Below are 144,179 nucleotides of genomic sequence, written 5' to 3' on the forward strand. Positions count from 1 at the left end.
GGAGCTAAATAGGAACCAGATAAAACAAGAATCGGAGCTCAAGGTGCGGGGAATGCTGATAGAGGATATGAGCAGCACATTGTTAACGCTAAAAACACTGCAACGCACAACAAGGAGCGTAGCGAGATCCGTAAAGAGAGTTACTTGCAGTATGAGAGCATGACGAAAGACACCAGGACGTTGGTACATGCTTTTATCTTTAGTCGCGTTACATATGCTCTGCCGTGCCAAGTCACACACCGATGGGAAGCGAAACAGGCCATATCACTTATACGCATTGCCTACAAAGGTGAATTCCAAGATTGCACTGACACAGAGCGTTTGGAATGCTTAGGTGTAATAATACATATGACGAACACGCCGCATCCGTATTGATCGCTCAAAGCGAGACACCATTTGACAATGTTAGACCGACTATTCTTATAGGGCCTTAACTACCTCTTGTTATCGCGGTTGTGTGGTGAGGAGACGCATCAGATACCCAGGCAAGACAGGGAACACATAAACGTCCCCCGATCTCGAGAAACTTGCACCCCAAAGTTAATGGCGGCTGCCGATGAGCAAGGACATCGGCACTAGAACGCCTAGAAAATGACCCCGACATTTACTATACAGACTCCAGTCCATACCCAACGAGGCAAAACTCATTTGCTGCAGTAATTACCAACCGAAACCAAGCGATCACATCGGCGACAATACTTTGTTAAGCCTGGCAGTTCAGAACGAACAACATTGCCTCTGCAAAGGCAATCAGTTACAAGACCTGCAAGCGAGCCGGCCAGACGCCTTCACCTCAACGACGTCATTTAGCCTGGTGGTTCCGGTCTGTCTCACTCAACGCACGGCGAGTTCCCTCAACCCACGGGCCCGATAGTAGCCCGACGATGCAATCGACGCAATCGAGTCTGGTGAGTCTTACGCAACGTGTGGCAATACCACTCCCTCATGGGTGCAACCCAGTGCAGCGGCTCTGTATTGGAGTATGATGACGCCACCCAGCGGTAGGTCCCAATTTGAGGAAGCAGACGCCACCAGCGGCGGTTCTGATTGGATGTTGCTGAAGTAAGCCATCGCTTGGGGCCTATGAAGAAGCAAGCGGCGCGACGCCAAGCAGCTGACGTATGCATCAGGGAGAAGATATCTCGCCTTTTCGAGTCCCTAAGCTGTCGGCCCCAGTGCCGAATATGTAACGCCTCTATTTCTATGCTGTACATAAACAATGCCTTAACTCACCATCGTCTTGTCCGATCGTCTATCGGCTCTGCGCAGAAGCAGCCGCGAGCTGAGAAGCGCGTTACCAAACAACCTTGGCTGCCCGTGACCTCGGCGCACTACGCAGCAGTGTGGGTGGCGGTGCGAGTCGTAACAACGTACGAGGAGCACGGCCGTAACAGAAGCGGCAGCCATAGCACTAGCCATCCGTGCAGCAGAGTGCAAGAGAGTCTGCACATGTTCTCACAGATTCCCAAGACGCTTGCCCACTCTTCTTCAGAGGCAGCCTTCCCAAGAACGTCCTACGCATGCTAGGATCCGACCTCGAAGAAGACCTTGGCATCACATGGTGTCCCGCCCACAAAAGTGTAGGAGGAAGCAAACTGGCAGACCGCCAGGGTCCAGCATGAACTTTCCGAGCCGCGGACATTCCGACCCAGGTGGATTACATAACACCTACGCTGCCGCGAGATATCCTTGAGAGCCAAAGACTGGCCCAGCAGACGATATTACCACACCTTGGTAAACTCACCCGCTGGCAATCCAAGGATTGGAGACGAACACAGACGAACACATATCCCAACATACATACACTCAGCAAAATCCTGCCATCCCGATTTGCCAACCGCTGCCCTTGGTGCGGCGACACACCGACATCCAGCACATCACTTATACTTGCCGACAAAGACAGGCACCCCTCATTACACGAAACGAATTCGAAAAGCCGTGTGAGGTGCGCCTCACAAGGCAGAACCTAGAAAGCCAGCAGCCAACCTTGGACTAAGCCGAGTGAGCCACTTGGGCCAGTGGGGCCCTGAAGTATGGGCTCCACCCACCGAAACCTTAGTAAGCCGTATCAATAAATGTTTATTTCGCCTCCGCCTTGCTACGTCCATTTACGGTTGACCCGTTTTCTAGAGAAGGTATTCAAGATCCATAAATTATTACATTCTCCAAACTTTATAATAAGTTACCTCTAGGATTTCTAGAGCCAATGCCTTATTGCCCCACTGCATAGCCTCCTGCCTTTCTCTCTCGTATTTAGGCATTGAAGTCGTCCATCAGAACGGTACACTGTGTCACTACTTCATTATTGGCTGACTATACGTCTTCTGAGAAGCGTTTAACCAAATTATCATCATGGCTCGATTTAGGCGCGTAGTCCTGTACCACCTTCATTTTGTACCTTTTGTTAAAATTATTTATGATAACTTGCCACCCTCTCACTGATGCTGCCCTATTCCTCTACGCTGACAGCGATATGCTTGTCTATAATAAATCCCACTTCTAGTTCTTTTCAGCTAACTAATCTATGGTCGGAGAGGACGCAGCTGTTCTACAGCACTGTATCTTCACTTGTTCTCCTGCCATTCGACTCACCCCTGCACAACACTAGACAGCGCAAGTGCGCAGAGATTCGTGCACGTCATGTTGACAATCGGCCGCCAGCGCTATTTAAAATGGCTTCAAATTTCGCAATTGAAATTGTGTCTCAATCGCTTCATGACATAGGCTCGACTGGCGAGCGTTCTTCTGTGACCTTTGTGATAGCAAGCTGTACAAACTATGTCACGCAGCGACGTGGTGCATTCAAAGAGGAAAAAAAAGTTTTCGTAGGCTGGTGCTTTTACACGATCACCGATGTGTGTATGGACACTGTTTGCCGATAATGAATCATGCGTACGAGCCAAGCGACCAGCAGAAGCTCGTGTAGAGTCTGATATGAGTAGATGCATGCGTCCAGCTGTTGTCCAAAGAATTTTCATTTTCCTTTTGGTGATGACGGAGCATGCCACACTAAGCAAGAAAGACATGTGCGCCGGAAAATCAGGTAAGCCTTGGTTTTGAGAGCATGGATGTTGACTTCTCAACAAAAGGGAATGATAGACGTTGTTGCGATGTTTGTGAGGCAGTTGCGCATAAGCTCAGAATGATGCAATGATGAAGGACAGTAGTCTACTTCTGCCGGTTCATTTAAACTTCGGAAACTCTTCGGCACAGCTCACTTCCATTGCAGTGCTATCTTTCATGAAAGCCTGAGGCCTGTTTTTACACGAATATTTCATGAACTTCATGACAAATTCCACGTCTCTGTGGAAGACATTCTCACTCGGGATAACACTGTAATTACTTTTGATACTCGAACGTTAAGCAATAAAAATGAAGTGCCAATGTATTTATTCCTTCATATTATTTCATATTCGGCTACAGTATTTATTTCACCCCCAAATTCAGGCACATATTTGACACGTGGACTACCACGACTATTCTGGGAATATAAATTGGTTAGAAGTAGCTAGTGAATGTTGAAGCGTTATAATTTTTCTACATGCATAGCCATCGAATACAGCAACAACTGTACCCCCTCGGTATCTTCAGCTTATAAGTGTCTTATCTTGAAAGTATATTGAAGCTGGTTCACATAACCATGTTTAAGACCGCCCCGCCGCGGTGGTCTAGTAGCTAAGGTACTCGGCTGCTGACCCGCAAGTCGCGGGATTAAATTCCGGCTGCGGCGGCTGCATTTTCGATGGAGGCAGAAATGTTGTAGGCCCGTGTACTCAGATTTGGGTGCACGTTAAAGAACCCCAGGTGGTCAAAATTTCCGGAGCTCTCCACTACGGCGTCTCTCGTAATCAAACGATGGTTTAGGGACGTTAAACCCCACAAATCAATCATGTTCAAGACAGAAACTGGATGTAAAATAATAATTTTATGCCCTTTTCGGCAAAGAGCCCCGTCTATCGGACGTGCCATGAACTAGAGCAGGTTATGTTTAATGCCTACAGAAATGGGCACGCCAACCACACAAGCTGTCACCTGAGTCTCTGAACTCATCCTGCTCCCACCACAGTTCCTGGAAACCTCACGATCGACACTGGCAGCGAGCAGTGCTGCCGGATGGGGCATGTTTCAGCGCTTTTGCGGAAGATAGAGAATGCCAGGTAAAGGAGAGATGGAGAAAGGAAAGTAGCTGGGCAGAATAGTCTGAACGCTGCTCCCTCTATGGGAACGCTTGACGACATGGTGGTCGATGCGTAGCTCTACAGCGCTGGCATGCAGTCGCCGCACGCTCAAAATCTTCCCAAAACACAACCGGCTGTTCCAAACAATGAGAAATGAACCTTTTTTTATTTTAACTGTCATGTTTTTTTGAGCGGGGCTTGGATATGCTCATTGTTTTTTGATGTGCAATGTGCCCGCACACCAGAACACAGGGAGCTCAGTGCGTGCGGCCATATTTCGAATGAGCGTCGCTCCATCTGTTGCAAGCGCGGCGAAGCAACTCACTGAACTGCCATGCGGGCAGACGCTCCGCTAATCAAAGGTGGGACTTTTCACCCTGATTGCGGCTGTAATCGAATTTCGCTCTTTTTCTCTCCTGGAATTTCGTGCTGTTTTGATGTGAAACGTCGAGAAGACGTTTCTGACATTCTTGAATATCTACAGCACGTGCATTTTAGGCTGCGGAAGCAACTCATCAGGGACGTACTATCGCGACAAAAAATCACCTGAACAGCGGAAAGCGTTCCTTTAATTCAGTCGAACTGCGGCATGCATTGGCCGTGGCAAGGCAAAACGTGCACTGCAAGCCGCCGTCACCGTAGCGCCGAAATCCCGCTCCGACTCGCGGTCATGCATCGCATGTGTTAATTACTTGAAAATTAGGCCTGGCACTCAAAACATACACGTGGACGAAAGTGCCACCTAGAGCAATAATTTATAGTGCTACAGTCACGCCGGCTGAAAGCACAGATTCACCTACACAGAAAAAATGAAGTCACGTCGTAGTTCGAATGAGTCAAAAGCCACGCTTTCCGCTTTTCAGGTTTTTTGCATCGCGATTACGCCGTTACAATTGTACTAAAGGTGGACAATGCGGGCACGCACACGTGAGTCGTAATATCTCCTAGGACAGGCATGCGGCCTCCGAAAGCGTGGGGCAATGTTTCAGTGCCGCATACTTTACAGGTATACCAAACGCAGATCACTAATGTAGAGCGAGACATCTGGAGACGCACTTTAATAAACGCACTGAATGCACTTACTTGCACACTTAAGTGGCTCGTAGTTTTTCCTGTTGATTGCAATTATAAACTGTCACCGGAATTCGACGTTTGTTCATTGTGGATGTAAATATACAATCTGGAAACGCCACACCAGCCCTATCCCGCTTCGCTTTTTAGGGGCGAAGCTCCTTAGAGCGTGGGCTGTGCGTCCCCTGTAGCCTGTATGTAGCCACCTCTAGTTTAGTTCTTGCAGTGTTCACTAGATGGCGGTACCGTCCCCTGTATGTAGCCACCTCTAGTTTAGTTCTTGCAGTGTTCACTAGATGGCGGTACCGTCTCCTGTATGTAGCCACCTCTCGTTTAGTTCTTGTAGTGTTTACTAGATGGTGGTACTTGTAGCTGATGATGAAAAGATGCAAGATGTTATAAACTAGAAAGCGGTACTTGTAGTTGATGAAAGACGCGAGATCTTATAAAATAGGAATGATGTCACATATGGCACGTGTCATTGGTTGAAGGCAATCGTTCGATTTAGTGCGGCGACGTACGCTAGGGGGAGCGTTGTAATAAAATCCATTCGCTGTTGGCGCGCGCTCGGAGTCGACGGATGGATAAGGCTGCACAGCGGAGAGAGCGCAAGGCGGCAGCAGCGTGAGCTCGCAGACAGAATCCCGATGTGTGAGCGCGCGAGGCAAGGGACATCGCAAGCCATCCATCGTCTAAGAACAAATAAAAGTTGATTTGTGTATATACACACACAGCGTTTCTCACGTCTTTACATGATGATCGACTGGGCGAATTACACGGAAGATTCACAGTTTACCGATGAATCCCTCCGGAGTTTCGCCCATTCATCATCATTCACCCCGTGAATATGCCGTAATTTTTTCTTCTTCTAAGAAATTGCTTAGTATTATCTTCCTTCTTTAGCTGATTGTTTTTGCATTAAAAGATGGCGCAGCTACACACAGACAACTTCTTTTAAATGGGAGATACGTGAACCGACAACGAATTCTATTTTTAGGCCCCATAATGTGGCTGAACATGTTAAATTAGCGTCGCACATACAACTCATGGCAGTTCAAAACAAGATGGTGTCTTCGTGCGAAAGTGTGTCGCCGGCAGACTAGGAGCCGGATTGCAAGATGAGCGTGCTCTAGTCTGTAGACACAAGACAAACAGCATCACGCGGTAGCCATGGAGTTCGAAGGAAACAGCCTTTGAGCTGCGCCGCTAGGCTGAAAGAGGGCACCACCATTTCAACATAAAAAAGCCACACCATCTTACCAAAGGGAATCCTGATGGGATGCGAAGTAGCAGCGTTGCGCACGGGTGGCGTCACGGGTTGAACGGCGCTAACACAGGTACTGTGGTGAGCGCTATAAAATTCGCGAGAAGCGGTAGCGAAGTGAGTGGTGCTAGCGGCAGGCGTTGCGTGCGAACGGACGAGGTGGCAGCTGCGGGTGTGCGAGCACTGCGAGAGGAATGTGTTGTTATCGCTCAGCGGCGTCATGACCTACTTGGAACCACTCCAACTCTTGTGGTGAGGGGAACGTGTTGCGTCACGTTCGTTGGGACGCAAGGAGGGACAGCGTTACACAGCCTAGTCAAAGAGCCCCTTCACATAAAAAAATTTCTGGAGTGTTCACTACCAGGCCACTCCTACGCAACAACTAATCGTCACAAAACATTGCCTCACAGAACACTAGGCCAACATAAAAGAAAAAGGGGAAAGTTCGTTTTTTTTATGCGAAGCAGCTATTTGACTATCCTGTGTAACGCTGTCCATCCACGGATCCGTACGAACGCGCTCCCCTCACCGCAGGTGCTGGAGCTAAGTAGGTCACGCCGCAGCGGCATGCTCAAAGCTACCATCGCTGTGTGCGGTGACGTCACTTTCTCCCTAGCCTCCCACGTGCTCTTCGCAGCGTCCACAGCTGCCACCCCCTCCGTTCACCCACGCCTGCCGCTACCGTCACTCGCTGCGGTACCGCGACCGCCACTCACGACACCGCTGACTCTTCGGTTCACGCCAAATAAACCTGACGCACGCCCAACGTACGCATTGAAACTTTCATGTCTATACGCGTCCCATATCTTACGCTTTACCCTCTTCAACGCTCGCAATGCTCGAGTGCACATGAAGTGGCGACACTCACTCAGCTCGTTTATCTGTGATGGAAAGCACGCTGCAAGACGATGCTCCTTTGCCCGCCGAAAAATCCGCAGAAGCGATTAGGTCTAACCCGACCATCATTTACAACTACACCATGCTTCAAACGAATCTTCCAGGGCTCACCGCAGCACCCGCGTTAGCGCTGTTCAAACCGCGATGCCACCCGTGCACAACGCTGTTGCTTCGCATTCCAATAGGGTACCCTTTGAGAAGATGGTGGAAATTATTATGGGCGAAGCTCCTTAAGGCGTGGGTCGTGCGTCGTCGATGTCTGCAGTAGTAGTACGTAGCCACCAGTGACACATGCCTGCTCTAGAGCGGGTATGTGCCACAGGGGATGCGAGATGGCAGTACTTGGAGTGTTCCCTAGATGGACGTACGGATGCACGAACAGACAGACTAGCAGGCGGAAGGAGGGACGCGCGGACGTGCATACGGATGGACGTACAAACGGACGAACAAACGAATGGATGGACTCGCGGACGGACGCACAGACAGATGGATGGATGCATGGATGGACGCACGTATCGTCACGCGGACGGACGGAAGTAAGAACGAACGGACGCACGGAAGTACGGACGTGCTGACGGACGCTTTGTTCCACTCATCATCACTCCATGGGTATGCTGTTTTTCTGAGGTGGAAGCATACAAGTAACCACCCCCTCATAATAGGGACACTCACGTGAACCGTGAATCAACCCTGGTAGTGGCTGGTGACGTGTCGTTACCGCCGTATGCTCCGCTGAAGAAGCACGCCGAAAGTGACAGCGTGCCCTCGCCTGTGACCGGCACGGCCGATGATGATCGGATCCCAACATTAAGGCTAAGTGAGCACAGAAAGAATGACCACGTCGATTGCTAAATTTTACTTTAGGAAAACGGAACACAGCAGCCAGGCGGCAACAACGTGAGAAAAATTCTAAGGCCACCGCTAGAGCATCACAAGAGGAATGCAGGTATCGAATTACCCCGAGGTGCCAGTGCGGAAAAAAATTGCAAGAGAAACACTGGCAGAGGACGTACATTGCTCTTTCTTACCATACCATTAAAAGATAGCTGTGCAATGTACGGTTTCTTATTTTAATGGTAGTGTTTCTCAGAATACCTGAATGAGCAAATTTTGGTCTATGTATCTGTCTGGCGTTCTGTTTGTGACGCAATTCAGCCACCCGACTAAATTTTAAGCATTTGCTGAACGTGAATGCCAAGCCATCTTGAACTGGTTGCGGCGGTCATACTTTTGAACATTGTCGATCGAAACGCTAAGACTAGGCATATCTTAGGAGCGACGTCTATATCCAAGTATTAGGTGGCATGTTCCTTTACCAGGAAATACATACATATGAATTTCTACAGACAGTAATATACCTTACGTGGCTCTAAAAATGCGATTCTACTCACGAAAAGCGTTCTCCCAATATTGTGGTGCTGTTACCAGGCAGTGGCTTTGGGTTCTGCGCAAGCTCAAGTTTCTCGACGGCTCTGCCAGATGGCACCCATATCTCACCCAGTGCCTTTTATATTTTATCAATACAAGAGAAATGCGGCTGAGTCAGCATAGAGGAGACGCAATCAGAGGCAAGGCCAAACATAAGTGGTCGCTTGGCCGGCACAAAACTATCATATTTGGTAGTATTCATTAGGTTCGGTACCTTCTCTATTATGACATTCAAATAGTGTAAATTAGTTAGCCACGCGCCTTTGTTTACACAAGTCCGTCGACACTTGTGTGATCCAGGTGTGTTGACGAATTCCAAGAGCGCAGCCACAGCAGCCAGGATTATGGCCAAGTGTGGACAGCGATTGGCCGTGAAGTTCAACTTGTCTGCTGAACTCGCCTTCCAGGTATGGCCAACAGAAAGGCTACTGCTGGCTATGGATTCTTAGCGGTGGACGTTTTTGATAGCTCAGCGTCACGATTTTAAGGAATAACAGCGAAAAAATTGGGAAACTAAAATAGACTGGACTGTTTTGTACCATTGCATTGTTATTTTCTTGCGACTGGGCAGTCGTTTTTAAGAGTAAATGTTATTTCTGTACATCGCTGTTTTCAGGCTTAGAGCATATGATTTCTACGCCGCAGTGGAGAAGCGGCTTCGTGGTGCTCGGCTACCGGCACGAAGGTCACTGGTTCGATGGTGGCGGAATGCTAGTCAACCCTGACCATATTTTAACACAGCGCATGACTACGCGGACACAAGAGAAAGGACAAACCGCTGCACTGACTCGCAACTGGAGTTTCTTATTGGGATAAACGGGAAAAAGAACAACCACACCAAAACAAGAAAAAGCAGATCAGCTGACATTTTGAACAACGAAAATACCTTGATACATTCCGTGTACTCTCCAACAGCATGAAAGTTATTATATCGTGCTATCTAAGAAACTAACCTCGCTATCATGTAGGTGATAAAAGGCACGCTAATGCACTGTTCACCTTTTTTTTCGTTTTAAAATATGCTTCAATTATTTCTTCCGCGATTTGATCTCTGTGTGTCGATAGAACTTTTGCTTCATGAAAGATAGGTGCGCAAGGGCACTGCACAACATTCGCGACACATGTGAGTATAAATTGCCTTTAACTCACCATTTCACCAAGAAAGGACATGAAATAACCTTTTAATGGCTTTCAAATTGTTATGGAATAATTGGCGTTATGATCGGGCTGATCGAGCTGCCCATTCTGCCGACACTCAAAGCAATAAAATATCAATTCCGCTTTCTGGAACTGACATTGCCCAGAAACTGCACATGCTTGCTCGCCGAGCTAAAAGAATACTTCAACGGTAGTCTAGGTAATATGACAGAGAGTTGATGCACAGAGAAAGTGTTCAGCTATTTGTACAGAAAGAACGTTGCCACGCAGTGGAGGAAGAGAATTAAACGCTCACAAGTAATTACACGGCTGTGTGAAATAAAAAAATAACAGCGTTAACCGAATAGTAAGAGAGGTGCATATAATTTACTGAGTGGCAGCAATGCAAAAAATAAAACCGGCTTTGGGTAACTACAGCAAGGGCAAAAACAAAACAAGGAGGGAGGCATTTTACGATTTTCAAGGAAAAGTGGCTAACCTCCCTGTCCTTCCTCTTTCAATCCTTCTCCTCCTCAAGGAAAAGTGCTTTACTGTTTGAATAGTGATGGGGTTGCCTTAGAACGCGTAGTTACGATCCAAGATCTAGTAAATAGGAAGCACAGTGAGTATGCGCCGAGGAAGGTAAGAGAACGACAGAACGTCTTCATTTGAGATGTGAAGATTTGCACTCGGGTGTACGCTTCACAAGCCTACACGATGCCTTGGTTTCTAGGAACAGCAATGGAAAGCTGAATACATCCTCAATAGGAATAAGTTAGAAACTGTTAGAGTATCAGTGGCATAAAACTAGAAAGGGAAACCATAAATAGGTAGTGGGAAAATAAGGATGTTCCACCGTGAGAGGCGAAGTTTTTTTGGATGTCATATTTGTTGTTTTTTTCATTGTAAGGCAGATTTAATCAAGGTAGACAACACATTGGACTACATTAAGGAAAACGGGGAGGGGGATTTTCGTATCTTTATTATCTTAAATTTTTCGCAGAGCCTGGTGACAGACATGTAGCCGCCTCGTTATAAAGAGGTTGCCCATACGATCAATCTATTCATTGTGCAAACACCACCAAATAGCTTCGCCGTTAAAAAGAAAGAAGCGATCCGTAGTGTCTTTAAATGATACTAGTTGCCAAGCGAACGCAGCGCACGTCCGCAAAAGTTCGAGTTTTCTACTATTGTTGACAAGTTAAATTGGTTGAACGGCCTTACGTATATCCACATATAAACCAGCGCTAATATTGGCATGGATTCTCGTCGCTTCCGTCATTTCAGTGCTGACTCGCCACGGCGCCACAACAGAAGGCGCAAGTATTCACCACGTGGTGCGTGCCGTGTGGACAATCGACCATCATCGCTACACAGAGTTTGCATTGACGTAACCGTGGCCGCCATTTTAGGACACCCAGCTGCTCTAGATGCTGCGTGAACTTTTAATCGAAGGAACGGTGACGTCAGATTAGTGTCGGTGGCCCTCGCGTTCATTTGCATTCCCCCTCGGCATGGCTCACGAAAAGAACAAACCGGAAAGAGCACAAGAGAACGTGGCGGGACCAAACGAACCTTTGTCTTCATCTGTACTGCTACTCTCTAATGGGACAAAAAGTGACGTTGCCGCCATGTTAGAGCCCCCCACGCCGATAGCCCATCCATGACGTCACGTGAAAACTATGTATTAAATTGACTTAGAATTATGCTCTCGTATTTGTGTGCCAATCTTTCTATGACATCCGCACAAGTCGCGGGTGTTCATCTGTACCCTTTGTGAGTGCAAGCTGTACAAGCTTGGCTCAGCAACCTGGTGGAATGAAGAGGGAAAACAAAGTAAACGAAAACGTTTAGATAGGCTGGCGGTCACACGCCAACTGCGAGGTACGTGCGGATACTGTTTGCCAATGAATGTATCACTCATATATGCCAAGCGACCCGCAGAAGCTCGCGTCGAGCCTGATTCGAGTGGAAGCATGCGTTCAGCTGTTCTCCGAGTGATTTTCGTTGTTCTTATGACGATGACTGAGCATGCAACATCGATAAAGAAAGACATGTGCGTCGGAAAATCTGGTAAGCCTTGCGTTTGAAAATACGAGCGTTGACTTCATAACTAAAGCAAAAGACGGACATTATTGTGACGTAACAATATATATTGGTCATGAATAGGCTCGACAAGGTGCAACAACAAAGCAGTTTTTTTTTGTCCTGCCACTTGATACGCAACAATTAAAACGCTTCGCGACTCCTCTCTTAACTGCAACAATGTGTTTCTTCTAAACGTAAATCTTGTTTTCAAGCTAACATTTCGCGAACATCATAAGCTATTGCGGCCCTCTGTGGCAGTCATGAGCACTCTACACTACAGCGTAATTATTTTCAAAACGCCAGGTTTTAAGCAATAAACAAAGTGTCGGTATGATAGCCTACTTTAGTATTCTGTATGCGTCTACAGTACTTATGTTTGCCTACAAGTTTAGGACATACACAAAATATAAACTGCCGTGAATTCTGAGATCACGCAGTGGTCACTGTGGTAGTTAGTGAATGATAAAGTGCGATTATTTTATTACATGCATAGCCTTCGTATACAGAAACATGTACATCTTTCAGTATCATGAAATCCGGCAGCTGGAGGCAAGTAATGACTTCAACGCACTTTTCACAAACTTCCAGATCTAGTGGCTGCGCCACAAGCTAGATGAGGTGATGTTTAACGACTGCAAATGCGGGCATCTCAGTCTTATAAGCCATCGCCCGTTTACCACAACCAACCCTGCTCTCAACACGCTTCCTGCAAAGTAAACGAACAGCACCGCAGAAAACAATCCTGCCAGTTGGAAGCCAGTCTCAACGCCATAGTATTTGAGACTTAATTGAGAGCTGTAGAAAGAAAAAAATTCACTGCTTTGCCGCAAAGGCGAAGCACTGAACGCAATAGCAACAAATTGTAAGGTCACGCGCCGAATGGAAAACAGACGGGAACATGCCCCGCGTTCCTGACGCACGAAAGGTATTCTATGGTTCAAATTCACTCGAATAAGCATCTCAGTTATTACTTAGCTGTGTCTGAAAAGCACACGCTTTTTGCGAACGGAGACTCCAATGATTGCAGCGACCTTTGTGCGCCCAGTAATAAAAGCAGTATCGTTCCAGCTAAAGTCCGAAGCCTGGTGTAGATCAGGTTATCCGCACCTGTTTGATTACGCATGTTACGCATTTGCCCTAATACCTTTATCCTCCAGGTGTGATAACCAATTCCAAAAGTGCCGCCACAGCATCCAAACTTTTGGCCAAGTGCGGACACCGACTGGCCCTGAAGTTCAACGTATCGGCTAAAGTCACCTTCACGGTACTCCTAACTTCAAGATTACGACTAGCTACGGATTCTTAGCAGTGGACGTTTATATAGCACGGCGACGTGTTTCTGATGATTTCAAGAGCTAACATCTGAAAAATCATGCATAAAAAATACCGCGCATTGTTTCGTATAATTACGTCTTTATGCAGCCGCGTCTGGGTCATCTTTTGAACAGTTCTTGTTATGATCTGTTCATTCCTTTTCGAACATATAGCATAATTCAATGTAGAAAGAGGGACAAAATTATTTCAGGATCGACTAAAGCTAACTTTTGATGCGGTGGCTTTGGCGCACTACCAACAAAAAACATAATTCAACGTCATGCGTCATAGTTTGCTTATTAGTGCACGACCCTCTTGCAATGTTTGCAAGGTTTACCACTTAATTGTTGTCTTCCGGATACAAAAGTCATGATTAAGTGCTTTTCACCGAGACTGGCCAGGATTCAAGTGAATGTCACTGAAACGTATGTAAATATGCCGGAGGTTTTAACACGTAATGCCGTTATGCGTTGCCTCTGAAAGACTTGAGAGTGATTAAAATGATAGTATATAAATTTAATTGTCCACGCCGGATGCTCCATGCGTAAGTGGTTCTTGAAGAAAAAGAAAAAGGAGTTAATTTCTGTCTGCCTTTTAGGAGACGCGGCAAAGCTCCTTGTAAGAAATGGGGTAGGGGTATTAAAATGAATAGTAGGAGAAAGATATAGAAAATCAAGCACTCGCCGCAGACGAGTGAAGAAAGAGGAAAGAAGAGACAGGGAAGATGGAGTACACGGCTGAAAGAATCCGAAAATGGGGCACCACTCGGCGAGAGCTAGACGTCGACAGAAGATTGCGGGTAACACAACCATTCAGCATCCTATTCAGCAAGCGAGTCCTTCCAGATGCGACAGCAGTAAACATAATTACCATAAACGAAGCTCGTACTTTGGAGAGGTACAAGCCCCGAGTGGCTTTATTGCTTCTCTTCCGAGCACTTCGGTCTGAGGACTTGCCCTCGGTTTTCAGAATGCTCAGAAAGTTTTAAAACTAAAATAAAATTGCAATCGATCATTGTCGCAAATTCTTGGAGTTGTGTTGGATATATATAATAACGAAATTTGAGCTTAATTACCATAATCGCCGATAAACTGAAAGAAAGAGAATGAAAGCTAATTTTAACGCGTACAATGAAAGAACAGGCTATTTTAGAGATGAAGGACAACGGGGGAAAAGCTGCCATAGGCATTTTTTTAGTTGTCCTTCATTTGTAAGATACGCGGTGGAAATAAAAAGTTTCTTTCAGTTTGTTTCGCTTTCTCGCTGGGATAATGTTGTAGTTGGTAGAACAGATATCAATCGTGAAATTTTTTTTCTATGTGCCATCTGATATTTCCTAGGCCAACGCTACTAAAGATGACGTTAAACCCAAGCAACGCACTAAGGCGCAGGAATGGCGGTGTGTGAGGCCAATGCCGGAAACACAAATGAAGGATTAGGGTCCCCTTAAATTTTGTTTCTATACATATGTAAGCCACGTAACTTTTCGAGACATGTTTAGGTCAATTATGGAAGCACTGGCAGAAAAAGACAAAGACTACATGTTTCGCAAACTCGCCTATTATAGGAATCCCAGAATAGTTTTCTAAGTGACCATCGGATGTCTTTTTGGACGTCAAAGCACACTTATCAATTATTATCAACCATCAAACGTCATTCGTATCGGCTTGTGGTTCATCCATGCACCTTACGTGGCGTGACCACGCTCGCCACAAAGCGCTCAGTAGAGGACATAACAAGGGCAGCAATGCTCAAAACCACGTTGAAATAATCTTACAGGGTCCTAAATAACGTTAACACCAATGACCAAAAATATTTGTGAAAAAATAATCACAGCTAAATATTCTTTGTACACAAGATTTTGGCTTCTGCGTCGTGACACAGAGGGCGCCACCACTTAGCAGAGAGCAAATTTCACTGCTCAAATTGAACGGACAAACAACTTTACAGAACTAGCTGCAGACGACCCACATGTACACTTTCGTAACAAGCAGGAAGTTAATATAGTGCATCATAAAGCAATCCGCATGCCGTACAGCAATTTCTTGATCATGACTTACAAGATTCGGTTTATGCCAGGGCGGTTTATGCCTCAAACGTTGATGTCACCAGTGGTTTTGTGTCATTGTATTATTATTGTGTCTAGCGAAGAAAACGAGCCCTTAAAATACACCACATCAATCCATCCATCCATTCTGTACGGAACGCGAAACGCGAAACGCGGAGCCTCCGCAATGCGGGAGAAAGCCGTGTCCGCTTGGTGTTTCACCGAAAAAGAAAGCGCGGAGTTATTCAGCATGTTTGTGAAAGTTTCCTCCGAGTTAAAACAAGTGCTACACTCCTCTTTCTCCCTTTGTACATCTGTTTCTTTCGCTATATATATATATATATATATATATATATATATATATATATATATATATATATATATATATATATATATATATATATATATATATATTTATATATACATATATATATATTCGAAGGTCGTAGGCTCGCTTCCTGCTCACGGTTGGTAATTTTTTCATCCACTTTCTTTCTTCTTATTTACATTCTATTGGTTTTAATAACTTCCCTTGTACATTCCTTGGCATTACTGTCTGTTAGATCTCATTAATATTGTGTTAAAACACGGAAAAACGAGCCCTTAGGTATACACTTCTTTCCCTTATTTTATATATATATATATATATATATATATATATATATATATATATATATATATATATATATATATATATATAATGTGTGTGTGTGTGCGCGCACATGACCACAACAAGACTAGCAGCCAGTACTGCGACGAACTTCAAGTTCGAAATTAAGGGCAATTTCACTTGTGATACTGCAAATGTCGTATATTTGCTAAAATGTTCAATCTGTCATGTACAATACATAGGTCAAACTGAAACTACTTCTAGATACCGTTTCAATAATCATAAAGCTCATGTGTATGCCCTTGCTAAGTTACCGATTTCAAGGCATGTCACCGAGGCACGTCATTTTTTCAGTAACATGATAGCTACAATACTGGAATGGGGTTTTAAATCACACCATGAACGCGAAGTAAAAAATTCATTTCAAATTCATAAAATTAAAACACTATCAGACGGCATGAACGAGAGCCTGGGTACGCTTACTTGCATATTGCCTTAGTAAACCGCCATTTTGTCTTACTGGCTAGTGTATATTCTTTGCACGATGTTGACTTATTGTCTATTATTACGTACATAATGTAGGTGGCCTTTGTCACTTCACCATTTTACTCGCATTCATTTTGCTGTGCCTGCTTTTTTGATATTGTTTTATCTCTCTAAACTTCTTTTCCTTTTTTAAAGGCTTACTGAATGTCCTTAGGCTGTGATTATCTCGCAGAACTTATATCCAAGTGAGCGACTGCGTGCGCAGTTTGTTATTTTGTAGACCTGTTTCATTGCCAACAAGTTGTAGAGTATCTAATACGTGCCAATTCCCTATTGCACAATGATACGCGTTTTCAGATGTATATGCACTATATCGATATGTGGGGTTTAACGTCCCAAAACCACTATATGATTATGAGAGACGCCGTAGTGGAGGGCTCCGGAAATTTAGACCACCTGGGGTTCTTTAACGTGCACCCAAATCTGAGCACACGGGCCTACAACATTTCCGCCTCCATCGGAAATGCAGCCGCCGCAGCCTGGATTTAAACCCGCGCCCTGCGGGTCAGCAGCCGAGTACCTTAGCCACTAGACCACCGCGGCGGGGATGTATATGCACTATAGCCACGTGCCTTTGGTGATATATAATCTTGTTTCTTAAACTACTGATAATGACTTAGCCGTGTGATACGCAAAGAAGCGGCTTATATATGTGCCCTGTGTGGCATCTGTAACCATTCACTCTGACGAAGGCAGTCCCACCTACCTGCTGAAACGTTAGTAAAACTTGTGTTTTCGACCTCTTTTTCTACCGTATGTATATATATATATATATATATATATATATATATATATATATATATATATATATATATATATATATATATATATATATATATATATATATATATATATATATATATATATATATATATATATATATATATATATATATATATACGCCGGTCTTGATCTCGTTGGACCATTTTTTCCTTCTTCTCTCATTGGAAACAAGTAGATAGCCGTGGCCACTGACTACGCCACAAGATACGCTATCACACGAGCACTACCGACAAGTTGTGCCACTGACGTCGCGAACTTCTTGCTTCATGACGTAATTCTTCACCATGGCGCTCCTCGACAGCTGCTGACCGATCGTAGTCGTTCATTTCTTTCAAAAGTAGTAGATGACATCCTTCACTCGTATTCGGCGCGTCACAAGCTCATTATGGCCTACCACCCGCAAACAAACGGTCTTACCGAGCACCTAAATCGAACCTTGACAACAATGCTCTTCATGTTCGTTTCCAAAATCACCATGAATGGGATAGTACTTTTCCTTATTTACATTCGCGTACAATTCTTCACGCCACGACACCGCTGGCTTCTCCCCCTTCTGTTTATTGTTTGGCCACCATCCAGTGTTACCCTTCGAGACTCTTCTCCCATCGACTACACAAACGGTTACAGAGTATGCCGGGATACCACTGCTCGGGCTCAAGTGGCCCGCCAAATCGCACGAGAACGTCTTCTTGGCTCGCAGCTCTCTCGGAAGGCCCACTACGATAGCCATCTCAGAGTAGTTTCTTACTCTCCAGGCAATTGGTCCTCCTCTGGGCACTATGCTGCCACGTTGGCCTCTCTTCAAAGCTCCTATCTCGCTACCCGGGGCCTTACAAGGTTTTACGTCGGCTTACTGAGGTCACATATGAGATCGCTCTGTTGGACAGTCAGTCGTCGTCGTACCCACCCGCCACTGACGCCATCCACGTGCCCCGTCTAAAACCATACATCTCCGCATATGATGCTACTCTTTTTTAAGCGCCAAGGCGGCGCTACCGGTGGTGGGGGGTTATATGTTACACGATACACGACATCGGCAACGAGAGAGCATCACATAGACGACGAAGACGATGAATGCGATTGCGCTCGTGTTGTTGTTGCTGTTGTACCACCATCTTGGCCACAGCTGCCTCCAACTTTCCCTGTATATTTTGTATATATATTTCTTTATATCAATCTCTCACCCCCGTGACAATATATATATATATATATTGATTAATATGTGGGGTTTAACACCCCAAAATATATATATTGATTAATATGTGGGGTTTAACACCCCAAAACCACCATATGATGACAAGAGACGCCGTAGTGAAGGGATCCAGAAATTTTGACCACATGGGGTTCTTTAACGCGCACTCAAATCTGAGCACACTGGTCTACATTTCCGCCTTCGTTGGAAATGCAGCCGGGATTCGATCCCACGACGTGCGAGTCAGCAGCCGAGTACCTTAACCAATAGGCCTATATATATATATATATATATATATATATATATATATATATATATATATATATATATATATATATATATATATATATACGGCAAAAGTAGTTGGGGAGGTCCGCACCTCCCCTCGCGAACTTCTTAATCTGCTACTTGACGTGCCATCACCTCCCTGAACAGAAGAAGAGTGATGCTAGACACATTAATAAAAATGTGTAAACATCCTTACTTGAGCAGATTTACCAAGTACGCTACAGGCATCTGAAAGAAAGGGTGTCTTCGGTGGTGGAGTGAGCGAAAAACAAAGTGTAATGGCTCAGACGAGCTAGAAACGCGTCTAGTGTCCGGCATACGGTCTTTACGATCCACCCAGTCACGAGCTCTTCGCTCATGCTCACAGTTCATTCTCTTCTTTTTTACATTAAATATTAAACAATATTCAACACACTCCGGGGCCTGCGAACAGTTCGAGGGGATACAATCTCTGCACTGGTCGCACAAGTTCAGCTCCCTGTGGCAATCCTATTTTACATGCATTGACTGGTCTATCTTTACCCTTCATACATTCACTGAATATAGCCGTTCTCCGAAACATCCTGGATACGTTGTCTTCATGAACAATCACTATATCACTTTCTTCAACGCCGTGATTACTGTGTACCTTTCTCAATTGTGCACCGCGAAGTAGAAAAAAATATTCGCGCAGCAACCGCTTCCATAAGTACAGCAGTACACGCTGTCAGTGAATCGACAAATTCAGAAATGTTGTATCTACCCTGAGCTCTCCCAGACTTCCAAATGTAGGGCAGTAATCTGCATCCTAACGAAAAATGCGATGGAGTTAGAACATTGGGCTCGGTCGTGCCTAAATAAGTGAAAGTCGTAGGCCTGGAGATTACCACTGCTTCCGTTTCTGCAAGCAACGTTATTAGTTCCTGTAGGTTTAACGTGCGTCTACCAATTGATCTGCGAAGACAGATTTTTTTTTTGAATACGGATGAGTCTCTCCCAAAAACCACTCCACCAAGAAGCCTTTTCTGCTGAGAACTTCCACGTCATCTTATTTATGACACAATAGTTTACCACATTGTCTTTTCGTACCAAATGGTGCATCAAATCTAATTTACTAGCAGCCTTCCTAAAAGTTGTGTCATTGTCGGAGTAAACAATACGTTGTGCCCTCGTCGTGCGCAAAACCTCTTGAATGACATAAGAAAAGAGTTTGTAGTATGATCCAGTAGATGATCTATATGAATAGCTCTCACTACTGCGCAAGAAAAAAGCACAATATACACTTTGTTAGCACCACCACAATAGTCCTTCACAAACATGGGTCCTGCGAAATCTACTCCTGTTATTTCAAAAGGCCTTGAGTTACGCACTCGATCACTCAAAAGAGGGGCCACTGGTACACTTGTCTTATTCGCGCGCAACCGTGCACACGTCAAACCCTTTGCAACCACACGCTTCAGCGCTTGTCTGTATCTCACCACCCAAAACCTAGCGCGAATCTAAGCTAGCGTTGCAGCGACACCACCGTGGAGCGCTGCTTTGTTAGCCTGCATAACAATGAGGGGAGTCACATGATGATTGTTTGGGAGTAGCACCGGTGTCTTCTCGCAGCACGTGAGATCCGCGCTGTCAAGACGTGTTCGTATCCTCATAACACTCTTGTCGTCGATGAATGAATGTAGTTCGCGTATCGATGATCTTTTTTCCGAATTGTGTCCCGCTTTGAGTTGAACTATTTCTCTCCCGTAAGAGTCTTTTTGTGCTTGTCGAAACCAAATGTATTCCGCTTCTTGAACTTAATCAGTCGATAAAGCTCCTTCCCGGCGGTGAATGGCTACGCGGCAGTTGTTCACAAAACGCGTGATCCATGCAGTGATGCCCACCATTGTTATGCAGGAGCTTTATTTCTCATGGCTGAATAACACTTTCGTTGTCACAATGGTCAGGGCTGGAACAACTGTCATTAACTCACTATTGAGCCCTTCATCTGACGCCACCGAAGGAGTGAGGTCGTCAATCGTTGGCCGACAGTGTGATGATTTGGGCAGCTAGTCTGGGCCCTTCCACCACAATCGGTTATTGAAAGCATCTTTTAGGGTAATTCCCCGAGTCAACAGATCAGCAGGGTCTTGAATACCAGGGCAATGATTCCACTGTTCTGGGTGAGTTGTTTTTTTTTGTATTTCGATTACTCTATTTGAGCCAAATTGCTTCCACTTAACGGCTCAGCTTCGAATCCAGCAGAGTGTAACTGTTGAATCTGTCCAACAGTACTCATTCATTTTTCACACTCTAGATGCAAGAGCATCACGTAAGAACTTGAGAACTCTAGCAGCTAAAACTGCGGCTACAGCTCCAAGCGTGGCAAACATATTCGCTTTAGAGGGTCAACTCTGCTTTTAGACATTAATAACTGTATGTTAGCGATTACATTTTCATCTACAACCTTGAGGTATGTTACTACTTCGTAAGCACTCGTGCCGGCATCTACAAACAGGGGAAGCTGGCAAGTTGCGGACTGATTTAAGCAAAGCTTCAGCTCACACTGCGGAAGTGAAAACTTGTGAAGGTCTTGGAGTTCTGCACACCAATTCTTCCATTTTTTCTGTAATGGTGCGAGCATGGCTTCTTCCCACTTTGTCCCGTGCTACCAGGACGTTGGAACAGGACCTTTATCCTGATAAGAAAGGAAGATAGCCACCTCAAAGGATAAAAAATTGTTGCCGTTGTCTGAAGCACAAAAATTTTGGTATTTTCTTTATTATTCAGAAATATTAACATAGGCTCAATGTTAAGTCGGAGTCAATCGTACTTCGTGTCCCACAAAAAACCAAGAACATTTGTCGTGGTTGCTTCAGATGACGCCTCGGAGTCTTGACTAATGATTTGTGTAATATAGGATGACTCGTCGACCATATCTGTAGTTTCATTTCCGCTTTTTTTAAATAGTATTTGCGCCGTAGAATATTCATAAAGCTTCGCGGGAGGAAGATACTCCTGTGACAAGATCATCGACGAAGAAGTTGTAGGATAATTGTTTCGCGGTATCTTGTGGGGTTGGTTCCACGTGCTTAAAATGATACTGTAATGTCGCAGTTAGTAGAAATGGGCTTGTGGTCGTACCAAATTGAACTCGAGTCATTCTGTAGCTTTCAATTTTAGGCAGGGGTTCCCCTGCTGCTGGTGTGCGTTTAAACTACATGAATCGTAAGGCTTCTCTGCCTTCTTTGTTAATGCCTATTTGTAGAAACGCTTTCTGGACATCCGCGGCAACTCCAATTTTATGCAGTTTCAAATTGATCAGCATCTTTACATTGTCAATGTTTATTTTTGGTCTTTTCTCTAGGTGGTTATTCAGCGATGCTACGCCTGGAGCGTCAAATGAGGTGTCAAATACCACCCTCAAACGAGTTGTTGTTGAAGATTCGCGAATAAACGCATGATGAGGCATGTAGTAACATTGAGTAGTTCTTCGGTTTCAAATTTAATTTTTTTTCTGCATGCCCATCAGATTCGTACTGTGTGATCACTTTGTAATATTGCTGCATAAGCTCGTAGTCTCTGTAGATGCGTCGTAACAAACTTCGAAGTCTACGCATGGCCGCTGCTTGATTGTTTGCGAGTCAAATTTAGTGGCTTCCAAGGCAGTGACACTTCATATCGTACATTGCTGTACTTGATAGAGTTCATGCATTAATTCATTCCAGCGTTGTCATAGTCGTCTTTCGTGAGTGGGTCCAAGATAACAATGTTGTCGAGATCTCGGAATTGTTGCATAGTGCACGACACCTCTGCGTCTAGGCAGCTTGTGCGCAGTGCACAGATGTGAGCTGTAGCAGCATGTTTAAAATGATGCCGTTCACATTGGATCGGCCCTTGAAAGGTCCTCCTAAGCTTAGGGTTAATGGCCACCAGGCCTTGTTGTTGCTCGTCTAGGAAAACTTCGTTGACCAAGAACTTCCGAATTCGGTCCGCTACAGCGAGCAAGCATATGCCGTCCTCCGTTTTTGATCCAGGGATGTGTACCGTATTTGCGATGTACTACTTTTTTTTTGTAACATCTGGTGCAAGAACCTGTTTTTCACTGGCATTTGAATCAGTTGTTCAGAGATTTACGGTACTTCTATGGCTTCTATGCCATGTTTTGAAAGATCAAATTGACTCATCACTGCCACTTTGACAAGGTTGAGTCGTCTTTCTGGTGTATCACTAGCACCTCCAAATGCCATGAAATCCATTTCAATAATGCGCACTTTTGGTTCTCTTAGCTTCTTAGAGATGTCTTCTTTAATGAGTGTCTGTTGGATTTAACTGTCATAGTCACCTATAATAAAGCTGGACTCACATTGGTTTATCAACCACGCTCTGAACGTTTGTAACAGCACTATGTTTTTGGTATTTTACAATGACGGCTTGTTCTACTCGACATTCAATCTAGGGATCCTTCATTTGGTTGAGCGCTGCTTTAGAGCACATTCGGGGTCACAAAGAACTGTTACGTGTCTTGCGTTACACTTAGAGCACCTCACATTGCGATGGCATTCTTTAGCGTGATGTTCCTTGCTGGTACACTTGAAACATCGCCCGGCTTTGGCTAAGTGACTCTTTTTCTTGCCGATAATAATGTCGGAACGACATGCCTCTGTCACGTGCGCCAAAGACAGGCAAAAAAAAAATCCAGTACCTTTCTTATTCGTTGCGTCGCTGCTTAGAGCAGATGCCGTAGGTGAAGCGTTGTGAAACGTGCCTTGTCGGCGATCTCGAACACCACGACCGCCGGCGTCCACCAAGGCAATTCTCTCCTGAGCTTCCACCTCCATGCGCACGTACTTGAGTATACCTCCCGAAGTTCCGTTTCTGACGTTGCAACCGCATCGGCACTCGTCTGTCGGCTCGGCTGTTTGAAGTATTCTACCACCGTTTCTCCGAGGATCGCTTCGGTGAGGAACTCGACGAGCGTGGCAGCATAGGAGAGCTCCGGGCGTCAGAGCACCGTAAGTCCTCTGATATTGAAGTGGACAGTGTCCTATAGGTTTCGCAACGAAGCCACATCGTTGAAGAACTTTACTACCTTGAGCGTTCGTAGGTTTGAGGGCTATTGTTGCTCTATGATTTTCTTTTTTCCAAAGCGGTCTTTTAGTATGGCGATGGAGTCTTCGTATGACTGCTCCGTCACTTGAATGCCGTCGATGGCCTTAGATGCCTGTCCAGTCAGCAGGTTCTTAAAGTAGTGGAAGCGTTGGATGTTCGATAGGTTGGGGTTTTCGTGAACAACGTGCCTGAACACATCCCAAAAATGTTGCTACTGCGTTGAGCTTCCGTTGAAGTGAAGCAGCTAAAGTTTAGGTAAACGAGAACCGACGAGCCTGTGTGTCATTTGATCGCTAAAGACACGACTACCTGCAGTGACAATACCTGCGTTTGCAATGTTAGTTGCCGCACTGTCGGTGATCCTGGATGTCGACGCCTTCAGCTCCTCCATATGGTGACTGAGCAACGCCAGCGCAGCAGCAGAGTTGTCTTCATATTTTGCTATACGGAGGCACAATCTTCTGCGACTCGGTGATCGGTGAGGTGGGATTCAAGTTCTAAGTTGAGCGTCCGTAGGCCTTCGTTGCATGCCTTCAGCCGGTCATGCACCACACGAAGGTCTGATGAGGCGAACTAGTTAGTTGGAGTCGATCAGTTACCATGCTTCACTTCGTGAGCGGGTGTGCAAAGCTCGCTGAGCCGTTCATTTTTTTTTGATGCGCTCTAACTTCGTTGTGGACGAAGTCTTTTAGTTAGGTTGCTTGGATGGCAGAGTTTCATGTTTCCCGGCACCTCCTTAAAGCGTAGAAGAAAAGATGTCTTCGCCAGTGGACAGAGAAAAAAAGAGAATTAATGGCTCAGGCGAGCTAGGAACGCGTCCAGTGTCCGGCAAACGTTCGTTCCGCTCCGCCCAGTCACGAGCTCTACGCTCGTGCTCACACTTCGTTCTAATTTTTCCTATTAAATGTAGTGTTCCTACTTAAAATAACGGAACAGCATTAAAGCTTCAGTATGGAACTGGCGTCCATCTTAATCTGCTTTATTTTTCACTTCCTCCCCCTCTTCTTTCCTGCCCCGGCCCTCGCGCTTCTTCATCTTCTGTCCAAAGGCTCATACCGCTTCACCCTTCCCGCTTTCTTTTAATTACCCCTCCTGGGGTAATACTTGAAGACATTCCCAATTGAAGCACATTCAACAGATCCACGTTCACCAGTGTACCAGACAGTCTTCAAAATTCCGTTCTGGGTGGCTGTCTTGGTCACAGAGTAAGGCCCATAAAATTTGGCACTGGAATCTCTTATTCCTTTTCTCACTAGTACGAGGTCGGTGACTTGAATGTCTGGCATGTCTGCTCGATGCCTCTTGTCGAAATTCTTTTTCATTCGTTTTCGGTACCTCTCCTCCTGTGATTTTTGTTGCCTCTCCTCGACAATCTTGAGGTTTTCCAAGAGTCCCAACTCACGGTCTGCCTGCAGAATAGGGGTCTCTCCTGTAGAAGCGTACTGTGGACTGCACCCCAAGCCACTTGTGTAGGATCGGTTATGATGTTTTACGGCTGCTTCTAAAGAACATTTCCATCCCCCAGGAAAACTATCGTACATCTTGATGTATTGTTTCACGTCCCGTATGGCACGTTCTGCAAGCCCATTCGCCGCAGGATGGTATGGCGCACAGAACTTGATCGATACATTGTGATCTCGAGCCCATCTTACTAGCTTTTCACTCTTGAACGCGGGGCCGTTATCGCATACGATTGTCCGCGTAGTTCTAAACATGTCCCTTTCGAGAAGGGTTATGACGCTATTTGCATCTTCTTTTCCTGCTCGTGCCGCGACCATCCTGGTGCATTCATCTATGGCCAGCAGAAAAGCTTGCGTTTTTCTGACTCCTTCCCGTTTCTTGTTAAGTTCGGCGAAATCCAGGTGAACTACTTCAAAAGGCACGTTCGAGTGGCAAGGTAGTATCATGGTGTCCGTAGGCTGTTTATACTTGACTTTGTGTACTTGACACACATGGCATGAACGAACGTACTGACTAACGTCTTTCTTCATGTGAGGCCACGTAAACCTCTTGACCAACTTGTTGTAGGTACGCCAAAAGCCGTCGTGTCCTCCAGATTCTGGGCTATCGTGGTACAAGTAAAGCACTTTGGAAACAAGAGTTGGTGGGACTTGATACCGACCTTCCGTAAAAACCAGTTGTTCTGAGCCTTCCCACAGCTTCACTTCATTGATTTCTTCAGATTTTTCTGTGTTGTTTTGTACCATCAATCTTGATAGAGCATCTGCATCGGTTAAAAGCGGTCCTGGTCGGTGCGAGATGGTAAAGTCAAATTGCTGCAAGTAATTCACCCATCTGGCGATACGCCCTTTAGTTTGGGTCATATTCAAGAGATGAGTGAGTGCCTGGTGATCGGTGAACAAAGTGAACTTCGTACCTTCCAGGTACGTGCGGAAGTAGTCAACGGCCTTCAGAACCGCCAGTGCTTCTTTTTCCGTAGTAGTGTAGTTTGTTTCAGACGGCTTGAAAGTGTAACTGTAGTAACCGACTACGTGTCGCTTTTCTCGGCCAGATGCTTCAATACATTTTTGATACAACACTGCACCAGTCCCATAATGTGAGGCGTCAGTGTTCAATTCAAAGGGTAAGGTGAAATCTGGTATACGCAGAACGGGGTCAGAAGAAATTCTGTGCACCAAGTCACGGTAGACTCTCTCACATTCGTCACTCCATTCAAAGGGAACTTCTTTCTGCGTTAAGCGCGTGAGGCATCTAGTTTTGACAGCAAAGTCCTTTATGAAAGATCGGAAATGTCCTGCCAATCCCAAAAACACACGCAGTGAATGGACGTCATATGGTTTCTTCAACTGGGAGATCTTCTCGACGGACTCTTGTTTTGTGCTTTTGGTGTTCCCATCGAAGACTCTTCCAAGAAACACCACTTTTCGTTGAAAGAATACACTCTTCTTAAAATTAACCTTGAGATGTGCCAAGCTCAAGGCGTTTAACACCTGAGACAGATGGTCCTGATGCTCAGCCTCTGTTTTGGAGAAGACTATAATGTCGTCTATGTACACATTACAAAAAACACCAAGGAATGGCTTTAGGACGTCGTTCATGATCTTCTGGAACCACGCTGGCGAGTTTTTCCAACCGAAAGGGAGCCGGTTGTATTCGTAGAGATCGAATGGCGTGATAAAAGCGGTGTACATTTTTGTTTCTTCGGTTAGTGGGATCTGCCAGAAACCTTTGCATAAATCGATGCGGGAAAAATGTCGGCAACCCCCGGTCTCATCTATAATTGTGTCGATCTTCGGCATAGGAAATGGTATGAGTTCTGTCTGACGATTGAGAACCCTGTAGTCGGTGCATAATCTGAAGGTTCCGTCTTCTTTCGGTGCGATCGTTATGGGAGAAGCGAAGGGTGATACCGAAGGTCGTATGATATCAGCATCTAGCATCTCCTGCAACTCTTTCTTGAGCCACATCTTTCGCTCCCTTGACATATTGTAAGGTGCTTTCCGGATGACGGTCTTGTCAGCGAGTTCGAAAGGAACCTTGTGGGACTTCATCGCCTGAGGATAGCTTCCTATGCATACAAGTTCAGGGTAGGTCGTTGCGATATCCTCCGCGCACTTGACAACTCGTAGATTATCTTGTCTACCCTGATTTGTCTCGTTCCTTGCTACTCCTTCTACTAGAACCACATCGTCCCAGTACACGTTGATCTTTAGTTTCTTTATATCTGGTCTTGATAGCAAAAAGTCGTACGTTACCCCCTCTATCACCAACACTTCGCTCTCTATTTGCTGACCCTGGAACTCGATGTTTACCAAGGCCCACTGATCATGCAACGTTACTTTTCCATCATAGCCTTGTACTCGTAGAATTCTTCCACTATGCAAGCGATTTGCATCCACCAGCTTGGCATTTATAATGGACACAGAAGCACCGCTGTCTACCAGAGCCATCATATGTTTGTTTCCTACTTTGACGGGAATGTGAAGTAGGCTAGAGCAACTTAAATAAACAGTCTCATTTGGAGTCATCGGGTGGGACTGATCACCCTCGTTTATTAGTTTTTTTTCTGTCGAATACTCCTGAGCTTCAGTGTCGATATTATTCACTCGACCTCTTGGAACACGCCAGGGCAAGTTATCTGTGCGAGTTGCGAGGTGGCTCGGTTCTCGCTGAGCGCGGCTTGACCAGTCCGATTTACTCCGACTGAAACAGCTGCTTGACTCGGCGGTTATGCTTGTTTCCGAAGCTGATGGTATGTTCTGAAGACACGCGAGGAGGTCATCTAGAGTCTTTGGTGACAGTATTTGCACTTGCTTCAACACGTTAGTGTGCAATCCATGCATTATTAAGGCAACTACGGCCGTAGATGGAAGCAAAGGCTCCGCCAGCTTTAAAAGACGGCGTTTCTCAAAGAAGTACTCGACAAGGCAGCTTTGCTCAGACTTGAAATTAAGCGCCGTGTTCCATCTTTCTACTGGATTGCTTCGGAATGCAGTCAAAAACTTTTTCCTCCACTGGCTCCAAGAGTCGTCACTGTCTTCCAGAATGCATGTTTCATACCACTTTCGCGCAACACCTCTCAAGTAAACGCGCATGTTGGTGATTTTAGCCTCATCAGAGAGCCACTTGTTTTTTCCAGCGGCATATTCGTAGAAATCAAGCCAACTTTCTGGATTTGAAGACACACCGTCGAAAGCATCAGGTTCTACGAAATTAGGTGTCGGTCTCTCAGCATTCAGAGAGCTTATAAGAGATGTCATTATTTGGTTTTGTTGAAGCATCTGTTCCTGTTGCAGCTGAAAAGCTTTCAAAACGAGGCTCACCTCTTCCGTCGGAGATCGTGATCCTGAGTGTTTTCGACGCGCTGGTTCAAGAACTAGGTCGTTGAAGGTCGCCACACGCAAGTTCACTTTCACAGCACCTTTCCGTCGTAGTTCAGTAGTGTCTACGGCTGCCTTTTCCACAACCAGGTTTACGAGTTCTTCCGAGCTGAGCTCACGAGGTAGGTCTACCGCTGCGAAGTGTGTCCATTATAAATGCCAAGCTGGTGGATGCAAATCGCTTGCATAGTGGAAGAATTCTACGAGTACAAGGCTATGATGGAAAAGTAACGTTGCATGATCAGTGGGCCTTGGTAAACATCGAGTTCCAGGGTCAGCAAATAGAGAGCGAAGTGTTGGTGATAGAGGGGGTAACGTACGACTTTTTGCTATCAAGACCAGATATAAAGAAACTAAAGATCAACGTGTACTGGGACGATGTGGTTCTAGTAGAAGGAGTAGCAAGGAACGAGACAAATCAGGGTAGACAAGATAATCTACGAGTTGTCAAGTGCGCGGAGGATATCGCAACGACCTACCCTGAACTTGTATGCATAGGAAGCTATCCTCAGGCGATGAAGTCCCACAAGGTTCCTTTCGAACTCGCTGACAAGACCGTCATCCGGAAAGCACCTTACAATATGTCAAGGGAGCGAAAGATGTGGCTCAAGAAAGAGTTGCAGGAGATGCTAGATGCTGATATCATACGACCTTCGGTATCACCCTTCGCTTCTCCCATAACGATCGCACCGAAAGAAGACGGAACCTTCAGATTATGCACCGACTACAGGGTTCTCAATCGTCAGACAGAACTCATACCATTTCCTATGCCGAAGATCGACACAATTATAGATGAGACCGGGGGTTGCCGACATTTTTCCCGCATCGATTTATGCAAAGGTTTCTGGCAGATCCCACTAACCGAAGAAACAAAAATGTACACCGCTTTTATCACGCCATTCGATCTCTACGAATACAACCGGCTCCCTTTCGGTTGGAAAAACTCGCCAGCGTGGTTCCAGAAGATCATGAACGACGTCCTAAAGCCATTCCTTGGTGTTTTTTGTAATGTGTACATAGACGACATTATAGTCTTCTCCAAAACAGAGGCTGAGCATCAGGACCATCTGTCTCAGGTGTTAAACGCCTTGAGCTTGGCACATCTCAAGGTTAATTTTAAGAAGAGTGTATTCTTTCAACGAAAAGTGGTGTTTCTTGGAAGAGTCTTCGATGGGAACACCAAAAGCACAAAACAAGAGTCCGTCGAGAAGATCTCCCAGTTGAAGAAACCATATGACGTCCATTCACTGCGTGTGTTTTTGGGATTGGCAGGACATTTCCGATCTTTCATAAAGGACTTTGCTGTCAAAACTAGATGCCTCACGCGCTTAACGCAGAAAGAAGTTCCCTTTGAATGGAGTGACGAATGTGAGAGAGTCTACCGTGACTTGGTGCACAGAATTTCTTCTGACCCCGTTCTGCGTATACCAGATTTCACTTTACCCTTTGAATTGAACACTGACGCCTCACATTATGGGACTGGTGCAGTGTTGTATCAAAAATGTATTGAAGCATCTGGCCGAGAAAAGCGACACGTAGTCGGTTACTACAGTTACACTTTCAAGCCGTCTGAAACAAACTACACTACTACGGAAAAAGAAGCACTGGCGGTTCTGAAGGCCGTTGACTACTTCCGCACGTACCTGGAAGGTACGAAGTTCACTTTGTTCACCGATCACCAGGCACTCACTCATCTCTTGAATATGACCCAAACTAAAGGGCGTATCGCCAGATGGGTGAATTACTTGCAGCAATTTGACTTTACCATCTCGCACCGACCAGGACCGCTTTTAACCGATGCAGATGCTCTATCAAGATTGATGGTACAAAACAACACAGAAAAATCTGAAGAAATCAATGAAGTGAAGCTGTGGGAAGGCTCAGAACAACTGGTTTTTACGGAAGGTCGGTATCAAGTCCCATCAACTCTTGTTTCCAAAGTGCTTTACTTGTACCACGATAGCCCAGAATCTGGAGGACACGACGGCTTTTGGCGTACCTACAACAAGTTGGTCAAGAGGTTTACGTGGCCTCACATGAAGAAAGACGTTAGTCAGTACGTTCGTTCATGCCATGTGTGTCAAGTACACAAAGTCAAGTATAAACAGCCTACGGACACCATGATACTACCTTGCCACTCGAACGTGCCTTTTGAAGTAGTTCACCTGGATTTCGCCGAACTTAACAAGAAACGGGAAGGAGTCAGAAAAACGCAAGCTTTTCTGCTGGCCATAGATGAATGCACCAGGATGGTCGCGGCACGAGCAGGAAAAGAAGATGCAAATAGCGTCATAACCCTTCTCGAAAGGGACATGTTTAGAACTACGCGGACAATCGTATGCGATAACGGCCCCGCGTTCAAGAGTGAAAAGCTAGTAAGATGGGCTCGAGATCACAATGTATCGATCAAGTTCTGTGCGCCATACCATCCTGCGGCGAATGGGCTTGCAGAACGTGCCATACGGGACGTGAAACAATACATCAAGATGTACGATAGTTTTCCTGGGGGATGGAAATGTTCTTTAGAAGCAGCCGTAAAACATCATAACCGATCCTACACAAGTGGCTTGGGGTGCAGTCCACAGTACGCTTCTACAGGAGAGACCCCTATTCTGCAGGCAGACCGTGAGTTGGGACTCTTGGAAAACCTCAAGATTGTCGAGGAGAGGCAACAAAAATCACAGGAGGAGAGGTACCGAAAACGAATGAAAAAGAATTTCGACAAGAGGCATCGAGCAGACATGCCAGACATTCAAGTCACCGACCTCGTACTAGTGAGAAAAGGAATAAGAGATTCCAGTGCCAAATTTTATGGGCCTTACTCTGTGACCAAGACAGCCACCCAGAACGGAATTTTGAAGACTGTCTGGTACACTGGTGAACGTGGATCTGTTGAATGTGCTTCAATTGGGAATGTCTTCAAGTATTACCCCAGGAGGGGTAATTAAAAGAAAGCGGGAAGGGTGAAGCGGTATGAGCCTTTGGACAGAAGATGAAGAAGCGCGAGGGCCGGGGCAGGAAAGAAGAGGGGGATGAAGTGAAAAATAAAGCAGATTAAGATGGACGCCAGTTCCATACTGAAGCTTTAATGCTGTTCCGTTATTTTAAGTAGGAACACTACATTATTTTGGCGCAGCAGCAGAGTTGTCTTCATATTTTGCTATACGGAGGCACAATCTTCTGCGACTCGGTGATCGGTGAGGTGGGATTCAAGTTCTAAGTTGAGCGTCCGTAGGCCTTCGTTGCATGCCTTCAGCCGGTCATGCACCACACGAAGGTCTGATGAGGCGAACTAGTTAGTTGGAGTCGATCAGTTACCATGCTTCACTTCGTGAGCGGGTGTGCAAAGCTCGCTGAGCCGTTCATTTTTTTTTGATGCGCTCTAACTTCGTTGTGGACGAAGTCTTTTAGTTAGGTTGCTTGGATGGCAGAGTTTCATGTTTCCCGGCACCTCCTTAAAGCGTAGAAGAAAAGATGTCTTCGCCAGTGGACAGAGAAAAAAAGAGAATTAATGGCTCAGGCGAGCTAGGAACGCGTCCAGTGTCCGGCAAACGTTCGTTCCGCTCCGCCCAGTCACGAGCTCTACGCTCGTGCTCACACTTCGTTCTAATTTTTCCTATTAAATATTCAAAAAGATTTAACAAGATATGTGTGCCTATGAAGAGTGTTTATTGACTCTTTTGGAAATCAGGCATGTATAATATACTGCACCAATGCATAAAACCAACTTTCTCGTATGTGAGTTCTCCGTAGAGTTCGATTAGTGTAAATGCTGCTAGGCACGACAGATGAGTTGTGGGAGCCATAATAAACGTAATATATGACGTATTTGATAACTTTTTCTTTAACAGAACCGTGTTGCGAGCTAGGATAGAGAAGAATATGAAGTTGATATACTGAAACCCTAGAAGTGTGGTCTACTCATTACTATAACGTCACAAACTTGATCTAATAGCCAATGACTCATGATATGTGAGGTTTGAGGTCCCAAAAACCACCATATGATTATGAGAGACGCCGTAGTGGAAGGCTCCGGAAATTTATACCACATGGTTTTCTTTAACCTGCACCCAAATCTTAGCGCACGGGCCAACAGAATTTTCGCCCCCATCGAAAATGCAGCCGCCGCTGCCGGTATTCAATCCCGTGACCTGCAGGTCAGTAGCCGAGTACCTTAGTCACTATACCACCACACCAGGGTAAGAGCCAGTGACTGAACTCATCAATGTAATGTCCCTTTTGCTGCAGCATTTTAATGTTCAATGTTTTTTACTTCTTTTTTACATGGAAATATCTGTAGACACTGCGAAAGTCTTGCGTCATCGCTCACCTCTGCTACGCTCAAGTTGATGGCGCCGTCAAGGTAAGCTATTGTCACAGCGTCATGATGCGGACGAAGACAGAGACGGCTTGTCCGAAAAAATGGGGAACATTTAAGATTCGCTTTTAAGAGTTCAACGCAATAGCGAAATCTGGACCCTAGTGCACCCTTCAACTGCTAAGAGCATACTTCTTCATATGTTTTGTTACACACACGCGCACGCACACAAGCATGCACACAATAGATTGGACCTGCGCACGCTATTATTGCCGAATGAGCTCGTTTTCGTCGTGACACCATCGAACAAATTGCGTTAAAGGGGGCATAAAACCCTTTTTCAAGTAACCATGGATTAAATTCACTAGAAAAGCTTATTGCCTCACGAATTCAATGCCGCAAAATTTTAAGGATCCGTCCAGTGCGAGTGGAGTTACAAAGGTATGTCGCATGCGGCAATTTTATTATCTCTTCTCTCGTCCCAACGAAAGCACCGGAAGCTAAACAGGAAGAGGTGGAAGGGCAAAAGAACTACCACGCCTCGTGACCTTGAGCACTTTATTTTTTCTTCAAATGCGCAGCTTTTCAGTGTGATCGCGCGTGCATGCGTGGACGAGTAGCGGCCTTCCGCGGCTATCTCGGTAACTTGATTTTTCGATCACAAACGCACAAATGATTTTTAACTCACAACCAAAGGGGCCGATGCCGATACACGAGCTCTTTAACGTTATCGCTTTAATAAAACTGCTCATTTTGCCAAACCGGTGAACCAAAAGTCAGTGGTGCAATTATGTACAAAGTAAAAATCCGGACGAAGGCGGTCTGTTTCATTGAGTATGACGCAATTGGCCCATTCGAGCCGTGATGAATTCTGTTACGTTCAGTGTAACGTGGGCCAAGGTGTCACGTGGCTGTTTTTCTCCGGTTTTTGGACGAAGGTGAAGGAACGTTCGGGGAGACCATCCGAAAGGAACCGGGTGGATTGAAATGGCTGCAAGGTGGCATGAATTGGATTGAAATGTAAGGGCTTCGCGACTTTTCAGCATCCGGGCACTTACACAACATGCCGTTTCCACAGCCACTGTTATTCGTCTCGCCTGTGCGGCAGCTGCAGCGGCGGCTTCACGGCGGCCCTCGTGCACCTGCCTGTGCCACCAGGCCTGCCACTCCCCATTTTTTTTTTTGCGCACAACCTTCATGGTTCAGCGCGTCGCAGAGCTCTTGCCACAGCCGCCACCGGTCGGCGATGGTGACGCCGGGCCGCAGCTCGATGACTTTCGCCGCTAGCTGGAGATGTTCGTCCATAAAGGCGAGCACCAGCGCGCGCTGAACCTCGGAAACGTGGATGAGCCGCTGCGGCTGTTGGCTACTGGTGCCGTTTCCCTCCGCCATGATTGCGCTCGACTTAGCCAACAACTTCGAAAGTTGCGCCGTTTAGGTTTGTATAGTGGGGGAGATATGGAAACAGTAACTGCTTGAAACGGGGTTGTACTTGGCGCCACCACTTACCGCCCCGCTAAATTTAGCGTCATTTCAAAACAATAACAAAAAAATACGTTTGGATTGTGCCGTATTTATTATTCAACGTTTGAAAACTAGTGCCAACACATTTTAATAGTGAGCAATAAAAATTAAACATTTTTTAACATGTTACAAACACTTTTCATTTTGCTATACGGTCCCCAAACTGACGTAAATATGATGACGCAGGCCTCTATTTCTCTCATTGGCTGTTCGTTTCCCCTCGTTTTCAGAACCGCTGCGGACAGCTCACTTTTTGACGTCACCGACAGAACGCCTCCGACCGGATTGGTAATTTGTACATAATTGCACCACAGATTACTTTGATACACGCTAGTACTGTAAGCGGCGAACGGAGCGTCGGCCGTCGATCAACTGACAAGCGTTCTCGCACGTCGGATTTTTTACATGTGCCATAGAATATTCCAGCTTTAGCGCTATAGCGGCCACGTAGGTTGCCGAATCAGTAATGTTCGCGTTGTGCGTGTAATATTGAAAAAAAAAAACAGTGTAACACAATGAAGAAGCTTCCAGAACACCGAGTCGAAACGTGAACCAAATGCAGCTAGACCTAAAATAGGAAATGCTCTTGGCAATCCCCCCACTGAAGAGCATCGTCCCGAAGCTTTAGGAAAATGAGAGGAGAAAAATAAGAATAATAAAGCAGGAAAGTACAATAAACAAAAAAGGCAAGCAAAGAATACCTTAAAAGGAAAAATTACCGTCGTCACGTTCTCTAATGCGCATGATATGGCTTGAGACACCAGACATGGACGGCTTCAGGTCGTATATAGCCCAGCTGAAAGATTTTTATGCCATAAGGGACAACCTCATAGTCGCGTTGTCCGAGACGTCGAACTACTCTGTATGGTCCAAAGTATCGTCACAGAGGTTTTTCACTAAGTCCACGTCAGTGTAACGGCGGCCGTCGGTCGCCTCTTTATTCTTGATGCGCAGGTAGACTAGTTGACGAGCTTGTTCAGCGCGCTGAAGGTAGACGGTGACGTCGAGGTTGTCTTTGTCAGCGACATTAGGAAACTTAGTGTCAAGCGCCAATGTCCTTGCCGGGCTCTTTATAAGGCGTCATCTTCGTCGTTTCTTAGACGGCCACGTTGTACATGATGGTCACGTACGGAAGGATTACATACCACGTCTTGTGCTAGATGTCGATGGACATGGTCAGCATATCAGCGACTGTCTTATTAGGACGCTTGGTGAGGCCACTAGTCAGTGGATGGTGAGGGATGGTTCGGTGATGACTTGTCTGGCTGTACCTCAGTATCGTTTGAGTTGCGTGTGCCATAACGGCTGTACCACTGTCTTTTACGAGAACCGCTGAAGCTCCATTATGCGGGACGATGTTCTCGACGAAAAATTTTGCTACCTCTATGGCACCGCCTTTAGGCAGAATCCTTGTTTCGGCGTAGCGGGTAAAGAAGCCATTAGCGACGGTGATTGATTTGTTTCGGAATTTGACGCCGGCGACAGCCCAAGTATAGGTCACGCCAATTTGCTGGAATGGCTGGTGAGGTGGCTCGATGGACTGAAGAATCCGGCTGGCCTAGTCAGAGGTGTCTTTCATCGCTCACAGTTTCAGCAAGTCCTGAAGTAACGAGTGACGTCGGCGGCAAGCCGCGGCTAGTAATACTTTTCCTATATTTTTGCGAGTGTACGGGAAACACCGAGGTGTCCAGCCATAGCGTCGTGTAGATCATCTAAAACTTCTGGACTTAACGCTGAAGGCATACGAGGAGGTAGTTTGGCCCGAAGTGGCGAGAAGCTTCCCTTCAGGGGCCACGGCACTGCCGCTGCGGATCGACGCTCACCCATCATGTATCTGCAGGTGCTGCTTTTTGCCGTCGTGGGCCAGCTGTCGTCTGCTTCATCGGATGGCCTACCGACTACAGTCACCGAAGATTCTGGCGTGTGCTCGGGTACACCTTTGAGCAGCTTTTCCGCGCACCACAGCCCGTTTTTTCGGGTTTCGGATGGTTTGCCGCCAAATCTGGACTTTACGGTGTTCGCCGTCCGGCAACATGGTGCAACGTCGGCTGACCCACCCCTTCAAAAGCGCGCCGGCTGCATCGACACTTCGGGCCACGGCACTGCCGCTGCGGATCGACGCTCACCCATCATGTATCTGCAGGTGCTGCTTTTTGCCGTCGTGGGCCAGCTGTCGTCTGCTTCATCGGATGGCCTACCGACTACAGTCACCGAAGATTCTGGCGTGTGCTCGGGTACACCTTTGAGCAGCTTTTCCGCGCACCACAGCCCGTTTTTTCGGGTTTCGGATGGTTTGCCGCCAAATCTGGACTTTACGGTGTTCGCCGTCCGGCAACATGGTGCAACGTCGGCTGACCCACCCCTTCAAAAGCGCGCCGGCTGCATCGACACTTCGGGCCACGGCACTGCCGCTGCGGATCGACGCTCACCCATCATGTATCTGCAGGTTAGTTATTACAACTGTTGTTCCTACCGGAACGATGATATTTGCCTTTTGGTGGTGTCGTGGCCTTCTGGGTTTTTGAAATTTGCTCGGAGTGCAGCGCTGTTCCTCAGCCGCCTTTTGTTACTTCACGGTGACGTGGAGGAAAACCCTGGACCAATGAATAAGCCCCAGGAAGAAAAATTGAATTTCGTGTTCGATGCTATTAAGCGCCTAGAAAACAACAACGCTACCTTGCTGGAATCCGTAAATAAGGTTTTATTAATACATGCTGCTATTCAAAACGATGTCGAACAGCTCAAAACTCGGGTGCAGGCTATCGAATCTAAAATGCAGAACAACGATAAAAGCGTAATTCTACCAACCCACGATCATTTTTCTACATTACAAGACAAAATCGACGACCTGGAAAATAGATCTCGGCGTTCCAATGTTCTTTTCTTTGGCGTAGATGATAAAGAACCATCTGAAACGTGGGATGCAACTGAAGGTCTCGTTAGGGACTTTTGCGCGTCAAAGTTAGGCATAACAGTAGATTCCGTTGCCCGAGCTCACAGATTAGGTCGTTTTGTACGGGACAAAAAGAGACCCATTATAGCCAAGTTTTTCAACGATAGGGAAATCGAAGCTATTTTGAACAAAGGACCTAAACTAAAAAACACGCCCTTCAGCATCTCGCGCGATTACTCGGTGCCCGTTCGCGACAAGCGTCGCAAGCTTGCCCAGTTCAAGAGATCTGTAGCCAAGGAGGGTGACCGTTGCCGCCTTGTATTCACTAAGCTGTTCGTGAATGACATCTACGTGTGGGACACTGTAAATGAATGCGCTGTCCGATTAAATCCTCGTGAAAACGCACACGCGGCGAAAACCCCCGTAAACGACACGTGCAAATGACGTGGCTCTCCTACAAGAATTGAGTGTTCTTCGCCTCTCGTACCCCGCCCGATAGTCAAATATTTTCCATTCTTGTTTACAAATATCCGTAGTGTTCTTTCTAAAACTGTCCCTCTTTCTTCACTGATAGACTCGTTGTCAGCATCAGTAGTAATATTAACCGAAACATGGCTTAATGACACTGTTAGTGATAACAATATCTTTGTTTGTGCATCTGAATTCAACTTTTTTCGTTACGATCGAAAGCACCGAAGGGGCGGTGGTGTCCTCCTTGCCGTCAAGAATGATCTTGTTGTTACCCCCATCTCAGTATGTTCTTTTCTGGAATGTGCCTTTGTTTCCTTGAAGTGTGCTGGTAGCCATGTTATAATTGCTGTTTTTTACCGTCCCCCCGATATGGGCTGCACGTTTTCGGATGAATTTTCTCGTGTTCTGGGCGATATTCACACCCGTTTTCCGAACGCTGTACTTATCATTTTCGGTGATTTCAATTTTCCTGCCATTAACTGGAGTGCCCTTACTGTTCCACCAAGTGATGTTGAAGTGCACAAATTTTTGCAAAGTTGCCTTGACTTTTCTTTAACTCAACTCATCAATTTTCCTACACGCTGCTCAGCGACAAGTTCAAATACCCTTGACCTAATTTTAACAAATGAGCCCGATGTTTGCTCGAACATTAATATTTTTGATGGTCTTTCCGACCATGGGATTATTACCGGAAACTTGATTCGCCCACTGGTCGAAAGAATAGCAACTAACAAATCGACTAGGTGCTATAACAGAGGTAACTTCGATAGTATAAATAATGAATTGTCTGCCTTTTACGAAGAATTTATACATGGTCACCTCCAGCGCACCATTCAAGAAAACTGGTTGCTGTTAAAAAATAAACTTACTGGTCTCATCAATAAATTCATACCTGTCATCACGGTGAAAACCCGAAGCACGGTTCCTTGGTTTACTCAGCAGCTCCGACGGTTGAACAACAACAAAAAAAAACGTTTATTTAAACAGGCCGTCCAAAAGGATACCTTTAACTATTGGACGAAATACAAAAAATGTGATAAAGAATATCAGTCGCTTTTGAAATCTACTCGCCGCCATTTCTTTAACCATGATTTATCATCTATACTTGCAAATAATCCACGCAGATTCTGGCGCGTTGTTAACCCCAAATGTTATCCTGATATAGTCCTAAGCAATAACGATGGCGTTTCAGTTCCCACATCTCAATGCGCAGATGTCTTAAACCAGGCGTTTTCCTCAGTTTTTACCAGAGAAGACGTTTCAACCGCTCCCATATTGCATAGTTTCAGCAGCACAGTCATGCCGGAGATTGTTATCAGTGAGGCCGGTGTTCTGTCCCTTTTACAGAAACTAAAAATTTCTTCCACCTTGGATAATATAGGCTTAAATAATAAAATCCTGAAATCTATATCATTCAGTATCACCCCCTTCTTATGCGCTCTGTTTTCACAGTCTTTGTCTACCGGAACTCTACCCCAAGATTGGCTATCAGCTAAAGTCGTCCCCCTCTTCAAATCAGGTGAACGTTCCTCACCGCTAAATTACAGGCCCATTTCCTTAACTAGTACCATTTGCAAACTCATGGAGCATATCATACGCACTCAAGTAATAAACTATCTCGAACGTCACAATATCATTTTCAATTTTCAGCACGGTTTTCGCAAGGGATTTTCATGCGACACCCAACTTGCCGGTTTTGTTCACGACCTTCATAAATCCATGGATGCTGGTTGCCAGGTCGACGCCATTTTCTTCGATTTTGCTAAAGCTTTTGACCACGTTCCTCACCACAGATTACTACTAAAGCTAGAACAACTTAACATTCACCCTATAGTTCTTGCATGGATAAAAGCTTTTCTTTCCTCCAGGTCTCAATTCACCTTTGCTATGAATTTTTATTCTTCCTCTTTACGGGTAACATCTGGTGTACCTCAAGGCAGTGTTCTTGGTCCTCTACTCTTCCTCGTTTACATTAATGATCTACCCAATTCTTTATCTTCACACGTTCGACTTTTCGCGGACGACTGCGTAATATACCGTAACATTTCTTCTGATTCGGACCGCTTAGCTTTGCAATCTGACCTTAACAAAATTAATCATTGGTGTTCAACTTGGCTTATGTCGTTAAATGTTTCTAAAACAAAGTGCATGTCCTTTACTAACGCTGCTACACGTTTTCCTAGTCAATACTCGTTGAATAATATGACACTTGAGTTAACATCTACCTACAAGTACCTTGGTCTCCACTTTCAATCGAATCTATCTTGGCACCATCATATAGAAGTCACTCTTGCAGCTGCTAACCGGTCTCTCGGGTTACTGAAACGAAATCTTAAACAGGCTCCATCGCAGTTAAAAAAACTTGCTTTTACCACTTTAATTCGCCCTAAAATAGAATATGCCAGTGCCATTTGGGATCCTCATCAAGCCTACATCGTATTAAATATTGAATCTTTGCAAAACCGAGCTGCTCGTTTCATTTACTCCGATTATTCTACCTATTCCAGCGTAAATAACTTAAAAAAACCGTGCTGAGCTAGAGGATTTGGCCACTCGTCGGAAATATGCTCGCCTATCACTTTTTCACAAACTTTACAATCACCCATCATTACATGACAGTTTCTTTGAACCCGCCTGTTCCATCTTTCCCCGCCGTGATCATCCTAACAAAGTCAAACGCCCGCTATCTCGCACCCTTCGGTTCGCTCAGTCATTCATCCCGCGCACTATTATTGAGTGGAACAGTTTGCCTGCACATATTGCCACCGAGAAAGACTCGGTAAAGTTTTCAGAGCTCATGCGCACTACGGTGACTAAATATTTTTTGCTTTTGTTGTTTTGTTTTCTTTCGTTTTTTAACTATTGTATAACGCCATGCAATTGCTGCCCGTATTCATGGTTTGTGCTTTGTTGCGGTTGTCAGGTTGCACTGTATCTCGCTGTACTGTTTTTTTCTGTTTTGTTGTATTGGCCCCATGTATTGTATTCCCCATGTATTTCTGTATGTTGTATTGGCAAACCATGTTGTATTGGCCCCCCCCCCCTATGTAATACCCTCTTCTAGAGGGCCTTTAGGGGTAACCTGAATAAATAAAATAAACCCCTTTCCGCAAGAAAAACAACTCGAATCCTCGTTTGAATACCATTGGAGCAACGGTGCCATTGCAAATGATGTAGTCTACAAGGCCCTTGAGTTCCGGATCGGCTCACTGTCCTTCGACGAAGTCATCGATGTTTAATAAGGTTCCGAAGAAGTAGTCGCTGTCCTTCAAGTCAGCTAGCCAGCATAAGGCGTGGTGGTCACTGACAACCTTGAAGGGCCTTACATCGAGATATAGGCAAAACATTGCCGTAGCCTAGAAGATGGCAAGACACATTTTTAGGTTTTGGTATAGTGTCCTTCTTTGTGAGATAGCAATCAGCTAGTATAACTGACAATCCTTTCTTCTAGTGTTCTGCACTTGAACTGTGCTGAGTCCTACGTTGCTTGCATCTGTGTAGCTTTCCGTATTGGATTATTCATTGAAATGGGCAATTGTCAGAGGCACCTTTAGTCATCGTTTAAGTTGTTAAAATGCTTGAACTTCTGTCGTTTCCCACTTGAATTCGACGTTGGCATTTGTGATCTGTGTTAGTGGCTTGGCTATCCGAGAGATTTCTTTGGCGAAGCGTCTGTAATATGCGTACAAGTCGAGGAATCGGCGCACGGCCTTTTTGTCGGTGGGCGGTGGGAAGGCAGAGATGGCAGCTTTTCTATGCGGGTTTGGACGCAACCGAAACTTGCTGATCACGTGGCTCGAATAGAGGAGCTCCTTGTAGGCGAAGCGGCACTACGTCGGCTTCAGGATGAGTGTGGAGCTCTTGATAGTTTGAAGTACGATTCAAGGTGCTGTAGGTGTCCATCGACATTTGAGGAAAACAAAACATCGCCCAAGTAAATATCGATAGTGTGCCACTTCAAGCCAGCTAGTACTGTAATCCTGACTTGCTGGGAAGTCGTGGGTGCCAAGCAAGGACCCCATGGTATTACCTTGAACTCGAATAGGCCATGCGTTATTATGAAGGCAGTTTTTAGGGGTGAAGCTCCTTAAGGCGTGGGTCTGTCCATCCTCGGCGTATGTATGTAGCCACCTCCAGTTTAGTTCTTGCAGTGTTTACTAGATGGCGTTGCTACCTCTAGCTTAGTCACCCGTGTTATTCACGACGTACCTACAAGGATTAGAGGCGAAATTAGAGGGAAGTGGACTTGGCTTCAACCTCTCTTTAGTCAAACAAGGAAAACTCATTGATCAGGCACTACCAGCATTAATGTACGCAGATGATATAGTGCTCATGGCCGACAACAAGGAAGATTTGCAGTAATTGGTGGACATCGGCGGTAATGAGGAAGATAGGTTAGAATTTAGATTCAGTAAGGAAAAATCAGCCATCATGATTTTTATTAATAACGAAGGTAGTGAGTTTAGAATACAGGAGGTCACGCTAGAGATAACAAATAAATACAAATATCTGGGCGTATGGATAAGCGATGGGACCGAGTATCTGAGGGAACACGAAATATACGTGACGACTAAAGGTAACAGGAATGCAGCAGTCATGAAAAATAGGGCACTGTGGAATTACAATAGGTATGATGTTGTGAGAGAAATATGAAAAGGGGTCATGGTCCCTAGGCTGACGTTCGGCAATGCTGTCTTGTGCATGAGATCAGAAGTTCAAGCAAGATTGGAAATTACGCAACGTGGAATAGGTAGGCTTGCTTTAGGAGCTCCAGGGAATACACCAAATCAGAAAGTACAAGGTGATATGGGATGGACATCATTTGAGGGCAGGGAAGCTAGCAGCAAGATAAAATTTGAGAAGCAATTGAGAGAAATGGGGGAGGGGTGTTGGGTTAGGAAGGCTTTCAGCTACTTGTACATGAAGAATGTCGATACAAAATGGAGGAAGCGAACCAGGAAATAGACTGTTAAATACTTAGAAAACAGCAGGTGGCCAAACCAAAAAGAACTATCGGTTAAGAAGAAAGTGAAGGAAACGGAGACTGACATGTGGAGAATTGGGATGATTAAGAAGTCTGCACTATAGATCTATCAAACTTTTAAGCAGGAAATCGCCAAAGAAAGGATCTATGATAATAATCGGGGTAGTTCTCTACTGTTTGAGGCCAGGACGGGAGTATTGCAAACGAAGACATATCGGGCCAAATACGAAGGGGTAGACACAGTATGCAGTGCATGTGGAGAGGAAGAAGAAACTGCCGAATACTTGATAATGTTCTGTAAAGGGCTTCACCATATAGTTCAAGATGATGGCGCAGTTTTTCAAAGCACAGGGGTTTAGGGACAGGTAGGGGAAAACAGACTTTAAGCGGGTAGACTTAACTAGAAGGAGGTTATCTGATTGGTGGCTAAAGTCAAGACACGAGTGAAAATTAAACCCTTCACTGCAAAGTATGGATCCTCCACTTCACTATATAAAGGAAAAAAAAAGATCAATCTATTGGTTAGTTCAATAAGTATTACAGCTAGGTGGCGTTAGCCGCCGCCCAATTTAAAGGGTACAGCCACATCCATCCATCCATCCATCCATCCATCCATCCATCCATCCATCCATCCACTTATCCATCCATCCACTTATCCATCCATCCACTCATCCATCCATCCATCCATCCATCCATGCATCCATCCATTCATTGTTCTTCGATTGTTTACTAGATGGCGGGGAGCGTTGTAATAAAATCCGTTTGCTGTTGACGCACGCTAGGGGTTGCCCGATGGATAAGGCCGCAGAGCGGCGAGCGCGCAAGGCAGTGGTAGCTTAGTTCTTCAGTTGTTTACTAGATGGCGGGGAGCGTTGAAATAAAATCCATTCGTTGTAGGCGCGCGCTCGGGGTTGCCCGATGGATAAGGCTGCAGAGCGGCGAGTGCGCAAGGTGGCGGTAGCGCGTGCTCGCAAACAGAATTCCGATGTGCGAGACCGCGAGGCAGAAGTGCTCCATGAAGCTGCACGACGCCGCTGCCAAGAGCCTGCCGTACAAGAGCGGGGGGCCAAAGCGTGTCGTCTTGCTGCGCGACGCCGTCGCCAAGATCTCAGCGTTCGAAAAAGAGAGGCCCAAGCGTCACGGCAACGGCGCGAGGACCCTGCCGTACATATACACACGCAGTGTTTCTCACGTCTTTCTTGATGATGTAGTAGACGAACTTTCACTGAACAGTCCCGGTTTTACCGATGATTTCCCCTCAGGAGCTTCGCCCAGTCATCCTCATTCACCTCATAGATATGCTCTGATTTTTTTTCTCGGTCTTTCTTGTCGACTTTAATCTGCCAATAGCCAGTCTTGAGGCCCATCGAAGAACTGTACCTCGCATTGTTAGGGCCGTTTCACGCTACGCAAACATGCCTCGCCGTTCGACGTTTGAAGTTGTTAAACAGCCGTGCACGGCTGTGTCCTTCGCGCATGTCTGTCGTTCTTTGCCATTCAAAGAATGGGTCCGAGACCCATTTTTGCACCGTGTAGCCTTTCCCGGAGGGCGGCTCAGTTATTCAGCGACAGAGGAGCAACATGGGTGAGCCGCGTTGTCTGCTTTTGGCTCTCCCTGTCGTCTGCGTCTGCCACGGGACACTTCAAGCTGCTTGATTCTTGTTTCGTGGTTTTCACGCTATAAGTGTGTATGCCATATGTTTTTTTTAAAGGCGAAGCATTTCTTAGCGAACTTCGGCGACTTTGAGCGTATCTATCTATCTATCTATCTATCTATCTATCTATCTATCTATCTATCTATCTATCTATCTATCTATCTATCTATCTATCTATCTATTTATCTATTTATCTATTTATCTATTTATTTATTTATCTATTTATCTATTTATCTATTTATTTATTTATTTATTTATTTATTTATTTATTTATTTATTTATTTATCTATCTATCTATCTATCTATCTATCTATCTATCTATCTATCTATCTATCTATCTATCTATCTATCTATCTATCTATCTATCTATCTATCTATCTATCTATCTATCTATCTATCTATCTATCTATCTATCTATCTATCTATCTATCTATCTATCTATCTATCTATCTATCTATCTATCTATCTATCTATCTATCTATCTATCTATCTATCTATCTATCTATCTATCTATCTATCTATCTATCTATCTATCTATCTATCTATCTATCTATCTATCTATTTGACCGCTTAGGACTTTTAGCTTTCCTGACCGTTTGGATAAAGGTATCGATATCAAACTTGATATGGCATACCATGACTGTTTGAAGAACATATCTGATTAGCCATAACATGAAAATCATGACATGTATGTCATGAATGTCATAATATAGATTACATGGTTCTGCAGTTCTTGCGGTGGTTTCGTTAACATGGCATGTTGCAAAACTGGTATGGTATGACATGACTGCATGGCGAAACAAGCGACAGACCCTAACATAAAAATCATGACCTGCGTGTCATGTAACAACATGACTAGATTCCACGCTCATGATGCACTCGCTGCCGTTTCGCTGGCGTCACATATATCAAATTTGGTATTACAGTACGTGAATGGATGATGAAGGTATGAAACTGGAGCAAACATGATAATCATGAGATGCGTGTCATGTAACAACATGACTACATGCCACGTTCATAATGCGCTGGCGGTTGTTTCGCTAGCTTCACTTATCCCAAATTTAGTATTTTGTGACGCCAATGGATGACGGAGGTATGTGACTGGTGCAAACATGATAATCATGAGATACGTGTCGTGTGAGAACATGACTACATGCCACTGTCAAGGCGCACATACATTTCGACGTGACGCGGTGCGCGTGCTCGCCTGCGTTCATTTTGTCGCGTCACGCCGGAGTTGCCACGCCAGGCGCCAGTTCGGCCATACACTCTCAAACGTACGCTGCGCTGTGTTGCTTTGACGCATGGGCGTTTGAGCACGTCCAGCTCCCCTCTGTCATGAAAAGAGGGAGATGCAGTGTTTTCTGGGTAACGCATTGGCGTGAAATGCAGCATGTGAGCATTTCGGGCCGGTTGCCATTGGGCCGCGCCCATGGACGGTGGTCACACTTGGCGTCAGGCTATAGAGTGCTCACGTTTTGCTAACGTAGCGTCGTTTTGCCCAGCGTGCGCGCGTGTCAACGCTACATTGGAGTATATTGGGCCCTTCATGATGTGCTCGCGGCCGTTTCGCTAGCTCCACATATACCAAATTTTGTGTTACGTGACGTCAATGGATGACGAAAGCACATGACTGGTGCAAACATGATAATCTTGGCAAGCATGTCATGTAAGAACATGAGGACATACGACACTCATAGCGTGCTCGCGGTCGTTTCGCTAGCTGCACATATAATAAATTTAATGTCACGTGAAGTTAATAGATGACGAAGGTAAACGACACATCTAAACATGATAATCATGACACGGAAGTCATGTACGGCATCATTTACCTCCTCCTGGTAACGTTGTGTTGATTTTAAAGTGAGATATCAACCTTTCTCATTCGTGCTTCGTGGGACGTTAAACCCCACATATCAATCAATCAATTCGTGCTTCGTATATCATTGATTTCCACTGTACGTGGGATCTGTCATTTTTTTGTGGTCTTCTGCCTGTTTCTGCGGGAACGCTGGCTTAGACGCGGTAGAATAGATGAGCACAATGAGTGCGTGAACGCGTGGGAACGTTTCATGGCGGTCGTTTGCACCATGCGCTGACCACGGGTACACGAACGCATGCGAAACGCCGGCACATTAGCCCCGCATCTCATTGCAATAGACCTCTACCGGGGTACGTCACAGCATGACGTCACCGGTGCACGTGCAAGGCTGTTGTTGGCAAAACACTCCCGCTGGTGGTTGACTGGTGTGCAGTCACTCGGGGCTTGGGCCAAGTTTTTTAGGGGCGAAGCTCCTTATAGCGGTACCCATTCTTACCCCGTAGTATGCAAGAAGTATAACATTTTGACCTCCAAGGTAGTGCCGGTGAGAGACTTCTTCTGTGCGTTGTTGAACAATAAAAATAGTGCTCTATGTACATGTCAATGGCTGCTAATGGGGAATGAGAGACAGGAGCATTCGGCTTTTAGTTAACGCGTAGGCTGCGATCACCATTAGCAGCCATTGGCATGTACATTGAGCACTATCTGACAAGAAAGGGTTGCTACGTTATACTCGCTGGGTGTAACCTCCTTAGCTTTAGAAAGGTTTAGCGAGCGTTGAGCCGCAGTGCCATGAAAGAGAAAGAGAGAGAATAAAATGAGGGAAAGGCAGGGAGGTTAAGCACTCGGTGTTCCACAGGGATTTTAATTCTGCATTAGCGATTTTTCGGATGGTCATAGCAGCATCAGTCTCAAAAATGGTATAGACTTTTCTTCACCATCTTCGTGTGCTGATCGGGCAGCTGCATCGGCATGTTCGTCGCCCAATATGCCGCAGTGACTTGGAAGCCACTGAAACGTGATTCTGTGTCCTTCGTCGAAGAAGTGGTGAAGCAGCTCTCTAATTTCCAGCACTAGTTGTTTGTGAGGTTCCCGGCGTAAGGCGAATATCCAACACTGTAGTGCTGCTTTAGAGTCCGTGAACAGGCTCCATTTCTTGGCTTCTTTGTGTTTAATGACTTGAATTGCGCTATGTAGAGCAGCAAGTTCCACAGCTGTCGATGATGTCTGGTGGGATAAACGAAACTTCACCGTTGTCACTGTTGCAGGAAAGATCACCGACCCTGCAGACCCATCCACTTTAGTTGAAGCGTCAGTATATAGATGAGTATGCTCACTGTATTTCTCCTATAACAAGAGAAGAGAAAGCTGCTTTAGCGCTGGAGACAAGAGCCGGGCTTTTGACCCTATGCCTGTAACCGTGAGTTCAACATGTACATAGGGCATACTCCATGGGGGAGTTGAAATCCTCGATGAAGTTGTATATCCCGTAGGATTGCGTGTGCGATATGATGAGACTGTCTGGAAAAATGAGGCACGAGGTCGGGCTTCTGGCAGTGAAGCTAGATGATAGGCAGAGGCACGAGTAAGATGCCTCACGTGTGCTCTGAGCACTTCCATCATGATATGCGTCTTTAGCGGATAGTCATTAGCGATCTTGATTGTCTCAGCTGTTGATGAACATCGCGGTAGCCCCAGACAAACCCGCAGAGCCATAGCCTGGATGCTTTCGAGAGTCCGAATATTCGTTCTACAGGTGTTGGTCAACACAGGCAAACTGTAGCGCAAATAGCCAAGAAAAAGCATCTTGTACAATTGCATCATTGCATGTACTGAAGTCCCCCAGGTTTTTCCTCCGAGATACTTGAATAGGTTAGCAATTTCTGTCAGCCTCTTCTTCAAGTGGGCCACATGTGGGCCCCAGCCAAGGTCTCTATCAATGAATACGCCTAGAAAACTGTGCGTCCTGACATATGGTATGACTTGGCCATCGATTGATATACCGTATGGTCTCATTGGCTTTCGACTAAAAGCAATCAAAGCGCATTTCGCTGGCGAGATTTTCAGACCCTGGTCCTTGAGGTACACTGATACCAATGTCACAGCTTTCTGAAGTCTTGCGCGTACCTGAGGTCTTGTCACGCCAGATGTCCAGACGCAGATGTCGTCAGCGTACATGGATAACTTGACCACACTTGTTAGTCGTTCTACAAGACCAATGAGAACGAGGTTGAAGATGGTTGTACTCAAGACGCCACCTTGCGGGACTCCACGATGCGTTGGGTGTTGGGAGGTTGGACCATCTGCAGTGTTCACAAACAAGGTCTACCCTTGTAAATAACTGCGTGTCCAACAATACAGTTGCCCGCCTAGGCCCACTGACTCAATAGATTCGAGGATGGCGGCATGTATAACGTTGTAGTATGCTCCTTTTACGTCAAGGAACATGGCTGCAGATAGTCGTTTACCTGGCTTTGGTTGCTGGACATATGGGACGAGATCTATAACATTGTCGATCGAACATCGGTGACGGCGAAAACCAGCCATGGCGTTCGGATATATCTCATAGTATTCCAGGTACCATTCAAGCCTGGCCAAGATCATTCTCTCCTTTACCTTTCCTACGCAACTTGAGAGCGCGATTGGTCGGTAAGAGGCAATGTCCAGGGGAGATTTGCCAGGCTTGAGGATCGGTACCAAGCGGCTAATCTTTCAATCTTGTGGAACGGCGCCAGCTTGCCAGGAATCATTGAAGATGTTAAGGAGTGCTTCTCGTGCCCGTTTACCAAGGTTGCACAGCATCCTGTATGAGATGTCATCCGGGCCAGTGGACGACGACTTATTACATAAGACGAGCGCCGCATCGAGCTCCTGGGATGTAAACGGTAGAAACATGCGTGGGTCCCGTGAGTGAGGGATATGATTCACTGTTTGTAGGCTTGTGTACGCTGTCTGGCCCACGGTCATAGCGCAGAAATCTTCTGCTACCTCAATTTCATGCCGGCGATGAAAAAGTGCAAGGGCTTTGAAGGGAAAACGCTGCTCTGGAAAAGAACGTAGGCCTCGCACAATTCTCCATGTCTGAGACAGTGGTTTATGAGAATCTAGCGACGCACAAAATCTCCTCCATCGTTGGGTGTCTAATTTGTCAAGGCGCCATTGTATCTTCTTTTGGATGCGCCGGGCTGTCCGTAGATCGTCTGTGGAATTGGTGCGTCGGTATCGCCTTTCGGCACGACGGCGTATCGCACGAAGTCGCTCCAGCTCGAGGTCACACTCAGAGTATTTCGAAGAGCATATTATTGTGCGCATAGCCGCACGTGCAGTTTTCTTAATAGCTTGCTGAAGATCATTGGACAGGCCTTCTTCACAAGCATCCTCAAGTTGAGTTTTGAACACACTCCAATCTATTCTTTGTGTGGTGGTAGAGGAGTACGTGTTCGAAATACCTTTAATCTTCAGGTTAGTGGGGATGTGGTCGCTTCCGTGTGTTTGAATGTCCAAAAACCACTTTACCCGTGTAGCAAATTGGCGTGAAACAAAGGACAAATCAAGGCAGCTGCTATATGTAGTGCCTCGTAAAAACGTAGGACTGGCGTCATTCAGAAGGACGAGACCATGGCTGAAAACCAACGATGCTAGACGTCGTCCCGTTGAATTAAGCTTTGAGCTTCCCCAGATGGGATGATGCGCATTGAAATCCCCGGTGATAACCCATGGACCCGGATGTGCCCTTAATATGCCGTCTAGTTTGTTGGCGTCGAAATGACTTGATGGGGATATATACACGCCTAGAAGTGTGAATGTCACCTTTCCTTTTTTAACAGACAAGCACACATACTGATTGCCGTCGTGAGGTTGCACTGGCTGGACGACGTCAGTAAGCTCCCGGCGAATAAATACAACAACCTTGCTACTTTTGATGTCACTTGAAGAGGAAAATGACTCGTAGCCGGATAATCTGATTGGGTGCGATAACTTCGGTCCACATAAATCATGATAGAAAATCGGTACAGATGAACAAACTGGCGAAAATCAGATATGCGAGATCTCAGACCTCTTGCGTTCCACTGAAAAATCGATGCCTCTCTGACCTCCTGACGGAACGACTTGTGATTGTCAGCCATGGCTTTACTGAAGGCTTGCAAGGACCGGACTTAACGCGTCCAGCACTTGTAGGCCGCTCCTAGCAGTTGGCGTATCGATGCTTGTCACATGACTCCTGATGACACTCACAATGGATCGCAGCATGGGAATAATTTGACGATCTGCTGTTGAAGCCTCGTCATCAGCAGCATTGGCTTTCACTGGGAGCAGAGAGCGGGAAGGCTGCTCGGAAGGCTGTGCGTTCGCAAGCACCGGCCAGTCTTCAGGGGAGAGAGGCTTCGCCGGTGGAGGTATTCTTGTATTCTCTGGCTTTCTACTGGATGTTGATGGTGGTGTAGACCAAAGTGGTGCATGAATATCACCATGACTGGAGCGTTTCCGTCGGTGGCGACGCCGACGCCGGATTTTCTGTGAAGCTTCTCTATGGGTGGAGTTATCCCTGACCATTTCTTTCAGGATACCCATTTCTTTCTTGAGTCTTGGGCATTCCTTAGACGTGGCTTCATGCGTACCTCGACAATTGCCGCACCTATAAGTTGTTGCACGACAGGTGTCTACCGTGTGCGCCTCCACGCACCGGGGGCATACGGTAGAGTTCGCACAGACGCCCTTGACATGACCGACCTTGAAACACTTGTGGCACTGAAGCGGCTTTAGGACAAAATGCCGTACCACATGCCGGAAATGTCCCACCTTGACGTGCGTAAGAATTGAGTCGCCCTTAAAGACTATCTTAACGCAGCGGCTGTTCCCGAGGCGGCTTATATGCTTAATGACCACTCCTTCGTACGCCGGTTTTATCAGAATGGGTAGATCCGTGTTTGGGATTGCGAAGTCAATGTCGTAAATGACACCTGCAGTGCAGGTCCCAGTCATCGGTACGACCGCTCGTACTTTGACATCTCCAAACTCTGTCATCATTCGAAGCTTCTCCAGCGTGTCTGCATGTGTTGTGTAAACAGCTAAAACGTTCTTACGTGTGTTTAGCCAGACATCTTTGATTTCATTCTGTGCTATTCCCTCAAGAACATTGGAAATGGCTTGCCTGTTCAATTTTCGAAGGCTGGCGGAAGGATCCACGGGCATGAAGAGAATGGTATGCGGCCAGCGTTCACTCCTTGCCTTCACGGTTGACGTGCTTGCTGGTGATGACGTCTTGATGAGCCTCCTTTTGGCCTTGCGGCTCATCACAGACACGAAGCTGCCATCTGATGAGTCGTCACCGTCGACTGAGCAGATGTCCGTGTCTTCACTGGAGCTGCACCAAGAGCCTCGTTTCCTTGCGGAGCTTACAAATGTTGAGCTGTAGCCAGACGGGCCAGCAGTTCGTTCTTCGTCCATGGGCACGAGAGCAGGAGCATCTCTTGAGCCGTCGCTGGTGATGGACCATCAGCCTTGAGCCACAGAAGAGCTTGAGGGCGCTGACATTTGACCACGTGGGCCTGTAGAAGTCACCGCTGCCATCGCCACAAGGCGGGACGCAGAGAGCGTCCCAGGAATTGTGGGACGTCCCAGTTAGTAGTGACAGACGCGTTCTATCACTAAGTAACTTCGTCGTCCGCAGTGCCATGAATACAATGAACTTGTACATACCATGAATGAACTCGAGGTTGGTAAAATGTAAAGTAGATACGAAGCGCAAGCCATAAGAGACTAAAAGCCGAATTCTCCGCCTCTCATTTCCCATTAGCAGCCATTTGCATGTACATTGAACACTATCTGAAAACGTTTGCTACGTCATATTCGCTGGGCGTAACCTCCTTGGTTTTCGAAAGGTTTAGTGAGCGTTAGGCCGCAGTGCCATGAGTACAGTGAACTAGTATATACCATGAACTCGAGGTGGTTAAAGGTGGGAAGTGGACCCGAAGCGCAAGCCGTAAGAAAGTGTGCGTGTGCCACCTCTCGTTTAGTGCTTGGAATGTCCGCTGGATGGCGGTGCTTCTATATGGGGAATATATGATGAAAAGATGCGAGATGGTGGTACTTGAAGTGTTGAATAGATGGACGAACGGACACACAGACTGATGCATGGATGGACGCATGAACGGACGCAGGGGCGGCTGCATGGACGAACGCAGGGATGGACGCACGAACAGACGCACGCACGGACGGGCTGATGGACGCATAGACGGTCACACTGACGAACGTATGGACGGACGGAAGCAAGAACGATTGGACGAACAAATTCTTCGTCCACTCTCTATCATTCACTCCGTGGGTATGCTGCCATTTTTTTTCTTTTTGAAAGCTTAATCTTCATCTCACAGTGGCAACATTAGGTGTGGTATTTAACAGAGAACGTCTAGGTATGTGGTACAGTACGTGATCAAATATTTACCACGCTGACTGGCTGTTTATCATGGAGAAGTGAACGCACGTGGTGTCCTGTGCGAGAAACAGCAGCATCTTCCTTGAAAATGTGCAGTGTTGACTGTAGCATAAAGTGTGTTTTAAAAGGCATCGAAAAGTATTGGTTCACCATTACTGACGGTGAAACTGGAAATATTGTGCGTGTTGCGTGCAGTGTGAATAACGCGATGCGTCCTGTTTGCGAAAACGCTGGGATTCGTTGTGGGCCAGTTGCAGTAACCGGCTATCTGTAAAACTTTACGATCTGACATTTTAGTCAAGGTCAAAATGCATTCGACGCGATTATCTGCAAGTGGGTGCATCTCAACGTATGCGCGGCGTGCAGAAAAATAGGAGTGCATGATCTCCGGGGACGACGCATGAGATATGTATAAGCAAGTTGCAGCATTGCCGAATCTGCATATACGCTTCACCATGACTGTGATTGTATTATTGGATACCCGACGCGTGCTAATGGAAACAGTGGAGATTTTCGTTTTTTATCTACTTTGTACTTTTACGGCTCGATCTTTACGAAGCGGCAATGCGCGTTAGAAGTTCGTGTATCAGGCCTAAAGAAGCAATATAGGTACGACAACACGTTATACGTGTCAAATGCAGCAAGGTAACTGTGCCAGATAATATTGTTGCAAATGTTGTATATTATCAAGTTGTCGGGTTTTACATTACATAAATAATTTCCACTGGGTTATTAAGAAACGCAGCGGCAGATTTTTACTTTAATTTCCACGAGGATATGTTGACCTGAGCCTTACACACGGGGGAAGAAGTGTTTCTCCCCTTTTTTTTTCATCTTCAATCAGAGTTTCGTGCATTGAGCGAGAATCTTTTCCATGACGTCGCGCACAGCAGCTCAAAACCACGCTGCCGCCAATGCTCTACCTCGTTTAAAACTGCAGTGCACATGCCGCGATGGATATTGAATGAATTTACATTCATGCCATGCAAATATTTCTCAAAGTGCCAGTCACCGTGTACATTCATAACGTTCGCTTTCGAAAAGTAACAATTTTTTTTATGGCTGCCATCTACGTGGGTGAAGCCCACTGCGTGCTATAGTCACGTTTCTCAGTACTCTAAACAAAGTTTCTCCATTCATCCGACTACGACGAGCAAATTTCCACACTATGAGCAGTGACCCTTCCGCGACCCCCTTCATTCAAAAGCTGTGATTAGAACAAAGCCATGTAGAAATTTCTGTCAAAAGAGTGCAGACACGCAGCTCTGCTATGCAGAAAGATGCAGCCGGCGGAACTTTCTTGCCAACCAGCAGCTGCTCCGAGAAAGGGTATAGTGGGCGGGGTGCCCGCAGTGACGTCACACTGTTTACAAACAGGGAGAGGTCTATTCGTGGGAAAAAATGAAAAAAAATAAGACGCTGACATTCTCTTATTGCGTCTCGTTATTTATCTAGAGTTGTATCGATCTTTTCAAGCAACAAGTTACATAAACTACGCATGCCGCGTTAAATAAATTTCGTCATATCACATGCCACTGTTTGCAACGTCAGAGCAGAGTCGTCTACGTAGAGGACCAACGTCACTGCATTGCCGTGTAAGTAGGGCCATTCATACGCGCTCGTCATGCTCTCATTCTCTAGGCATGCGGCGGCAGTAGGGAGGGGGAGCAGCGTTCATATTGAAATTTGACCCATTTCGGCAGTGCGCAGCGTTGCAAATTTTGTCAGATGTGATCATGAAAGCCTCGTCTGCGCATTTTACTTGCCAGCTGAAATTTGTCACACCTAGTGAGTGGCCTTTTAACGAATAAGAGTTCTCGGTACTCTAGTATAGGAGAGCTGAGTGCCGTCCCTGGAGCTTCACATAAATTTTGCAGCTTATGGTGGGTAACGATTCAAAGAGTACTACAGGTACTCTACTATGGGAGAGCTTAAAGCCGTCCCGTTCAACGACGGTGATGATTAAGTGTTTAGAAAAAAAGTTTAACGATTTCGAGTACTTTGTACTCGAACTATGGGAGAGCACTAAGCCGTCCCGCTAATACATCCGGTTTTGTCCACCGATGTCCACCCAGTGCCGAAAAGCGAAGACTGTACCGTTTGCTGAAATGTAGCACGCACACCTCCTTCTGTTCATACCCCATACTACAGATCCACAACTGTGGCGCTCGCTTCAATCCGGAAACATTAGCGTCCTGGGTAACTCAGTTTTGTCCTCGGGCATGGCTGCTCATTTCACCATAATATCATGATTCATAACGACCATCCTTTATCCAATAACATGCGTAGTACCTATATATGCCCAGAAACTGTACTTGTGTTTTGAGCAAAAACAAGTGCGCGACGTTCTTCCGCATCAGAAGGGCACGCGTGAGAGAGATTGTGGGTATAAGAGCGTAGGTAGGTAATAAACTTTATTAGGATTCAACGAAGAATTACTGGCCCGTGATAGGCCTCCAGGAGCTCTCGTCCGCTGAGCATCGAGCGATGTCTTCGGCGATAGCCCTGGCTCGCTGGACAGCCCAGATTTGGTCTACTTCACGTGGGCTGAGAAGGGCGGCTCGCTACCGCTCAGCCAGTCGTCCTGGGATACACCCAAGCTCGTCTGAGTAGTGGCGGCGAACACTGCACTCACACTCCCAAAGTATATGCGCCATGTCGGCTGTCTCGTGCCTGCACCACGGACAGCCGGGTGACGGGTGCAGCGAGGGACACAGTCTATGCAGGTGTTGGGGATTCTCAAATGTGTCGGTCTGAAGACATCTCAGATCAGACGCCTGAGACCTTTCTAGCTGCATGTGGGGTGGTGGGTATAAAGTCGTCGCATTTTTCTGTAATGGTTTAGGATCTCGTGGTAGGTAACCATGATGTCTTTGGAGTCCTGTAAGGCCTCGGGGTCTGTTATCGTCATCGTAGAGGTATTATGTCTTCCGACCTCAGGTGCCTTGCAATCGTCAATGTGTCACACATCGGCGGCCTTTTCGTCTGCGTCGCGGCCGGTTAGCAGTTTCGCGACGAAGTAAGCGCGCTCGTTGTGGTTCGACGGGAGGTCAGATCTTTGGTCGCTGCCGCGCTCTCACACGTCCGCGGGGAACCACTTGAGAGACTTGGCAGCAATTGCACCAGACTTGAAATCATCGGCTTTGGCGTTTAGCATGTGCACCACCTCAACAGATACCGATTCCTTCGTAAAGTTTCGTACCGCCGTCTTGGCGTCACTCACGATAAGAGTGTCCTCGTTTCCACTATGAATTACTGCGAAGGCTATGGCCATTTCTTCTGCCGCCTCAGACGATGGGAGCCTCGCAGGTCTGGTCACCAGAGTTGGTTCCCTCGTGTCGACCACCGCCATGGAGAAGGCAGGTGTGGATTGGCGTTGTTGTTGCTCTCGTTCATTCTGCTGTTGTCATCGGTCGATCCGGGGGTATCTAGCAGCGTCGACAAAAAGGACACCCTCTCGGCTGCCGTGCTCTTTGAGGATCGCCTCCGCTCTGCATCTGCGCCTTTCCGCATCGTGCACTGGGTGCATGATTCTGGACATATTCTCTGTGAGTATAGAATTCTTGACTGCTGGCAATACCGCGTCCTTCATTCCCCGCATCCCGGGGTAACGAATCTCGAGGGAGTCGAAGATGGTTTTCCGGTCTTGGTGCCCGTTATAAGAGGGAAAAGAAGAGAAAAGCGAGCCCCTTAACTGTCTGCATCAGCGTACGACACCTCAACAGTAGCTCACAAGGGATGGAGGTCGGGAGGGATTAAAAGGATATGATTAAAGGTAGAAAGAGAGAGATGCGCTAGGACAGCGAGTGACGACTAATGAGAGATACGAGAGATAGGAAAGGTGGAAACATGGTCACAGGAGTCCGAGGACGGGGCACCAATTGCGAGAGCTCTTGTCGGCGACAGGAGATGGCGTAGGGCTAGTCCAGTCGGCCATAGTTGCGCTGACATCGTCGTAGGGGACCGGCGGCAGGAGGTGACGTAAAACGAATCCAGTCGGCTAGAGCTGCGCTGTCGTCGGAGATCGCGAGGGATAGATAGATAGATAGATAGATAGATAGATAGATAGATAGATAGATAGATAGATAGATAGATGGATAGATGGATAGATAGATAGATAGATAGATAGATAGATAGATAGATAGATAGATAGATAGATAGATAGATAGATAGATAGATAGATAGATAGATACGCTCAAAGTCACCGAAGTTCGCCAAGAAATGCTTCGCCTTTAATATTAGCACAACGCGTGAGTCGCGCATCTCCACGGGCAACTGCGAAGGAGGCCAATCATCGTTCAGGAACAGCGGCGGAGAACGGAATGAGCCGTAAGGGACAAGGGTCGCGCGCGCGGCGATAAGTACATCGATTGGCTGTACTTTTCCTAGGCACGCGTGCCTAATATTACCAACGTGGCGTTCTGCTCATCTTGGGGTAACATCTCGCAGATGTTTTCGCCTACGCGGTGCAGAAGACGGCAAGGTCTGTTGTAGCTGCCATAAAGCTTTTTTGTCTTTGTTCTTGCGCATGGTCGGGGGTGGGGGGGGGGGTCCACACGTACAACAAGTCTCCCTCGCGATGGACCTCACTGCGTCGTTTGGCTTCGTAGGCCTTCTTATTTTTCGCTCGCTGTTTTCTTTCACGTTTATCTTTTCGCGCTTTGTTGAGCCGGTGTGGCACTGTGTCGTCCCCGCATTGAGAGTGGCGACTCGCGTCAATGCACAAAAGCTGTTTGCTGCCGTTTAAAGAGGAAAATGGAGGGGCACCGGGTTCCGGTTTGGTCGTCTGGCACTTCGGGCAGGACGCTACGTAACTGCGTACATGCGCTAACATATCCGGCTAAAAGTAGCGCCTCCTCACTTTCTCTCAAGTTCACCGGAGTCCGAGGTGACCTGCCGTTATGTCTTCATGACAATGTTTTATAACCTCTGTTCTCAAGCTGTGAGAAATAACGAGTACCGTGCGATCCCGAAACCCGTGCGCTTTTCGATGCAATACACCGTCGACCAGCCGAAAGCTCCGTGCCGTTCTTTTAATTTTTCTGACGACAGGAGCACCTGGCTGTTCGTGGTGTTGCATGATGCCTCTCAGACACGAGTCTTCTCTCTGATTTTTTGCAACACTCCCATGGTCGAGAACCAGCAACGGTTAGGGGGTTTCTTCGCTTACAGGCGTGGGATCATGGGGAAGGCGGGAAAGCGTGGTGGCATTAGCCCGCTCAAACTGCCGCACAACTGGGGCTGTGATCAGCCGACTTTCACACAATGTGACGATTGGGCGGCCGGGCTGTCCCCCTAAACCCGGCCGTTCTCGTTTCCCGAAGAGTTATGCTGTCCATTCTGGTTCTCAAAGGCCTCTTCATGGTTGTTTCCGCAGCCTTCAAACCGGTGCCAGAATTGCAGCGCTATGTCGCCAATGCGCGAGGAAATCTGGGATCTGGGATGCCCATCGTTGGCGCGGGAAGTTCTAGGGGGCCAAGGCAATTGGGGGCGGCGCATCTCGTCTTAGATCTCCTTTAGCCGGTCGGAAAGTGACGCGATGGAGTCAGCAATCGCCTTCAGGTCTTTTTCGCGGTCAAGAGCCTCCCGTGGACAACGCAACTCGGCCGCGGTGCAGCTGGCGACACACGGAGGGGGCTGTATTGTTGCTGCGGCGGGTGCTATTCCCACTGGTGGCGCGATGTTTTGCGTCCATGACCGCATCCCGGTAGAATAGTACGTGCCAATTGGCTGGGGCCCTGAAGCACGACTCATTAAAGATGCCTGATTAATGCGCTGCAAAAAATTGAAGAAAAGCAGCGCAGGTTTTCGGGTTTGCAATTCTCATTTTTTCTTGAATGTCCGGGCGCAAACCACGCAAAAGGCGCTGCAACCGATCTTCCTCTGTCATCGATGGGTTTACCGTAGCACTAAGTTGAACAACATCATAATAATAGTGCTCGGGGGTTTCAGACGGCAGTTGGGTCCGGTTTTGTAGCCGCAAATGGGCGATCTCAATCGAGTGCCGACTGTTGAACGAAGTCCTCAAGAGCGTCGCCCACTCTTCCGATGAACTAGGGGCACCCGTTAGAATTCGGGTAGTGTGCCACTTTTTCGCATCACCGTCTAAGGCCAAATATAAAAATTTAACTTTCGTGACTTCGTCCAATCGTTCAGTGACGCAACATGATCGTAGCAAAGTAGCCACTCAGAAATAGATTCCTCTGGCACGCCTTCCAAAGCTGAATGTCCCACAAAAGGTCTTGCTTGGGGGGTAGACATAGCGGAGAGAAAGGTAGGGGGTTCCGTCATTGTAGAGTAGCCAAAGGTTGTTTCCTGATGCTTGCTATTGACTGGAGGCATAATTTTAGAGCGGTGAAATTGCTACCGAGCAACCTCCACCCCTTTGTGGCGAAACTTCGGGGTTGTGTAAGCTAGAAACGTCTGAAGACCGTCGAGACGAAGAAGCGTGACCTCTACCAGATGTCACGGCGTCGTGACGCTGACGAAAATGGCTTGTCCAAAATAAAGCTGTTTGTTTTGCCGAGCCTGTGGCCGGTGAACCGAAAGTCAGGTTACAGCGATACACACTGGTTCTGATAGCGGCGAACAGAACGGTGGCTGTCGATCAACCGACAAACGGTGGCACGCGTCGGCTTTTGTACATGTGCCACTGAATGTTCCAGCGTTATTGCTTGCGGCCACGCGTGTTCCACAAGAATCTGTAATGTTCGCGGTGAGCGTGTAATCTCCACAAAACAATCTACTACAACGAAGAAGCTTTTGGAACGCCAAGTCACGGTTCGCGCTGACAGTCTTCGTGGGTGTGAAGCGAATACAGCAAGATACAGCGCCAACAGAAAGCGCTCGCGGCAATATAAAAGTTTAGTCATTTGTTAAAGTGCGAAAGACTATGTCATCTTTATATTATTGCGCCAAGGTAAAAAAAATTCCGTTCTAGTCAATCAACAAGCATTTGCCGCAGTGTACTGATCCGTTCCCTAAAACATTGATAACAAACTGTTAAAACATTGTAACTAGTGCAATGAATAGAATTGGGTACATGTGGTACTCCGCTAAAGGAATGCTTGCGGCTGCCCTCATAACTGCTTGCCATTGTGCATGCCTCGCTTTTGAATCTTTACCACCTAACGGTTAGCAAGCTCACTTGGACGCGATACTCGAGTTCGCATGCCTCAGGGGAAGCGATACGGGTTTCTCGCCTTCTTGGATAATATAACGGCACGTCACGCGAATGGCCATCGCGTAGATCGTGACGGTGACCATTGATCGGTGGCCATTGATTGATTCAAGTGTAATCGCATTCCCTTGTGCATTGTTCTAACACAGCGTACGTGATCGTGTATCATTCATGAAGGCTGCGATTCAGGACTGCAAATGCGACCATCCATGATGGCGAGCGCTCTAGAATGCTGAGCGCGAATATGCAGTAACGAAGTTTTGACGTCTTCTTGTACCTCATTCTAAAGAAAATTCTTTTCAATGCAGGAGACAATACAATCTAACCTCTTGAAGTGCGGAAGAGCTTACGTAGTTTTCCTGGCTTCATGTTTTCCGGTAAGCTATGTATGTTTATGCAACCGCGCACGCTATAGTGTGGCATGGGTGGAAGGGCATGCACTAGTGCTTTTTGGCGGGGGGATGGGGGGGGGGAATGCTTTTTTGTCGTCCTCCCCCGATTGGTGTCGATTATTAACGCCGACTGCAAGATTCTTTCAAGTGCATGATTTGAAGCAAAAGTCACAAAGAAGATGGTAGACGAAATGGGAGAGACGCACATACAGGGCTTCTTTTTTATTCATTGTTTAATTTTATTTAACCCTCAGGGCCAGAGGGGCATAATCATTGCGCCTTTTACCTCCAAAAGCTCTGATCGCCCGATAGAAAAGCGCCCAGTTCTTCATCCTCACATTTATTGCACTTTCGTACGCAGGAGGTCTTGGGCATGCCCGTGGAAGAAGTGGACAGAATGTTCACGCTAATAGAGGTGACCCTCACGGTTCGCTCTTGGACCTGTCTTATGCTGAAACTTGTCTCAAAGCGTGCGCACGTGTATGCCGCGTCAGCGTACATGAATGCATTCTAGAAATATTCAGTTCGTTCTGCATGGTCTGCTGCTAAACGACAAGAAATAGGCGCGCTCAGTGAGACTCTAGTGATCGTTCTCCATTGAGTGTTGATTCCGTAGCAGTGATGATTCCTGTTGGGTGCTTTCTTGTAAGGACCCCAGTTCAAGTCAATGATACAAACCAATTTGAAGTGATGGATGATTGCACTGCAGCTATAAACTTTCAATGAGACACCATGTGAAAAAAATGAGGAAAAGAAATTATTTTCTCAACAAAGTGAAACTATACCAAAAGATCTGTACGTGGGAGCTTTTTTTTGTTAACATGTACTATTATCTATATATAATTTTCCTTAGAAACTCTTCATTACGTTTGGAAGCAAAGGGAGTGCGTGCTTGCCTTGGTGGAGGTGTGCTCTCGCCACCAAGGAAGCTACATTGTGACATTGCTTTTATGTGTTTCACTTTCGTTACTCATTCATTTGTGTACCACAGGTAGAGACTACTGCTTCAATGCTCTAGAGGCATTTTACGATCTAATGCCTAGCGTGACACTGGGTCCATAATCAGGAAAGCCACTGGACTCTGGTACGCAGTGGAATAAGGCTTTTAAATAGTGAAACTTATACAGCAAAGTTGCCTCGGTCTATCCTGTGGTGCCGTTATCGTCATCGTAATAGTAGTAGTAGTATAATGAAGAAAGGAAAACTTCGCTATGATGGGCTCAACTGTCATCCCCACGAGACGAAGTTGCCTGATAGTCGAGTGAAGATGTGCTATACTCAGCATCCGAACTTCCATAACAGAGGGGGGTCAGTCCTTGTAATTGCTCTGTGATTGGGCGTCTGTGTAGCCTGGCCCGCATTCACGCCACAATCGAGTCATATGGCCAAGGCCGCCGCATGCAAAACAGGTCGGAAGGTAACCGCGCGTTCGCCGGGAATTCGCAGAGAGGGGCACCGCCCACGCGGTCTACGGCTGAGTCGGCACTGTGGTACTGATGAAGGCGCGTTTACACTAGAGCGACACAACACTGACATTACCCCGACGAAAACACGAGGCAGACGCAAACCATTGGCCGAAGAGTCGCCTGCTGACGAAGTCGCCAGACCCCATGGTCACACTAGGCCGACGACGCCTCAAAATACAGCATTTCGTCGTAGTTTAACATGATGAGAGACCGAAAACCCCAGCAAAACGCATCCGCAGACCTGTCATCGGCGTGTCTTCGGGATATCGGTGGCTGAGCGAAAATTTGCCCCATGACCTTGCTTCAAATGACCACGAAGCGGGCAATTTCGGGGGAGTTAACAATGGCCTCACCGAGGCTTCCGCGGCGTCTGAATAGCCAGCTCGAGCACCCAACTGAAGTCTTTTCTTCGCTACCCTATTGCGTATCCCCAACCCTGTCCCTCGTTACCATGGATTATGGTGGGGGCGCTGCTGCGTAGCCAGAGAGGGCCAATGGTATAGCAGCGAGCATGGCTGAAAATGAGGTGCAGGTGTGCAAGTTTGGTCGGTGTCGCTGCGTGTGCCCCCAATGTGACTACAGAATTGGCCAAATAAAGACTGTGAGCATGAGAAGGTGCAGGCGCGGCCCTCGAGAGACCACCGGTGGACTGCTTATGTCTTTGCAATGTACATAGGTCGACGACAAGAGAAAAGACACTCCTCAAGACAGCCCGCAGACCGAAATCGGTGTCCTGTCTCTCTAGTGTAAACGCGCCTTAAAGGGGTACTGACACAAAGATCTGGGCCTCACGTTGTTCTGCTGCAATGCGTTGCTGGGGGCCTGTTAGTCATGAACGACACATCATTTGCTACAGCACGTGACAGAATTAATTCCAGACCCCTCATTACCAATCAGTTTCAGTTTCGGTTTGAGAGTTCCAAAAACCAAGTGCAACTGTCACCACCTAGCGTGTGCAGCTCTTGTTCACGTCAGCACACGAAACTGTGACGCACTTCCGCACGGTCCACATAAAGAATTACTTTGGAATAGGAAACGGGACAGGAATGTCGCCAAACACATAACTTTCTAAGCGTGCGCCACGGCCATGCACTCGCAATCAGCCGCTGATAAATATAGAATGCGGAAACTAACGCACCAAAAGAAAAATGGCGGCTATGTCGTCATCAAAACTTGTTTTGCTGACCTTAGCGTGGTGGCGTGAGGGAAATAGGGGGTCACTTCAAGGTCTCCTCCGATGGTGCCTATAGCGCAATGGAGTCGATAGCTTACGCAAACTTCAAAACGAATTTAAAATACCGTCCAAGCTATATTTGCTGTTGATATCTTGCAGATGATATATGAATGTTCACGAAAATTGACCCCGCAGGCTATCTCAGCCCCGAAATTTTGTGTCAGTAGCCCTTTAAGAGGAGCCCATGCAGAGGACGACTAAGTAGGAGCTGGAGCATTGCGCAGTCCATCGAACAGGGAGGGCTTGCATGTGCAGCTGTTGCCTCTTCAATGCCTCAGCGGGAGTAGGAGGTGCGGGGACAACGTGCTTCTGAAAGGGCACCGGCATAGCCTCGAGAGTGTGGCCCATAGTCACATGTCGGAGCATGGGAGCCAACGGGATCGGTGGCTGCAGTTGCTGCTGCTGCGGGAGCTCTTGGCGCTGAGCAAACGGCAGGATACAAAGCTGACGTGTGACCTCCTCATGCACAGAGTCTTTAACTTGTGCGAGAAGGCGTGACTGGTCAGGCGTGACGTCCAGTGTAGCGAGTGGTTGGTTAGACTGAGATGAACGACGGGTGAGCACTCGTTGCCTTCGTAGTTCATCGTTGCTCTGGCACAGAGTTAGCACTTCTGACACACTGCCAGAAAACTTCGCAAGGAGCATTTGAAGCACGCCGTCATCTACACCCTTTATAATGTGCTGAATCTTGGCACTTTCACTCATTGCGGCACCGACGTGTCTGCAGAGATGTTCTCGGTATAGGCGGTTAACGTTTCGCCTGGTTTCTGTGCCCATTCACGCCGGCATTGTTCCGCGTGCAACTTACGCACTGCAGGGTGACCGAAAACAGAGGATGTTGCCTGCTTGAAAGCAGCCCAGTTTTCAAACTCGGATTCGTAGTTTCTATACCACAGCTTCGCCACATTAGCCAAGTAAAAGTTGACGGTGCCTAACTTAGCAGCGTCATCCCACATGTTAAATCCACTAACGTTTTCGTAGGACGAAAGCCAGTCTTTCAACTTCCTTATCTTTCATTCTCGCAAATATTAGGGGGTGTCACTGATGAACAGGGCTGGGGCAAGTGGTGGCCGCGATAGGTGGTATCCATTGGGGAACGTTGCCTTGCATGGCCGGTGGCAGCAGGTGGTATCGCAGTTCCAAGGTGCAGATGATGTGGTACCCAGAACGATCCACCCAATAGATCTAAAGCAGGTTTATTGGGCGAGCCAAGCAAGCTGATGGTAGCTAAAAAAGTACGCAGGCAGACCAAGTTGATGGTACTCGATCGCCGATCTGGTGCCTTCGTCGCGTGGGGATGTTAGTTAAGCCCATCATATCAAGTTCTTCCTTTCTTAATTACAGTAGTAGTAGTAGTAGTAGTAGTAGTAGTAGTAGTAGTAGTGATTGGTAATGCAAGTTTCGTGATCAGATGAAAGAGGGCTTAGAAAAAATAAAGAAAAAAGAGTATTCTGCTGGTGATAATGCTAAACGATTATGTTGATGCGAGAGATATGTCATGCTTACAGCTTCGCTGTTTCTGCGGTTTTCGCGGCATTCGTTTTGATGAGTGTTACTAACATTCCACTTGGTATTAGGCCTGTTTCGTTAGCACAATACAAACGCTTAGTTAACCAACCTATGACGTTTCGATTGCTGCTGGTTAAGTAATTTTCCTTATTTGATCGTTTATGAAGCGTGTAAACTTGGGCACGTTGGTGGGACATAACTGTGAATATACGAACAGCGCATCCTATAGAAGTAGTTACAGCTTAACTACGGAAGCAATAAACAAGGGCAAAAAAGCCGCGACTGCGGCTGCATGCCCCTCTTTGAGCGTTGCGAGGTAATAAACAAGCCCGCTCGCAGGTCACGCGTGCGATAATTGAGGCCTATCACATGTGTAAGTTTGACGGTACATGTGTAAGATCCCCATCAGTTGCGCCATTGCAAAAAGAGATTGCACATTGTGGTCATTTTTAAACTGTGTACTTGTTTCCAGCTCAATCAACAAGTGACAAGAGTCTTGTTGACTTTGTATCGCAGGGGTTGTTAACTGCCTCCATCTACGCATGCTCATTCTTTTTTTTTTCGCCGATATATGTACACCACTCCGCTCTTAAATCATCGTTGAAACTCAGCGCTCTTTCCTGTCCTTGTTCATACATTTAGTAGTTACGTTGTAACTACTTTCAGGAGGCTCTGTTCGTATATTTCGTTATCAACAGTTATGTTCCTGGGGTTTTACGTGCCAAAACACCACATGATGAAGCAGTAAACTATAGTGGGTTGCTAGTGTCTCTAGCTGTCTAGCTCTTCCGAAATGCTAACGCCATGATCATGATACAGCACGCGCAATTCAAATAATGTGCATTTATTGTAATAAACCTCTATCTTGTGCAGATTCAGTTATTTGCTAGCGATTCGGTTTAGTGTACAATAGTTTAGTATTCACTACTGTCGCATATTGTATTGCACGCTGGTGGGCTTTTACGAAACTGCCAATATTTTCATAATTGTTTTTTTGAGAACTGATAGAATAGAACAATTGTATTGCTCTCCAATTTCGTTTGATTGACAGCGGAGCTGTTTCAACCTAGCATAGATTTGCTACGCTTGAGCAGAGATGATTATAATCACGAACTGGCATGCACTCGCTTCATCGTTTTCGTATATACTTCGGCTTCGCTCCAAGAACGCCGTAGCCTGCAACAACTTAATTGGGTGCTCATTAGAGAAAGGGTACATAATGAAAGCCAAAGAAAGAAATAAATAAAATGAGGACAAGAGGCATTCTTGGTAAAAAGAAAAAAAACAATAATTGGTCCTGCGGGATTTGAACCTGTGCATTCGCGGTCTCAGGCGAGTATCGTAGCCATCCAGCAGGTAAGCTTTTTTTTTTTTATTGCCTGCTTAGACGTACACATAGAAACACAAATACAGTCAGGGAACACAAGTAATAATGCAAGGCACATAAGACATAGATACATAAATGGGCATGGGTAAAAGGAGACAACAAACTTTGGCTGGCGTGTAATGGCTAAAATCGTCTCATGTTCATGAGTGGCTCGATCCTCGATACCCATTCAGGTATCGGATCTAAAGATTTATGTGCTTCCAGGAACCTGCCCACTGATTCGCGGAAGTACTCTTGTGCCGATCTTGCATCTATATCTACATGTCGTGCGGCCATGCAGGCCTTCCATATGCAGTGCAAACCCAGTAGCATAACAGCATCAAACGGGACACCTTCTTCGTTGTCCACAGTTAGGTAACGAATTCCTTGTGGGTCTAAAAGGAGGTCTTTCTTTAGCGTTCTTTGTAATATATCCCAGAAGAACACGCCTTCCCAGCATTCTAAGAAGACGTGCTCAATGGTTTCGGGCTTTCTGCATAAAAAACAGTGCACTCCCCATGGTACATACATTCCTTTTTCCTGTAGCCATGTTTTTACCTCTAGTGTCCCGGTGTGCAATCTGAAGAAAAAGGACTTGGCTCTTGGAGCTACATACATATGTTTGACACGCTTCAGGACATCACTTCCAGACTTGGCACTATATATTGTGCGATACAAAGGCACGGGGAGTAGTATATCCACAAGATCTTTGTATAGCTTCCTTCGTTTCACTCCCGCCAGATATTCGCATGAGAATCGAGCACGCAAGAACTTATAAGCCATCACAACCTCCTTCAAAAAACCGAAAACCCCGCCTTCAATACATTCGGTGGATACCACAAAGTCCGGCACAAGTTTGCAAAGTCTGAGCTGTAATACAGTGCGCAAAAAGGGGTCCTTCACATCCCTAAGGAAGCAGAACCGGTTCACTATTTGCCTCAGGAATAAGTGCGACAGGCTAAGACCTCCATCACGTACACGTCGGAACAAGTTGGTGCGGCTTGTCCTCTCCCAACTCGATCCCCAAACAAAAACAGCCAGAATTCTGTGGAGCTTTTGTATGTTAATGCGTGAGCAGTGCAAAACACTCAACACATACCAAAGTTTAGTAATGAAAAACACATTACACACCGTGGTACGTGCAAACATAGACAATTCCGAGCCTTTTGTCCTCTCAGTCCTTCCACGCATTTCCCATCCAGCAGGTAAGCTGACAGAGCACATTGAGACCTTGTTTAGTACAGCATAGTATACCACGTGCGGGGGGGGGGGGTAGAGAATGCTTCGGCTTCATACTGCCTATATTTCAAACCACGCATCTTACATTGCCAGGATAAACTCCTACAAGAAGGCATGCTAATGGGGCGCATGCATGTGAAAACTGATATGCCACATTCACGCTCTCGACTGTGAGCCACGGACTTCCATGAAACCCTCCGCCGCAATGGATCTCAAAGCTCGGGCGTAGGTTAAAGGGAACGTGTAACCCAAAACATCGCTCAGCTGATCTGTTGAACAGTTTACAGTAAACTGACGGCCATAGCATGCCGATTCTTGACCGTTAATTTTAGTTTTTTTTTTACTCTCCCCTTCCCCCCCTCCTGATCTTGACACAGAATTGCATCAGAGCAGAAGTTCCAGTGGACAAGCACATCACGTTGGGCATGCTACGCTACGTCAGAGGCCTCTACTTCACGGGCTGAAGTCGACCCTGTTCGCAAGGATGGTCTTCAGGGCAAAACGTAATGAATGATTGGTGATGGGCGTCGGCGTGCGTAGGGTTCTTTTTAATGAAGGTGTCAAGGCGAAGCTTTATTGCAAAGACCGTCATCTTCCGGAGCCTCTTCGACTGAAACCTTTAAGAGATAACAATCGACGGGACCAGTCAATACCTCATGTCCAACGCCTTTGTGTACCTATGGTAATGGATAACTGAACTACATTCACGGTTGAAATAAAATTGGTGGTGATTGACAAAGAAGTTACCTCCCTCCCTGGTGTATAGAATATAAGATGCCGACAAAGTTCCTGAAACTCGTGGCGGTATGTGAAGGCTTATTGGTAAGCTAAGCGCTCGCTAAGATACCACGTGCTAGGTGACGCAAACTGGCTCACAAAAGAGTGTTCTACCCTCGCGTATTAGGTAAGATTTATGTACCTGCATAAAACTTATGTGAAATCTAAAACAACACACGCACTTGCATAATAAAACCCTGAATATGATGAAGCCAAGGAAAGCAAACGGAGCGTTAAATATACTATTTGAAGTGTAAGGTGCTAATTCTGATAGAGGAGAGGCGGGAACTAGGTAAAGTGAGCAGAGAGAGATCTTGCCGTCGGCACGGACTGATTTTGCCACCTTCGATTGGGTTCTTATCTGCAGCAAGCTCACTTTGTTCCCACCTGTATCATAACTACTACTAAGTATACACGTCCACTATACCTTCCTTGTCTTCTGTTCTGTTGGTTTCATGGATGTCGTGTCAAACAAACAAAAAATAACAGCATATCCATGGGGTGAATGATGACGAGTGAGGCGAAGCGTCCATGAGTCTGTCCCTGCTTCCGTCCGTCCGTTCGTTCTTGCTTCTGACCGTCCGTGCGACCATCCACGCGTCCATCCATGCGTCTGTCAGTCTCTCTGTTCATGCATCCGTCCGTGAGTCCGTTCGTGAGTCCGTCCATCCGTCTGTACGTCCACACGTCCGTCTATCTGTCCGTCCGTCTTCTAGTCTGTCTGTCTGTCTGTCTGTCTGTCTGTCTGTCCATCTAGTGAACACTTCAAGTACCGCCATCTTGCATCCTCTGTCGCACATACCCGCTGTAGAGTGGGTATGTGCCAATGGTTGCTACATACGACAACTACGGGGAAAGGACAGCCCCACACCCTAAGGAGCTTAACCCCTAAAAAAAGCCCTCAATGTTTTCTTCCTTGATTTGTTCATAGCGATGATATTATTCTGGCAGTTGTGATGCCTTCAGGTAGTGTGCCACGACTTATTGGTGAGCTGTCCACTCGTAAGAGGATCACGTGCTAGGTGACGCCACTTGGCTAACAGCACAATGAACAAAAAAGCTCAATTAACATCACCTATACCTTCCTTGTCTTCATTAGTGGTTGGTTTCATTAAGGATGTATCCAGCAAAGAAACGAGTCCTTCTAACTTCGTTCTTTCATTGTTAGCTTCGCATTGCTATTCGCCCAGCGAAGAGCGCACAAGACAAAATACGGTCCGTACACAAGTGGAAGCTTCGACAGTTGACCCTAATTGAAATATCTTGGTTTTCTGCGGTAGGAACACGCAAATTCTTTTAGAATGTAATGTAACAGTATGGGAAGTTGGGCGAGTAGGTTTGAAGACATTCTTGGTAATATTTTGGTGCGTACACAGTGGACGGAAAAACGGAAAGTGAGCAGACAAACAAGCGCGTGTGCCTTCTCGCCATTCGTTTTCCCATCCACTGTGTGCGCACCGCAATGTTAGCAAGAATGTCTTTTGAGAATTGTGCCCTCACTTCATGAAAGAACGATTTCATTTACTTGTTGCCACTTGCTTCATTTTCACCCGCAACATGTGTCAAATCACGCTTGGTGTATTCATTTTGAAATGCGAAGCATTTCTTAGCGAACGTCGGCTACCCTGAGCGTATCTATCTATCTATCTATCTATCTATCTATCTATCTATCTATCTATCTATCTATCTATCTATCTATCTATCTATCTATCTATCTATCTATCTATCTATCTATCTATCTATCTATCTATCTATCTAGCCGCCTACGACTTCTAGTTTTTGAGGTTGTCTCGATAACGTTATCGATACCAAACTTGGTACATCATAACATGATTGCATGCCTAGCATATTTGACGAGTCATAACATGAAAGTAATGATATGAATAGTCACTACTGACTAGTCATATCAGACTGATATATCTCGTATCAGTGCCTTGATACGTACCAGGTGGTCAATTGTGTACCTGCCTTCACGAAATCACGGATCAAGTAGGCTCTTAGTTTCAAGGAAGTGCTCGAGTCGGCAATTTATGATCTTTTCAAAAAGTTCGCATAGGAAGCTTGTCAGTACTATGGGCCTGTAACTCGCAACAGGGGATGAATCCTTGCCTTCTTTCAGACTAGGAATAACAATGGACTCTTTTCAGCACGAGGGGATGTCGCCGGCAAACCAGACGGCATTGTAAAGGTAAAGTAAGTTTTTTTTCGTTTCGAGAGGTAGGTTCTTCGAAATTTAATAGAGCACACGGTCAGACGCCGGAGCAGAAGTGCTGCAGCAGTTTAGATATGCCTGTAGCGCAGCTAGGGAGAAAGGTTTGTTGTATGCCTCGTATTTTGCACATTTGGTATCTAGTTTCTGATTCTCTACTCTTGTCTTATACCGTTAGAAATCTTGAGAGTAGTGTGGTGAGCTGGAAACTTGCTCAAAGTGTGCTCCCAGGTGATTTACCTGGTCTTCCAAGCTATCACCTAGTGCGTCCACCACAGGGAGCGCATATGCATGTTTTCCTTCCACCCTTTTCACCCTGTTCCACACCCTACCCTCATGTGTATATGATGTGATACCAGATAAAAAAAATTCCAGCTTTCCCTTCTTGCCTGTATGAGCTTCCTCCTACCCTGAGATTTTATTTTCTTAAAATTTCGGAGATTCTCGGCCGTCGCTGATTCTCGGAGAAATCTCCATACTTTGTTTTGTTTTTTACGCACTTTTCTACACTCATTGTTTTATTAAGGAACACGTTGTTTGCCAGATAGTCCATTTATTTAAGGAATACATTTGGTGGCAACGTCAATTAGAAAAGCTGTAAAGTTGTCCAAAGCAGCCTCTATGCTTAATTTTCGAAACTGTTCCTAATCAGCATTTTCGGTGAGCTATTTGGGAACCTGTGAAGGACATTCATATGATATTTGTGTACTCAAGACTACTGAGAAATGGTCACTTCCGTATGAATTATTAATTGTTTTTCATGTGAACAAAGGTAGGAGCGATGTAGATGCAATGCTTATGTCTATGAAGGCGTAGGCATTGTTAGCGAGGCTTTAATATGTAAGCTCTTTCCTATTCAGGGGACAGGTGCCAGAAGAGAAAAGGAGCTGCTCAATTAGGCGACCTCGCGCGTCGCAACAAGAGTCACCCTATAGAGTACTATGGGCATTAAAGTCCCCTAGAACAAGACAGGGCCCGGGAAGTTCATCTATCAAGGACTGGAATTAATATTTGTGCAGTTGAAAATGAAAAGGTATGTAAACAAAGCGAATGGTGAAGAGTTCGCTTAGAAGCACCACTCGACCAGTCACTGCCTCAAGAGACTTTAGTTTTAAGTGTTTACATGCTATTCCTTGCTTAAATATAACAGCTACACCTACGGATAATGCCTCGGCAGCACCGCGGTTCTTTCGAAAAAAAATGTAACTGCGTAGAAAGTTTGTATGTTTAGATTTTAATTGTGTTTTCTGTAAACGCAGCACCTTTGGTGAGTGTTTCTGTAGAAGTTCTTGGACATCGTCGAGATTTATAAGAAGCCCTCTGACGTTCCTATGTACAATCTGTGTTTCCATATTAGATGGAAAGTAGAGATGTTTTACGAAAATGAAGTGGCGGTTCAAGGGGGAAGTTTTCTTAGCAGGCTCCAGAGAGCCACGCCGCACTTCCAGGCCCGAGGTACCGTGTTTTGTCCATTGCCTCATGTGAGGCACTGGACACTCGTGTACGCGAGCTGCTGTTGCGTATTTGCAACCTCGCCTGGTAAGACGTGGTCAGTAGACCCAACGGCCCGAGAGTCACCTGAGTTTCTGGCTTGGTAGGTGGAGCAGGCTTGGCTGCTTCCACCACGGCGGTGGCTGCCACACCCGATGGCACACTATGCGTGGGCCTTGTAGCAGCAGAGGATGATGCGACGCTGCCCCCTGGCGCACCGCATCAGCGTAAGTTGCGCCATGAAAGCCGAACTCTTTCAGCGTGCTTTTTTGAAGGAGATGTTTTTGCGGATCTTCAGTGTAATAATGTCTTTTTTCTTTTTTCAACTGTGGACAAGAACGTCAATATACCGCGTCGTCTCCGTCACAGTTTACACAATGTTGGCCTTCATTACATTTGTCAGAGACATGACCTTGGGCACCGCATTTTGCACAAGCAGGTCGACCACGACAGCTCTGCGAGCCATGACCGAACCTTTGATACTGGTAACATCGGCGAGAGTTTGGTGTGTATGGTCTGATCGGTATCTTAGTATAGCCAGTTTCTATTGTTTGGGCTAGTTGACTCGTGGCAAAAGTCAATACGAAGTGTTTCGCGGGGTTTCTTGATTTTTTTTCGGATAACGATTCACTTCACATTGGTCACATTCCTTTCTTTCCAGCCCTCGAGGGGTTCAGCCTCCTTTAAGTCAAGAAGGTCTGCGTCGAAAACAACTCCACGTGCGGAGTTCATGGATCGATAGGGTGTTACGCTGATGGGAATGTGGCCGTATGTTGCAAGGTTCTTTAGCTTGCCAAATTGATTTTTGTCAGGACCACCTAAAGGAAGGTCTCCACTAGCCATTTTTGTAACTTTAAAGCCATCACCTAACGTGACTGTCAGTAAACGCAATACTATGAACGGGGACACTGTTTTGAAAGTTTTGTTGGACTTCTGGCTGTGCACGACATGATAGCGGGGGGAAACTTCTTCGGGTCGGCTGAAAAAAAGGAAAATTCTTCGGTCCGTCCGTGCTTTGAAGGGGCACATTCACTGAGGAGTGGAAAAGTTCTATGCATGATAGTGGAATATATTTTAGAAACGATGGCGGCTACCCACCACGGAGCCCAACAAGGGAAAGCTACAAGAATCGTGAAATTAGGAACATGCAGACACTAGTCGTACACGGCTACGATAGCCTAATGCGCGTAGGCCAAGGTTTGCTAGTTGCACAACGTTAACCCAAGCCGCCTATGAAAACGGAAAAGTAACCAAAAAGATTAGAAGACAGGACAGATGAGAAAGGCGACAAGAAAGAAAAAAATTGGCAGCATATCCATGGAGTGAATGATGGAGAGGGGGGGTGAAGCATTCGTCCGTCCATTCTTTCTTGCTTCCGTTCGTCCATGCGTCTGTCTGTGTGACCATCCATGCATCCATCCGCCCGTCCGTGCGTGCGCCTGTTCGTGCGGTCATCCACGCATCCGTCCCTGCGTCCGTTCATGCGTCCATCCATGCATCTGTCTATGTGTCCGTTCGTCCATCTATTCAACACCCCAAGTACCACCATCTCACACCTTTTCATCAAATATTCCTCATATAGAAGCACCGCCATCCAGCGGACATTCCAAGGACTGAACGAGAGGAGGCACACGCACACTTTCTTACGGCTTGCGCTTCGTGTCTACTTCCCACCTTTAACCACCTCGAGTTCTTGGTATACACTAGTTCACTGTATTCTTGGCACTGCGGCCCATCGCTCGCTAAACCTTTCTAAAACCAAGAAGGTTACGCCCAGCGTGTAAAACGTAGCAACCTTCTCCTGTCAGATAGTGCTCAATGTACATGCCAATGGCTGCTAATGGGAAACGAGAGACAGGAGATTTCGGCTTTTACTTTCCTACGGCTTGCGCTCCGTATCTACTTCCCACCCTAAACCACCTCGAGTTTATTCATGGTATATGCTAGTTCATTGTATTCATAGCACTGCGGCTCAACTTCGCTAAACCTTTCTAAAACTAAGAAGGTTACACCCAGCGAGTATAACGTAGCAAGCCTTTCTTGTCAGATAGTGCTCAATGTACATGCGAATGGCTGCTTATGGGGATCGCAGCGTGCGCGTTAACTAAAAGCCGAATGCTCCTCTCTCTCATTCTCCGTTAGCATCTATTGGCATGTACATTGAGCACTATTTTTTATTGTTCAACAACGCACAGAAGAAATTTCTCACTGCCACCACCTTGGATGTCCAAATGTTATATTCGTTACATACTACAATAGCTACGAGGGACGAACGGGTGCCGCCATAAAGAGGTTTGCCCCTAAAGTATCTGGGAGATAGGAAAAGGCGACGGCCGATTTCCTCTGGGTGTACATGAGTCAGCCCAGGGGTGCCATATGCACCAAGCCAGGGCCAAAGGGGTGTGTTGCCTCTGCTGCGGGGCATTAAAGGCCCAATTATCCGGCGTCGGCTCAACCTCCAGGATCCCATTTTTTCCGAACACGGAAAAGCCACGCACGGCTAGGTGTAGAAAAGAGTCGACCCCCCCCCCCCCCCCCCGTTAACTCCCGTCAGCTCCGGTCAGTGGTGTCCTTACACAACAAAGGCCTGCTTACGCACGCGCCCCTGAGGGGGCTGGTTAAGATTATCCTCTCGTTCGCATGGGGAATGGAAGTGAGGTACGAATTCGGCAGATCGCATGTACCATGAGAATTGGTGTTACGCGAAGCATACGGAGGGAAGAAGGAAATATTATAGTATGGTTGTGATGGTTCTGTATTTTTTTCTTTAACGTTGCAACATCACGCTAATGGTATGCTGATGCTTTACGCAGAGACATCAGATGAACAGTCGAATATATTAATGCTAAAAGTGCCTGCAATTCACAAAAAAAAATTGCTCCCACTTAAAATACGTTAAGATTACACTAGCCTCCGTATTATGAAACGTTCATTGACTCAACGCTTTCTTGACATAAGAAAATCCATGCAAATGCCGTCTCTGGGCCGAGCTAGTTGCTGCATATCAGCATTAATCCACAGCGATTTCTACTTTGAGAAGCGCCGCGTCATTTTCAGTCGAGCAGCGGCGCAGTGCTCAACTCTGTCAATCGAAAGACGGAATTCAAGTCGAGGAGAATTTGTGAATACGGGGGTGAGTAGCGTAAAGCCTGGCACGACAAATCTGCTTGACCGTAAAATCTTCCGGATAACAACGGTTACTTACTATAGATTTCGCTCCTTCTCTTATTGCTTTCTCTCTCTAATTCTCAGCCTTTTTATTATAAGAGTGAAGCTTCTTAGGCCCGCACTCTGCCGTCGCCGTCGAAGCTCCCTGCGCCAGGCAAGCGCACCGAGCGAAGCAACAGGTTCGCGCTTCCGACAGAGGGCTCGCGCTGCACCGCGCTTGCCGTCCACTTACTCACACAGTGTTTCCCATCACGCAGCAGAGCAGACGCTCTGTTAACCCACTCTCCACCCTGCCACCTTCAAGAAAGCCAGCAGCGAGTTCAGGCTCACTGTCATTTGCGTCCCACTTCTAAGGAGCTCCGCTCATCGGTTGTATGCGTACACGCAACAACTACTTTTTATAACTTTTATAACTACTTTTTGTGTCCTACCAACTTGCCCAAGCTTCCACGCTTCATAACTACTTTTTAAAGACGATAGTTTTTCTTGGGGACCTTCGACGCAAAAATTTTGGTCTGTCTGTACATTTGTTTGTTTGTCTGCCCTTAACGGTACCCTAAACGGCATCAAAGTGGTGAAAGGATACCCCAAACGACCGACCCCATCCGCAGTGCCCACGAATATTGCTCAAGGCTTAGCGTTCGCGCTTGTGCGGTTGCAAATAAAAAACAATTATTGCGCATATCTGAGGCACCATAACAACACGTCAATATTATGTATGTGTATTTTTTTACTAGAAAAGGCGTACATAAGTAATTCTAAGGACCGTAGGGTTTATCATGCTGCGCTGACCATGCAACGCTTGCACAAAAAAGGTAAGTGTTTCCGACACTTTGCTAAGACGACATGGTGGTGGCACCTACCCGTCGCCTTGCGTTCTACACTTTATTACCTAAGAGACAGCCGCGCACGCCGCGCGCTCCGTTTTTTAGGATAACTGCCAGATAGCGCTCATTTCTCACGTGTGAAATGACTTGATGCCCTCGTTCGCCTCCGCTGCACGCTCGAGGCACTCTAACGCAGCGCCGCCATTCACCGATTTTCTTGCGCACAACAACAGACGAACGATTTCTTCACTCTTTTCATACGCAAGACTATCGTCTTTCGACGACGTTTGCAGTGTAACATGCGGATACAAGACTATTTTTCTTATTCTCTTCCTTTCATTCGATGACGAACTGAAACTCCGTCAACAACAGAAAGGGGTACGTGCCACACGTATTGGGTAAATCCAACTTTTCACCACCAGCCCACTAAAAAATGAAGAAGGCAGCAGTTAACCCCACAACAAATGTCTCCCAAGCGACGGCGGACAGCCGAAGAACTCTATAGCACATAAAAAGACAGATTGCTATAAAGTAACGCAATGGCGGCTGCAAGAACATCCAGATGCGATGGAAGACCTAGGCAAACGACGATATTCCCATATATCCATGAGGGGTACAAAAGCCTGGTTTCTGCGTGAGTTTTTGTCTCTAGAGTTTGGACAACCGTTTCGAGTCTGTGGTTCAAACCTCGAACTTCTCTGGGCAAAGAATCAACGCTAGAACAGCCGAACTAAATCATAGCAACGACCTAGAAGAACCATAGAGACAACCTGCATCACCGAGCTAAGGTCTAAGAACGACCCATTTTTGTGCTTTCACAAAATTGGCCAAAATATCAAATGTTGTCAAAGTGCTCATAGATGTTAAAGCAGGAACGTGTTTGCCGATGTGTATAGAAGAAAGAAATGGACACTTTGTAAATTCTCGAGTGTGTTCGGCAAATGCCTGTGCCAATAGAGACAGTGTCTATCAGGCTGGAACGCGACTCACGCGTGTTGCTACTTATATGAGTGAGCGGATTGTGGCCGGACTACAGGGTATATGCGTGCGCGCTAGATCCATTCGACTAACTCGACCACTACAACGAGTTAGTTGAGGAGCGTTGTCGCTCGCGCAGCTCTGCGGCTACGTGATTCCCGAGAGACTGTAAGGGTAAAAGAGGCCACGGCTGTGGCAGCGCAACTATGTCATCCCGTGACTGCTGAGAAAGTGTGAGCAGAAGAGGCCACATAGCTGCCACCATTCTAGAGCACGTACGGACAGTGACAGACCCCTTAGGTATGAGCCATTAGAAGGTTGCCAAATGGCGTATGTTAAGTTAGTGGACGTTGCGGGCGTAGCGTTTGCGTATGGGCGCTGTGTTATTGAATAGCGCTTTTCTCCGCAGACGCTGAGGCCCACTCGCAGGATGCTAACTCACCGCAAAGAGACTTTGTGGGCCTTGCGGGCTGCACCCTATTTCACATTTTTCGCTAGGTGACTGCAAGAGCGAACGGTGGTTCGCGTTACGAAACATGCGCACTGGCAGTGACCGCTTGCGGTACACTATTCAAAAATTCCATATCAAAGGGTGTCCCCTTGATACCCACACCACTCAATTATTTCATACAGATGGTTCACCAGCGAAGCTCACACATGCGGCCCAATTTATCACGGGCTGTAATCTGCCATTCGCTTGAAGCTTTTGATTTTAGATGTGAAGCAGCTCTTTGACTAGCCTGTGCAACGTTGTCCCTCCGTACAAACGCGCCACGCTCCGCAGGTGTTGGCACGGTGCCAAGTAGGTCACGCCGCTGCTACGCGTTGATATCATGCTTCTCTCGCATTGCATGCGTGCTGACGTAACTCTCTCCATCGCCTGCCGCGCGCTCGCCGTAGCACCCGCAGCTAGCACCTTGTCTGTACGCCCGCAACACCTGCCGTGATCGGCACTGGCAACACCACCGACTCGTCGGTTCACGTGCAGTAAACCTGACGTGTGCCTAACGCACGCGTTGAAACATGTCTGTACGTGTCACCCACAAGACCTATGCCAGCTATCACTTCAAACGAATCTTCCAGCGCTCACCACAGCACCCACGTTAGCGTCGTTCAACCCGTGACGCCCCCCGTGGGCAATACTGCTGCTTCGCATACCATCCGGGTTCCCTTCGGGAGATGGTGAAAACTTTTTTCATCACCATCTTTAAGAAATGTGCGCGTCCTAGTTTGTATGTGGCAATGTCAGCTTGAAGGATATTAGGCACAGTTTTAAACCCCTTTTTAAGGGCTCTGTTTTATGCTGTAGTTGGTTCATGCCAAGTTTATCTGTTGACAGAACCTAAAGAGAAACTATGGCAAGAGTGGAGACTCTTTGAGGTAGCACATACGCAAGCACTCAGAGTTCGGCCGGACGGACACCGCCTATCCTATTTGAAACGTTGAATTTTAAATTCGAAGAATTTCCGTATCTATCTATCTATCTATCTATCTATCTATCTATCTATCTATCTATCTATCTATCTATCTATCTATCTATCTAGCCGCCCACGACTTTTAGCTCTCCGGCCCGTTTCAAAAATGGTATCAATATCAAACTTGGTGTGGCATATCATGACTGTATGAGGAACACATCTGACTAGTCATAACATGAAAATCTTGACATGTATGTCATGAATGCCATGATTTACGTTTCATGGTCCTGAAGCTTTTGCGATGATTTCGTTCACAAGGCATGTTGAAAAACTGGTATGGTATGGCATGTTTGCATGGCGAACACAAGCGACCGACCTTAACATGAAAATCATGACATGCTTGTCATGTAACAACATTACTACCGCCTACGCTCATGATATGCTGGTGGCCGTTTCACTAGCTTCCCTTATATTTAATTTGATATGATGGGATATGAATGGATGGCGAAGGTATGATACTGGTGAAAACATGATAAACATGAGATGCGTGTCATGTTCTAAGGACCGTAACACGACTACATGCTACGCTCATGATGCACTCGCGGCCGTTTCGCCAGCTTCACATGGTTTAAACTCGGTATTACGTGACGCGAACAGACGACATAAATAAATGACATATCGAAACATGATAATTACGACATGCGTGTCATGTAACAACATGTCTACATGTCATATTGACTATGCGCTCACGGCCACTTTGCTAGCTTCTTTATGCCAAATTTGGTACTACGTGACGCCGATGAATGACGAAGGTGTGTGAATGGTGCAAACATGATAATCATGAGATGCGTGTCATGTGAGAGCATGACTACATGCCACAGTCAAGGCGCCAATACATTTTGACGTGACGCGGTGCGCGTGCTCGCCGACGTTTATTTCGTTGCGTCACGCCGGCGTTGCTACGCCAGGCGCTGGTCCTACCATATACTCGCAGGCGCACGCCGCACTGCGTTGCTTTGACGCATGCGCGTTTCAGCGCATCTGGCGTCCCTCTGTCAAAAAAAAGGGACGCATCGGTGCAAAATGCAGCATGTCGCATTCCCCACCGGTTGCTGTGAGGCCGCGGTGACGGATGCTGGTCACGCCTGAAAGTCAGACTATAAAGTGCTCGCATTTTGCTAACGTAGCGTCGCTGTGCCCAGTGCGTGCGCGCGTCAACTCTACATTGTAGTATATTGGGCCCTTCATGATTCGCTGGCAGCCGTTTTGCTAGCTCGACATATACCAAATTGAGTGTTACGTGACGACAATGAATGACGAAATATATGGCTGGTGCAAACATGATAGCCCTGACACGCGTGTCATGTAAGAACATGACAACACATCACGCTCATGGCGTGCTCGCGGCCGTTTGGCTAGCTCCACATAAACTAAATTTGGAATCACGTGACGTGAATAGATGACGTACGTAAACGATCCATCCAAACATGATAATCTTGACACGGAGGTCATGTACGGCATCATTTACCTCCACCTCGTAAAGTTGTGTGGATATTAGAGTGACATACCCCCATCACTCAATAGTGCTTCGCATATCATCGATTCCCACTCTACGTGGAATCTGCCAATTTTTGGCTTAGAAACGTGAAAAATTCAGAATATTGCAAGTACTTCTATCTAGAGGAGCATTGTGTAGAGAAAGTCTTTATCGAATTAGGGTACTTGGCACTCTACTATGTTTTATAGAAGAAGTATATTTTAGCCACTATAACTCTACTATGGGAGAAATAAAGGTGTCCCAGTACGCATAGAGCAATACCTGATTGTATGTTAAGAAACCATGTTTAATGATTTCGAGTACTTCACACTCAACTATAGGAGGGCTCTTAGCCGCCCCGCTAAAACCTACCTGATTGTATATCACGGGACGCTAGTGCATGCCAATATCAGAACCAGTAGCTGCAAACCAAAACAAGAGTTCTATAACAATCAACCACCTCAAAAGCTCTGGAAACTTCTGAAATCTTCTTCAAATTATCCCTAAGCTCTAGAGAGCCGAAAAATTTGGTCATACGTAAACACAAAATATTCTTCGCACCTTATGTCTTTTATGGTAAAAAATTTTGAAGTTTCGCATCACATTATACGCTATCTCGCCATTGCCCCAGGTTTGTGAGAAAATTTCTCAAGGAAGACATATATAGATATATGGAGTTCGAATTTCGCAGCATTTGGCGAGACGTTCTAGGGGCCGACCAAGGAGGATTCAAAAAATTGCTGGAGTGCAAATGATTGCGCAGAAGTAAAGCCGTTCCTCTGGCAAGATGGCGGTTGTGGCGGCCATCTTACTAGGGGAATGATAAAGTATCACCGTTCGGCGATTAAAAACGAATCGTTTCCCTCGCATGCCCAAGGAGTTTAATGTGGAAACTTTTTCAGATCACATAGTGCTCCAAGTGCGTTTTACAGTTAGTAGTTTTTCTTAGTGAGCTTGTAATTAAAGGCAGAGTTCTTTGAAAATTCAGTTATCCATACTCGTTTCTGCGTGCTATTTCGTCGGGAACAACTATCTTTTAATATACAAATAACGTAGCATTTACATAAAATATCAAAGCCACTTGATCTTCAAGTGGGCACTATCAGAAAAGCAACGTTACAAGATGCTTTTTTCAGTTTGCAAACTGCGGCGCCGCGAGTGTCACCCTTCCCTGTACTGGTCAAAAAGCCGCAAGCGCGCCCCCTCTCGGCGGTGCCGTCTGACAACGGCACCGACGCTGTCAGCGTTGGCGTGATCTGCATGGTGCCGGGTGTTTTTTAATGTCTTCAACTCAGTCATCACTTTCCCTGTGAGCTACACAGCTCACATGTGTCATGGGGCGGTTCTTGAATGTGAGAAAACATGCCTCGATGCTTTGTGACTGGTTGCCGAAGTGGGTACGATTCGACAAAATTCGCGGCCGAAAAGAGACATTTTTTCAAGCCTCCCGCTGACGAGGTGCGCCTTCAGAGATTTCAACCATAAATTAGAAAGCAAGGAAAAGGTGGCTGTAGCAAACAAAAAAGCACGTCTCCTGTAACACTGGCTCTTGCCTTTGAAGAAAAGTGGCTTCCAGTTTGTTTGTTTCAGTGTTCAGTAAATTGTGTTCAATTTGACTTTGTTCAGTGTTCAATCAATTGTGTTTAATTAAACTTTGTGTTCTCGTCATCTCGCGCATTTTATAGCCTTAAAAAGGCCAAACTTTTATTGAAGTAGTTTGGTATCTTTCTATGCTATGCACTTTGATTCAGGTGCACGTTAGAGAAACCCCAGGTGGTTAAAATTTCCAAAGTCCTTCACTACGACGTGCCTCATAAGCATATCGTAATTTCGGCCCGTAGAACCTTCGATATTATTGTACGATGAGCCACGCACTACAGCCATCTAATGACGCCGGATATGTTAAAGTGTAAAGCCCAGAACGACTTGTTCGTTCCAGATAACTGAATCGTATGATTCGCATTGCTTTAGAAGAAAGATACCGAACCAGTTCAATAAAAATTTGGCCTTTTTAAGGCTATAAAATGCGCGAGATGACGAGAACACAAAGTCAAATTACACACAATTCATTGAACACTGAACAAAGTCAAATTACACACAATTTACTGAACACTGAAACAAACAAACTAAAAGCCACTTTTCTTCAAAGGCAAGAGCCAGAGTTACAGGAGACGTGCTTTTTTGTTTGCTACAGCCACCTTTTCCTTGCTTTCTAATTTATGGTTGAAATCTCTGAAGGCGCACCTCGTCAGCGGGAGGCTTGAAAAAATGTCTCTTTTCGGCCGCGGATTTTGTCGAATCGTACTCACTTCGGCAACCAGTCACAAAGCAGGGAGGCATGTTTTCTCACATTTAAGAACCGTCACATGACACATGTGAGCTGTGTAGCTCACAGGGAAAGCAATGACTGAGTTGAAGACATTAAAAAACACCCGGCACCATGCAGATCACGCCAACACTGACAGCGTCGGTGCCGTTGTCAGACGGCACCGCCGAGAGGGGGCGCACCTGCGGCTTTTTGATCGGTACAGGGAAGGGTGACACGTTGGGTGACACTCGCGGCGCCGCAGTTTGCAAACTGAAAAAAGTATCTAGTAACGTTGCAGAAAAGATTATGTTTCCGCCATACTTGCAGTGGCAAAAGGTGGCTTCACTTCTGCTGGCAAGGCATGGCGGGAGCTTCCACTGCAGCAATTTTTCTTTAATCCTCCTTGGCGCCGACCAGTGCGGACGCACGCAAATCGGCTCCTGCTTTCAAAAATGCTTTCCTGTGAAATCCACGCATTTGTCGCCGAGTTTTAGTCACATCGTGTGCCTAAGTTCTCAAGAAATCAGTAGATACTACCTCTGTGCTGGTGAGTGGCCCTTTAAAGCATTTTTGGGACATCCATACATGCAAAAGCCACTGGAGGATTTAAGCCTAACCAGGGAGGCGATTGCCACCGAAGCGCCGGCCTGGCGCCAACGTGACTCAACGTACTGCGCGTTCCAGAAGCTGCAACTGAGAATGGAATGCAAAGTAGATGGATAGGACATCTCTCCAGAGAATTTCATGAAAGACATGGGTTGGAAGGAAGCGGAAGTGAGGCGCTCAACGAATAAGCTAGCCGCGGTAAGCGTTCCCGCTGCCAAGGGCTCCACCAAGGCTGGCGTTGGGGGAGACGCTCGAGCTAGTCGTAGTAGACATGACACAAAGCACACAATCATGCGAGCTGGACGCATGCCGCCACTATCCAAGGACTTTAGCGAAATTGTGCCACAGCCGTGTGGAGGATTACATATCTCGAGAATCGGCGCTGGGGTCGTGGCAGATGCCATAGTACTGGCGGTCGCCGTCAAGGAGAAGGAGGCCATGCAGGACATCATCTGTTCTAACTTGCAGCAGACCATTATTATAGCAAGCACTCCGGACCAGGACAGAGTTTCAAGATACTTCAAGGTCCGGAAACTGACATTGGAGGCAAAGTTTTCGGGGTTAGCGCGTATTCCATGGCACCCCACGGTACTTGTAAAGGAGTGATTCGCGGAATCCCCGTAAGCGATACTCAGGACTTCGTGACCCGAAAGATTGTGAACGCAAACAACCTGCTCGTGCTGCAGGCCAAAAGAATCAAGGAGACTGGGACACTCATCATAGCGTTCGAAGGACACAAAGTGCCGAGACTCGTGAGATATGATCCTTCACTTTTGCAGTGCTTCCTTTACCGCAAACACATCGACATTTGTTACATCGGTGGAAAGCTGGGACATCGGTCTGATGTCTGTCCAAACCCAGCTGAAACCATCTGTAGAGGCTGCGAGAACAAGAACTCAGCTGAGCTGCACTAGTGAAAACCAAGATACAGTCTGTGTGACGGCCACCATAACATGGCAGACAAGGAGTTCAAGAACAGGTTCTTAGTGCCATATGTCATCCGACGCAGACGTTGGAAAAGATCGCGATCAGCCGCAGAAGCTCGTCACGCATCATTGACATCGAGTCCAGACATTAACGGCGAGCAGTAAATTCCAGCCATCGGAACCCAAAACATCCGGACTACACAAGAACGGGAAAAGCAGCCTCGTTCTAGGGGGAGGTCGCGTTCCAAAAGGGGTTTTAAACGAAAGGCCCGCTCCCAATCGCGGGGGCGCTCGAGTTCTCAAGATCACTATCTGGGTCAGGAGCAGCTTGGACGCCACCCGAATGGCTAGCTGCCGGGCGTACAGTTCGAGATCACGGCTTCCAACCCGTAGAGGACGCCTGCAGTTGCACCGAAAGGCAGCTGGGCTGAGCGAGTGTGCAACGATGGGGCAGAGCTGATGACAGGTAAGCTGCCAGAGCATGATAGAATTGCACAGCCAGAGTAAGAAAACGCGAGGCTTAAAAAATCGAATGAGAGGCTATCATACGAGTTAAAGGAAATGAAACATCTCATCTCTTCACGCTATTTATCTTGACGTGTTCCCCAATGACGCTTGCCCTGCATTTGGGGATGTATCCATGCTGGTGCACACGCTCTGGGAGTGCAAGGCAACGTACACTAACTCCGACACTACATCGGTCAGGTGGGAGGCGGCCCTACGCAGCTCCCTCCTGACCAACCAACTTTGGGCCGTCCAGCAGGCCCGCGGAGCGGCCGATAGGCTTGGCCTAATGGTCCCGACGTGGTAGTCACCCGCTGCGCGCTGACGTGCGTCTTGCAGGACCACAATAAAGTTTTGAAACCAACCAACTAAGCTAACCAGCACGCAGTCTTCACAGTCAACGCCTCAACCAGTTGATGTCCCTGGGGCTGAAAACGTGGGGGACTCGAGAACCACAAAAAAGAGGGTAGTCATGGCACAATGCGTTGAAGCCAACCAAACGACCATGTCAGATATGAAAGAGGTTTTTGACACGCTCAACAAGGTAGTAGCTAATCTTAGCGAGCAGATGGGCAGGCTACAATCAAGCGTCGCGGCACTGGAAGAGCATGTCACTTTGTGCTTAACAAAGGTCGAAGTATATCTGCACAACACAGCAGTGCCTCCTCATGCACCAAACTCACCTCTCCGGCCCCCAATACTAGGGATACCAAAGCTGCCGACAGCTGCAGCATAGGGCTCTGGCCGCCAATGTAATAACCATGACGGCAGCGCCACGTGAAGCATTTCGTATCTGGCAATGGAACTGTAGAGGTTACCTTAAAAAGAAGGCAACCCTACAGCAGTATATCAGGAGCAGCCAAGAAAAGCCTCATGTTATATTATTACAAAAGACCCTTTCACCGCAAGCAACGTTGCCTCGATTCCGGCCTGTAATCGGGGATACTGAAGGGAGGGGAGTCTGCATCTTCGTATGCAAAAAACTAACGCACTTTACTCACGACCTTAAGATAGCAGCCCGGTTGGAATACGTCATAGTAGAGATCGTGCCGGGTACCAGCAATCGTCAGAGAATATTTATTCTTAACATGTATAGCAGTCGAAAGGAACAAAAGGAAGAGTTGAAGACGGTTTTAAAGAAAGCTGTTACTAACGCCGGGGAATGTCAACTCCTCACAGCAGGTGATTTCAACGCCCCTCATCATTTACGTGGTTACAAGTACAACAGTGGAAAAGAAAATCGACTTTGGCAAAGCGCCAGTAAACTTGATCTCACCCTAATCACGGACGCCAGCCTACTAACAAGGCTTGGTACATCCTACTGCAGGGGTTCCACCCCAGACCTTACATTTGTGAGAAACATCAAAAGACCCAGTGCATGAACCTTGCTGTGAACTCAGGAGTGACCACTGCATTCTTGCTACTACCTTCTCCGTGGAGCGTAAGAAGCGGAGAGAATTCCACTTCACAGACTGGGATAAGTTAAAGACGTTAAGGATGAAAAGGTAACAAGATGGCCACAGACCAGGCTAGAAGCAGGGGGTCAAACAGATTAAAGAGGACATCAAACCCTTCCCCTGAATATTTCCAATAATTTGTGGTTGAAAGAATGGATAGCCGACTCGCTCATCTTCTTCAGGCAAAGCAAGCACTACTGAATCATTGGAAGGGTCAGCGCCTCTGAACCGAACACTGAGGAAGTAAAAAGCTGAAGTAAACAGCTCAATTGAGGAACATTGTCGCGCGCTATCTAGGCAGCAATGGGACGAAATCTGCAACTCCGTTGATGGTAAGATGTGCAATGGCCAGAGATGTAATATGTTTAAACATCCACTCAACGAAAACCCCACCAAAACAAATCAAAAGCATGTTATCGCTCGAATTTCGCACAAAGAGATAGGGCTCTCTCCAGAACAGCACGTCGTGAAGCGGCTCGTGCATAAGTACCTCCCAATCAAAACAGGATTGGCACCACCAAGTAGACAGTACCAGGGCACGACCTATCTAGGTCTTGAAGGCGACTTTAACATCGAGGAGATCCGAAGAGTCTTGCATGATATCAATGGCAGGTTAAACCACTGGTCGGACGGTATGTCATACAAGGCCCTTCGTAATCTTGATGACAATTCAATCGAGACCCCGAAGGATATGAGCAATGCGGAATGGAGAGAAGGCAGGGTGCCAGAGCAGTGGAAGCTGGCCAACACGATCCTTATTCTTAAGCCAGGAAAGCCCCCTAACTTGACCAACATGAGGCAATATCCCTGACATCATATATCGGCAAGGTTGCAGAACATGCCATACTGCACAGGATAAATAATGTACCTGGAAGATAACGATATCTATAACCACAATATGGTTGAATTCAGGGCAGGGCTATCCACACAAGACGCAATGAAGCTTATCAAACACCAGGTCATCGACAACAAAACCAGAATTGGGAGAGCTAGTCTGTGCATAGGTCTAGAAAAAGCGTTTGATATACCTCACTCATTCATACTCGAAGCGATTTTCAAGCTTGTTATGGAGAAACCATTCTATGACTACGTATGGTCCTTTTTTACAGATCAGAAAGCCGTGATGAAGATGTAGATATCGATGCCACAGCAATCGAACTAGAGGCAAGAGGCACGCCACAAGGGACTATGATTTCAGCAATGCTGTTGAATATTGCCATGATTGGACTGTCAAAGAAATTATCGAGCATCGAAAGATTGAAGGTCAGCATCTACGCAGATGACATTACCATCTGGTGCACAGGGGCGAGTGAGGGGCAGATTGAGAGCGCCTTGCAAGAGGCGATTGATACCGTAGAATAGTACCTTCGTCCTTCTGGGCTCAAGTGCTCATCGAGCAAGTCAGAACTTTTACCGTATCAGACTACACGTCGGAGACCTAAGCCCAGGGGATGGAAGCCGTTACACCAGATAGACATCCACCTCCGTACAAATCAAGGAGATGCCATCCAGAGGGTCCACTCTATCAAAGTCCTGGGCATGTTGATTAAGTCTCCCGGCACTAACAGCAAATCTATAGCCAAGTTAACCTGGAAAACAAACAGTGTATTGCACCTCATACGCAGACTGGCCAACAAAAGAAATGTGATATAGGAAGACAACCTCACCCGGTTGATTCATGTGTTTGTCCTAATCCACTTCACGTACGAGGCAGCAACGTACAACTGGTCTAGAGCAGAGTCCTTGAAACTGAATGTGCTCCTCAGGAATGTTATCAAGAAGGTCCTGGGCCTACCCTTACATACCAGCACCGGGCGTCTACTTGAGCTTGGCATTCACTACATATTTGAAGAAATAGCAGAAGCCCAAGAGAGAACACAGTTTGCAAGGTTATCAACAACAAGGTCGGGGAGAATGATCCTGCAAGAGCTGGGCCAACACCCAATGGCGGTTAGACGCAAGTACAATGATATCAGCCCCGACAACGTCAGGGAGAATATCGTGGTATCTCCTATACCACGAAAAATGCATCCAGAGCACAACATCGGAAGAAGAGTAGCGAGGGCCAGGACTATACTTCGTCAAGCCTCAAACGAGGAACGAGGGGTCGTATTTGTTGACGTGGCTTCCTACACCAATGGGGAAAGCTTTTGTGGCAGTGGTGGTCGATGGGGCTGGCCGTGTCGTCAGCTCAGCGACGGTGAGGACGAAAGACCCAATCATTGCGGAACAGGTGGCCATCGCCTTAGCACTCAAGATGGATAAGATTTAAGTCTTCTGCAGTGTTTCCATGGCAGCACTACGGGCCTTCGCAAAGGGAGTGGTCTCAGAACAAACGCTGAGAATACTACATGGCAAGGACATAACGCATCATCTTCTCAGTTGGTTCCCCGCTCACCTGGGACAAATCAACGACTCCCCTCCCAATCTGAATGAAGCAGCACAGGAGGTGGCGCGAGGCCTCTTCAACCATACCTCCCCGGGCCTGTGTTCTACCGGTGAAGGAGAAAACCGGGAAATTCTTACAACATATAACGAGCTCACTAAAGATTTCTCCCTGTCTAGAAGAATTTTTCCTCCACCTCACAAAAATCTAACTCGGCGCCAAGCACTTACACTAAGGCTTTTGCAAAGGCGGATGTACCCTACTTTAAAAATGTTACACATCATGTACCCTGACCTATGCCCAAGTAATCTTTGCCCACATTGTGGGGAAATAGCTTCATTAGAACATATGCTCTGGCAGTGTACAAAACTTGCTCACTCATCGAACATCACCTCTGCCAGACGGGAGGCGGTAATCCGCAGCTCGTCCTTGGCAGATCAGCTCTGGACTGTTCACCAAGCCCGCGAGGTGGCTGAGGAGCTTGGTATCTGAGCCCCCACGTGAAAGCGGCCCGCAACACAGTGATCTGTGTTTTGGAGCACCAAATAAAAGTTTATCCAGTCCAATCACAGCATTTCTCAGCGAACCAATGGGAATGCAAGGTGGCGTTAACGCGCGTGATCGTGTTTGTTCGGCTTCGTGAAAGAACATTTCCTCGACATTTTGAGACTTCTTGCGAAAACTTCTGTTCACTAGAACGCATTTTATTGTGACTTCTGTGGCTCCTCGCCTACAAGAGCTAGGCTGCTCTCCGACGCTGTAGGCGTTGCACGCCTCGCTAGGGCGTCGTGAGCCAGGTTGACGCAGTCTATGCGGAGAAGCATTCGCAGAAGGAGATGCTCAAGTCAAGGCTCACTTCGTGAAGACCACGGTGACTTGGCAGCCAATGAAATATAATGCGGGCTCTTCTCTGTTATGTGGTGTAGCTTTTCTGCTGTTTCAAAAACCAACTGTTCATGCGGACCACGGACCACGGTAAACTTCACAGGTGTGACTGCAGTGCCGCCTATACAGTCACGGAAGATCGTCCACTGTTGCGTGCTTTGGGTAGGTTGGCTAGAATGGAGAGGTGTGATGAGCGGGGCACTTTCCGCTTGTCGGAGGGGGTCACTCGGCGCGCCGATGCCGCAAGAGGCGCTGATGGCAGGGGCGCGGGTAGTGAACGGCGCACTTCCCTGTGTTTGCTGCAGGTGCGCTGTGATTTTTTTCGCAAGCAGTCGCTACATCGCGAGTATGCCATCAGTTAGCCTTTGTGCTAGGTTCATCTGAAATGCCCGAGGATGTCTACGGCAAAAAAAAAAAGACCCAGCGTTGGTGCTTTGTGCCTGGGTGCAACACTGGATATTATAAATTGTCAGCAGAGAAGGTTTCCCGTTTTCGGGCTCTCACGTGTAAGGAGCTCTTCGAAAAATGGACGCGCGCTATTCCAACAGCGAACAAGCCGCTTGACGAGAACTCCGCGGTGTGTGAGAAGCACTTCGACCCAAGGTATGAGCAAAACATTGAATGCATAGTGTTCGCATTCTTGAACAGAGGACCGATTTTGCTTACTTGCGCCCCTCTTGTCACATGATGCCTTGTAACATAACCAATTCGCTGACTTTCTTTTTACAGGTTTATTGTGCGGGCGTTCAAACATAACATAAACTGGGAACACGTATACGTGCCACGCACTGTACCAACCTTAACAAATGACGCCGTGCCGACGATTTTTCCTAATTTGCACAAATACTTGACGAAAGCCCTGCCCAAGAAGAGAAAGAGACAGAAAAGCATGGCCGAAAGTGCTGTTCCAGATAAACGAATGAGCGTTAACCACGACACTGCAGAAGCAAATGACGTGATCATTTCAGAACGGAGCATCATGTTGACCGAACAGCTGCATTTATTAAGCGCTGTGCTTCGCCGCCCTAGCGAGCTGTGGTCTTTGCAGACGTTCGAGCAAACGAACGCATTACCCTACCAGACTGCTAAATTGGATAGGGAGGCAACTCCTCCTATTGTTCATAACAAAATAGTCTTGTCTGAAATAGAGGTAGGAGCAACTTCACCATGCAGCATCTTCCTGAATAAGCTCCTATAAAAAAAAGTGACTGTCAGACACAGAGCCATGCACCGGATCTGCTCGTGTACGCAGATACATTGACACCTTGCATAGGAATCGGGGAAATCGGATAATTCCAACTGTTCAATTTGGAAAGCATGATGAAGCTATCTCAAAGCCATGTCTTCTCCCTTTCTTGCGATGGGTCTGCATCGTCCTCGCTACAAGGTATTATTAAATACCCTTGTTGCCCAAGCACCTGCGCCTGCTTTGGCTAGACTTATTCACCGATTATGGTACACTTTTCGGATGGCTCATCCGGACGTTGCACTGCCTGCAGAAAATGCAAAAAACCTTCTAAAAGCTCGTCTTCTCCGCCTGAAAAAAAAGAGATGAAGCGACCACTTGCAAGAACAGCTACGCAATGACTTGCGAACAGCTGCGCAAATGGGCAGTTCATACGTTGAAGAAAAGGAAATGAAGCTACTTACCTTGCAGGATGCCCTGAAGAAGATGCGGGAAAATACTTCACAAATTAGCGCATCTGTGTTTGAGGAAAAGGTACATTCTACCATTTCTTTGTAATAAATTCAATACAAATACTTTTTTCTTTCGGCTGAAACTTCTTTCAAATAGGAACAGGCTGTGGTGCAGGCTTGTTATGACGCTGCTAAATGGAGGTCATTGCGGGGATATTGCTACAATAAAGAATGGCTGCTTGAGTGTATCATCCTCAGAATGAAAAGTGCACGACAGTATGAACATCTAAGGGCACACAAAAGTCTTGTACTGTCAAGTCATGCTTGCCTCCCAAAATACATCAAGGTATGTGACTGTATATGGTGTGCAATAGAGATTGTTCCTAATGTTATTTTGTTCACAGGGATTCACTGCTGCTAGTGGGTTTAATACTAAACTCCTCAGCTATCTGAAGGGCAAAGTTAAAGACTTGGACGAAATGAAGAGGCGTGGAGACATAGTAGTGGACGAGATGAAGCTCTCTGTGCATCTGGACATGCAGTAGTCCACCTATATTAAAGGTTTCGTAGACCTTGGCAAGTTCACCGATGCCGGTGAAAGACAGTGGCTGACCATGGGCTGGTCATAATGTTCCAGCTATTTGTGGGGAAATGGACCAAGACCGTTGGTAATGATTTCTAGTACCGCCGAGGCACATTTGTCAAAACATCTTGTAATGCTCTGTTTCTCTTCAAGTGTATTTTCGTCCAGCGGGAACGTGAAAGCCAGGCTGATTGATTCGTGGGGTTTAACGTCCCAAAACAACCATATGATTATGAGAGACGCCGCAGTGGAGGGCTCCGGAAATTTTGACCACCTCGGGTTCTTTAACGTGCACCCAAATCTGAGTACACGGGCCTATAACATTTCCGCCTCCATCGAAAGTGCAGTCGCCACAGCCAGGATATGAACCCGCGACCTGCGGGTCAGCACCCGAGTACCATAGCCACTAGACCACCGTGGCGGGGCTGAAAGCCAGGCTACTGACAAAAATTTTAATGGAGGCAACAATTCTATGCGAGCAAGTCGGCCTCTGCTTGGATTACATTTGCTGTGGCGGTGCACCCTGGAACAAATCCATGTGGAACATCCTTGAAATATGCGCCACCCTAAATGACATTCAGTGCAGAGTCGTTCATCCGTGCGACAAACACAGATTTTTGTACTTTATTTCGGATTTCCCTCACCTTATGAAATGTGTGAAAAAAACACAATGATGAAGCACGGCTTCAACAACCACAACGAATGGGTAGGCTTGCTCTGATATTTCTGTGAAATTTGTATATGTGATACGTACTCCTCACCACTAATGTTGACGCTTAAAAGTTCCTGATGCAATGTGGAAATTTTACAGGCTCACTTGGAGCATGTGTCAACTATGTGGAAGCTTCACAACAGTGCCATCACCTTGAAAGTGGCACCAAAGCTGACTCGATCGCATATCTTCCCAAATAGATTCGAGAAAATGCGAGTGGACTTGACATTTCATGTTTTCAGTCAGCAAGTTACTCGATGTATGGATTTCTACAAAGATCAAATCGAGGCTCGATATGCGAATGTTGGGCCAACAAGACTCGTCATTGGCCTCATGGCGGTATTGATCAAGGTTATGACGTCCAGCTTCCCAGCAGAAGTTTTACGGTAAGAGGTAAGATATTTGTCTTGTCAATAATTTGGCCAGACATAGATTTTTCTACGCTTCATGCACTTTTTTCAGGCTTAATAGCCGAAAGGAAGCTGTGCTAGACCAGACAGTCAAGTTCCTTGATTTGTGGGATGCTCATGCAAAAGGGCTTGGCTTTCAAAGCAAAAGTACCGCGGTGGGATTGCGCGTGCCCTTGCAAAGTACGAAGCACCTTCTGATGTACCTGACTGAGGCAGTTCATTTCAAATACCTCATGACTGCTCGCTGAAGCCAAGACTGCCTTGTGCGCTGTTTTGGAATTGTGCGGCAGGCAGGTGGTGGCAATGATTCCCCCACCCCTGCACAGTCTGTTGTCGTCATGAGGTATATTAATATCAAATTTCACACGTAATGTTGCCTGTCGTATAAACATGTTACATATCTCACTACATTTGACTGCTGTGAATTGTTTATTTATAGATTCCTCAGCTTCTGTTGCCTGGTGAAGAGTCCCAAGGTCGGCAACGTGGCTGACGGAGTGGTGGAGTTTCTTTTGTCCGTAGAAGAAATGCTGCATGAAACGGAAGATGGTGAAGAAGACAACGAAAGACTTCCATCTGATGCACTAGAAGTGTCCACAGATCATACACCGTACACTGCTAACGAAGTGACTCCCGCCTTGTGTATTATGTCGCGGGCTACGTTGCGAGAAAGCGTATACTTAGTAATAATTGTGATGAGTGGAAGAGCGCCTGTCTTGTCTCGAGAGAAAATGTACCAGAAAATCTCTTATCCCAGGCACGCAAGCTGTGGGATCTCGGTGGACTTCTGTATCGGCCGAATACCCTCTACACCCTCATCCTGAACCTTGAGGACAAAACCACTCGTTTCTTGAGCTCAGCACTTCTTCACGCCAAGTCGGCCACAGAGATGCTGAAGGGGATTGGCGAGACACAACAAATCGGCTACCCAAAGCTTGGTGCTCTTTTGACCAAAAGTGTGGTGAAATTTTATTGCCTTACTCGTGTCCACTTTTTTTTTAAAGGCATGAACCAAAAAGAAGACGAAAAGAAAGGGTGGAGAGTTAAGCCATATTATTTTCCTGGCGCAGTGAACTGTCTAGTTCAAGGATGATGGAAGTTGTCATCACGAAATTTTGTTGCCGCGTTACCTCCCTCAATTTTTACTTGCATAGGTCAGGTATATTGAATTCCCCTATGTGCATTTACTGTAATCAATAGGAAACGATCAGTCATTTTTCATTACAATGTCGCCGTTTCGAATTATTCAGGCAAAGCATACTAGCACCACCTCTTCAAACACTGGGCTTGAAATTATCACAACCTGATCTTCTTTCATTTGGAGCCTCTACACTGGGTTTAAGCCACAGGGATGTTTTATTTGCCGTTCAAGAATACATCACTGCGACTTAACGATTTTCTTGCTAAATTACGGCCTCACTGTTTTTCTTCATTTTTTTTCTACAAACTCGACATCGGCATTTCAAATCAAAATTAAGTTACAAAAGTTTTGTAGGAATGACGCAATGCTGAAAGTTTAGGGCAAACTCACCTTATGATCGACCAATCCCCTCCTTTGGGTACGAGTCATTTGCACAGGGAAACAACAACAACAACAACAACAACAACAAGCCATGTGTACTATAGAGGCAGAGCATGAATACCTTGGCATGCATGAAAATAAAGTTATGTTTTTGTTAAAAAAAGTGTCTCCTCTATTTCTGCTGCTGGGGACAATTCTCGAGTCACAGGCTTCGCGGCATACGTAAGCTTTAGCGCTCTTAGTGCGTTACTCGTCTAAGATGATGAGCAATCGTAGGCTGTCGAAACTTCTACATTCGGAAGCCGATAACTGAATGCCAAGTGAGAATTTAAGCTGCGACTCGCACAAGATTACGCGTTCGCGGCGGAGCAGCAAAACGAGGCTCTTGTACTTAACTTAACATGCCCCAAGTAAAATGAAGCCTTCCAGTAACCGCAACGTCTCATAACACGCCTGCAGTTCTGCCGTGAGTAACGGCAATATTACGAAATCCACAAAAGTTGGTGTCGGGTCTCGCTCATATGGCTTCTCGAGAATTGTTTTCAGAGGCGAAAAAATATAGAGATACTTAAGTCACGTAAGACATTACGTGGCTTAAGCTCCATGCATTGTCGTACATTGGCTCAATCAAAAAGGTTTTCAATGAAAATAGGCAACCGCCATATAGCGTGAGAGCAGGCCCGCAGCCAGAAATTTTTTTCAAGGGGGGGGGGGGGGGGGCACTTGCTGAAAATTAGGCTACGGGCCTGCGTCTGCCTGCGTGAGAGAAATTTGTGCGGAGAGCAGCGCGCACTCATTCGTTTGTCGCCGGCGCAAGGGGGGCCCGGATGGATGGATGGATGGATATGGCTGTACCCTTTAGATCGGGCGGTGGCTAGCGCCACCAAGCCGTAATACTCAATGAACCCAAACTATATTTATTTTTTTTCCTTAAAAAGTGAGTTTGAGGATTCGTACTTTGCAGTGAAGAGTTTAATTTTCACTCGTGCCTTGACTTTAGCCACCAATCAGATAACCTCCTTCTAGTTAAGTTTACTTGCTTAAAGTCTATTTTGCCCTCCCGGTCCCTAAACCCCAGTGCTTTGAAAAACTCTGCGCCATCATCCTGAACTATAGGGTGAAGCCCTTTACAGAACATTATCAAGTGTTCGGCAGTTTCTTCTTCCTCTCCACACGCACTGCATACTGTGTCTACCCCTTCGTATTTGGCCCGATATGTCTTAGTTCGCAGTACTCCCGTCCCTGCCTCAAACAGTAGAGAACTACCCCGAGTATTATCATAGATCCTTTCCTTGGCGATTTCCTGCTTAAAATTTCGATAGATCTCTAGTGCGGACTTCTTAATCACGCCCATTTTTCACATGTCAATCTCCGTTTCCTTCACTTTCTTCTTAACCGATAGTTCTTTTTGGTTTGGCCACCTGCTGTTTTCTAAGTATTTACCAGTCAACTTCCTGGTTCGCTTCCTCCATTTTGTATCGACATTCTTTATGTACAAGTAGCTGAAAATCTTCCTAGCCCAACGCTCCTCCTTCATTTCTCTCAATCGCTTCTCAAATTTTATCTTGCTGCTTTGATGTGGTTGATGTGGTTGCATGAACTGTCCTGAATTTGAGGGTTGTGGCGTGCGTTGGAATAATGACCGTCGCTGTTGAACTGTTCGGCAGGACAAAGCCATCTGTGTAGTCGTGGGTACAATCTTGGTACTTCTCGCACAGTAAATATAAGGCGAACTGCATGCTTAAGGGCTGCTATTAATAAAACTTGCTTTTTCTAGATGTCTGTATTGTCAGGTTGAATACTGGCTCTTCGAGGCACCATGGGGGAACTGAAGGTCTCACCGCAGGCCTGAAGCCACTTGGTATATAGAGTCGCCATGTGCAGTTAACGCTCCACAAAAATGGGTATGAGGCCTGTCAACCAGTATAGAGGCTATAGGTGGTAGCGGGGAGTCCGGAAAACATGCTTTATGTGTGTGCTCAGAGCTTCAATTTCAATATGGGTTTCTATAAGGGGCTCTTTCACCTTAACATATTAGGGGCGCCTGTGCCTGAATGGTTTGTATAATGTGTCGACTTTTTTTTTTTTGCTTGCGTTAGATAATTCGGGCATGCTGTATCGCAGAAATCCAATAAACAGCACCTCGTACAGTAGTAGCGTAGTACTGCATGTCCCAAGTCTTTCGAGCGAAAAACTTGAAGAGATGCCACACGCCCGTCAATCAGTTTTTCAGATACGACACGTGAGGGCTCCATAATACATCTCTATCTATTATGACAGCCAGAAATTTATGAAACGAACAGCACAGTATATTTTGGATTTTAATTGACACAGTGTAATCCGTAATGGGTTTGCGTGTAAATGCCAGAAGAGCGCGCTTTGCGGAGGGAATTTCCAGTACTCAATTGGCAGAAGTATAAAGTAGTGCAACAGCACCTCTCTGAATTCTTGCTCGTAACCGCAGGCGAGTTACCACCGATGTGATCTGCGTATGTTAATAGACAAATATTGCTTGGTTGGTGCGAATGCAGAACAATTAGTGTTAGATTGAATAGCACGTGGCCCAGTACACCACCCTGAGAAACGCCACAACTGAAATGTGCCCAGGTTTTCTGGCCTCCATGCTCACAAAGTAGAATGGAATGTGAAGGTGGCTGCGTATCAACTTAAAGATTTGGCCACCCACTCCACCACGTTATCAAGGCTCTTTTGGAACTCTCCTCATCGCCCGATCGCATTGGCTAGTTACGATCGGGCATTGATCATGAAGAGAATGATCATTTGAGGATCATTTCATTGTAATAAAATGATTCATAGCCGCAGTGGTACCAGGAGTATAATGAGATCTATACCAAATGTCATGACCGGCTTTCGACATGGTCGATCATGGATTGATGGCGTCGTAGACCGAATCACATACGTTGAGCACGAGAAAGGCCGTAAGCGTCTTTGCGCCTATATTCCTAAAGAGAAACGAGGGAGCTCCCCATAAAATAAAGGTTAGCGAATGACTGAATGAATGGATGAAAAAACTTCATTAAATGTTAAAAGGCGAGGCGGGAGCGGGGAAGAGGGGATTAGAACCTGTCCCATCCCATCCTCCGTTGATGATGATGGCGGTGTCTCAGATGACAGGGAGTTCTTGGACCCGACGGCCCAAAGCTCGTCGCCAGCTCGTCACTGGTGAACATCATGAATTTTTTTTGAGTGTATGGTTTGGTTTGGTTTAGTTTGGTTTTTATAGTGCATATGCATCTTAGGTCACAATGCACCAAATGCGTGGTGTGATTCTCTTAAAATGTTGGGATGCCTCGCTGTAGGCAAGAGCCTCGAGGATACCGACCAGGTCTAAAAAACCTTGATCGTATTCTCAAAAGTGGGAAGCCCTACGAGGTCTTCCTGTGTATTTAAATGATGCAGTATATAAGTTTAGTGTTTGTCAAAAAAAAAAACTGCTAGCTAAAAACTTCTGAGTTATCAACACGCGCGGCTTCATTTGAAAGCAATGCATGATGAAGGGGTATATGTTCATTGTTAAATACGATAAAATGTTTTTCCGTAATTCTTCTGGCTTAGTGAGCGACATTAAAATACGATTTACTGATAGCTCGCCTCCGCATTTCGGTCATATAGGTTTGTCCTCTTTTGTTAGTAAGTAATTGTGTGTGAGGTGTGTGTGTCCAATGCGTTAACGACATAAAGCTACTTCTATGAACCGTTCTTGGTGTGAGCAGCACTTCCATTCTTCTGAAGTGGGTTTCACTGGGTGGAGCTTGTTTTCTGATTTTGAGTGCCGTCTAGCTTGCCATGCATTTCTGAGTTTGCGGTGTACTGATTTTATGACGTCTTTGTAGGGAATGGTGACGTTGTTTATTTCTTTACGCGTCGTGCCTTTGCTGCACATTCATCTGCCTTCTCGTTTCCACAGATTCCGACGTGTCTCGGTACCCAGAAAAGATTTATGTTTTGTCCCTGTTCTATAACTCTTATTATGTTGTGTAGGATGTTGGCTATCATTGGTGGACACGCATTTCTCGGATGAAGGGCTCTTAATACACTTAATGTGTCTGCGTATATTATACTGTTCTCGATGCTTTCATTATTGTTTTTTTTACTACTATTGAGACAGCGTAGCATTCTGCAGTAAGTACGGATGCGCATTGCGGTAGCTGAACTGTACGTTCACAATGATTGTGTATTACCGCACATGTCGTGTCGATTTGGAACCATCGGTGTAAAACGCTGTGAGTCTCGCATATTTTGCCTGAAGTGCTAGGAATTATAGTATATGCTCGCGCGGTGTTTGCTTTTTTTGAAATTGAGTCAGCGTGAAGTCGCACACAGAGGGGAGGCAGTACCAAGGCGGGTGTGCATTGGGTCTCTGATAAATCATCGGCGACGTGCCCTTTATATTTAAATCTTGGTACTTCTCTTCATATCTGAGAAGGAGTGGCCTAATTGCTTGTGGTTTGTTAATAAATAGTGTTTTGGATGGGCATTGAGTTACTATAGGGTGACAGAGGTGGTTGGGAATCGATCGAATTTTTAGAACGTATGATCATGTCAGCATGATTATTCTACCTGCCAGTGGTGGTTCATTTGCTTCTACATACAGACTTTTTATAGGTGGCGTCCTAAATGCACTGGTTGCAAGGCGTAGACCTTGATTGTGTACCGAATCCAGCTGTTTCAGATACAATTTTCTCGCAGATGAATGAGCTTTGATGAATGAGCTTTTCATGAATGAACCCCAGCTTCCTACACAGCAATCAAGTATCCTACTACAGAGCCATGCGAGGACCCGGAACTGCTTTTCAAATGTTCGTGAAACGTACGTCAATCGTGGTTGAAGTGCTGGCTCTAATTTTATAAACATTGCGTATGTCCACCCATGATATACAGCCATCACGTTGGGTTGACATCAATTGTAGTGAGGTGCCATCCGCTTAAGTTGATTTATGTAGCAGTGTCCAGGACTACCGTTCTGGCGAACACCGGCGATTGATATCAGCTTAGCCATTATGGTGTTGCTAATATCCATCTTCCTGTTGGCATCGTTACCAGCAACTGTAAACAACTGGTTATATTAAACAAATCTCAGTGCGTGCACTTGCACTTTAACTTGTACATACATTTAGTGACACTTCGCTCAATAAAAAAAAAAAAAAAACTAGAACACAGTCACCTTCCATATGCAGGCTTCACAGAACATCGATTCTCAAGGTACCTTGGATCTGCCGAATTTTGCGGTATTTGTTAACCTTTTGCTCTCATATATGATTTGACTGACGGGTGAGTAAATGTCCGTGTTTGTACGGCGCTGTGGCATTTTACTTTCTTTTGTCGCTGCATGCGCACTATGTGAACCACATGCACGCATAGATGTTTCCCACCTGCGCTCCGATTAGGGAATGCGATCGACAAACACGGTTTTCGTGCAACCCTAAAGTGCTTCGCCTTAAATGAATGGGCAATTACAATATCAGTGCAAACAGTCACCGAATCGATAGAAGGATAGTAATGCGCACTGTCATTCTGACATATTCATTGGTATAGTATACATTCATTATGCTGTGCAGGTAAACCATGCATTTCTGTCCCGACACCTGTTAGGGCCGAATAACAAGTGTCGTGTGCCAAGTGCGCCAAAGTGGAAGGCGTTTTTAGATGACACTTAACTCACGTCACTCGTGCCTGGCTTTTACATTGTCATGCGCAAATAGCTCGCCCTCAAGGCTTAGACGTGCTTGCCCTCTTCAGTTTGAAATTTTAAGCGTGCTAGACGGACAATAGCGCGTCTTATGCTAGCGAAACCGAAATCACAAAAGTTACGCAAATCCAAACGGCCGTTGCTGGCCGTTTAAAGCCATAGCCGTAGTGCGCTGCAGCTTGCGCGGATGCTGCTGCTCTCTTCTGCATCTTGCTGTAGCTTTCGAAATGCAAGCACTGCCTTCCTGCCGCTGTTGTTGGAGAGAAAAAATAGCCGCGATCAGTTGTTACTGCGTCGTCCGAGCGTGAAGCACACATCATCTTCCTCCTGTGACGTGTCTCATTGCCTAAAGGTAAGAGAAACCCCGAAGACAGGGCATGCCGGTTTTGTTGCGCCACCTCTCTCCTTCTCTCTCCTCGATCAAGCGATCCTCGCCTTCACAAGGAAAACAGCTGCGGCGCTCGCGAAACCACCAGCACGTCAATGCCGCTCTGTAAACGTCACAGGATAGCTGGTTTGTCAATAGTAATTATCCTCACCGCGGGACCTTTGGAGTCGTCGCACTGGCTTTCACAGTATTCACCTTCGTCAGGAGTACTAGCGACTCGAAGTGCGAAAGGCCGACTCGATCGGATGTCCTGATTTGGTGGTTTAAAACTCCGGACCGGCGTTTCACGGTACGCGGCTGCTTACATTTTGTGAACGTCCTTTTGCAGTGTGCTTGGTGGCTGTTGAAGTGTGGTGCTGGCTGCGGCACCATGCCAAATTGACAATCGCTGTCGCCTCCTCCGTCATAACGTTGGAGGATCTTCTTCCTCATGATCGGACGACGCGTCGATAACGTCGCCGCTCTGTTGTCATACGACAGATAATGACTGATAAGCCATTGCATAGACTTTCTCGCAAGTCACGACGAACTCACACGACACGAGGAAAGCCTCCCAGTCAGTGTGGACAAAAACACATGCGAGCTCTGTACAGGCAAGTTGTAAGTGTGCGGTGTTTTGTTTTCCCCGTGTGACCTCGCGCCAGCGTGCGATCGCAGCCTGTATTGACGGCGCGTGCACAGACATTCTTCGAGATACACTTTTCGCGTCGTAATTCTGAGGTACTAAGTGCTGAAACCGCGGTCTAATTGTCATCGCAAGAGCTTGTGGGTGCTGGACACGAATTAATTTTTATCACGCGAGGCTCATTTATGTGCACGTCAGTTTGAATCCTGGGGCGCCTTCGCATTTCGGCCCCATCTACGTGCTGGCGCCTTGCCAGAGAGTCTAACCCGCGCCATCGTGACGTCGTCACCACGGGGTGAGTGCAAGGGGTGCTGTGTGTATTTTCAACGTTTGGTGGAGCAGCACTTAATTGACATGATGCGTTTCTCTAGCTATTGAAAGGAAATGCACAAGCTTTGGCAACACGGGAGTCAAAGACTGCAGGGCAACTGCCCTTCCTTTCTAGATGCTTGATTAACTAAACCCTCAAGAAGTATTTATATAGCTCACTGTGTTAAACAGCCTTCTGTATTTAAGTCTACGTGATCGGCTCTTGCCTCAAGCATCCACTTTGGAAAGCTTTCAAGATGGCATCGCCCCAGTGACAAAACTGTAGCATTGGGACGCTTGATTGCTAACTCAAGTGAAACGAATTCTCGGGAGCTGACATGAAACTGTGGGAACTGGTGCCCTGCTATCTTGAAATTAGAGTTTACTAGACAGTCTGTTTTGCCCACGACTGCAAGCATTTACAGAGATGCTACTTTCTATGGCTACGAGCAGTTGCAGAGATGCTACTCATTTTATTAGGCTCTGCCAAATAAAGTGCTGCCGTTTCTCTAATTTGAACCCTCCAATTTATTTATATCTGGAGATCGAAATGGTGTGAGTTGGTATATTTAAAGCAAGAAAGCAACATTATAAAATGCCAAACTGAATTAATGCTGTTTCTTGTCAAAACTTTCGAAAAAAATAATGAAGTTAAAGAGAAGTCATTAGGGAAATCATTGCATGCTACGGTGAACTTTAAGCTAATATATGAAGGAAAGATCTTCTGCTTTAGTAACATACTCTCCAGTATTGCAGCAATGAACCGGGAAGAAGCATGGTTTGACGTTCATTTGCACTCTGTGTTCTGTTATGGTATATAGCGCTCTACGAAGTTGCCCACTACTTTCCGCAGTGCTTGTGCTTTCTATATGTTCCATCACACCTTCTTAAACATTGCCTAACAGTAGTGACCTCATCTTGTAGAACTATGAACTCACTGTTTTTATTCACATTTTAGAAAATATTTTTCCTGGGAAACGGACTTCTTGTTGTTGAAACGGACTTCTTGGATCCATGAAACGGACTTCTTATTGAAACTAAGTTTAATTCTTTCAGGTGCCACCTAAGAACTGTCTGTGAATACATCAAATCAATGCAATTTTAGCAATTTTGAGGCACTCAATGCTTCAACAAAAATAATGTTCATTTCTGTTTGTTATCGAAATACTTCCCAAATAATTTGTAATTAAACACATATGAGTTGCCCACTACTTTCCGCAGTGCTTGTGCTTTCTATATGTTATCTAATATCTAATTATATCACTTCTGCATTAATTGCTGGAAAGTTCAATTCATCAGTTTTGATATTAGTCATGTAGTGATTTCCTGTTGCTGTGTTTGCACAGAGTGCAGTGTTTGGGCAGTACAAAGAGCACTCTTATTTTGAACTTATAAAGATGCAAAAAAACTACATAAACTGAGACAAGCAAAATAATCTGGAGCCTGCCAGTATGTCTTGTAGAAGGGGGTATCGTACATAAATAATACACTGGAAAAAAAAGAATTGGGTCAAGTCATGTTTAATCATTAATGAGTTTACTTATACTCACTGGAGTCTACAAGCATTACACTATGCTGACATAAAAAAAATACAAGATTGTAAATACAAAGAAACGAGGCTTGAAGAGGCCGAATGCACCATTTCGTCACCACAGAAATGTACTTGTGAAATATGTAGTGTAGTGCTGTATTTTCCGATTGCTGCTTCAGTCACTGGTGTGTTAATTTCTGTCAGTAAATCAATTTTTGAGTAACATTAAGGTGTCATTTTTAAGAAGGAGAGGCACATTCAGAAAGAATCTTAAAAAAAAATGAAGAATAATACAGTAATGGGGTGTAGTTGAATTAGAGCAAGTTATTTTTTAGTTTAACATCAAGTCTGAGCCATTTCAGTACTAGAAGCTGACAGGTGTTGTTAGATCTTTGTATCTTAACTAAACAAAAACAGTACAGACTAGGCTCGAAATATTACCAGCATATCAAATAAAATGTTTGAAAATTGCCACACCTTTTAATTGTGCTTTAAAGCTTCACTGTAGTTCTCATACGAATCGAAAAGTTCACAGATGTAAATGTACGCCAGTACACCGTAGCAGCAATAACGTAATAAATATGCTGACGTGCAGATAAATCGGGCAGCTGCCAAGCATAGCTGATGAGTGTGTGCCGACGACTTTTTTTTTATTGCTGCGACTGCAACATCTGTGGGAAGTATGAATGCGATCATTCACAGCTGTGTAGCTCGGTTCGTACTTCGGCAGTAACGTTTACGTGCACAGGTAGTATGATTTCCGCAGTCACACATGTTCGGTTTCGCACGCATTGTTCTGAAGCATTGCAAGTAAAATAGGTCCCTTTAACAAATGCTCCGCAGCGGCGGTGTATAAGTGAACCTTCCTCAGACCGGAATAAATAAAAATCTAATACAGTCCAGAAACTAATATACCGCTGAGAATTTTTCGAATTTAGAATGGCCTCTTTCACAGGCCTGTGTGGACGGCGCAGTGCAGTCACAGCGAAAGCTAGAAGAGCGGCCCTTCAGAGCCTTTTCTAATCACTCATAGGGTAACTGCTACAAGCGCACTTGCTGGGTACCCACTATTGAATTAATAATAATAATTGCTGGGTAGTAGGCCAGCATTCACTATGCCCGCATTCAGTATGCTATCCTTCGTCATTCTTCTGAGAAACGTGGTATCCGCTAAACACTTGCAAGAAATTTTGTGCCAATTGTTCATGCAGTGGCTGATGACGATGAGGAATTATGCCTGAAGTGGGTATGTGCCACAGTCGAGAGGTGATCAAGAACAAGTTTTTGTAATGGCTTGGAGCATTGGATGACCTGCTCCTTATGTCATTAGCATTGTGTGATGCCAGTTTTGTTTTTTTTTTGCTGTTCTAAAATGTTTATTACTCATATTAACGGGATTCCTTTCTCGCTCAGTGGTGGAATATTGGGCTGGCACGCAGCGAACTTGGGTTCGAGCCCCACTGTGTCCCTGGTGTTTTTTTATTCACTGAGGCTTTTTTATTCTCATTTCGAGTTTCGAGCGATAGTGGTTATGGACAATGGCGGCAGCGGCGGCGAGGGACAACTACAGCGCCGCGCTTGACCCGAGTTGCGATCTCGTAACAGCTTTTGTTGAAAAATTAACATTTGATTGTGCTCTATACTGATAACATTAGCACTAAAACAACAAGCTGAAATAAAACCCTGAGTCGTCGGGTACTAATCAGGTTTACTGAATTGAATTTTCTTTATGGGATCAGTGATTTTTCAGATTTTCACAGGCAAAATAGAAACTATCATTCGAAATCGGTTTGCGTTCGTATGTTGAGACTAAAGCATCGATTCTCTCATTTTCAAATCTCTGCACTTTGGTTTGAAAAGAAGTTGATGTTGCATGAAAGCTTTTTACAAGTTAGTTTCATCTACTCTTGTAGCTTTTGAGCATCCTTTTTGTTTCTGGTGCAAGCTTTGCCTGTGCAGCATTGCCTGGTGAGGAAATTGTCCGTGCACTGCTATTAGTGTTTAGTGTCATTCATGGCACATTTAACTCAACCATTTTTATAATTTTAGAACAAATATACTTTATGGACTGCATGCACACAATTCCAAAAGTCTGTATGCAGTCAAATTACACTTTTATATTGTCATTTATACACCATTTCATGAAGCTTCTCTTTAATCATCACTGCGTCTTACTCCTTAAGAGATGTACAGTCTTTAAAGGGATACTGAAATTTTTTCCTGCCAATGTTTTCTACCCAATTAAAAGATGTGGTGGTGAAATTTATTGCATTTTCACAAACCCGCATTTAGCGGCGCTGTGGACTGAAAGAGATGACGTTTAACGTCTTCGTAAATGGGCGTACCAACCATGTCCGCCACCACCCACGTCTTTCGAATTGCCCTGCTCTCACTACGTTTCCTCTAATCAGTGAGGGGCTGACATGGAATAACGCTTCCAGGTAAGGTAAATCCCCTGGGGGGTGGGGCATGCCTTGGTGTCCTTGGGCATGGCGGAAAGTAGGATGTAGAAAAGAGGTGAAGGAAGGGAAGAAGCAGGACAGGAAAGTGTGTACCGTGCTTCCACCATGGGACACCTGACGTCACGGTCATCGATAGGCAGCTCCAAGCACGCTCAGAATCGTCTAAGAATACAGCCTACTGTTCAAAACTATGCGAAATAAAGTTGGGTTATTGAAGAAGTCATGTCTTCCTAGCGAAATTTCAGTGCTTCTGCCATTTATTTCCATTTGTGTTTAGTATCTCTTTAAGATTATGCCCTCTTTCTTATGTAATGCATTCTTCACTCTGGCGAAGGCATCCTGAGAGATAATGTCCAAGCAGAAGCACGTGGTGGGGGCGGCCCTGTCTCGCAAGGAGGTGCGCCTCGCCCGGTGGTACTTCGGGGGCCTGGCGGGATCCATGGCTGCTTGCTTCACTCACCCCCTTGACTTACTGAAGGTATGTCAAACTGCTGGGGAGATTTAGTATTGCACAATTTCGTCCATGGCGGCCGCATTTTCTATGGAGGCGAAAATGCTTGAGGCTCATGTGCATAGATTTGGGTGCACAGTGAAGAACTCTGGGGTGTGGAAATTTCTCAAGCCAACGCCCGTCGTATTCATATTATAGTTTTAAGACGTTAAACGCCAACACCTAATTAGATTTGGTAGGGAATATCAGTGAGATGTTCTTTGATGGGCTACTGACACCTATTTTCAAAGTTCAAGGTCCGCAAGTTTCATTAGTGTGTTCATTTGGGCCAGTTTATGCAGCATAGAACATCGATGAAAAGAATGGGGCCAGGAACTAAATCAAGATGGGTAACAGATGCACTGCTGTGTCTGTTAGCCCTCATCTTCTTTCGCTGATAGTGTAATGGTTACAGTGTTCGGCTGCTGACCCTAAGGTCACGGGTTTGATCTCGCTCACGATGTTCACATTTCAATGGAGATTGAATGCTAGAGGTGTGTTTCCTGTGTGATGTCAAGGCCCGTTAAAGAACTAAAGATAGTCAAAATTTCCGGAACTCTCTACTACGGCCTGCCACGTATTGCAGTTTTGGTATGTAAAACCCAAGAAGTTATTGTGTTGTTATTAGCATTTTTTTCTTCATCTAAAAAGCCCTGTTATCACTATTTTGACTTTGATCATAATGCTGTGTTCTGCGTAGCACTGTTCACTGTCATACTGGTACTAGCCTATACTATAGGTGAACTATGTTGCATGTTCCAAAGCTGCCATCACTAATTCTGGAATCAGTTGTTAACTACCTCCTTCCGGTTGTTCTTTTTTGAAGTTTATTTTTCCTGAGCATTGGTTTTGTGCCGTACAGCTTATATCTTTTATGCAGCACAGTTATTGCCCAACAATAAAAGCTCTGCAGTTTCGTCAACGTTTTTTCCGACACTACGTTTAACTCCAGGTAAAAGTTATACGGAAAATGGAATGGCCCCTCGTGGTGCAGTGTAAAGTGAGCCCACTGTAGCAGGTATATAAGTACAAAGCTTGTGTGAACCCACCAGACATGGTGGCTTGTCCTTAGCTTTTCTGTGCCCATAGCATTGTTACATTTAGAATCTGTCTCAGGGGCTGTCTATGCACTCAGCAACACAGACTACTGTGCACAACTGGATTCGGACTGGACGTACCCTTTTTCTTGGCCCACACTTGAGGATGAAACACGGCACGTTGGGTATCCGGAAAGGCAAGCACAAAGCGAGCGTAGCCCTCTGGTTTATTAATACACTTAAGTCATTGTTCGAAGTACTGCCTACTCTTCACTCCCAGTTCATGTCCCAAGTGGTTGCATGCCAGACGAAAGGTCTGCCACACCAACATTCTGTTTGGCACAGCCCTTTAGGTATAGGAAAACAGCAGACTGGCAACAGACTGACAATGAAAGGCAAGGGAGAAGGAAAAAAAAGAAGCAGCTTTATTGATATAAAGGCTGCATTTGTTTGCTGTGAGGGGAGCCCCTCTTCCTGGGCTCAGCTAGCTGCTGTGGCTTGCCACATGTGATTGGGGATAGTCAATTTGCTCCCAGGTCCTGATCGAAGAATTGTGCTTCTTCCAACAAATTGTGAAGTGAGTTGTTAGCAGGACACTAAAGAGCAAAACAACTTTTTTCATATCAGTAAAGTAGTTTTGCTATCCCGAAAATGCCTCTTTCACCGTGACGTGTTGCTTGGTAAGCGAGAGCATGTATGAAAAAAAAAAAAAATGTGAGGGGAGACGCCATCATGAGATTCGTGCACCGAACACCGTGGCGTCATAGATATTGATGGCCTCTGCTGGGTCCTACATAGCTTCTGATCAATGAAGAACGAAGTACATTGTGATCTGTGAATGCCACAGACCTAGCACACGATGTTTAAGAAAATTTCATCGAGCCAATGTAATTTTAAAACGCAATTTTAATATGTTTGACACCACGTACGTGGAGATTTCCAACAAAATTTTAAAATGAAATTTCAAACATGAGCCTTTCCTCTAATAAGGCACTCTAGATATTGAAACATATGACATTATAATTCTCTGAGAGCAGTTTGTCCATCTATATCAAGTCATTGTCTCTCTTTAGTGTACCTTTAAGTAGCCACAATGGGAAAGGCAGGAGAGATGTGTACAATTGAATTGTGAAGATTAAGAAGAGGGTAATGAGAAAATTAACATGATGTTACTGAGTTGTGCAAAAAGATGAGTCAGTACTGCACAAATCTCCACCATCATCATATCGGAACAAAGCTTGAGTGGGCTGGTAATCTCTTGCAGGAGAAACACACATGCACCCGCACAGAGAGAGAACAACGTATACACTATTGATGTTGGAATGTGGATTGGCAAGGACTAGTTAGATATGAATCATGTAATCGTGCTCATCTACTGCGCAGGTGCATTTGCAGACGCAGTCGGTGGGACGTGTCAGCCTGGTGGGCAGCACAGTGACCATCATTCGGCACCAGGGCGTACTGGCCATGTACAACGGCCTCAGCGCGTCTATTCTCCGACAGGTTGGTGCTTGTGAAAATGCTCCGAGTGGTTTTGTTCCACAAATGATGACCACCTATGCATAAGCAGTGGAGCCTTCGTAGTTTGTCTAAGTTTATGTGCAGTTTGAATTCAATTGCTTCCACATTATTATGTATTATGTCCAATAACTGGTTACACTAACACTGCACTGTCGTTCTCTATGAAAGGGAACACGTGATCGCGTGCTCTGCTCTCTATAACGGTTGCCTACAGTATCTGGCAGTGCTTGCCCAGCGGCCACAACTTGTTGTTCTGCTTGCCGATAAATGACGCCAAAAGCCAACGTCTTTTCTTTGGCTGTCTGTTGATGATGGTCCTGTAGGCAGCCGCCACAGAGCGCAGGCCACGAGCTCACGTGTTCGCTTTCGTAAAAGATGACAGTGTACACGATTTCTTTCTTTCTTGCAAATTGAAGTAGAAGTCAACAAACAGAAACTATTTGGAAGAATGCATGAGAATTTTCACTCGTATTTTTGTGTTGTTGTTAGTTCAGTTCTGTTCAAAAATTAAGGTGAACAGGAAAGCAGAAACATTTCCCCAACAAGAGAAGCATTGGAACAGTTGTTTATTTTTTCTCTTTGTCTCTTCGTACACAAAATAAAATTCAAGAATACAACATAGACATACAACGTATTAGTAAATGTATATTTTCAAACAAACTAAGCTATGACAGGCTGAACATGTGATTGATTAGTGCAAATTTGAATGATGAAGCTTCCTTGATGTAGGCATTGGAGAATGGAAGGCGGTTCCACTCAACGCTTGTTTTTGGTAACAACGACTGAAAAATCTTAGTGCGGCAAAAAGAAATGAAACCATTATACTGATGATCAAGATGCGGTGATACGTATGAAGGTGCTGAGATGAACATGATTTTTTTCAAAAAGACATAGATGAGAAATTTCTTTGTGGAAATTTCACTTTCGTTAGCACAAGGTCAGATTTTAGTAGTGAAATGCTAGCTGCGTGGGAATACTTTACGTTAATGAAATGTGCTGGACGATTCAGAACTGATTCAGTGATAGTTGTTAATGTTTTTTCACTAGAGTCCAAAACAGAAGAAGCATGCTCAAGCTTAGGTTTAATTGATGTTTTGTGGAGTAGTAACTTCAAGTGACATAGAGTTTTGGCAACTTCCTTATACCTCATAACAAAACAGAATACGTTTATAATAGATCAGAATTGTGTCATTTTGTATAATTGACAGTATTGTGGGTGGTGTCTTTTGAACCAAAGGAATCCCACTTGCGACCTTGATCTCCTAGCATGAAATGAGGCTCACAAGTTTGGGAGGGTGCACAGAAGACTACCGTTTGAAGTTGGTGCTGTTTTCGAACTGTGGAGTGGTTTGATACTTGGGAGACACAGTTGGCCAGTGTGCTACCTACTCGCTACAGCTATCCGCCAGACCTGATGAGGGGCCCTTCAACGTGTTGCGGGATTCCAGGCACAATTGTTGTCATGGCGCAGTTGACCTACTCGACGACGCGCTTTGGCATGTACGAGGTTGTTCGGCAGTACCTGGTCAAGCCGGGAGAGAACATGAAGTTCTACCAGAAGGTCTTTGTCGCAGGCGTTGCCGGTGCCACTGGCGGGTTTGTCGGCACCCCGGCCGACATGGTGAATGTCAGGTGGGAAAGTGTCACCTACCGTTAGTGGCTAAGCACTAGAAGCCTCGTTAGGAGCAAAAGGTGTTGGAAAAGTTTGTGTGAGTTACCTGTCCAACACGCAGTGCCCCCTAATGTAAGGAAGTTGAAAGAAAATTGAAGTAGCGACTAGTATGAGATAGAACCAAGTGTTATTTCATGTCAGGAAGCGTGCTTGTATGTAACTTTGTTTGAAGGTATTGCCTCATGGTAGACCATGCAAATGAGAAAAGAGCTCTATCATTGTGGTACACATACCAGCCGTGTATAAGTATCTACTTGGCACATGAAATAGTGTATATTCTCACACATATTTTATGCTGAAAATGGAAAACTGTGCTTAAAAAGTAAGGTCCAGGTTATGTGCAGTGGTTATAATCATGCTTTTTTTGTTAATTTGATACATCGTGTGCGCTGCATGTCAAGTTTGGGGTATAGTCATTATGCAGGAAAGAAAAAAAGTTAAGTTTAGAAGAAAAAGTTCAAGCATGGGATCAGTTAAGCTTGTGCAAATATTCAAATGCTTTTAATATTCCAATAAATATTACCGTACTTCAATTCATTTTGATTTAATTTAAAATTGCTGAAAAGTTTGAATCATTCTAAATCAACAAGTAGGTGTTGCTAGCCAGCATGTAGTCTCTTGTACGTTTCACTGCATTGAAGGGTTGCTGAAAACACCTACCGAGGTGAAGTTCGCACTGTTGCGAAGTCCCATTTCATGGTTAAAGAAACCTGTTACTCTTGCACGGGTTTATCATTCTTTAAGTTTACAGCCTTGTTATACTGGCTTACATGCTCCTAATATAGTAAAGTATTCAAATATGTGACATATTTTTCAGGTTATTGCTTGCATTCTACTGAACGTCGATTCCCGCTATTATTAAATGGTGTTTCCAGTTCTTTTAAAACAAGAAGAATGGCATTTGCACAGGCCTTGTTTTGATCTTTAAAAAATGTTGTGCAGGTTCATTGGGTCATGACAAATATGCTCATTTTTCTTAATAATATGCAATATGTGCTATTCAATTTGAAAATCTACTAAAATTGCTATTTTCTTCAAACCTGAAATTCGCTATTTGCACAAGCCCAGTCATCTTTAACAATCATTATGTGAGTAGATTACCAAGACCAACAAATAATTTGTTGCACGACTAGCCACCTGTACAGTCGAACCTCTTTATAAGAGACACTGATGCAAGAGACAAGTGGGTGTAAAAGACACCAGTGTGCCTACTTTGAAATAGGGGCTGATAAGAAAACTCGTGCATGGTACTGGCAGGCTGCCCAGTGCATGTCTCTTGTAAAGGGGTTACGCTGTGATGCGCACAATGTGGGACATAGAAATGCTGCTTTTGCTTTGTTGTTTCATTCTCTCATATTTGCTTTTTGTTTTTGTTTTTCTTCCCCCAGGATGCAAAATGACGTCAAACTGCCTGCTGAAAACCGAAGAAAGTGAGTGCACCTTTCTACCGTTGTGCTCTTGTTGTGGTTGTAGAAGTTGGGACATTAGCATATTACCCTTTTTGTTCAAGTGGGCATGTTGCATTGTGCGAATAGTTTGTAAAAACAATTTAAATGCAACCTCGGTACTAATTACAATAAAATTGATTTTGATTTGCCTGCAAAGTACCCCTCCTCCAAGTTGGTGTCAACCCCACTCCCACCCCCCTCCTTGCTGTGTCAGCTTTATTCAACTTCACTTTTTACCTCAAAACGCTGCCAACCTCTTAACGCATAGAAAAGCTTGCTGTTTGTAGTATTATAACATTGCCAACATGCTTCCTCTCTGCAACCTCAGCTAAGGGACAGCATGATCACCTTTCTACGTTTTGTCCTGCACACCTGTCTACGTCTCTTCAGCTTTTCTTTTTAAAGCCAACTGGACTATATGCATGGCTGTAACATTTTGTCGATTAGAAAGGACTTTATATACTCGCCTCTCTATCTCACCCTCATCATCCATTACTCTCTTTCCTCCATTTTCCTATCCCCTGCTGTAAAGTAGCAGGCTAGAGCATACTATCCCTCATGCACACCTTTATACCTTTCCTTAAGTAAAGCTGCCTATCTTTCTGTTCAGCTACAAGAACGCGCTGGATGGCCTGTGGCGCGTCTACCGGCAGGAGGGAGCACTCAAGCTCTTCTCCGGAGGTGGTGCGGCTACGGCCAGAGCCGTGCTCATGACCATCGGGCAGGTAGAGATGGCTGCATTGCATTTGTAGCTTTTCTTTTTTTTTTAATGGCACAAAAGTCGATTGCTAGGCACTGGGTTTGTTGCGTCATTGGGTGGGTGCTTGTACCTGCAACTACACAAAGACAGGAGAAGGTGGGCACAAACAGAAGGGCGGCGGTGTAATCCCCGTAGTATTGTGCGATAGTCGCAGGGGGTGAGCTTGGTACCAGAGCAGTACTACTATACAGTTGAACCCATTTATAGAAGCATTGATGTCACAGGCAACTGGGTATACAGAATGCCCACATGCCTTCATTGAAATAGGAGTAGATTAGAAAACGACAACATGGTACCCTGCTTGTAAGCGATACCTTATACAAAAGACGAGAACCACTCTCTGGTGAATAGTATTTATTATAAAGGCATTCAACAGCAGTACTTTTTACAATAACAGCCCACTAATATGACTGTGGCTGGTTGAACTGCTGGTCTGGTATGAATTCGTTATATTCCTTGGCCATAATGCGTTGCTTACAATACTAAAAAGATCGGCGTGTCTAAATGTGTTTTCATTCTGCTGTGTATCATAAACATGGGAGCAACAGTGGTTGGAGTGACGAAGGAGTGATGTTGGAGTGACGAACACCAACTGGGTTAGTGTTACCACGTGCATTTCTCTTTCGATCTTCGTGTTAGTGGCCCATCAAGCGTGTGACCACGACTTGGTGCAGACCGAGCTGGAATATCTGAGAACCTGCCCTGTTATCTTAAACTCTTATGATTATATTATGTTCACAATGTGAACACTGTGGTTTGTTCTAGAACTAGCACAGCCACAAGCGATGACGCTCAAATCCTTCATGCCACGTGTATGATTGCCAATGCGCCCTGCAGCTGAGATTACGGACAACCAACAACTGTGCTTGCCTCTTTTACTGCATCATAAATCTTTTACTGTGCAAAAGGTCGCTCAATAAAGTGTTTCACTTTTACCAGCTGCACTTTTCTTCTCTGTCCCTGCGACATGAAAATATGGACAGCGACTTGCGTGTGGCTCATGTCCACGCATATAACGTGGCTCGTGGTATGCGGGATCGTGCCACATGTGACTGGGGTTTTGAAGTGTACACAACATGCTTGTCACATTAGTCATGTCATGACCTGCCAGTCATATTTGTCGTAGGGTCATAACCAGCTGTGCCAATTTGGTATACTGTGCCACAGGCATAAGCAGCAATTTTTTTCGAGGAGGGGGGGGGGTTGATTTAAAGGGGGGGGGCAGGCACACAGGTGTAGTTGAGTGTCGTTTTGTGGTCTGTATGGCCTGGCAAAGAAATTTGTGGGCTGTGGGGGGGGAGCGCACATTTTAACGTGCCAGCCCCTGGCTACTCCAATGTTATTATACCAAGTTTAAGGAGCCCACGAATAGAGTATCCAGATGTAATGTGGCTAGCTAGCTAGCTAGTTAGTTAGCTAGGTAAGATAGTTCGATCATGATAGATATGCTCATTTGTTTTTACAATGTGTGATCTGCTATTTGAACCATTCGATTTTAACTTATCGCACCCAATCACTATTTACTTGGAACCTTAATATAACTATTCTGGTTTCAACTTTCCTAAAGAAACTCCTATGTGCTTAGATGTGGGCTCACGCTAAAAAAAAAAAATACCAGTGAGTTGAATTATGAATTCAGAATCCCCTACTACAGTGTGTCTCATAATGACATTGTAGTTTAGGCTCATGAAATTTCAACATTTCGTTTAAACTGTTGCTGCTTTTTTCCCCTTCAGATCTCATTTTACGAGCAGATCAAGCAAGCTCTGCTATCGACTGGGTATTTCAGCGACAACCTAACGACGCACTTTTCTTCCAGCCTCATGGCGGTAAGATTCCACTGTCGGTAGACGTAGCTTGGTGCACTCTGCTGTGTATACCAGTGCCTTCTGACACCTCATCTTTCTTCCTTGGCGACGCTTGGCCGGGATGAGCAATATTTTTTTACCGCAATTCGGCTAAGCGTAACTTGAATAATGTTTAGCAAAGTTCTCAACGTTGTGTTGGATGTGCTGGGTTTATTGTTACGCTCTCAAAAGAAAAACAAAAGCTAAAGAAGTGATGCTCTATGTAAAATGGGAAAGAAAAATATACTGGCTACTATCCTGTCAACAACACCTGGAGGCCTCCACATAGGAAGTGTGTCTTGTGTTATAGGTTTGAGATAGTCATATAGTTTTGAAACTGTCACACAGTAAAATGGAGAGGGGTGCCTACACGATGTCTTATAACCCAACTTTGGTGGTCTAGAAGAAATGGATTTTCGGGCTCTGGTGCTAAAAAGTTCAGCAGTTGAACAAAGGCATTGGCTACTTATGGGGCTTCAAGTAAAACGTTTTGTCGGACGCGGCATTTGCCCATGTCGCTTCTTTTGTTCATATCATTTGCGTATTATTCCTTCCATTGTAGGGGCCCTGCAACACTTTCTGAGCATGGTCAGAAAACGCTGCCGATCGGTAGTAGAGGCTCCCGACAACACGCGAGCCAAATATAGCACAGCACGCAGCCTCGAATTCACAATGAATTATCAAAGTCAGCTGAATATTGCTGTCTCTTCTCTCGACAAATAGTGGAATATGCCCAAATATCACACGTGAATTACCCATCTATCAGCCATTGGCTGATATGAACATGGTGCACTCGCTCGTTACAGAGATCGCTGTGGGAGGCTGCGACTTGCCCATGCGTGCGCACGCGATCACATCGAAAAAGCGGCGCATTCAAAGAAAAAAAAAAGTGCTCAAGGTCACAAGGCGCGTGTGACGTTTTTCTGTGGCCCTGCCATCCCTCCCTGCTTAGCTTCCAGCGCTTTCGTCGGGATGAGAGAAAAGAAAATGCACTTGCAGTATGCGACAAACCTTCGTAACTCTACTCGCACCGGACAGATTCTTAAAGTTTTTGTGGCGTTGAATTTGTGAGGCAATAAGCTTTTCCAGTAAATTCATTCTGTGGTTACTTGAAAAAGCATTTCAGGATCCCTTTAAATGTGGGGCCTTGATGGTGTCTTAGGCGTCGGCGGGTTGTAGGGGCTGCTCGGCAAACATGGCCCCAGAAATATGAGGAAGCATCGAGTTACCACGGTGTGCATTCTCAGCTAAAAACAGAGCAGCAATAAGAGATGTAGGGCTCAAATGAAAGCTAGGTTTATTTCAATTTCATTGCCAGTGCCAGCCAGTAGCCTTTGTGAATCTCAGTGCAAAAGCATGCCCATTGAGCCTGCTCACTTTTATTGCTGCAACGATATTGGCGCCTTGACTACTGAGCCATTACTATACATGTGGCAATACATATGTGTTTTTTGAATGCTGTCCTTACTAGCCCGTGGGTTTTGAGATCTGGTGGTGCATGTCAAAAGCATTGGCTGCAGAAAGATGCTACTCCGCTTCAGCAGCGGTTCTCAATCGGGCCATGTACCTCTTGGAAAACTTACTCGCGAAAGTTGCATGTACACCCATTGTATTACTAACACCCACAGAAGTCTCAATTTATTATCTCGGTACTCCTTTGCAAAAGCGGTTAGTCATTGTTGCAATTACAATATAACCAACCTAAAAATATATGCAACATATAGACTAAGCTATAAAAATTCAACCATTTTGGTATATATAAAATTTTACTATACTGAAGTTCATTATAATTAAAGTTTCATTGTAATTACCTCTAGTACAACCATTGCAAGTCTTCACTGTTTTGGTTGTGTTGTATTAATAAGTTGCCATAAGTTGTCCTGTCATCGCCTTTTGCGTGCTAGCGATTCTCTGGAGCTTTCATTCTGGCTGACGGTGCCCGTCCCTTCTTTTGCAGGCTGGCATAGCGACGACACTAACGCAGCCCTTGGATGTCATGAAGACGAGAATGATGAACGCCAAGCCAGGTGAATACAGGGTGAGCAACGGACGGCTTTTGTGTTCTAGTTTGTGGTGTTTCGATATGAAGCATGCTCTCGGAACGGACGGACACAGGAGATGCAGTCGAACCAAGCCAAACATTGCGTATATTTATTCAGCTACTTGTACGATATTGCCGGCCAAATTAAATAGGTCACCAAAAACAACATTATGCAATATTCCTAATATAACACTCAAACAAAATAAAAACCTAAAAAACCTATACAAGGTAACACTAAAGGCGATGCCGTCAATCTTAGACTCACCGTGAGGGGCCCATTGGAGTCAACCTGGGGTGCCATTCACATGGACTCACTGTGGGAGATGACCCTCGCCATCGCCGCCCCAATGCCAAAAACAGTCACTCACTCATGCCTTCCTTGCAGCCACCCATTCTTGCTGCTGGGTGGCTCTGCGCTACCACTCTATTCACAATGATGCTGATGATGGTGAATTAGAGTGAGCACTGCCCAACCAATCCTTGAGCATCTCTTAAGGCTACATGCGGCCCATCGACGAAACATGTCTGCTCTACGATCTGCAAATGACTTTGCAGGGGTTGATAGCACCCCCGTCAATTGCACTTATAAAAAGTTTATTTGTGGATTTTGCCTGCATGCTTAAATCCTCGTATGTAGGAGTGGGCAGCAATGCAAAGGCAAAGCATTGTGAAGCTATAGCCACTTTCGCCGCTTAATAATGAACGAACTGCTCTCAAATTGCTGCGCTGAAATAGCATCCCACGAAAAATTAAGATTGTGGAATTTGGTTTTAATGTTGTTGAATCAAACGAGGGTGTGCTGAAGCATGTATGTAAATTGAGGTACTACGCTGTAACCTCATTATAACAGTCATATCTGACATGCAAATACTTTGTTATATCCGAAAGTTTGTTACACACAATTATTTGTAACACTGTATCTATGGTGAAGCTATCGGTTGCTTGCTTCCTTATAACCGATAATTCGTTATATCGGGGTTTGAGTGCACATTTTCTACATATACCATATCATCTGTCAGTTGCATCGCACTCCGAGCTACTAAGTAGCACTGAAATTGTTGGGGCTTGCAGCTGCAGTTTCTGCAGAGGAGACTAAGATTGCCTGCTTGGTCATATCGCACATTTTTAGTATGTCCACCCCAACAAAATTATAATGTTTTGTCTGGGTGATGCATATTTATATGTGATGTTGAATATTACAGCGTGGTTGCGCAGGCTGTAGCTCATTCCCATATGTAAGTATGTGGTCTCAATTTCTGGACAGTTGAACCTTTTGCTGTATGTTCAATTTTATAAAGATGGCTTTATAAACACTGAAAAACCTAAAAAATGAAAACATAGTACAGCCGAGCCTGCTTATAACGAACCTGAGTGTGACATGGCATCCGTTCGCTGTATCCTGAAGTTCGTATTAAATGAAACACAGCTTTTTAAAAAGTTGCGAGAGAAAACGCAAACTTTTTTTGCCCAAAAAAGTTTGTGATGCACGTGTTTCGAAGAGCAGAAGCGATAAGGGCGGTCTCAAGTTCATTTAAAACGGCAGGGTGCTCGTTCGCCGAGGCCCGTGGCATAAGTTGCATGAGGCACTGACTCCGAAGTTTCGTCGTTCTCGCAATCCGATTCCTCCAAATCGCTCTCGCCACGTACTTCATTCACAATTCCTCAATCCGTGCGCGGTTTAGCAGTGTGGACCTTATCGTCGGCCGTAATTAAACCACTGCAACAGATGGCCCACCCTCTCTTCCAGGTCAGAGTCGACGACACGCTGCCACAAATCGCTGCCGCAGTTCGGAAGCTTCAGGCTCGGCATCGGGCCCCTCGCGTAAACAGTTTCGTGCGCATGTAGCCGTCACCGCCGCCCACGAAATATTCACCCTCTCCACGCTCAGCTGAATACCGAGACGTCCGAAGCAGCTAGTTGGCTGCCAGGTAATCATTAGCTATGAGCAAGCGCTCCGCAACGCGGCACCTAACGCGCGGATTACGCTCAAGCCAAGTGGCCACATTTTCCACGTTTTGTTTAGCGGCAGAAAAAAGCGCACTAGTCCTCCCGTCGGCCACCATGACCACACACGCACACCAAGAGGGAGCAAGACGTGCACACGTGACACACGTGCCAGAACGCGTGGAACAGCTCTGGGCCCGTTTCCAGTCAGAAAACGAAACTAATTCGAGTCAGCGTGGCGGGGGTCGCGGAGCGGTGGAGACGGGCGAAGGGGTTCTGATCAAGAGAGGAGAGCAGACTTGCGAGAGAAGGGCAAGGAGTTGCGATAAAGAGGGGGGAGGATGCGGCGGGAGGGCAACTTTGAAACCAAACACACGGGAAGGAGGCACGTTGGGTAGCCAGCTTGAAAGGTCCGCGAAACTCGCATGTAGAAAAACTTGGAAAGAATGCCTGCGTGCGCAGGAAAGTCAAAGCATGGCCGCCTGGATTGGTGCGCGCAGCGGTGTTCGAAGAATCGGCGGCCGTGGTCAAAAATCGTTTTGTTGCACCGGTGGGTTTGCGTGGCGTCACGAACTTCGATATTTCGCGATTCGTTCCACGCAAATTAACAGCCGATTTCGCGCTTCTGCACGGGTGCAGAAGGCATGCTGAGCCGAGGGTGAAGTGAGTGAGAACAAGTCCTAAACACGAAATAATCGCAAATTATCAGAGTTGGTGGGATAGCGTTCGCGCGCGCACTAGACGCCGAATATCGAATACAGTCGGTGGCCAACGGTGTTGGTAAATGGTCTGGTCACTCCAGGCCGGCGACGCCAACGACAGTGCCAGCGATCAAAAACAGGGTAGATGGCCTACCGGTCTTTGAAAGATCGGTGGCAATGTGAAAACACGGGCCTCGTCTGGCGATGCGGGGTGCTCAGAGTAGCGGGGGGGGACAAAGAACGGAGGAATGTGTAACAAAAAGCAGTCGGGGCATGGAGGAAAAAAACAGCTTTCCTTCCTCCATGGGTTGGGGAGAGCGGCAACTAGAGGGTCGCAGAGGCAGGGTCGGCGTTTAACAATAAGAATGTATGGGCACTTCGCCAATGCCTGATCCAGTGGTCGAAATTGGTCTCCCAGGAAGTCGGCATACCGCTGACTCCGTTCGCTGTAACCGATCAGCGGCGCTAGGAGACGTTCGTTGTTAGTGCGATTTTGTGCCATAGAACCAATGTATATTTTGGCAGTCACGCGAATATTGTTCGTTTTAAGTGGGGCCGTCATATGTGGGCTCGACTGTAATAGCTTTAGATTTAGTCGATTCAGTTTTCATAATTTTTAACTTAAGTCTTGTTTACTTACCTCCTAGAAGGGGCAAATTTCGGTTTTTAGCACTAAGTGTTTTTGAAGTTTATTTATCTTTAAATCTAGAGGTTGTTTTTTGTGTTTATTTTCTAACGGAAATCCCGCATTTGTCAGAGTTTATTTTTCATCAATTCTCAATTATCTGGAATTTCGAGCTTGGTTTTGCATTATTCTCAGTACTGCAATATCTTAGATAAAATGGTATCTCAATTTGAAAGCATAGGAACACGTAAGGCATGTTCATCTGGAGAATTTGAATGCTCAAATACTCATTTACAAAATGCCTTCGTTTATGCATAGTATGTATAATTTTAAAGGTTTTTGTTAGACACAAGCATATCTTACGAGCTCCGTATATTCAAAGTCTCCTGGTGTGCTTCAGTGCCACCAGGAAACCATATATTAGGATGTCATAATATATGGTTATTATGTATTATGTACATAATATAATATATGGTTATTATGTATTATGTACATAATATATTATATATTATTATCATAATATATAGATAAGCGACGCAGCAGGTTCGTTTTGGCTGCTCAAATCTGAGTTAATCCAATAAACCCTTATTGTAAAAAATTTTACCAGCAAGTGCCTATTAAATTTTTTCAGATTTATCTGCAAACGCGGTGCTCTATTTATAGTCCCAAGATGACAGATATTTATTAAAATGTGCTACTATATTGCATGTTGTAGGTGTAACCGTAAGAGAAAAGAAGAGAGCTGAGTAGATTAGGGAACAAACCGGGGTTAAGGATATCATAGTTGAAACCAAGAAGAGGAAATGGACATGGGCGAGGCATGTAGGCTATAGACAGGATAATCGCTGGTCATTTAGGCCAACTAACTGGATTCCTAGGAGGAGGAGGAAGGGAAGAAATGAAAGGCAGGGAGGTCTACCAGACGCACGTCCGGTTCGCTACCCTGCACTGGGGGAAGGGGTGAGGGGATTAAAGGAGAAGAGAGAGAGAAGTGAAGGGCAACGTGTGTGTAGATGTGACCTTGTCCATTGCACGCTTATAAGCGGTCGCGTAGTCCGGTCGTCCTTAGAAAAATTAGCAGTGCTCGCGTCGCTTTGCCGGCCTGCGACGCGTACAGCCATGAACCAAGGATCTTCTCTTCGGAGAAAGGTCTACTGTCAAGGGTTTCTAACGTTTCGCGTAGCAAGTTGCGTTCGCTCGAAAAACGTTCACATGAACACAGTAGATGTTCTATTGTCTCGTCAGTGTCACACGATTCACATTGGGAGTTATCCGCCATTCCTATGCGAAAGGAGTACGCCTTTGTAAAAGCTACTCCTAACCACAGGCAGCACAGTAAAGTTGCATCCTGGCGGGAGAGGTCCAATGGAACTTGAAGCTTTCTAGATGGGTCCAATTTGTGTAGGCGGCGGTTCCTGACACTGGGGTCACTCAGCCAAGTTTCCGACATGGTGTTAGCGAACGAGTACTGGATTCCTAGAGAAAGCAAGCAGGTTAGGGGGGAGACAGAAGATTAGGTGAGCAGATAAGATTAAGAAGTTTGTGGTATAAATTGGTAGCAGCAAGCACAGGACCGAGTTGACTGGCGGAACATGGGAGAGGCCTTTGTCCTGCAGTGGACGTAGTCAGGCTGATGATGATGATGATGATGGTATTGCATGTGAAGCAAAAAGTGTCTGATGCCAATTATTCATTTTTTATGCTATGTTTTTTTTTCTTTTCATTCACTGAGTATGGCTTTACTCACTATAGTGGCCTTTGGTCTCAGTTAAGATGTTTTCTGTGGCAAAAGTTTTTAAGAGCGAACCTGTACTTACAGCAGCCTGGAACTCAAAACTTGTCTTTTGTGTGCGATTGTTCCTCACCTTCTCTTGGCAGAGTATATTGCACTGTGCCCTAGAAACGAAGAAGTTCGGAATTATGGCATTCTTCAAGGTGAGTTGAAACGGTGACAGAAATATTGAAATATGAACAGAAATAGAGAGCACCTGAAGTGATCGGTTACAGTTAAATTAATGCGGTTTTGCACCAGCATTGTTTTTTTCCTTTAGGGAATACATGTCTGACAGTCGTCGTTTTCTACTTCTCGTTCATTTAGTGAAAGCTGAATTTCATACATCTATCAGCACAATGAAATTACTAATATGCTGGGAACAGGGAGGAGATTTTCGCTTTGTACAACTGGGGAAAATTAGGTTCTAACACAATGAAAACAGTACATAATATGACTGTAGCTTTAAAAAAGGCATTTGATGTTTGTATTGTACGTAACAATAGATCATACAGAGCACTGGGCACAAGTAGTGCCTAATCATCTGTGCTTGCTTTGGGAAATGCTGCGTTTTCTCATAAGTCGTTGCGGTGTACTGAAAAGGAAACTTTGTTGTAAACTTGAGTCATGTGGCAATCGTGATTCCTGGGTGAACAAGACTGAAATCAGTAGCACTTTATAGAGTTGCCAAATGATGTGAAATACTGTTGGGTGCCGAAGGTGGGAGTAATGCATACGCATGATGCTGTTGACCCGAAACATGCTCAGTGCCTTCAGAGCATAATAATGAAGAAAGTGGGGGAAGCATTGCCTCAGAGCACTGCACTTGGATCAAGTAAAAAGCATTCATTTTCCGCATGAAGTATGTGTTATGTTTGTGGAACATTTGAAGCCATTAAGCACGTGTTTTGTAATTTTAGAAACTCAGTGCTCTTCGGGGACAAACTCCAATGCATGGAGGCTACCATAAGATATCAACTTTTTTTGTTTATAGAGATATTTCAATGAAACTATCAGGATATGCTCATTGCAAAAGCATTAGAACTGCTACAAAATTTCATGAAGTTATGTTCATTGGTTCGTAAGTTAGGGCACTATGTTAGAATAGTGCACATGGTTTTCTTATTCCAGGCCTAGAGAACTTCCAAAAGATGATGGAACTGTGAATTTAACTGTGATTATTCTCAGGTTGATACCTCAAGAGGGGAGAGAGATCTTCTTTTAATGGAGGAGCCAGCTGAGGCGCGAAATTTGATCATAGAAATGCTCTTCCCAATGAGACTAAAGCAGCATCGCCTGGTCGCGCCTTTGCAGAACCACAATTTCTTGAAAATCGGCATTTTTTCGCGATTTCCGCGATAATTCTAGCTACTTTGACAAACGCAACAAATCTTTAAAAAGCAGCACTTATAGGCGGTTTTTAGTGAAGATATTTTGGCATAGGATAGAGGAACGGCTGTAGAAACTGAATTTTGATTTAGAAAAAAAGTCGATTTTTTAGCCATTTTGTACAATACGAAAGCTGTGTTCCCCCTTAGGCCGCCAAACCAGACGAGAGAGTGGTTTCTTTGGCACTTCCACTACCCCTCTTTCAGTTTCTATCTCCTCCTCGCCACTTAGTTCTCGCCACTTAGTTCTTCCTAAAACATGTGGAAATATAAGAAGCAAGCACTGAGCCTCGCCTAACTTTCCGCATTTCAGCTACACGCTGTTCTCTCCATGTGAGCAGTCTAGAATGCACAAATTGAAGTGAAATTAATTTTGTGTCAGCAAGACTGAAAACAATAACAGAGACAAACATGCTCCTTCTTTATACTTTCAGAGGTTGCTTGGAAGCGGGGGGGGGGGGGGGAGGGCTTTAGAATAGTCTTTTTCTATATATATCTCTATGCGCAGTCAATTTCTTTGCTGTTGAACATGAGTGGGACATACCTCTCTATATGTTGTGCTTTTGGTAGCATATAGAGGTACTGTGTTACACACATACATGGCAATGCCATTTCATGCTTTGCATATATAAGTACTCATTTTACCGCAATTTTTGTGGCATTCGCTGATCCCTTCAGTCGTGTACACTTGACTGGACCGCTACCTTTTAGAAGTTGAGTGCCTTCCCGCACAGCTATAATATTCTGTCATTGTTTGTACTGTTGTTGAAATTTGCATTTTGAGCCTGTTTTTAGTAAATTTGTTGAGAAAGCTAAATCGTAACAAACCAATGCATATTGGCAGAGCCCTGCTGTGCAAAACATTTCATTTTCTCACCACTTCTTGTGTAATTATGACGGTCCCCTACACTCCCCTTTCGTTTTTGCTTCTTCCAGGGCTACATCCCTGCGTTTGTGCGACTGGGCCCCCACACGATCCTGACTTGGATCTTTCTCGAACAAATGCGACTGAATTTCGGCGCGGTCCGTTACACGCAGTGATTTTGCCTCACATTGCACGCTTAGCCACGCTTGTAACATTTGTGCTGAGGGCCTACAGCAACGACTTTCGCATCAACCGAGAGTCCACTAGCAGAAGGACCTGTCAACGCCAGTTATGGGTGACTGGTGCGAGCTTCTGGGTAGGGAGGGGGCTAGCTATTGTTTATGCGATTCCATTAATTGTGTATCGCTGCATTCGCTCTTCACATTCAGCTGAGGTTTTTGGCTGTCTTGGTGCGTCTTATTTGCTTCTACTAATTCGCAATATTCTTTACGCAGGCACTGTTTTCCCGATTTTCACAGACCATTGCTTTTCGAGATGAAACGTTTAAAGTCATTGCAAGCCATTCATGGTGACGTTTCGTTGTTTGACTGTAAGAACGATAATAGAGACACATCTGTTGTGTTGTCAAGACAAGCGGTGGTTTTGCACTTAAGGGGGGACGTGGCAAGTAAAACTAATTTTTTTATTAATGTACTGTTTGTGATGAAATTTGGTGTGTGTATGTGGATGATTGTGAGGATTCCAAATATGAAAACCGTTTTCAAATACCTCTTGTACTTTTTGAGTTACAAGCATAATTATACTAATTAATGCTCTTCGCACTTAAAGAGATAATTATTGCTAAATGAAATTATTTTTTCATATTATTATGTTCCCAAAGCATCAACTTGTGCAAAGAAGCTATTAGTTGATTTTTCTAGTTCTTGTAACCATAAATAAAATTTCCAAAACATGGATGTTGTTTTGCGCACACATCGCAGTAATTATAAAATGTGTTCTAAAAATTTTAAATGATGAGTAAGAAGAGAGATAAAGCTTTATTGCACTGCTAAAGGCCTCCTGAGCCTAGTGCAAAAAACGGAACGACTCTATCAGTCTTTGTTAAAAAATGACAGATGTTCTAGCGAAGGCACATAGGCGAAAATCAAGAGTTGAGAAAACTGACTTTGAAAGTTCACTCTTGTTTGGAAGTTCACAACATGCCTAAAACACTCAGAATCCTCCTGGGCAGTAATCCTGAGATGCTGTGGCCTTGGCCACCGTAGAGCGCAACCCAGTTTTGCGCTTCTTTGTCGTGGAACAATGCGTCTTTTGAGCCCTCTTCACCCTTTTGGCATCCTTTTCGGCTGCTCGCCGCAAAGAGCAGTCTCCTGGATTGAAGCCCAGTTGAGTAGTGATCTCTTGCAGCCACCATTGAAACGGCAGACTGCATCTGCAACTGCACTTTCCACACTTCGAAGGGAGGCGAACTGGCTCTTGGACTGGAGTGACCAAATGAGGCTGTTCATACTCTCCACAGCGTTCTGGGTTTTTCCCTGCGCACACCTTTCAAGGAGCTCTTTGTTCGAGAGGCGCTTGTAGATTGGCAGCAGTGCCACTCGCACGTGAGGGGGCAGTTTATGTTTGTGAGGCGGCAGCGGCTCTCCCTTGGCCAATGCCTGATTGTGCGGGCACCAGGAGTCAGTCCCACTTGGGCACAGGTCGTGGTGTGGATCCTGGTCTGTGGATGTTACATGGTAATAAGTGGCCATGATGGCCCTCTCCATGCCAGGAACATCGTTGGGGTGGCTCTTAATGGCCCAGCCATAATAATTCGTCAACTTCTTTATAAGGCCCTGCGTCAGCCGGCCTTTGCCACCCATGCTCAGTCCTCGGCCTTTGGATTTGTGCTCATCAAGAAGGTTGCGCAAGGAAGTGCCCATTCTTTTTTTCACATGGTTCACACACTCCTGTTTCTTAATCAACATGTAGCCATACACCTTGTCTTGCGTGAGGGCAAGGTACGTACGGCTGTCACCGTCGCAGAGCACATTGATGTATCGAAGCTTGTACTTGGTAAACGATCTTTCAAACATGATCCTCGCTGCTTCTACTTCCATTTGGCCTGCATTAGCATCGGTGTTCTTTTGGCACTGTGGCTTGTGTTTCTCAAGCCACTCCTCATAGTTGTCGTCACCAGGCTTGGGACCAACAGCACAGCCTTGGCAGTAGTTGGACAGGACACAGTGGTCCAAGACCAAGCCTGTGTACAGCTCGATTACACAGCCCACGCCAATATGACTTCTGTGCCCCCTCGTCATCCACGTGCCGTCGTAAATGACGTCAATGTTGCCTGGCACTCCTCCTAGGTCCTTGTAAATGTCATGCACCTTCTGTGCACTTTCTGCTTCAATGCGGGTGGCAGCTGATGTGGTGGCAGGGTGGCTGTACTTCCTTTGCAGTCTCTGGTAGGACTTGTGGTGCAGTGCTCGATGCGAAATGTCCATCGCAGAAAAAATGTCATTTATGGCAGATTGTTTTCTGCCAACTGACTGCACAGCCCTCAAAGCACGCACGTTTACCTCAAAGGGGTTCGTTTTTTGTTGCCCGGAGCACCTCGGGGACGACCACGCACTGTTCACTATGCCACAATTGTCACAAAAAAGTTCCATCCTCGCCGCGAGTCCAAGGCAGTGCGTAGTCTCGAGGCGTATCGACCCTTCGTCGCACTTGTTGCACTTTACTGACGAAAGCAGACCGTTCAGCATCTTCTTATTTACAATGAAAAATGTGGAGTCCTTACCGCCGTCATTTTCGTCGCAGCCTTCGTTCAGAAGCTCGAGCTTCCGCTTTGAAGCGGATTTCGATGCTACGGCATCCAAAACATCCCGCCTTGTCTGCGCCCGCTGCGCGATTTCTTCACTGCTCGGAATCTGGGCCGAAACTCGCGATAGAATGTTCGACGCGCGCACGCCCGGAGTTGCAACGGCTGCCGACGCGGTGCCACCGCAATCGGGTTCGCGAGAGCGTCCATCACGGTCGACGGCATCCGGCGGTCTGACATACGACGATGTGGCACCTTCCACACTCTCGGCCTCACAACAATCAGCGAAGGGTCTGAGTAGAGGCTCCGTGACGCTTGAAGAGCATGCTCCGTCCGGAACTGCGACTGGGACGGCAGCCGCAGTCGTCTGCCCTTTGTTCCAAGCTTTCCGACGCTTGCCGTACTTGTGGACGCTCCGGAACTTTTTTTGCGACAACATAGCACCGCAGTATGAGCAAGCACTCAGAAGAGACCACCGATGTAAACAAAGCTTGGTAAAAAAAGCACGCGAACTATCACAAAAGCAGCAAACTGGCAAAAAACGAAGCGCACGCCGGATGATTCTCGACACGGCGGCCGCAGATGCGCTCGCGCTTCCAAGGTTGCCAAGGTGCGCGGCGCAGCTTTGACCAGTAAGAGGTCGCGCCTGCTACCACGTGACCCGCGCAGCCAATTGCCGTTCTTCGTTTTCGTTTTTTTACTTGCTCCTCGCGCTTTTATTTTCACTCGGCGAAATACGAGACCGCGACCATCGGGAAGCCGGCTTTCTCCTCTTTCCAAAGCTACCAAAATGGCGGCCCACGGTCAACAACTTGGCGCGTTTGTGCGGCGTGAACAACACCGTTTCAGGGGCTTTTTTTTCGCACTTTTCGGCGACTAGCCTCGGCAAAAACACTATTTGCGGGATTTGTAGCGCACGTTTCGCTGTAATATTTTAGAACAAGGAAGTTGAAGGTCTGAAGATTACGAAAAAAAATAAATCAGAAAATCGCATATTTTGACCAAAATCGGCACTTTACTTGCCGCGCCCCCCCTTAAGCATTTTGCACACTGCTTCTTCGATAATCAAATATGAGAACTGTGGTACTATGTTGTCTTGATGTACTATGAACGCACAGTGAGTTGATGTAAGGTTGGGAGCTTTTGATTATTGCAGTGAATTAAATATTTGAGTACACAAATGGAAGCAGTTCTAATACTGACAAGTTATTATTATTAATAATTTATTTTAATGGCACAGTATTAACAGAAATATTTCAAACACACAGCTCTCGGTGATGTTGGAAGTAAGACTTGAAATTTCAAGTGTTCTGATGTTTTTCTTTTTTTTTTGAGAGATGTAGTTGATTTTTGTTTATGCTTCGCACAGAGTAGAAAACAGATAGTGCAAATATGGTGAGTAGAGTATCCTTTAATAAATCTGGAATACGAAAAATATGGGCCAAAATGACATGCTTTGTTGAACATTTTATGTTTATTTTGTTCAGCAGTGTTCTATTTGAAATAGCTTTTTATATGTATTGCACAGAGTAGTAAACAGATAGTGCAAATATGGTGAGTAGAGTATCCTTTAATAAATCTGGAGTACGAAAAATATGGGCCAAAATGACATGCTTTGTTGAACATTTTATGTTTATTTTGTTCAGCAGTGTTCTATTTGAAATAGCTTTTTATATGTATTGGTGTGCATTAAAAAACAATGGCCACAAGAAGCAGTGTAGGCGATATCTTGAACATCTACTGATAGAAAATCTTGACTATTTATCATAAAAGTCAGACTGAGTAGTACTTTAAAGAAAAGCATAATTAATTGTAAATGACAAAATCAAAACCACACAGGAAATGGAAAGATGCCTTCAAGGAGCTTACCACTTGCTTTGATAGTTTAGTGTGAAGCAAACTGTCAGGCAATATTTTATTTTAGTTTTTCTGTGGGAGAATTGCTCATGCACGTATTAATCCATGGCACAAAAGTGACTGAACAGCTTTGATTACTTTGATGTATAGCAAAATTTTTCTAGGAGTGTTTAAAGCACTGTGAGCAAATAATTCGCACCAAAATTGAGCCAGTAGTCTTATAGTTTTTATGCACGGTTTGTCTCATTTGCTGTTCCATGATATCTCAGTAGATCTCTTGCCTCATTTAACTACTTTCTGTTTGATAACCAAATGTCACAGAACACCTAAAAACTGAATTGGGACAGTAATTCTTACAACATGATAAATACAAGGTTAGCATGAATGTGACTTTTTTTCTTGCATGTATGAAATGAACATACTTAAAAAATGGGAGAGCCCTAGCTTTTGTTATGGTTAATAGTGCATATGCTGGTGATTTCTTTATCGGATGTTGAAGCTGGCAATCTACATCGTATCTTTGTTGATAATGCTTTGAGTTTGCTATGCTTTCTTCAAAGTAAGGCACAAAAGTGATTTTTCTAGTCAACTCTTTTGCCCACTTAATGTTGCAAAGGCGATTTAGGCCCTAGCTTTTTCTTGCGCCGAAAAAATGAAGCATCTTTTCATTTAGATTTGTAAACGTGTCAACATTTACAATGTTCTTTTCTCTCTTAACGAAAGGGGACATGCTCGTAGCTACCAACACTATTTGAGTAAAAACACAGTTTATGCTCTAATTATTTGAATTTCATAATAGTATCTCCTACAGCAGTATTCATTAGACGTGTACATCTTAATGTTGTTCTTTCCATAAGTTTAGAAATAGAAGAATGTAGTTATCAATACTGTAATTATCATAAAACATCTTCATGTGTTAAAAGCATTTAGCACGCTTCAGTGTAAATGTGTAGAACCTTTTGAAGTTCTAGGGCTGCCATACTTCAACGCACATGTTGAACTTCCTTGTTTGCATAAGAAAAAAAATTTTATGCTTGAATGTCTATTGCTATATTTTAGTATTCTGTGAAGATGCAACTCATGAACATGCTAGATGCTCATCTGACACTAAAGCTTGCTTGGGTCAATCTTGTTAGCAAATGCTTAGAGGCAGGTGAGGGTTGCCTAACTGCCACGCCCTGTGTGACGTAGAACTGTCTATTGGCCGTCCAGAGAGATCTTTCGCACGCACCGTGTGACTAGCAAGCGGGGTTGACAAAGGGCAGGGTTGACCTGAAGATTATTGGTAGTCTTCCTATCTTTGCGGCCGTGTTTCATGTTAGCCACTGTCTTAACCGTTAAATAAATGTCTAATGGCCGCTTTTTGTATTTGGACGCTTGCATGTGTCACCTTCTTCAACATAAAATTCCGTACTGCCTTCGGTTATTTCATGTCCTCACTTGCAGTGCCACCTAGCGTAGGTTAACAGAAACACCGTTTGACACATGGGGTGCAGGCGTCTGAAATATGACTTCTGAAAGCTGTTAGTAGTATGCAATACAGTGGTAGATGTGATGAATCAGTGCTCCAAGGCACAGTTTGCAAGCTGACCTAGATGGTGTAGGCAAGTCTCTATAACGGTAGGTGATGTCTAGAGGCTATGCAGGCATGCAAGCTTTTCTATTTGTTCTTACGTCCCAACTGTCTAAGAAGCGTGAAGAGTTTGCACATTCCATTCTTGTGTGTAGGTTAGCTAATGTTTTAAGACCTGTCATTATGCTATAAGTGTTTGATGAAGCTCATGAGTGTGATCTAGATGGCAATCTAGCAACACTATCTTATTTCTGATGGTTTCCTAGCAATGATTCTTCAAAGCAGGCCTGTAACTAGGAATTTTTATTTTATGAGAGGAAGGTGGACAGCGAGGGGGACACTTGCTGACAGCTTTGAAAAACATATTTTCATCATTTATCCTCCGTAAAAGAGCCCCTTCTTGCCAATACAATGCAGGGGGGGGGGGGGGCTAGTGTTGTTTTTCTTGGCTAAAGGCTTGCTTCAAAGCACGTTCAAATAGCCTTTCTTCAAATGTAAAGCACCGTAATAAACTGTGGGTTATTTGGCAAAAGTATTGTGACATTTAAGGTATGGTATTCTACATTTAGTATATTATCGTACAAACGTGGTGCAAATAATTGTAATAGAACTACAGCCATCATTCTCTTTGTAAGCACGGTTGCTTGAACACGACGTTGAGAATGAATGAGGTGTTTCTCTTAGCATTGTAGTGTGGTGGGAGTGTTCATGTTAGGGTGAAACCCTTTAATGTCTCATACCGCGGTGACCGGTGTCCAGTTTCTTGGCACAGTGCCAGCTGTGGCATCGCCTGTCACGTGGGAGCGCGATGTAATGCGGACAACGTCTGCACAATGAGCAAAGCGCGAGAATACGAACGCATGCGAAATGACTGCAGATTAGTCTCACTGCAATTCATGCTAAAAAGTTAGAAATGAAAACACGCACAAATTACATTTACGTGCCATTCCACTGACCGTGTAGAAAAAAAATAAGACGTGGCAAAGTCAGTTGAACGGCCTGAGGCTAACACACTTTGGAATTGACAAAGTGTCGGTCAACATTTATTATCTGCATCTCTATTTTGTGTTCTTGTTTTCAGAAGGGAAATATGAATTGCAAAGGAATATGGTTTTGCCAGTGCATGCTCTGTGAATGCTTAACTTTCGTACCTGAGTTGGGAATGTGACATGCATTCTATTATTGATTTGTTAAGTTTTTGTTTATTTGTTCTTTTAAGATCACTTGAGGTTATCCGGTTCTTCTTAGCCGCACAAGCTATTTTATGTCAAAAGTATTACATTCTATTTAGGCATCTTTTAAATTTTATGTTAAAACTTTTAGCTAAAAAAGAAAATCTTTAAAATTAATTCATATTTATTGGATCTGTATTACTGCCTTGGGGCCAACCCTGGCAGAAAGTAGTCGGTGCTGATGCATAGCAACGTTGACTAGTGAGATTACATTCACCTTAATCGTGGAATATTAATTTTATGTGGAATGCCACCCACATAAGCGGCCTTTATTTCTGGTTGTTTTGAAGAGTAAATGATAATTTAGGCTTTCAGAGCAAAGAACTTCGTTAGCAAGTTACAGATGCCGCCGAAGGTTCACGCTGATTGACAGCACTATTTTTAAGCACTGTATGTGGAAATGAGCAAAGTAATATTGATTATGCTTTGTGCAGGAGAATAAAAAACAACATTGAAGGAAGAGCACCAAGACAAACTTTAATATCAAGCTCCAATGAAAGCCTAAATTGTTTTTCAATATACATGAGCTGTTAAGAGAACAAATAGGCTCATGCTTACCATCGGTAAAATATTTTCAATTGTACAAAGCTGATATTTTTTCTAGTTAAGTTGTACAGTATAGATGAAAGTTGTCATTCTGTGGCATTCCCAGGAATGTGTCTGATTGACCCTGCAATTACTGTGCTCTGAAAAATAGTTCCTTAATTTATTGGAACTGCCATGCTGTAGACATGTGGGACATATTGTTGGGCAAAGTGGTGCATATCTCGGTTTGCATATTTACGAGGGCGAGAGCCAATGTCGAAATGAACATGGCACAAACAGCCCTGGCAACTTTCCTCTCTATATAATTGTTTTGCATCAGTTACTAAAGACCTTCAGTTTTAACTTTTTTCTAAAAAAAATTTTAAAAATGTTATGAAACAAGTTTATATATATAGATGAGAACACAGATTGAAGGCCAATCTCTTGCACATAGAAATTTTTTTTTCTGATCAAATAAACTGCCATTCATATTTTAGTTGCCTAGTTAATATTTCACGAGAAATACGACTTCATGTTGCATTTGATAAATCATTAAGCCTAGTAAAAGTGTGAAGGTTATGAATGAACCCTACCTTGCAGTTAACAAAACGGTTGAGGTGATCTTAAAAGTAGTTATAAGATTCACTGATCATGACTATATTCTGGCGATATTTCCATGCAGAAAAAACGAAACATCGACACTATATCATTTGCCATTGCCGGCAGCACAACAGGCCATCAAACTTAAGTGATGTTTTGTGTTCTGCTAATTCTCTCACTCGATATTGTTGCCAGTGTATAGCAGTATTGAACTGTCACAAGGTGCGGTGTAGCTCGCCGATGCTTTTTGCTTGTGTTGAAGCTGATCATATTCACTCCGCAAGTGAGTTGCCGCATAAGCTGCAACTCGGTATATTTTGTGAGCTGAACCTTTGTGCTGATAGCAAAGTGTTCAAGAGAGCTTGTGCCAAGTAGCATTACTGGTTTGCTCATATTGCTCTGCACCTAGAGTGCTTCTAGTGTCATTGAAGCGGTTTTTTAGTGATTTAGAAATATGCTATGCCTGAAAATGAAACTATATAGATAGGAATGGCTTGCTGGTGACACTATGACTGTTGTAGAAGACTTTTGTAGTGTTTTATCGCTTTGCATTGTTGTTGCCTCAGAAATAGAATATATATGGGGAATGGCATTATAGCTACTAGATTGTAGTTGTAGGAAGGTGCGAGAGCTTAAAGAGAAATATAGGTGTGTATAGGTTCGAAAACGCGGGACCTTAATACAGGGGGAACATGTTGAAAGTGTCCATGACTTGCTTTGGTTTTAGTAACTGTCGGTTGCTTTGTACTTGCTTCGCTTCATTATTTGAAAGATTGTTCTGCGTTTAGCGATTTGGTATGCCATTGCAAGTAGACCAGTGTACAAGAGGACCAGTAACTTTGTGAATTGGGTATGGGCTCTCAGAAAGTGTGAGACCAGCAAAATTTTACAGTCCTGGCATTGTGTCAACATGCTTGTTTGAAAACTGTCATGCTTCACTTCATAGTTGTGTGGTATATTTTAGCATACCTGTGCATAAAAGCATTGCTCTCATATGCGTAAAATCTTTTGACATAACGAAACATCAGATCTCTCTGTTAACAGGAGGGGAAGTTCTGGATTTAGTGTGATTCCTTAAGGTTATGAAAGAGGCAAGGGCGTGTTTTCGTGAAAAAAATAGGTTCCAAGCTCTTTCACAATGTGCAGCCTTGAATAAAACAATTTAGTTTGATTAGCATTTGTGATGATAAATGGTGGTTGTCTTCTATAGCCATATCTAGATGCGCATGACCATGGCCTGAAGCGGAATGAATGTTGTTGGCTATAGTTTGTGAAATGTATAGTGTGTGGAGGTGGTACTAACCATCTAGTCAGTAACGTTAAGTACAAAGTGAATGGTCCACGTTTCTGGAGTATTTTACTTGGTTTTGGTTAAACTAATTTATGCTTTGCAATCACTGGTGTACAGTCCTGGTAATGTAAATGAACCCAGAATGTACTAATTATGATAGATACAATATAGCATATGTTTCACCAACGGCAACTGCGTGAAAAATGGGTAGTATGAGACATGGCCATTTCGTAATGTGTTCTGATGCAATTTATTACATAAATGTGCTCCATGTGATTGCTGAGCCTTTGCTTGTAGATCTGTGAGACGTTGTCTAAGGTATTCTGGTATCATCATGTACCACGGTTGCTTGTGTTGCAAGTCCACCAGTGTTTCTCGCCATGGCAATGGCCACTACAAGACTTTGATGGCTTTGTATGTTTGTGAAAATGTGACCATTTTACCACTTCCTACAAGAACTGAGAAACTAGTGCATTTTATGAAGGATGTTTGTGATTGTACGCAATTGAACTTATTTCTACAGATATGTGGTTTCATTTTTTAGAAAGGAAAAGGTGGAGATAAGTATGGACATACCATATATAACTTTGCGATTTTCTCTTCTTTATATTGTCAGTTGAACATTGTGAAATGAAAAACAATATATTTTTATAACACTATTCATTTCTTGTTAGAGGTAGATCTTAAGATTATCCAATTTTTTTTCTTTTATTTGGGTTGCCCTGTTGTGTGCCATGGTAGGATATGCTAAGGTACAAAAGTATTGCTTGCGTAAATGCATTTTTGTACAGTGTCTCTTTGTTATGCAGTAATAAATGTTAGGGTGGTGTTGAGTGCTTTTGCTTTACTTCTCGTGGCATTTTCACAATGATGTCACTTGTGCGTGTAGCATCGGAGCCTGCTAACATGGTAGTTTTAGCTCAGCAAGATAAAATCTGTTCCTACTCGAGGCTTGCCCTTGTTTTATTTAACACAATAGTTTTTGTAATCAACTTTGTCGCTACACTGCTTTGGGCAAGAGGGCACCGCTAGATTGTGTGGTAAGAAGTGAAAATAGAAGACCATCTTCCCGCAGGAAACCCCGATGGGATGCAAAGAAGCAGCGATGCGCATGGCGTTGACACTGTTGAAACGGGCATCGACGCAAGTGCTGGAAGAACCGTTTGTAAGAAAACTTGCTGTAGCCGTTACTCGAGTAAATGCCTGTTTGAAACGCAAAGACACAGGAGGTTGGTTGGGTTTCGTGTAAGTTTCATCGCAGATAAAGGAAACGAAAGAGTGTTTACACTTGACGTGCGGTCGAGCGTTGCGTGAAGAGGAAAGGGTGAAGCGAGGGAAGGATGTTGCGAGCTGGTGAGGGAGAAAGTGACGTCAGCGCGCAGCTGCGAGTTGACTAACTTGGCATCGTTCTAGCAACTGCGGCGAGGGGAGCGTGGTGCAGCACGTTGGCATGAAGACACGGATGGACAGCGTTACATAGGATAGTCAAAAAGCCGCTTCGCATCTAATAATTATAGCTCCTAATGCCGAGATTAGTTCTAGAATAATAGAATTCTACGATAACGTGCTCCTCATGACATCTCCTGCAATCTCGTGCACTCAACACGCTTCTGAGTTTCCAACGCCGCTGGAGTCCGCGTCCGAACCTTTCGCCTCTTTCGTGCGAAGTAAAGACTGCTTGCGTGGTTGCCCTACTCCTCGGCTTACCCTCGAACTCGCTTTCTCTTTCACTTTTAGCGCGCGTGGCAATGTTACTACACTTGGACTTGACGAGCAACCGCATTGCGCTGGCCAATTTCGACATCTCAAGGGCAAATGGGATGTGACTTCCTGTGAGACATTAGCCTTGACGACAGACTCCGGTAGCTGACCAGCTGTCGCAACTTTCATGAGTGGTCGTACGCTCCGCTCAAATGCTCGCTGCCGTTTAGTAAAAAGACCCTGAATGTGCAGTACATTTGCTCGGGCCTTGTCACTGGAGACGCCCTAGCCGAGATTGATTTCGTCGGCGAAATTCTCTACTACAGTAAACTTTCAGGAACTTAACAATACGCTATGTTGGGCTGTTAAGGTTGTGCCTCGTGTTTCAAGTAACGTACTTCAGGAACTTATGCTATTCTAGTGCCATCGTTATTGCGTCCGGCCATTCTCTATGCACCACAGTGGTTATGGTGCACGTCACTTCGAAATCATGTAGGCTTTGGTGGACAGTTGTAAAAAAACAACTGGTAGTTTTGTGTACGAGTACAACCGTTTAGTGAAGCTCCTTAGAAATGGGACACAAGGGACCATGCGCCTGATCTCGCTGCTGGCTTTCATTAATGCTGTGGGGAGAGTTCTTGTCTGCTGCACTCGGTGGCTTTGAATAATTAAGCTAATGTATAGTGAGCTAGAATATGATATTCTAATTCACTATAAGTGAATGAGTGTGCGGTGCAGCGCGAGCCATCAGCCGGCACGCCTGCACTCCCACTGCGTCGAAAACGCGCACCTGTTGTTCCACTCGGCGTGCTTGCCTGGCGGAGGGAGTTTCGTTGGTGACAACGGTGAAGTGCGGCCCTAAGGAGCTTTGCACCCAAAAGTCGGCCAAGAGATGTGCGTCATCCTGCTTTTGTTTCCGATGAGTATAAGCATCCTACCTGAACGAGCATCGGTTGTTTTGTAAAATGCTTACTTAGAGGTTACATTCTGGATCACTACTTTCACGCATAAACTATTCCACCAGGCAACTAGTCAGTCATAAATTAAACGTTAATGAACCTGTGACAGTGAAACTTTTGTTTTCGAATTCGTTACAGTAATTTGTAGCTTTGCGTTTGGTAATGGCAAATTGAAATTGTGAATTCTCTCAGGCATTGTATAATAAATGATAGCATCGTTAATTCAGGACAATCTTGCGTAATGTCTTTTCCTTTTCCTTCGTGGCAAGTATCTTAAATCTGCAGTGCACCTCACCACAGCGTCTCATTTTCATGACCATGCGTCGGCCTTTGGGTGGGCTTAGTTAATGCAATTCAGGGGTATACGTAATGTTGGGCCGTACTTCTCTACAGCCTTTACCTACCTGAAGCAACGACCATAGATAACATACGTAGCCATGGGAACGTTGCTATGAAACAAGTTGTATGAAAGAGTGATTGATTTGTGGGGTTTAATGTCCCAAAACCATCATATGATTACAAGAGACGCCGTAGTGGAGGGCTTTGGAAATTTCGACCATTTAGGGTTCTTTAACGTGCGCCCAAATCTGAACACACGGGCCTACAACGTTTCCGCCTCCATCGGAAATGCAGTTGCCGCAGCCGGGTTTCGATCCTGTGACCCGCGGGTACAGCAGAGTACCATAGCCACTAGACCACTGGGGCGGGGCAACAAGTTGCATGAAAAATGCGCGTTTAGACGTTATTGTTATGGCCTGCCAAGCTCCATAAATCCGCCTTTGTTGTAAGCACTTACGTGAAGTAAATGCAAGCTTTGACCCATTCCGCTTGCTCCTCGCTTACATGCCAAAAGTTCCCGCAACGACGGTCCCTCCGAAACCTGCCTTGTTTATTTCGTCTTTGACGTAACAGCGCAAAGGTCAGACACATCTTCCCATCCAGTAGCAGCTGAAGCATAATGCACACGTGACTGTGTCGTCACTATGGATGGGCAAAGTCACTCATAAGTCGACTCATTCAGACTCTCCAATACTAAGCTGAAGCCGTGGGTCTGGGTCAGAGCGAGTTAGATTGAAGAAAGTTTTCATGAGTGTAAGTACGTGTGAGTACGGCCCTGCAAAATTTTTGTGAGTCTGAATCTGATTGATTCCAAAGTGCAAGATATATTTCTTGAGTGAGCTTGAGTGAGTTTCACATTCTTTTGCCAACTTATGTTGTCATCCATCGCTCTCATAGCTTCTCAATACTTAATAACTTTATTTATTTATTTATAGAATACTGCGGACAAAAAGTCCAAGCAGGGTGAGCATACACGAAGCACACTAAATAAAAAATGAAACAAAGTTGCAAAGCGTTTTTTACACAATTTCTTTGCTATAAGACAGAGATGTTATGACTTAAAAAAGAAAGTAACAATTGAACAACAAGGTGATAATACAATTCAAGGAAGTCATGAAAGAAGAGTACACAAATGGTCAAGGGCGTTGAGGAAATGCTTCGGTTAGTTTATTTCAATCATCTATTGTTTGTGTTCGATAAGCTTACAGCATGATGATGTTAAGGAGATCGGTCGATAATGTTGTAGTACTAGGCAGTCACTTTTTTTGAATATAGGAACTATTCGTGCCAACTTCCTGTCATCTGGCAATTCCGCTGACAACAGAGAGACTCGAAAAATGACGAGTAAGTATTTTGCAACAGACTCTGCAAAGCGACGCAGAAATATGTTGGGGATATTGTCGGGACCGCAAGAAGTCTTAGTCTTTGAGTTCAACAACATAGCAACGACACCGGAATAAGAAATAAAGTTTACATTTGCAGCATTGTCCGCATTTATGACAGATGGGGAAGCACTAGGAGTAGAAAATACACTATGAAAATACTCATTGAGGTGTTGAGCAATGGCAGCCTGATCAGACACCATTGAACCATTGACAAAACCTGTGATATGGGTTTCTTTTTTTCGCCAATATAGTTCCAGAACTTCTTTGGATCATTCTTTATGAAGTTTGCGAGTGACGTATTGAAGTAGTATTCCTTCAAGGTGTGTACGGCATGTGCAAGCTTATCTAGAGCGTCAGCTCTAACTTCGGGGTCAGCATGCTTTTCCTTTAATGTTTTAACTTTACGCTTGACCTAATAAGTCGGAAGTCCAAACCCCATGAGAACATTTCACCGGAATTTGCCGTCTCATTGATCTGTTGGATGGATTCACATTCAGGGCTCAGCGTTTGTCGTGGATCATAACTCTCCTGCTAAACAAGCCAAGAACGGTGCCTGTTTTGCAAATCAAGCTGTTTGTACAAGCGTCACTGCCTCTGGCGCACTTTTACTCCAGCCTCGAAGAGGACACATCCTCAAATAAATGTCTATAGTAGCTGCCGATGGCTCTTCTATAGAAAAAACAGTTTCAGCGCCAATAGCGCGCGCGCAAGGTTTGTTATCTCTTGCGGTATTTCGTGCTCTGAGTCGCTGCAGATGGATGTTAGGCCAAGGGACTTGGTCGTCCAATCTAAGACTGAATGTGAGCGATGTGCTTGGCCGACTTCTTGAGGGAGAATACGCAATGCGCAGCGTATCCTGCGCACAACGTGCCGTGTGAGCGTCGTCAGGTGTCTCGATCTTTCCGTTTCTAGGAGTCTGTTTTTGTTCGGGGATCTCCCAGTGATTATATAACACGAGCTTCCAACAGAGGACACGCTCAGAGTACCGCAGCTCTGGAAACAAAAACTTTTTGTACATACTCTGCCACCTCGTCCGTTAACCCGCAACACTTGTCACCACCACCGCTCGCTACACCGCCAACTCGTCGGTTCACGCGCAATAAGTGTGACGCGTGCTTAACATGCGCGTTAAAATAGATCTCTAAGTGTTACTTACACGACCTACGCCAGCCATCCCTTCAAAAGAATCTTCCAGCGCTTACCGCAGCACCCGCGTTAACGCCGTTCAACCCGTGACGCCACCCATGCGCAACGCGGCTACTTCGTATTCAATCAAGGTTCCCTTCCGGAAGATGGTCGAGTGTTTAGGGGCGAAGCTTCTTCAGGCGTGGGTCTGTACATCCTCTGAAGTATGTAGTTGTAGGTAGCCACCTATAGTTAAGATTTTGCAGTGTTCACTAAATGGCGGTACTTGTAGTTGATGAAAAGGTGCGAGATGTTATAAAAACTAGATGGTAGTACTTAATGTGTTCACTCGATTGCGGTACTCTTTGATAAGTGGGGTTTAACGTCTTAAAACCACCATATGAATATGAGAGACGCCGTTGTGGAGGGCTCCGGAAATTTCGACCACCTGGAGTTCTTTAATGTGCACCCAAGTCTTAGCACACGGGCCTACAACATTTACGCCTCCATCGCAAATGCAGCCGCCGCAGCCGGGATTCGATCCCAAGAGCTGCGGGTGAGCAGCCGCGTACCTTAGCCACTAGACCACCGCGGCGGGGCAGGCGGTACTTGTAGTTGATGAAAAGATGCGAGATGTTATAAAACTAGATGGCGGTACTTGCAGTTGATGATGAAAGATGCGAGATCTTATAATAGAAATGATGTCACATATGGCGTGTGTCATGGGTGCATGGAAGACAATCGATCGATTTAGTGTGGTGACGTACGGTAGTGGGGCGTTGTAATAAAATTCGTTCGCTGTTGGCGCGTGCTTGGAGCCGCCGGATAGACAAAACTGCAGAGCGGCGAGCGCGCTAGGTGGCGGCGGCAGCGCCCGATAAAGTTTTTTGCCTGCCTGCCTGCTCGCAAACAGAATCCCATGTGCGAGACTAGGAGGCAGTTGCGTGCCGTGAAGCTGCGCGACGCCGCCGCCAGGATCCTGCCGTACGAGTGTGGGAGGCGCAAGAGGCACGGCATACAGACACAGTGTTTCTCACATCTTTAAATGATGATTGACTGGGTGAATTACACGGAATATTCATGTTTACCGATGATCATTTTCGGAGCTTCACTCACTCATCATCATTCAACCCGTGGGTATGCTGTGAATTTTTATAATACGAACCAGCTTAAGGCGAATCTCAGCCCGCTGTGCGTGACCACCCTTAGTGCGCATGCGCAACAGCTGGTCTGAGCATTGCCAGAATGCGCTCGCACGCTCGGGCGTTCTGGCCTGGGCAGGACTCTGGGTAAGATGATGTGGCCTCTCCCCCTTAAATTCGATCAGCAATCATGTGATGGCGTAGAAGAACGAGATTCTGCAGACGCTTCATGCTGTGGCCTCTTTTCCTTACACTCTCTGAGCAACCATGTGATGGCGTTGGGGAACGAGATTCTGCAAACGCTTCATGCTGTGGCCTCCCCCCGTTACACTCTCTGAGCAATCATGTGGTGGCGTTGGGGAACGAGATTCTGCAAATGCTTCAGGCTGTGGCCTCTCCCCCTTACACTCTCTGAGTAATCATGTGATGGCGTAGGAGAACGATATTCTACAGACGCTTCATGTTGTGGCCTCTCCCCCTTACACTCTCTGAGTAATCATGTGATGGCGTAGAGGAACGAGATTCTGCTGACGCTTCATAAACCTACGTGCCCCCGCGTGACGTGCTCCAACAAGAGTTTTCATTATTGTTTGGCTTAGTACACTTTTAGGTTTACTGCTGTAAAATGTCAGTTCTTAGGAAAACTCACATAAAATATACGGTAGTAATACCATGTGACTGATAAATTTATTCCATAACGTCGAAAGGTCACCTTTATCCGACCGTATCATCTGTCGGTGGAGTAAGATGGGTTATGTTAGGATGTCCCAAAGGATGGCAATGTCCTTGATAACACAATCCAATAATTTGTTGGTAGTCATCCGCCTGCAATACGTCTGAATATGTTAAACGCACCGTTTGGGAGAGCAGACAAAATTGCTGAAACAGCTTTTAATGAATGTCTATGTGTAGCTTGTCTTACTTCAAGAAATCACATATTGAAGCTCTGCTGTAGAGATTACTATGTAAATTACCAACATATTATACAGGGTGTATGAGGGAGCAGCGCCTTGCCTCCTTCTAACAAAGATTAAATCAAGAGTAAAATTATGCGGCTAGAATGACTGGCAAGATTTTTTTCAGTAGTTTTACAATATCCGACTATGCACAGTCAAATGAACTGAATAGGCCTTTAACAGTAAGGGTATAAGAATAGTTTATTTACAGCAAGAACATTGCAGAGCTCAGTGCCGGGGCAAGGCCTAGAGGCAAACAGCCTGACATGGGCCTCTCCACTCGCACTTCGTTTTAAGTTTCGACGCGAGCATAGCCAAAAAAAAAAAGAAAGAAAAATCAATGATTTGGTTTCATCAAGCTGGTTGATAGTGTACATATAAAATTCACGCACAAATAAAAAAAAACGTTTACATAACACATTTGTGAAATTAGACGTCACTTATGAAGGAATACACAAGCAAGTGAAATCGACAAAAAATTTTAGAAACTGAGGAACACAAAATGTACACAGATGGACTGAGATTACACTGAGCATTAATACAGTCAAAAATACAAATTTATGAATAATTTCAGGGTTAGTAGTCAAGGCATAAAACACTGTAATTCATTTTATTAATGTTACCATACCAGTTCTTAGTAACACGTTTTTCGTGGTTTAAAGGTCTCTCTGCTAGCCTTAAAGTTCAATTGATCTGCAAGGGCATTTGTCACATCAGGTATTTGGTGCGCAACAACTTGTGGTCCACAATTGGAGCGTCTTCTGGGTGCTCGCGTCTTTTGTTCCCGCAGACGGTGGTGAGATCGTTCGGTACAACGTTCCTCGTAAAGCTTATGCCTTTTTATTATCTTGATCAAGTGTACATAAATACACGGAATAATAAAAACACGGAGAACGTTATGCTCAGGGTTGTTTCATCGGGGTCAGCAGTTTTGGCGTAGCGTGGCAAAAAACACGTGGTCATCTAATACAAAAAACGCACGAAAAATATTTAAGGGAAGGCAGACTTCGTCACAAGAAAGAATGTGGCGTCGGGTTTAAAGTTCAGAAAGTCTTCGCATGCAGCAATGAAGAGTTCAACATTGAAGAGGACAAAAGAGAGTTCAACATTGAAGATAACTTTGAATAGTTCCAATATGGAAGAGAACAAAAAGGTAGCTAGCCTCGTCATACAAACTCATATTAAAGCAGCCATAACGAGGAAGAAGTACAATAGCTATAGGAGTATATCGAACTAGCAATGAGAAAAGTACGTGTCCGGTACGCCATAATTGTGAGAAATTTAAATGCAAAAGTATTCAGAAGACACAACGGGTAAAAAGCAGTTAGTAATAAAGGCTTTGACTGTACAAACAACGGCAGAGAGATGTGAGTTTATATAGAATTCGCGGAGTGAAATGCGCTTCCCATGTTGAACACAGATTTTTCGAAAGTGTAACAATAAAAAGTGTCCTTGGAAAACCCCTAACGAGCAAATGACAAAATTGATTTTGAAACGTGTGCTAACCCTGGCATAATGCAGGACGTTGATATTATTAGCCAGGCGAAATGCATTGACCATATAGGTATCGAGGGTGAAAATAGCCCTTAATTCGAGAATATCTCATGCAAGATTACCGGCGAAAAAAAAAAACGAATTTAAACGACGGAATAAAGTTGCAGGATTGTAGTATATAGATTGAAAACAAATTCGCAGCTTTAGGAGCAGAGGGTGATGCTGATATCGAAGGAATGAATGAAACAGTCACTAGAATAATCTCTTAAGTAGCTGTCGAAGTTGGGGGTAAAGCACGAGGACAAGTACTACGCAAGCCTTCCCAATCCGCGAGATACATAATAGAGAAAGTCAACACAAGAGGGAGTCTAAGTCAATACCTCAATTAAAAAGTTCAGTAAGCTGACAAAGCTCATGGAAGAAAAGGCGGTCCGGAAGATAAAGAACTATATCAAGGTGATAGAAGCAGCAGTAAAAAGAGGCACCTATATTTAAACACGAAAAAAGAGACTCCTTATTGGGGGGAATTAAATACGCACTCTCAAAGACTAGTACGGCAATATTATCAACAACTTTAACGAAATAGATCGGCTGGCAGAGGAATTTCAGGGTGAGCAATACAGCTCGACAATAAGCCTTTCAACCACGAGTGGAAGCAGCGGTGAGAAAGATATAGGAGTCACATAAGTACCGACGTGGTTGGAAAGCCCATACGTGGTGTGCTGCGAGGAAAAGGCAGCCGACGATGACGGAATAACAGGTGATATAATTAACGACGCTGGAGAACTGATTTCGAAGAAACTCGCTACAGTTTGTACTCAGTGCCTGGAAACGGCAATGGTTCTAGTGACTTAGACGTGTGGCAGCTTGGGCTAGTTGGCATGGTATGAGGATAGTTACAGCGCGAGAACAAAACGACGACACAGAGACAATGTCCTTCTTGTCTCCGTGTCATCGTTTTGTTCTCGCGCTATAACTATCGGTTCCAGTGAGTTGTAAACAGCCAACATTATACTGATGCAAAATCAAGGAGACATAATAATTATTGACCCATCATCTGACTTTCAACCTGATACCAAATATTTGCAAAGGTAATTTCAAATAGATTGATATGTGGGGTTTAACGTCCCAAAACCACCATATAGTTACGTAAAAAATGACACGAGGCGTATCTATTTAGAATCTATATTGACACTGATGCGTATAGCATCGATTAAGGTGGGGGACAGCACGCACAACTGAAAGACCACTTCCTCGTCGTCTTCTTACCGCTGATATGTCAGCTACGTTGCAATATGATCATGAGAGGCGCCGCAGTAAAGCGCTACGGAAATTTCGACCACCTGGGGTTATTTAACGTGCACCCAGATCTGAGCACACGGGCCTACAACATTTCCGACGGAGGCGGAAATGCAGCCGCCGCAGCCGGGATTCGATCCCGCTACCTGCGGGTCAGCAGCCGAGTACCTTAGCCACTAGACCACCGCGGCGGGGCAAGGTAATTTCAAACATGATAAAAAAAAAAAACACTTGAGTTTAACCAACTGAAAGTACAAGACGGATTCAAGGAAGGACGCTACTATAGATTACTCATGTGATAAACAGGTCAATGAAGAAAGGTGCTGAATACAACAAAGCGGTTCATTTAGCCTTCATAATATACAAAAAGGCATTCGGCTCAGTAGAGATGTATGAAGTCTTAAAAAACACTAAGCCGACAAGGATTACATAGAGAGCCAGCAAAATAAGTTCTCATTGTCGTGGTATCTTCAACAGAGAGACGTTGTTTCTTTACAGTTCCTGACTGTTGAAACACTTCAGCTAGCTATACGTGTTGTTCGCAGCACTTACTCTTGCTGGATAATTAGTGTTGTCACACTTCCCGTGAAAATTCAGTTGAAGTTCGCACAAAATTCGCACATGGAGATCTGCGCTACCTTCGTGCTCTTTAGCGTGAGGCTCACCGCTGGGCGTGCGTTCGATCACATAGATAGATAGATAGATAGATAGATAGATAGATAGATAGATAGATAGATAGATAGATAGATTGATTGATTGATATGTGGAGTTTAACGTCCCAAGACCACCATATGGTTATAAGAGACGCCGTAGTGGAGGGCTCTGGAAATTTCGACCACCTAGAGTTCTTTAACGTGCACCCGAATCTGAGCACACGGGCCTACAATACTTCCGCCTCTATCGAAAATGCAGCCGCCGCAGCCGAGACATAGAAATTTCCAACTAGACATTCCGAAACAAAAGTGGGACATGTAGCTGTCCCAACAAAAGCGGCGCGGTACTCAAGACGGTACATGGAAAATCGGGACAGTCTCGCATGCTCCAGGATTGTTGGTAACCGTATTCCGCACTTGAGTATTATTTTAAATTTAACTATTTATAGACTTTTGTACTTTGGCTAGTGTTGAAGACTCTTTTAATGTGGTAAGGCAGCGTTTGCGAGCCATGGTTTTATAGTTTCATTACTCGTGTCGATGTGTATGCATGTAACGATCTCCAT

At 45.4% G+C, this 144,179-nt stretch overlaps 3 protein-coding genes across 8 annotated transcripts in view; 2 read left to right on the forward strand and 1 right to left on the reverse strand.

The window, feature by feature from the left end:
• Nucleotides 1–1,144: 1,144 nt before the first annotated feature.
• On the forward strand, nt 1,145–67,985 carry LOC119180271 (uncharacterized). Of its 3 annotated transcripts, none has more exons than XM_075869348.1 (6): nt 1,145–3,043; nt 9,139–9,245; nt 33,055–33,117; nt 60,346–60,414; nt 60,791–60,844; nt 67,621–67,985. In XM_075869348.1, the coding sequence occupies exons 1-6, from the start codon at nt 2,854–2,856 to the stop codon at nt 67,705–67,707; spliced, it is 570 nt and encodes a 189-aa protein (XP_075725463.1). In that variant the 5' UTR covers nt 1,145–2,853; the 3' UTR covers nt 67,708–67,985. The 3 variants fall into 3 exon arrangements, with proteins under 3 accessions (XP_075725463.1, XP_075725464.1, XP_075725462.1); XM_075869349.1 differs by lacking the exons at nt 1,145–3,043; nt 9,139–9,245 and adding exons at nt 11,922–12,048; nt 13,221–13,327; XM_075869347.1 differs by lacking the exons at nt 1,145–3,043; nt 9,139–9,245; nt 33,055–33,117 and adding an exon at nt 36,397–37,042.
• Nucleotides 67,986–99,447: 31,462 nt separating this feature from the next.
• Nucleotides 99,448–133,393, forward strand: LOC119180386 (mitochondrial dicarboxylate carrier). 4 transcript variants are annotated; one of them, XM_037431576.2, is made up of 10 exons: nt 99,448–99,644; nt 104,942–105,085; nt 107,518–107,637; nt 109,127–109,287; nt 110,716–110,757; nt 111,386–111,500; nt 113,272–113,364; nt 115,340–115,420; nt 120,573–120,629; nt 122,790–133,393. In XM_037431576.2, exons 2-10 carry the CDS (start codon nt 104,957–104,959, stop codon nt 122,892–122,894), a joined length of 903 nt encoding a protein of 300 aa, XP_037287473.2. In that variant the 5' UTR covers nt 99,448–99,644; nt 104,942–104,956; the 3' UTR covers nt 122,895–133,393. The 4 variants fall into 4 exon arrangements, with proteins under 4 accessions (XP_037287473.2, XP_037287472.2, XP_037287474.2 ...); XM_037431575.2 differs by lacking the exon at nt 99,448–99,644 and adding an exon at nt 99,661–99,969; XM_037431577.2 differs by lacking the exon at nt 99,448–99,644 and adding an exon at nt 99,980–100,280.
• A 6,486-nt stretch (nt 133,394–139,879) lies between these two features.
• Nucleotides 139,880–144,179, reverse strand: part of LOC119179621 (uncharacterized) — a 25,275-nt gene continuing 20,975 nt past the window's right edge. The window contains exon 5 of the mRNA XM_037430739.2: nt 139,880–140,036. Coding sequence (XP_037286636.2) covers nt 139,926–140,036 — 111 coding nt within the window. The 3' untranslated portion in view covers nt 139,880–139,925. The remainder of the gene's footprint in view (nt 140,037–144,179) is intronic.

Source organism: Rhipicephalus microplus, chromosome 7, assembly GCF_043290135.1.
Source record: "Rhipicephalus microplus isolate Deutch F79 chromosome 7, USDA_Rmic, whole genome shotgun sequence".
NCBI classification, from domain to species: Eukaryota; Metazoa; Arthropoda; class Arachnida; order Ixodida; family Ixodidae; genus Rhipicephalus; species Rhipicephalus microplus.

What these genes read in the sequence shown, in the direction of transcription:
- LOC119180271 (XM_075869347.1), top strand. Translation starts at nt 36,425, where the DNA reads ATGTATCTGCAGGTGCTGCTTTTTGCCGTCGTGGGCCAGCTGTCGTCT. An exon ending in TCCTGGCTTCATGTTTTCCG is followed by an intron (nt 60,415 to 60,790) that starts GTAAGCTATGTA and finishes TTTCGTACGCAG; the next exon opens with GAGGTCTTGGGCATGCCCGT. An exon ending in GAATGTTCACGCTAATAGAG is followed by an intron (nt 60,845 to 67,620) that starts GTGACCCTCACG and finishes ATCTTGACACAG; the next exon opens with AATTGCATCAGAGCAGAAGT.
- LOC119180386 (XM_037431576.2), top strand. Translation starts at nt 104,957, where the DNA reads ATGTCCAAGCAGAAGCACGTGGTGGGGGCGGCCCTGTCTCGCAAGGAG. An exon ending in GCGCGTCTATTCTCCGACAG is followed by an intron (nt 107,638 to 109,126) that starts GTTGGTGCTTGT and finishes GTCATGGCGCAG; the next exon opens with TTGACCTACTCGACGACGCG. An exon ending in TGCTCATGACCATCGGGCAG is followed by an intron (nt 111,501 to 113,271) that starts GTAGAGATGGCT and finishes TTTCCCCTTCAG; the next exon opens with ATCTCATTTTACGAGCAGAT.